Below are 140332 nucleotides of genomic sequence, written 5' to 3'. Positions count from 1 at the left end.
GGGCGCCTGGGTGGCTCAGTTGGTTAAGCGACTGCCTTCGGCTCAGGTCATGATCCTGGAGTCCCTGGATCGAGTCCCGCATCGGGCTCCCTGCTCGGCAGGGAGTCTGCTTCTCCCTCTCCCACTCCCCATTTGTGTTCCCTCTCTCGCTGTGTCTTTCTCTGTCAAATAAATAAATAAAATCTTTAAAAAAAAAAAAGTATATTCTCAAAAATTGGAGAAGGAAAGAAAATATAAAACTTACAGACTTATTATTAACAATACTGAATAAGAGCGGCAACTATGACTAAAACCTCACTATGGCCCGAGCAATGCACTGACAGTGTCATATGCAATCCCACTGCAACTCTGAAGTAAGTGCTATTGTTACCCCCATTTTTAAAATAAGAAAAACAGGCTTAAAGGTTTAAAATTTAAACAAGATCCCAAACTAATAAGAAAGCCAAGATTCCATCACAGATGTGTCTTACATCAAAGCCTTCACTGTTAAGGAGTCGAAGTGAAAAATATGTCTGTTTTTGGTAAAATAAATCCACTGGATTTCAAATAAAGTAATGTACAAAAAATATAAACACTGGCACATAGTTTAGCTGCTAAAAATTGAGCACCCTTAAGATTAAAAGTCTAGCTAGCTGAAAATTAGAATTACATTATTAAAATGTCAAGAATCAGTAATTCAATTGAACCCAAATCAAAACACATTTAAGCCTCAGAAGATCCCAAGTCCAACAGAAATACAAAATGTCAAAAACTTAAAATCTTCTTCAGGGGCACCTGGGTGGCTCAGTTGGTTAAGCGCCCGACTCTTGATTTTGGGCTCAGGTCACGATCTCAGAGTTGTGAGACGGAGCCCCACTTCAGGTTCCACCGGTGGGTATGGAGCCTGCTTAAGATTCTACTTCTCCCTCTGCCCTCTTCTCCCTCTACCCCCCAACCCCCCACCACCGCTCCCAGGGGTTCTCTCTCTTAAAAACAAAACAAAACACTTAAATACTTCTTTACAAAAAATAAACTGTTATTTGCCAAACAAAAATCCTGAATGCCAGAACATGTTTACTACTACACTGCCAGGTGAGCAGAGGAGCTGGAGAGCTGGACTAAGAAAATGTAATACTCTGTATACATAAAAGGTAAGCAACAAATTAAGGTATGGTTCCTTCACAAGACTGAAACATCACTGCAATTAAGTATATTAAGAAGAAAAAGCCTTTGTGCTTCAGTTTTCCAATACTTGCAAAATAAGGATAAAATTTTCTCTTGCATTTACCACAAGTTTTAACATGATCTGAAACACTAACAAAGCAATTCTGCTTTGTGACGTAGTAAAGCAAGGGTCAAAAACTCAAACGCCTTAAGTAGCCGGACACATAAAAATCACATCTAGGGGCGCCTGGGTGGCTCAGTTGGTTAAACGACTGCCTTTGGCTCAGGTCATGATCCTGGAGTCCCGGAATCGAGTCCCGCATCGGGCTCCCTGCTCGGCAGGGAGTCTGCTTCTCCCTCTGACCCTCCTCCCTCTCATGCTCTCTGTCTCTCATTCTCTCTCTCTCAAATAAATAAATAAAATCTTTAAAAAAAAAAAAAAAATCACATCTAAGTTAGCAAGGCAAAACCGAGAGTCTTGCCCCAACAGTCCTAATCCCAATACAAGTAAGAGCTGCCCTTCAAAGGATGTCAGAAATCTACTTCTATATTACATCCTTTGATTTTTAAATGTTAACTAACTACAATCCACACACATGCAAGAAAAAATTATCCTATAAATTTGAGCCACCAAAATGGCTAAAATTATAAAACCGCTAATACCAAGTATTGGTGAGAATGCAGAGCAACTAGAACTCTCACACACTGCCACAGGGAATGTAAATATGATACAACCACTTCAGAAATCATCTACTAAATCTGAACACATGCATACCCTATTATGACCCAGCAATTCAACTCCCAAGTGATCCAACAGAAACCTTGACTTTTTCATCAAAAACCATGTTCAAGAATGTTCAAAACAGTGTTTTTAATAGACAAAAATTGGAAACATTCCACTGCCCACCAACAGGAAAATGAGAAAATAAAATGTGGTATATTCATGCAATGTAACACTATACAGAAATGAGACTACAACAGGCTGTTTCTACATCACAGGAATGGATCTCACAGAGATGTTTAAAGAAAGAAGCCCATTCCTATAAAGTTCCAAAAAAATGAAAAATGAATCTACTGTGTCAGAATGTAGTGTTAGAAATCAGAAGTCACATTTGAGAAAGGGTACTGACTGAAAGGGGGCAAGAGGAGGACTTCTGGGGTTACTGATTAGGTCCTATTTCTTGATCTGAGTACTGATTATAAGCTGTGTGTTCATCTTGTGAAAATTCCAAAAACTTCTCATTTGTACACTTTTCCCTGGGTATGTATACCTCAATAAAATCTTTTAACCCACACATGCACACACCAAAGATTCCATGTAGCCCAAACAAAATATTCCTGCAGGCAGATCTAGCTTATCAGAGCAGATCAGTTTATGACCTCTCAGCTAAGGAAGAGCTGTACAATCTTACCTTTAAAGAAGAGCAAAGAAAAAATAAAACTGTGATGCTAGATGATCAAGGCAGCAACTAACAACATTTAAATTTCTCCTGATAGCACTACCTCTTAGAATGTGTTGCCTAGTTTAATTGTCTCATGCACTTAACAAATCAAGCCTGTTTCCAAAGATACAGCAAAGAATCCAGTAAAAGGTGGAAAGCAAACTAAAAATTAAACATTTAAGTGTAAAAATTCAAAGCAGCCATTAAATTACCAACACAATCCTCTTCCCTGATTCCTGAACAACTTTACTTGCCACTCACTGATATGAAGCCATTTGCTCTCATCTAAAAGGAGTCACAACCTACATACTACTCAGTTACCAAGAAGTCTAAAGGAGAAAAGAGGAGCCTCAGGCTTCACGCAGGCAAGTTAAAGCAAGCCCTACAGAACCTAAATACATAACTCAGCTATTTAATCAAATCTGTTAAATGACTATTAAGTTTTTTTTTTTTTAGATTTTATTTATTTGACAGAGAGAGACAGGCAGAGAGGGAACACAAGCAGGGGGAGTGGGAGAGGGAGAAGCAGGCTTCCCGTGGAGCAGAGAGCCCGATGCGGGGCTCGATCCCAGGACCCCGGGACCATGACCTGAGCCGAAGGCAGACGCCTAACGACTGAGCCACCCAGGCGCCCCAAATGACTATTAAGTTTTAAAATGCCTTCTTTTGCAACAACTACCTGTTCTCTCAAGATCCTATATCCCAAACAATTACTTTCCTTTTCTGAGGTATGGAATGATCCTCACCTTTGAGCCATTGCCAGTATCTTTCCTCCACCTCCCATCTTCACCTGTTTACAATATCATGCCTTATCTTTCATGTCCCAAATCTACCTACCTATGTGTATTAGAAAATCCTAGAAAGATAACATTAAATCAAATGCCAGCATTTTTGAAAATGCCTTTCTCTACGTTAACAAAACTACCAATTAGTTTACCCGTACTATTCAAACACTTTTAAATTACTTTGAGCCCCAAATCAGGGACCAGCAAAAAGTTTACCTTGAAAATGCAAAGTTGCTACTCCAAAGTGATAAATTTCCACGAATGAAGTAATCATTTTTTACAAAACACTTTTAGTTACAAATTAATTTTCTGAGCATATCAATCTGGCCAAATGCATCTACATTAAAGTTAGGTCCATCACAGCAATCTTTTTTAAAAAAGCAAATCTCTGGGAAAACACTAAATAATCCTCATAAAGCAAATAACTGCTAAATAAGGGGGGGGAGCAAAAATGTATTAACGTCCAAGTTGCCTATCAAATTATTTTAAGATCTAAAAACTGTTTAGAATGCCCAAGAAAGTAAGCCTTCCCCCTTTTGGTTTAGAAATAGTCAATATACTGAGAAACAAAAAAGAAAAATCTGCCACCTGCTCTGCTTCTTGCTTAAGAGCAACCTTCTGTAAAATAGATTGCATTTACACTAATAATTGTAAACTCCACTCATCAAAAACTAAAAAGTTGCAAAGCAATAGATAATGACAAGTGAAAAAGTAAAAAGTACCAAAAGCTTTAAGATACTCGAACTCAAGTGCTCAGTCGCACACAAGTGAACGCTGCACAGGACATGTTTTAAAGGCTCCATGCTGAGTTTGCTGGATACCAAGTTGGAGAAGACAGGATCCCTAATGACACCCAGCAAACTTATCTTGGCTTCAAAGAAAACTATGCTGAAATGCGAGTCTTGATATATTCCTAATCTGAACTCTCGACTAAACCTAAACACAACATAAAAGCTGCTGTCCCTTCACTCCTAATCCTTAGAAAGCATCCTGCCTGGAAAATCTTTCTCCCATAAGCCTCACACAAACTTTTTCCGTTCTTTCAATCTACTCTAGGAAGCCTCAAGCCCGCCCATCACCTCCCGCCCCCTACCCACACACACCCACTAGGGAACCTCAACACTCCGCAGACACCACTCCACACGGGCACGCAAAACACATGTGCCTGCAAACCCAACCCATTTCCACACCCCCCCGGAAACGACACCCCCTTTCTCACACACCGCACGCCACAGCCCATCCCCCTTCCTCCCCGCCCCCACTCACAGCACCCCAGTCCACCCACCCACGTACCGGGGAATCCAGCCTCCCCTCACTCCCCGGCTCGCCTAGGGCTGTGAGGAGGGGAAGCAGGAAGAAGCAAGGAGGGCTCAGGCCCGGCCTAGGCCTCTCAGACCGCCTAGGGAGGTGAAGGGGGGGTACCCGCAGGCAAAGCTCGTTGCAGGGCCTCATCCGGGCCCCCTCCAGCCCCAGGCCTTCGCTCCGCCGCCGACCCAAGGCCGGGGTGGCCCTCCCAGCCCAGACTACACTTACTTGCCAGCCGCGGTCCATCGAGTACCCCGCTGCTACCTCCTCCGCCGGCTGCGGCTCCTGCACCCGGACCCCCTAGGTCCGGCTTCTTGGGCCCCGGGGGCGGCCCGGCTCCCCCGCCCGGGACTGCTCCGGACGGAAAGGCGGCCACGGGCGCGCCCGCCAGAGCCAGGGGGACGCTGTTGCTATGGAGGCCGAGGGCCGGGGCAGCTCCGGCGGCCGGGTCCTCATGCAGGAACTGACACTCCTCCCCGTAGAAGCAAGTCTTATCCTTAGCGTAGTAACGGCAGTACTTCAGCTTCACTCCCGCCGCCGCCCCGCCGGGGACACCCCCAACCCCCGGCGGGGCCACCACCGCCACTGCCGCCGCCAGCGAGGAGGAGGAAGGGGAGGCGGCGGCCGAGGGGGGCGGGAGGCCGCCGCCACTGTTCATGGCAACGCCGCAGCCTCGTCTTCCGCTGCCGCCCGAGGAGCTGCCACCGCCGCCGCCACCATAGACCGAGGAGGGAAGGAAGACGCTGCCGGTGCCGGATAAAAGCCTGGGCGGGTGGGTCTGTCCCGCTGCGGGAGCCGGAGCCGCCCGGGGAGAGGGGGGGAGGGGAGAGGGGAGGGAGGAGGGGGTAGGAGGGAGGGGAGGGGAGGGGGAGAGTTGGGATTCTCTCTCACTCACTCTCTCGTTCTCTTTTCTTAAAGGGGCCGCGCGGGACGACGGGGTGGGCGCGCGGGCCCAGACGGGGCCTTCGAGGGCGCGGGCTAGGGAAGGGGGAGCGGCGGCAATGAACCGGCTGGGAGGGTGAAGAGGCCGGTTTATTTTTAAATTCTGCCTCCACTCGCTCTCTCGCGCTCTGGTTCCTCCGACTTGTTTATTCCATTTTCCTCTTCCTGAGAGGGCCGTCGCCGCTGCGCAGGCGCGCCGAGGCGCGGTGGCTTGTGGGTAGCGGGAGCGCGGGGGGAAGGCTCGCCAGGCGTTCGGCCCCCGGGGCATCCGCGAGTGGACCGGCGGTTGGATGGGCTGTGCGCGGTGGCCTTCCCAAACGCTGATCGGGGTGGTGAAGTTCTCACGAGACGAATACCTTCCTTTTTTGTATATCCTCTTATTTATAAAACCAGGCGTCCTTTTTTCATTGAAAAGACAAAATTAACAGAATGTAAACGGTCAGTTTGAGGGGCCGCACCTTGGGAAGGAGCCCAAGCCCTTGCTCTATATGAAGTATAGTTTCATCTGTTTGCCACACTTCCTCTCCCTCTTTTTTCACCACCTTCTTTTTCCTTCTCCTTGAAGGTGATGAGAGCTGCAGGACTGATTACCTTAAGTTCTGGGCCTTCTATCAAAAAACTGAGCCAAAAAAGGTTGATTTGGACAAACCCCCTGCTCACTGCAGCACCTGTTCTCTCTATTTATATTACTGAAAGGCTTCAGTAAAATATTATGAAAAATAAGATGCCACCTGGGGACAACACTGCCTAGGCAGCGCCAGAACGTTTCATTTATAAATGTGCTGGATTGCTTTTCTCCAATCAGCCTAGTCTTGATTTGAAATTCATTTTTAAAAGATAGTTTTTTCCTCAGAGATCTCTAATGTTTTGCTGCGCTGTATTAAAAAAAAAAAGTTTTCCCTTGCTAGGAAGGGAAAAGTAATTTTAACATTTTAGTTTTTCTCCTGTAAAAGATTTTCTCAGAAGACAGTATCGCAGTTGTGAATGGGGAATATTTGTTGATAGTATTTAAGGAATTGTGGCAAACAAAAGAGATCACAGAAGAACGGATATAAGCAAGTGTACTACACTGCAAACAGGGGGGAAAGTGGATCCCATACATCACAAACTGGTAAGCCTGGTGATGTTCCTTAACTAAATTCAAAAATAACATTGTCTTATGTCTTTTGTTTAAAAACACTTTCTTAGATTTATTGTTCAGCAAATATTTATTAATGCCCATTATGTGTAGCAGGAACTGCTAGGAGCTGGAGAAACAAAAGTAAACTAGGTGCAGTCTTGTCTGAGTTCAAACGGATTGTTTATCCCTCTGGTTGCAGAGCCCTGCATAAAATACACAGGCAATTATAAAGCAGTGCCTTAAGTGCTAATCTTACCACATTGGCTATTAGAGGATGTTAAAGATGTTAGACTTTCTGGACAAAGTTGATACCGTAATAGTAGAAGTTGAGAACATCTGCTTTGAATTCAGACATGTGAATTTGTAAGCTGAGGCTTAATAGCTATGTTACTCTGGGTAAGTTGCTTCACTTCTCTGTGCCTTATCTGTAAAACTGGTAATAGTATCTACTTGATAAAGTATAAACTACGATATGTAGAGTGTCCCATGCTTCGTAAGAATTCAGTAGATTTTAGCTATTGCTATTAGTAGAATTGCTGCTAGTAGTAGTCAACATAGAAGGGTGAAGAAAATAGCTTTACAGACAAAGCAGACAGCTTGTGCAAAAGGCCTTGCAGTGAAAGAGAGCTTTCATTGTTAGAATGATCACAAAAGTCTCTGTGTGGCACGTTAAAGGATTTAACTCTTTCTTGAGGGCAATAAAAAGTTATTACAGGGTCTTAAAAAGTCCAAATAAGGACATGATCAGATTTCCCTTTAGAGAAAAACATTTTAATTCTTCTAAGAACCCTATGAGGAAAGTAAGGAAGATGGGTTATCACCATTTTGTAGATGAACAAACTGAGTAAGGTCTGGCTTTACACAGAGTTACCAACTTGTAAGTTGCAAAGCCAACTTACAGGGACTTCTAATTATAAAATGTGCTCTTTGAGGCGGGGGCAGGGGCCTGGGTGGCTCAGTCAGTTAAGCAAACAACTCTTGATTTCAGCTCAGGTCATGACCTCAGGATCCTAAGCACAGAGTCTGCTTGTCCCACTCCCTCTGCTCCTCCTTCCACTCTCTCTTTCTCTCAAATAAATAAATAAAATCTTTTTTTTTTCCAAGTACTCTTTCCATGAAACATTTGCCATTCCTAAATGAACATGTATGTTTATTAATGGCTTGGAACTATGGTGGACAACAGAGGTTCATTAAATTCATGCCAAATTAAGCATATCATTCAAATAAACTGTTATTGAGAATCTGTGTACTATGTATCAAGCAAGCTCTGTGCTAGGCTCTGATACACAAAAATGTGTAAAATACAGCCTGGAATCATGAGGGGAAAAGCCAAAGAGAAATCATCCCTCAATACGCCATTTGACAGAGCTTTCTATTAAATCATTGTGAACAAGATGGAGAAGAGTAGACCAAGATACTATAGTTAGGTGATCTAAGTATCTTTTATTAGTCATGATCAAAATGTTGATGAAGCTGCCATTGAAGCTCTTTAAACAATATCCAAAGAGTATTGATAAATTGATACATGTCAACATGGTCTTTACTACCTTCCTTTGGACTCTGTTTTTAACATTTTATGAAAAAATGTTATTCACTGCCTCGATGGAGAAATATATAACATGTTTAGCAGACCTGTAATGGGTTGCAAAACCAGTGGGGATAGATAATGCAATAAATGACAGATTAGGATTTGTGAATGTCCATCAGCTGGAAAAAAATGGACCAGTGCTAACAAATTGAAATCTGAATTAAATTGGAGGGAACCAGAGCAAACAGGCACTTTTTTTTTTTAAGATTTTATTTATTTATCTGTCAGAGCACAAGCAGGGGGAGCTGCAGGCGGAGGGAGAAGCAAGCTCCCCACTGAGCAAGGAGCCCCATGCAGGACTCGATCCCAGGACCCCGGGATCATGACCCGAGCCAAAGGCAGACACTTAACCGACTAAGCCACCCAGGGGTCCCACAAATAGGCACTTTAATATATTACTGATGATACAACCTTTCCCGCTGCCCCCCCCAAAGCAAATAGGCAATATTTTTTCAAAACCCTTTAAAATGTACATTACCTTGAACTTGGCAAATAAGTCCTAAGAAAATAACTGTAAATAAGGAGTTTTATGCTCCCATGTAATCATTGCAATATTTCATATGAAAGCCAAAAAAGAAAGAGTTGCTAACAATGTAAATTCTAAAACCAAAAAGAATGATTAAATAGTCAACTATCCACTTGGAATATTATGCAGCCATTAAAAAAGGCAGCCATGATGATGTACAGTAGTGCTTACAATACAATGTAGATATTTAACATGATACAAAATTGTATATGCTGTTATTAGAATGATGTAAACAATAAAAAACCTAATAAAAATAACGATAAAGTAACTGCCTCAAAACATCAACAGTGGTTTTACTAAGATGGTAAAATGACGGAGTAGTTTTTTCCTATCTTTCCTCTTCTTCCCAAATTTGTTTCATGAATATATATTATTTCTATAATAGAAAAATAAGTATTAAAAATTTATTGTAATTTAATCTTAACCTTTTAATTCTAAGGAGTTAGTACATGGATGTTTGTTAAATTGTGTATTTTTGGTTTCATTTTGTTTTCAAATAAATTAATTTTGTGAAGACAAGCTGGACACTCATTTGTTGCCCATTTCTTCAAATTATCATTAGTCCAGTATTTCCCAAAGTATATTTCACAGATGACTGGTTCAGCAGTGTATTAACTGCTTTTACACAAAGGAAAAGGTTCTATTGCTGAGAAAGTTCGGGAAATGCTGAGTTAAACAACTTTGTCTTTTTCAGAGCCTTGAATATGTTTAAAAAAAGTGTTAAAAAATTATGGTAAATTCTTCTTACTAAACCCTGCTTTAGGATTTAGTAAGAAGAATTTACCATAATTTTTTAACACTTTTTTTTTTTTTTTTACTCATCTTGCAAAGTCAGTGTTCCTCAAACACATTTTGAGAAACAGTGTCCCAGTCACCTGCCTTCCCATTGTCCCGGTATAACCTATTTTAAAATGTGTCTGCATTCTTCAGTACCAGCCCCCCCATCCAACCCTTCTACCTTGCTTTCTACTTCATATGGCCATAAAAAGAAAGCACTAGGAGCCCCTTCTTCCACCTAGGACTGATCCTTTCACTGATGCTCTGAAGTTAGAACATTTCCTCAGGAGTCTGATGTTCTCCATGCAGCATCTTCTCTGACTCTCCTCGTAGTATGTGAATATGTTAAGTCTCACACTAAAATAATGTTTAAGGCAAAAAAAAAAAAAATAAAATAATGTTTAAGGCATCCATTCCTTTCTGTTGTGAGCCTTTTGTAATCAGAAACAAAAATGTTTTTGTTTTAAAAAATACCAGAAAGAAACACTGCTGGTAGGAGGGCTAACTAATATGGCCACTTTGGAGGGCAATTTGGCAATATTTGTAAAATTTTCAAATATCCATGCCCAAGACCCAACAATGCCACTCTTGGTATCTCCCTTAGAAAAACCCTTTTGTGCTCAAGGAGGCATGCATCACAACGTTCATTTGAGGCATTGTTGATAATAGTGAAATTGGAAATAACCTAAATGTTCATAAATACAGAGGTAGACCTATTTGTGCCATTACACTCCAAGAGCTGTTGTTGAATGAAAAAATCACAAAACAGGTAAATATGGAATATAACACCTTTTATCTAAAATAAAATATTTCCTACAGTGATATATATAAATGTGCACAGAAAGGACTGGAAGGATAAACATTACATTGCTAACAGGATGGAGATCAGGAGTAGTGGTGGAAAGGGACTTTAGCTTTATCTGTGATGTTTCAGATTTTACAAGAAAAATATATGCCTGCTTCAGTAATTAAAATTTGATTTTAAAGAAAACCCTCACTTTCCATTGGTTTCCTTCTTTTGTCCTAACTTCTCTATACAGGCAATTTATTTGAATCATCCTTTCATAACCAGCCTCTTCATCTCTATTCATCCCTTAATCGAGAATAATCGGACGCTGCCCTTGCTTTGTTTTCTTGTTTTGCTTTGTTTTGTTTTTTGGGTTTTTTAATTGCCCTTGCTTTGTTAAAGTATTTTTTTAACCAGGGCCACTGCTGATATTCATTAGCAAATTTATTAGCTGCTTTTCAGCCACTTTATGCTCCCTCTGTAATATTCAACAGTAATAACCATTTTTGCGGTGCTCCTCACTCAGCTTCCAGTCACCCCTTTCTCTTGTGTTTCCTTCCTCCTCTTTCGTGTTGCCCCTGCCTCTGCTATTCAGTGCTGCCCGCATGGTTGGTCTTGCAGAAATACTGTAAAATGCATTTCAAGTAATTAATGTATTAAAACTTAATACAATGCATAGGATATCCTCTGAGGCTTAAACTTGTGTGGTGAACACACAATGTAATGTTAATGAGACACAAAAGTACACTGGATTTGGAATTAAAATAACCGGTTTGAAACCTGGTTTTTACTACATTAGACCCATGTGGCTTTTAGCAAGTCTCTTAACCTCTCTTAGCTTCAGTTTCTTAATTTTTAAAATGAAAATGATACCTACTTTATGGGGCTGTCTTGAGGGTTGAATGATCTCTCTGCCACTAAGTAAACAAAGTTTCTATTTACAAAATAATTTGAACCACCTTTCTGTGTAGAAGGCATTTTACTTCTCACAACTTTATATCTTATTGCCTTTAATATTACTACTTCTAGCACTCTCACTCATGCATCCCTCTCCTTTTATGATGATGATGTCGGCAATTACTGTAATGATGCCTCAAATTCCAAAGCATTTCACGGCTTACAAAAGCAGTCGGCATAGTTTTCGTTTCTCCTCCCAACTATCCTGAGAAACAGTTAAAATGAGAATGTTACTTTAATATTGGGAGCCTGAGACTTTAAAAAGATCTCTAAGGTTCTATGACTTGCCCCAAGATAGTCAGCTTAGACTCTTTAAAGTCTTGTGTTTTATCATCTTTCTCCTAATCTATAACCATTTCGGTAGGGTTTGTGTCCTCTCATTCTGGATTTTCTTACTGTTGCCAACTCCACCTTGGGATTAATATATTCCTTCCTTAGCCTTCATCAAAATGTACCAAATTCATATTTCATTCCATTGGATACTCTGTTAAGATAGCCCTCAAGCAAGTCTGGGGGTTTGAAACCCATAATTACATACTAATAGAGGGTAACTTCCAAAATTATTTATGCGTGCTTTAATGGTAGTATTTGCAAATGCAGCAATATTCCCATTTCTGGATGGAAGAACTGTGAGGTATGATAAAATAATGAGATTTTTTTTCTCCTTCACCTGATGATCTAAATGAACGTTACTTTCCAAGTAGTCACTTTGGTAAAAACAAGGCTTGTTCTAAGTTATACCATGTTTTTGAGATTTACTTATGCACCCTAATCACACTTCTAAAATATCATCATGGTAGCAAATCTTCATTCTTTAAGGGAAGACCAGATTTTTGGAGATGACCCAAAGTTATCAGAGCTAGGTGTGATAAATGATAAAAAATAACTGAACAGGGGCGCCTGGGTGGCTCAGTTGGTTAGGCGACTGCCTTCGGCTCAGGTCATGATCCTGGAGTCCCGGGATCGAGTCCTGCATCGGGCTCCCTGCTCAGCAGGGAGTCTGCTTCTCCCTCTGACCCTCCTCCCTCTCATGCTCTCTGTCTCTCATTCTCTCTTTCTCTCAAATAAATAAATAAAATCTTTAAAAAAAAAAATAAAAATAACTGAACAGGGCCATGTCATTTGTGATTTAAAATAATGATGTCAAAATAAATAAAACCAATATTCTTGTGTGGCTTAAAAGCTGATGCTGAAAATAATTTCCTAAAAACAATGGCAAAACTATAAGTATGTAAGTGTATAATGTTCCCGTGTAACTATAATACACATTCTACAAGGAATGTGTTCATTTGATTTTATAGTCTAAAGTGTTTGCTTTCTGAAAAATATCCTAGGGTCTTATTTTTCACACATTTCATATCTCCTCAAAAATATTTTGTAGGCAACTGCCTACTTCCATAGGAGGGCTATCTCTTTAGGAAGGGTTCATTCTTGAGTATCCTTTACTAAAAACAAATCTTTAGACAACTCCAAGTCATTTTCGTGCTATAAAGATTATATCCAAAACTGCAAATAATCCATAAATCACATTTGCTTTGGGATATAGTGTAAGAATTACATTTTTTATGGGTGGCCTCTAGCAACATTCCCCCAGCAGCAGATTGCTAAAAGCTAAACTTGATGTTAATTTGTATTAAGTACCAGTAATAGGGAAAACTTCACATTTTCTGAGTAGTTAGTGATTGTGTTGTTAGTGATAGAAGCCTGAGTTTAAAACACTCTCCCTTGGGGGCGCCTGGGTGGCTCAGTCGTTAAGCATCTGCCTTTGGTTCAAGGTCATGATCCCAGAGTCCTGGGATCGAGCCCCTCGGTGGGAAGCCTGCTTCTCCCTCTCCCACTCCCCCTGCTTGTGTTCCCTCTCTCGCTGTGTCTCTGTCAAATAAATAAGATCTTAAAAAAAAAAAAAATTCTCCCTCAAGACAACTAAGGTGGAAACTACATGTGGATAAGTTAGGATTGACTATTTTTGACTCTCAGAAGTGAAATTGACTGCATTTATATCTATTTCTTCTATATTTGTAAGATTGTGTGTCCTCTTATGCTCTAAGTTCTAAGTTCTGCTCTATAATTCTATATAAGATTATTAGCAACTTCCTAGTGTTAATCTTGTTTTGACAAATTTCTGGTGCACTTAAAAGTCTCTATTTGTGGCAGTTAGAAATAACTGATATGTTGGGGCGCCTGCCTCGGTGACTCAGTCAAGCCTCCAACTCTGATCTCAGCTAAGGTCTTGATCTCAGGGTAACGAGTTCAAGCCCCGCATTGGGCTCCATGCTAGGTGTGGAGCCTACTTAAAAACAAAAAACAATTGATATGTTGAAAAAAAATTTTAGTGTATCTGTGACCCTCTACAGAAGAGGTAGTCTTTCATCAATGTCATCATACTTGTATATAGTGTACAGATTTTAAGTCTTGGTGGTAATAAAAGTAATTTGCTACATTCCTTTACAAGTTTTCAAAGAACTTAAAGACTATCATTCTATTCCTGTGTGAAGGCAAACATGATTTTAACATTTGTTGTACCTTGGAAATAACCCTGATTATTAAAGGAAATCACTGTTATCATCCATATAGCTACCACCAGCCTTACAGAAGTACCTTTGATTTAGCAAAGCTCACTGCCACCATTTCTGTTGATTAGGCATCCCTATTCCAGAAAGTCACTCAACATTCCTGTGTGTAATATGTCCATTATTATAATTTATATCTAATAGTGCTATATTAATAATTTATTTTACTATTGCAAAGGTTAGATATTTGTTGTGCAGATTTTCTAGTTTATACTCTTTGATGAAAAGCTTTATATCAGACTTGCTGAAAACAATGTATATGTTAAAACAAGAATCTTAATAGGATATGCCATTAGTAAAATTAAAATGAAGCTCCTTGAAGCAAGAAACTGTCTTTTGCACAAGTCTGCTCAAACCGCCCACATAACCTAGTGTAGAACAAGGATCTAGGTACTACAGTTTATTTAGGATTTTTGATTGGCCTAAGTGAAAACAAAAATGAGTGAAAATATTAACATTAGGTAAAGAAAAATTAAGGCCAAAACATTAAGTGTGAAAAAGATGAACATTATGTAAAGATAAAAGGTGAACTCCACAAAATAATAATAATCTTAAACTTTTATGCACCAAATAATATTACTGAATGCCAAAATGCAAGAACACCTAGCAATACAGAACTTGGTTTGAATCACACGCAGACAGACAGACACACACACACACATAATTATAATGGTAGAGTTTAATAAACCTCTTTCAGAATTTAACAGATAGACAAAAAAAACAGGGATATTAATATATTAATAATATAATCAACTGGCTTATGTTTCAGCCAAATAGAGAACTTCGTACCCTATTACCAAAATATATATTCTATTCATATAACTATGGAAGATTTACAAAAATTAAACATACCCTTGGCCATAATATAAACCACAATACATTTAAAGAGATAGGGATTTTATAGGCTACATTTTCTGATTACAATCCAATATAACTAGAAATCAATGCTAAAAAGAGGATAAGAAAGCCCACCTATTTGGAAATAAAGAGATGTTTTTCTGAATATTTCCAGGACCAAGGAAAAAATAAAACTGAAATTACAAACATCCAAGCATCAATGAAAAGGAGTACATACTGCATCTTAAAGCCTAGACTACACTACTATACTAAGAAGAAATATAAACATAGTCTTAAGTACTTTTATTATTAAAAGAGAATGAGGGGCACCAGGGTGGTTCACTCGGTTGAGCATCAGACTCTCAATTTCGGCTCAGGTCATGATCTCCGCTTCATGGGATCCAACCCCCTGGGTTGGGTTCCATGCTCAGTGGGGAGTCTGCCTCTCTCTCTCTCTCTCAAATAAATAAATCTTTTTAAAAAAGGAATGAATAGTAACAAACTTATACAAGGACAAAATGAACTGAGAGACAGGAGGAAAAGGGAATGTGTAATAAAGGAAAAACCGAAACTAAGGAAATAGAAAACATCAAAAGGTTTAAACAGATACACTCCTGGCAAGTCCGATGATAGAAAGAAGAAAAATGTGCATCATCATTATCTTCAAAACACAGGAAATAACTACCAAGCTACAATACAATGTCCAATGAAAATATTCTTTAAAAATGAAGATGAAATAAAGAGTTGAGACAAAATCAGAAAATTAGTCACTAGCAGACCCACACTAAAGGATTCAGATGGAAGGAATGAAGAGCAATAGGGTGAAATATCCCAGTAAAACCAAATAAATATGGACCGTATAAAACAATAGCAATGCCTTATGGGGTTTTAAATAGATGTGGAATTAAAAGACATGAAAACAACACATAAACATAAGGGATATTGGGGTGCCTGGCTGGCTCAGTCAGTTAAGTGGCTGCCTTCAGCTCAGGTCATGATCCCAGGGTCCTGGGATGGAGTCCCATGTCCAGCTCCCTGCTCAGGGGGAGTCTGCTTCTCCCTCTTCCTCTGCCCCCCCCCACTTGTGCAATCTCTCTCTCTCTTTCTCTCTCTCAAATAAATAAAATCTTTTAAAAAATCATAAAGGATATAAATGAAGGACCTTAAATTCCTTGCATTTTCAAAGAAGTAATAAAAGTAGTAATTTATCTTAGACTTCGGTAAGTCAAAGGTGCATATTGTAACCTCTAGGATAACTACTAAAAGTAAAGCAAAAATATATAACCACATAATACAAGGGGAGGAGGATGGAATAATAAAATATTTTATCCAAAAGCAATCAAAAAAGGAGAGAAAATTGAACGTAGAATAGGCAGAACAAATGGAAAAGAAGAAAGATAACTTTAAATCTACATATATTAAATGTAAACCATCAAGATCCAATTAAAAGACAAAGGCTTTCAGCCTTTCCAAGCTACTTGTAGAGCAGTCCATATGACATTGTTCTGGGTTCCCATGCTAACTTAAAGGGAATCTTGCACAATGTCCCGGGTTCTTGTGGTAACTTAAAGGGAAGCTTTCACAATGTCCGGATCGCTGGGTGTTCTGCCATGAAAGAGAAGGATGTCTTCACATTCCTTGCAGCAGGAGCCCACATCGGTGGCGCCAACTTGACCTCCAAATGGAACAGTACATCTACAAAAGGAAAAGTGGTGGCATCTACATCATTTCTCCCAGGAAGAGAACCTGGGAGAAATTTCTGCTCTCAGCTTAAGCCACTGTTGCCATGGAAAACCCAGCTGATGTCAGTTGTCACATCCTCCAGGACTACTGGCCAGGGGGCGGTGCTGAACTTCGCTGCTGCCACTGGATCCACTCCTACCGTTGGCCGCTTCACTCCCTGAACCCTCACTAACGAGATCTCGCCTTCAAGGAGCCGAGACTTCTGGTGGCTACCGATCCCAGGGCTGTCCTCCAGCCTCTCAGCACAGACGCCGTATGTTAACCTGCCTACCACTACTGTCTATGATACCGACTCACCTCTGTGCAATGCAGACCCTGCCATCCCTTGCAACATCAGGGAGCTCGCTCAGCAGATCTGGTGCTCTGGGTGCCGGCCGGGAAGTTTAGTGCCGTGCCTGGCATTGTCTCCTTTGAACACCCGTGGGTGGTCATGCCTGATGTCTACTTCCACGGAGATCCTGAAGTGGTGGAGAAGGAAGAGCAGGCGGCTGCTGAGAAGGCCAGGACCAAGGAGGAATTTCAGGGCAAATGGACTGTTCCAGCTCCCGGGTTTACTGCTACTCAACCCAAGGTCACAGACTGGTCCGACGCCGCAGGTGCCCTCTGGGCCTGTCCACTGCTGCAGCCTGCAGCGTTCGGCCTGCCATGAAGCCTGGTTTGCGACTCCCACTGCTCAGGCCACTGGAAGGGTAGGAACCATTCAGAGTCTATTCTTCCACAGACTCTTAAACAGAAAATGGAAATAAGGTTGATGGAAAATAAACAGATAAAACAAAGACTTTTGGGTTGGATTAAGAAGAAAACTACATATCAGTGTTCAATCACAGAAGCACAATCACTATGAGTGATAAAGAATAAGGTGTTTATTTTTATTTTTTTTTAAAGATTTTATTTATTTATATGACAGAGAGAGACAGCAAGAACAGGAACACAAGCAGGGGGAGTGGGAGAGGGAGAAGCAGGCTTCCCGCTGAGCAGGGAGCCCGATGTGGGACTCGATCCCAGGACCCTGGGATCATGACCTGAGCCGAAGGCAGACGCTTAACGACTGAGCCACCCAGGCGCCCAAGAATAAGGTGTTTATTATAGACATTAGATCTTACACAATTGGGGGCCTTTGATAAAATTTAATGCCCATGATATTTTTAAAAATCCATACAAACTAGGAGTGGAAAGGAGCATATTTAATCTATAAATGGTATCTATCAAAAAAAAAACTGTAGCAAACAGCATATTTAATAGTGAACTGTTACTAGTTTCCCTCTGAAATCAAGACATGGATGCTCATTATCACCATGTACACTAACATGGTACCAGAGATCCTAACCAATATAAAAATGGAGAAAAGAGAAAGAATGAAGGGTTGGAAAGGAAGAAGTAAAACTAAAGATCCTTAGAAAATATGTTTGTAGGGGCACCTGGGTGGCTTAGTCGGTTAAGCGTCTGCCTTCAGCTCAGGTTGTGATCCCAGGGTCCTGGGATCGAGCCCCGCATGGGACTCCCTGCTCAGTGGGAAGCCTGCTTCTCCCTCTTCTCCCTGCCTGTGGTCCCTCTCGCTATCTCTGTCTCTCTCTCTCAAATAAATAAATAAAATCTTAAAAATAGAAGGAAAGAAAGAAAGAAAGAAAGGGAAAGCATCTTTGTATAATGCAGCTGGATACAGGGTCAACATACACAATTTATTTGTATTTCTATATATCAGCAAAAATTAGAAAACTGGAAAATTTTTAAATGATACCATTTATACAATCATACCTAGATACAATTCTAATGAGCTGTGTGTGAGACTTTTACTCACAGAACTAAAAAAGGTAAGAAAATTATGAATTATTATTAAGACCTAAATAAATAGATATAGCAAGTTCACAGATTGGAAATATTATAAAGATGTCAATTCTCCCCAAGTCAATGTTAGATTTGGTATAATTTTAATCAAACCCAAGTGGGATTTGTGTATGTGTATGAGTATGTACTACAGATGAGTGAAGAAAGTGTTGTCTTTTTTTTTTTTTAACATTTTATTGATTTATTTGAGAGAGAGAAAGAGACCATGAGTGGGGGTAGGGGCAAAGGGAGAGAAGCAGACTCCCCTCTGAGGCTACAGCGCAACTCAGGGCTCGATTCCAGGACCCTGAGATCATGACCTGAGCCACCCCGTTGCCCCGAAAGTTGTATTTTCAATAAATGATGCTGGCTCAATTAAATATACATATGGGTGTACTTCAGGTAGATTATAGGTTTAAATTTGAAAGTAAAATAAGGCTTCTTAAAAATAACATGGTAGAATATCTTTGTGACCATGAAGTAGCAAAGATTTCATGAACAGGACATAAAGACAGTAACAAAAGAGAGAAGAGTGAAAAATACACTAAAATTAACAATTTAATCTTTAAAGTGAAAAGTGGAGGGCACCTGGGTGGCTCAGTGAGTTAAGCATCTGACTCTTGATTTCGGCTCAGGTCATGATCTCAGGGTCATGAGGTCAAGCCCAGAGTCAGGCTCCATGCTGAGCATGGAACCAGCTTAAATTCTCTCTCTTTCCCTCTCCCTCTGGTGCTCCGCCCCCACTCATGCTCTCTCTCTCAAAAAAAATAAATAAATAAAAGTGGAAAATGGAAGTGGGATAAAATATTTACAACACATAAAATGGGTAAAGGGTTTATAACCATAATATATAAAAAAATTCCCTCAAGTCAATAAAAAATGATAACCCAACAGAAAAATTAGTGAGAGACTTAAACAGGAACTTCTCAAAAGATGATATACAAATAGTCAATAAGTATGAAAAGGCTTTCAACTAATTAATAATCAGAATGAAAATTAAAACAACAATGAATACTACGGTATAGCTGACAAAATGGCTAAAATTTAAAAAGTGATAGTATCAAGTGCTGACAAGAATATGTAGTAGCCAGAATCTTTATATACTGCCAATGGGAGTTAAAATTGGTACAAGTACATTAGGAAATGGTTGCTGTTATGAACATGGGCCTTATTTATTAAAATTAAATAAACACAAACACAGCTATTTAACTCCTATGTGAATTCCCAACAGAAATGCATATATTTCTTTGCACCAAATGTGTGCCAAAAGCCATATACATTATTCCTAAAAATATCATTTATTATAGGTTAATATTGAAAAAAATGCTTATAAACCATAAAATGGATAATTATGGAATATGTTCATCCAGTAGAATACTATAGACTAATAAAAATGCATTAAGTATTGGGGCACCTGGGTGGCTCAGTCAGTTAAGCAACCCACCCTTAATTTTGGCTCAGGTCATGATCTCAGAGTCGTGAGATCGAGCCCCATGTCAGGCCCCACACTGGATGTGGAGCCTGCTTAAGATTCTTTCTCTCCCTCTCCCTCTACCCTGCCCCGCCTCCGCCTCAAGCTATCTCTCTAAAAAAAAAAAAAATGCATTAACTATTACTACATGCAGCAATATGGATAGAGCTCATAAACATAATGTCAAGAGAAAGAAACCAGGGAATACATTCAAAAGACTGCCTTCTGTATCATTCCATTTATATTAAAGTTTGGAAACAGGCACAACTAATCTGTAGTGTTAAAAGCCAGTATGGTGTCTATATTTGGGAAGGAGAGAGAAAGGTATTTGGCAGGAGACATGTAGAGGACTTGTGAGATAATAGTGATGTTTTATTTTTTGGCTTGGGTAGTGGCTATATGTGTTCACTATGTGATAATTCATTGATCAATAATACTTTTGAATTACTCACTTTTCTCTATCTTTTTCTACATTTTTAAAGTATTTTTAGTAAATGATATAATAGATAACATTAGGAATTTAAAAAGTGCTGTGACAATAGATATGGAAGAGACTGAAAGATTTGTATGTGTGGTAGAAACACATAGCATAAAATTTGCCATCTTAACCACTTGTAAATGTATAATTCCGTAGTGTTAAGTATATTCACCTTGTTGTGAAACAGATCTCCAGACTTTTCATCTTGCAGAACTGTCTAAATTCTTTTTTTTTTTTAAGATTTTATTTATTTATTTGACAGAGACACAGCGAGAGAGGGAACACAAGCAGGGGGAGTGGGAGAGGGAGAAGCAGGCCTCCCGCCGAGCAGGGAGCCTGATGTGGGGCTTGATCCCAGGACTCTGGGATCATGACCTGAGCCGAAGGCAGACGCTTAACGACTGAGCCACCCAGGGGCCCCAGAACTGTCTAAATTCTAAACAATTCCCCGTTTCCCCTGCCCCCAGCCCCTGGTAACCACCATTCCACTTTCTGTTTCTATGAATTTGACTATTTTAGATGACCTCATATAAGTGGAATCATACAGCATCTCTCTTTTTGTGCCTGGCCTCTTTCACTTAGTATAATGTCCTCAAGGTTCATCCAGAATTTCTTTTCTTTTAAGGCTGAATAATACTCCATAATATATACGTGCCACATTTTGCTTATCCATTCATCCATTGATGAATATCTGGATTGCTCCCACCTCCCAGCTATTGTGCATAGTGCTGCTGTGAACCTAAGTGAGCAAATGTCTCTTTGAAACACACCCTGCTTTTCTTTTGGGTATTGGAACCAAAAGAGTCCCAATTTCTCTGCATCCTCACTGACACTTTTTTTTAATGGTAATCATCCTAATATGTGTGAGGTGATATCTCATTGTGGTTTTGAGATTAGAAGTATAATTTCCTAATCTTTAAACATCTTTATTGAGTTACAATCCCCGTATTATACAATTCACCCATTTCAGGTGTACAATTCAGTGGTTTTTAGTATAGTCACAGATTTGTGCATCATCACCACAGTCAATTTTAGAGATTTCCATCACCTCTACGTGAAACCCTGTACCCTTTAGTTTTCATTCCCCTGTGTATGCCCCAGCCTTTAACAAATATTTTTGTCTCTCTGCCTCTATAGATTTTCTATAGATTTCCCTTTTTTGGAAATTTCAAAAATATTTTTAAAGGAATGTTGTTTGCAATGCTATGACAGTGAAATTGAAAACCTAGAGGAAATGGGCTTTCACAGCAAAATTTAAATTTTCAAAATTGACTCAAGAAGAGGTTGAAAACCTCTTGATATATAACTTTTAAAATATGTACCAAATCCAAATGGCTTTGCCTCTGAATTTTATATAAACGTCTAAAAACAGAAATTTCTCAAGGACTGTTCTTGATGCTAGAAAAAGAGAATATCCTAGTTCACTTTATGAAGCTAAGATACCTTACTACCCAAATATCTTTGTTAAGACATTGCCAAAATAAATAAATTTACTGGCTAATTTCACTGTGGAATATGAACATAAATAGCCTAAATAAAATATTTGCAAACTGAATCTATTAGCATCTAAAATAATTTAAAATATGTGCAAGTTGAATATAAAAGAATAATAAATCATGACCCCGCAAGAATGGTTGTTATAGAAATGAAAGGGTTGTTCCAGATTAGGAAATCTCTTAACAGAATTAATTCTATCCACAGATTTAAAAACATTGTATCAATGGATGAAAATAAGCAATTAAAATTCTTCAGTTCTTAATATAAGCTTTAAGTAAATTGGAAACAAAAGGAAACTATTTAAAGAGAATATTATTTAAAAATTAAGCATTTAATTAAAGTCATGTTTATTAAAATACAGAAGAAGACAAAGAAGCTTGCTATCACCATTATTTGTTAATGTTTTTAGAGAGATTTTCCTGATAGAGAATAAAATAAAATCATGATCTTGGAAGAGACAACACTATATTTATAAATGAGGTGATTGCATGGATTGTATATGTAGAAAATCTGAAAGCTATACTGTCCAATATGGTAGCCACTAACCACACATATCTCCTGAGCACTTAAAATGTGGCTGGTCCAAGCTGTGCTACAACTATGAGAGAGATACTGCATTTTAAAGACGTGGTGTGAACAAAGAAAATATAAAACATCTACGAGACCAGTGCTCTAACCCCTGAGCTACGGAGTCGAAAATATAAAACATCTAATTAATAATTTTGTATATTCCATGTTGAAATGATAATGTTTTGAATATATTGGGTTAAATAAAATATACTGTTAAAATTGTCTTCACCTGTTCTCTTTCTGTTTTTATAATATGGCTACTAGAAAATTTTAAATTTTGTATGTGGCTTGCATTACATTTCTATTGGACAGCACAGCCTTACTGTGTCTAATACCAATATAAATTAAGAAAAAATTTTAAGGTTGCTGAATATTAAATAAATACTTAAATATTTAAATAACTTCTTCTCCTTAAGAACCAACTAGAAATGGAACTAAAGATATCTCTACTTATATTAGTGATAAAACTATAAACTACTTAGAAGACAGCATGAGAGTATGATGAGCATACCTTCCAGGTTTTGAACTGTTTTTATTAAACGCTTTAAATAATGTGCATGGATAACTTTGATAAAAAAAATGAACACTAAGGAGCGCCTGGGTGGCTCAGTCAGTTAAGTGTCTGACTCCCGATCTCAGCTGAGGTCTTGATCCTGGGGTCATGAGTTCAAGCCCCGAGCTGGGCTGCACACTGAGTGTGGAGCCCACTAAAAAAAAAAAAATGAACACTAAGATTTAAAAAATAAGTAAAAAGTTCTTCCTGTGTATGTGATGATGATAAAATCTTGAAGTATTAATGATTATTTCCTACTGTTATCTCATTCAATTCACTAAGAATTCTTTCAAATATTATTGCCTCCATTTTCAAAAGAAAATGAAGCTAAGAAAGGTCAACTAAATTACCTAAGATCATACAGCTAAGTAAAGAGAGCCATGTTTCAACCTAGACCGTCTAAATTTAAGAGCTATGCTTTTTTTAATACCTCCAGTAGAATCAATGTTCTTATACCTTTTCCCCAAAAAATAACTCTCCCACCTAGTTCTGCTTTCACTTCTCTGTTCTCTCCCTCCTAGGTAGGGGTAACTGTTCTCTGGACAGGTGTATAATTAGGTAATTTTTGTTTAGGCCAAATATTCATAGTGTGTTAAGGAAGGCGTAATATGCTACCTAAATCTGTGATCCCTCACTTAAGTTACTTACATGCTAAAAAAACAAATTAGAATTAGGTCATAGTTTTCAAAGGAAAAAATCACCGAAATAGAGACATAGTTGTGATAACTACTACTGGAGGAATAGTTCGTTGTAGGTTTTTATTTCCCCCTGGATGTGAATTAATCAGATGTATGTGCTAAGTTTCTTCAAGGCTGTCAATTTTTTAAAAATATTTTATTTATTTATTTATTTTTAGAGAAAGAGAGAGCGTGCGCGTGAGTGTGAGCAGGGAAAGAGGCAGGGGGAGAGGAAGAGGGAAAGAAGCAGACTCCCCACTGAGGGAAGAGCTAGAACTGGGGCTCAATCTCACAATCCTGAGATCACGACCAGAGCCGAAATCAAGGCTCCGGGGCTCAACAACAGCAGCAACAACAGCAAAAACGAAAACAAACAGACAAACAAAAAAGGAAGAAGAAAGAGGAGGAGGAGAAAAAAGGAAAAAAGAAATTTATACTAGCCAGTGGTGTCCCCAGAGCAGCAACTCAAACTAACACCTTGAAATTTCACACTGCCGCCCCCTGCAAGACTAACAGGAAGATGTGAGAAGGAATAATTAATTGTTCTGCCTGCAAGGAGAGGATAAAATAATATCCATTTGAGGGCAGTTGACACCGCTATATTTGAAGATTTAATGACTAGAGGTCAGTTTACTATGAAACTAATGAAGCTGGGCTTGCATATGGTCTGGCAAAGGCCTTGGGAGGGGCCCTAGAAATGTCTCCTCATGGTCATATTTATTTGTAAAATTTTCAAAAGTAATACATTTTAACCATAGCTAATTAAAACTATTGTTTCTTTCCACTCACACTTTTCCTTGTGTTGGGTTATGTTTGGGATATATTTACTTAGTTTGGGTTTAATGGAATATAGTTATGGGATAGTCACTTCTATGTCTAAGTAAGTCATTGAGAGTCATTCAGATTATAGGAATAGCTTCTAAGAGTTCTCCTACCTCCCAAGGCCAACTCACCATGAAGCATAACCCAAAGATCTAGGACTAAAGCCAAGTCTGTAGAGAAGTCTTCCAATCAATTCTTCCAATTCCTACCATATTATATCATAAGCTGGAGGCTTTGGTTCTCATCAACACCTAGCTAAAATGGAAATCCTTGGGGCACCTGGGTAGTTCAGTTGGTTAGGAGTCTGCCTTCAGCTCAGGTCGTGATCCCAGGGTCCTAGGATCGAGCCCTGAGTCAGGCTCCTTGATCAGCGGGAAGCCTGCTTCTCCCTCTACCTCTGCCTGCTGCTTCCCCTCTTGTGCTCTCTCTCTCTCTCTCTGTCAAATAAATAAATAAAATCTTTTAAAAATAAATAAATAAAATGGAAACCCTCGCCTGTCAGGAATGTGTTCAGTAATGCAATGTATACAAGTATAAATGAACCATTCATTTTTTTTTTAAAGATTTTTTATTTATTTATTTGAGAGAGAGAATGAGATAGAGAGCATGAGAGGGGGGAGGGTCAGAGAGAGAGGCAGACTCCCTGCTGAGCAGGGAGCCCGACGTGGGACTCGATCCCAGGACTCCAGGATCCTGACCTGAGCCGAAGGCAGTCGCTTAACCAACTGAGCCACCCAGGCGCCCTGAACCATTCATTTTTAAAAAAATAGGAATGGCACAAAATAGAATTTGCCAGAATTCCTGTGTTTGTGGGGCAAAGCCTGTAGCAATATTACAGACAGCAAGTATGTCTTTGGGTGAAGTTATATTTTATGCTTCTGTGATTGGATTGAGTCAACATATCTAACACCTCTTGCTCTGACAAATTCTGGTGGTTCTAGACAAGAAGGCATGCACAGCTGGCCCCAAAGCAGTGAAATGAGCCTGATATTTACCACTCATAAGTGAAAGAAATTTAAGTGAGGTTTTCCCAGATTTGAAAACAATCCTAAAACTGACATGGTCTAACTAGTCATGAATTGTGATGCAGAAATTTTAAACAATTAATAACAATAAAAAATTTTGATTGAGCATGCTTTATGAAAGACTCAACTATCTATTCTTTCTAGAGAATATTATTTTCTAAAAACAGTGAGAAGGGGCGCCTGGGTGGCTCAGTCGGTTAAGCGGCTGCCTTTGGCTCAGATCATGATCTCAGGGTCCTGGTATCGAGCCCCACATTGGGCTCCTTGCTCAGCGGGGAGCCTGCTTCTCCCTCTGCCTGCTGTCCCCCCTGCTTGTGCTCGCTCTCAGTATCTCTCTCATTCTCTCTGTGTCAAATAAATAAAGAATCTTTAAAAAAAATAAATAAAAGCAATGAGAAGAGGCAATGAAACATTATGGAGCCATAAAAGGTAGGGAAAAGGTGATATAAAATACACCAGGCAGTTATTAATTAATTAATTAATTAATTAAAATAATGTAAATGTAGAAATAAAAGTATTTGTCTTAATTTCATGACATCTCTGGTATTTGTCAACTTTTAAAAATCTGTAACTCCCCCAAAAACAAATAATCCAATTAGAAATAGGCAAAAGACAGGAAAAGACATTTCTCCAGAGAAAACATACAGATGGCCAACAGACACATGAAGAGATGCTCAACATCACTCATCATCAGGGAAATGCAAATCAAAGCCACAATGAGATATCACCTTACACCCGTAAGAATGGCTCAAATCAAAACCACAAGGAACAGCAAGTGTTGATAAGGATGTAGAGAAAAAGGAATGCTTGTGCGCTGTTGGTGGGAATGCAAACTGGTGCAGCCGCTGTGGAAAACAGTATGGAGGTTCCTCAAAAAAATTAAAAATAGAATTACCATGTGACCCAGTAATTCCATTACTGGGTATTTACCCAAAGAAAATAAAAATACTAATTTGAAAAGATATAAGCACCCTGTGTTTATTGCATTATTTACAATAGCCAAGATATGGAAGCAGCCCACGTGTCCGTCAATAGATGAATAGATAAAGAATATGTGTTTTATATATATACAGATATAGATATATAGATATAGATATACAATGGAATATTACTCAGCCATAAAAAGGAATGAAATTTGCCATTTGTGACAATATAGATGGTTCTAGAAAGTATAATGTTAAGTGAAATAGTCAGAGAAAGACAAATACTATATGATTTCACTGATATGTGAAATTTAAGAAACAAAACAAAGAAAAAAAGAGACAAACAAACAAACAAAAAAAACCCAGACTCTTAAATATAGAGAATAAACTGGTGGTTACCAGAAAGGAGGTGGGTGGGTGGGATGGGTAAAGTGGGTGAAAGGGATTAAGAGAACACTTATCATGATGAACATGGAGCAATGTATAGAATTGTTTAATGACTATATTGTACACCTGCAACAATATAACACTGTATATCAATTATACTGGAATTTAAAAAAAATAAAAATCTGTAATTTGTTATGATATCTTTTCCAATTCTTAATAAATATTTACTTTTGTGCCTAATTCTATGTTTATAAAGTTGCATTCCTTTTTAGAAGGTTCCTCAAATTATATATGATTCAAGTCCCCCCCAAACCTGGATCCTCCCTTTGGCTCTGACAACAAGGGTAAAATACCCCAGGACCTTCAGTTTACGATTTACTTAAAAGGTAGATACAAGTATATGTAGCAGAATAAATGAATGAGTAAAATAATGAACCAGTGGAAAGGTAAGCCCGCTCACTGCTATAGTGCCAAATTCAGAAGCCTAGTTTCTTTTAGAGTACACAAATACACTTGGGCATCGTGTGTTCTGGGCCCTCTCTGCTCTTCCTACTGTACTGTATTCCACGGTGATCCCACCCAGCTGACTCACGGCTTAAATAACATCTGTAGACTGGAGACTCTCAAATTTATATCTCCAACCCAGACTTCTCTTCTGACCTCCAGACTTGTTTGTAAATGCTTACCTGACATTCTCACTTGAATTTTCACAGACATTTCAACCGTACCATGTCTAAAACTGCAATCTCATTATTTCAACAAACTTCTCTCCCAGCCTTTCCCATCTTGGTGAAGGGCACCTCCAAAGACCCAGTTTCTTAAGTCTGAAGGTCATCCTGAGCACCCCACCTCCCAAACTCCCTTTACCCTCCTTTCAAAATGGATCCACTCTCTTCTCTTTCCCTCCACTGCCATGATCCTTGTTCATATGATTGTCACTTCTCTCCTAGATGATTGTTAGCCCCCTATTTTATCTCACACAATCCATTTTCCAAAAAGCATCCAATCAACATTTTAAAAATATATATTGTCAAAGGGTACACGCTTCCAGTTATAGGGTGAGTAAGTTCTGGGAATCTAATAGTCAATGTGGTAACTATAGTTAACAATATCATATCACATATTTGAAAATTGCTGAGAAAGATCTTAAATGTTCTCATCACACACAAAAAAACCTGTCATTATGTGAGGTGATCAATGTTTTAACTAGTCTTATTGTGGTAATCACTTCACAATATATACATGTATCAAATCATCATGTTGTATGCCTTAAGCTTACATAATGTTTTATGTCAATTATATCTCAATAAGGCTGAGAAATAAAATAAACTAGCTGATCAAATCACACCCCACCACAGCCCCCCATTAAAATCTTTATTCATTTCCTACTGAATCAATATAAATCCAAACTCCTTGGCATGACCTTCAAAGCCCTGCATGATATGATATACCTCTCTACCTCATCTCTTGTCAGAGCAGCCCCCTACTGGCTTTATTTGAGTTTCTTGACACACCAGACTCTTTTCCATTTCAAAGTCTTCGTACACACTGTTTCCTCTACATGGAATACAGGCCCCAACCCCAACCCCAACACACACACTTTATACAAATTCTGCTATAGGTCTCAGCTTAAATCTCCTCAGGGAGACTCTTCCCTTACCACCCAGTTTAAACTGGGTCTCCATTATTTAGTCTCTCATTAGCAATTGACACTTTCCCCCTTTTAAGATAGATCATAATTTGTATTTATAAGTTATTTTTGCTTAAAGTTTGTCCGTCCTACCAGCTATAAGCTCCGTGAGGACAAAACTGTTTCTATTTACCTCAGCACTGGGTTCACAAAAGCTTTCAATAAATACTTGCTGATGAATGAGTAAATAATATGATGCCTAGTTAAAGTTAGAGCAAGCCTACTAAAATTATGATACAGGATTAGATAAAGGTTTTTAATCAGTAGGAAGGAAGGAACAAAGGAAGGGAGGGAGGGAAGGAGGGAGGGAGGGAGGAAAGAAAGGGGAAATGAAAAAAGGACGAATGAAGGAAGAAAAGCAAGAGAGAGCAAAGACACACTACAATTTCTAAGGCTTTATTCCTGTCCTTTGATTTGGAAACTCAGGCTAAGCTTAAGATCCTATCAATACTTAAATTCCGCATATCAGTGAGACCATATGATAATTGTCTTTCTCTGATTGACTTATTTCGCTTAACATAATATACCCTCTAGCTCCATCCACGTTGTTGCAAATGACAAGATTTCAATTTTTGATGGCTATGTAATATTCCATTCTTTATCCATTCATCTGTTGATGGACATCTGGGCTCTTTCCATAGTTTGGCTATTGTGGACATGGCTGCTATGTGGAATTTAAGAAACAAGGCAGAGGATCATTAGGGGAAGAGAGGAAAAAATGAAATAAGACAAAACCAGAGAGGGAGACACACCATAAGAGACTCTTAAACAAACTGAGGGTTGCTGGAGGGGAGGGGGTGAGGGAATGGGGTGGCCAGGTGATGGACATTGGGAAGGGTATGCGTTGTGGTAAACACTGAGTGTTGCGTAAGACTGATGAATCACAGACCTGTACCCCTGAAACAAATAATACATTATATGTTAATTTAAAAAAAAAGATCCTATCAATACTTGTGTAGTCCCTTTCCCCCATTACAAAAGGACAGAAATAGCTTTAACTTGAGGAAAGCAATTTAACTGATGAGGTGAACATTCTGTACTTCTTATTATACCTCTCTGTTAAATATCCAGAAATAGCACATTTACTATCAGTCTTTTGCAGTCTTTCAAGGTATACAATTGCACCCTAATCTAAAATGTAAACTTCTAATTTATATCACTAGAATCCTGGAAGATTGAATGTATGGCTGTATGGGCAGGAAGAATCTGTGTTGTTTTAGAAATACGCAAAATCAATGTAGCAATGTTGTGATATGAAGGTAATACTGGTTGAAATGTCTCTGAAAAGTTACTCACCTTTTCAACTCTTTCTTTTTCATTTCAACTCTTAAAATGAGTTTATTCCGTTCATGATTCATTGGCCATTTTGATTTTCATCCCCATATTTATTAGTGGAGAATTTTAAATCCCCAAATTATCATGTGGGTGAAAAACACAAATAAATGAGTGTTTTCAAAGAATTTACACATGTCAGAGGGATTCCCCGATGACTCAGAGTTCAAGCTGCACTGTGTAGAGAAAGCATGCTGTCAGTCTTCAGGGTATGGGTATAAGTAAGACCACGTAATACTGAAGATACTCTGGTGGCTACTAACAAATAATTATTACTAACATTTCTTTTTCTGGCAGCCTTTTGGTTTAATTCATAGCTAATTTTTTTTTTTAAGATTTTATTTATTTATTTGACAGAGAGAGACACAGCGAGAGAGGGAATACAAGCAGGGGAATGGGAGAGGGAGAAGCAGGCTTCCCGCGGAGCAGGGAGCCCGATGCGGGGCTCGATCCCAGGACCCTGGGATCATGACCTGAGCCGAAGGCAGACGCTTAACGACTGAGCCACCCAGGCGCCCCACATAGCTAATTTTTTTTAAGTGATCTCTATACCCAACATGGGCCTCGAACTCATAACCCCAGGATCAAGACTCGCATACTCTATGGACTGAGCCAGCCAGGCATCCCAACTCATGGCTAATTTAATTGGTGAAATAATGTTGCAAAATTAATTCATCCAGCAACGATGTATTGAATTCTGACTCTGTACTAGAGCTGCACTGTGTGGTACAGTAGCCACCAGCCATGTGTCGCTACTGAGCACTTGAGAAATAGCTAGTGCTACCTTTTTACCTTATTTTTAATTAATTTAAATTGAAGCACTGACTCTCAAATCAGTTATTGGAAAACTTTTAAGTATGTTTGGAACAATTTGGGTATGCGAATCTACCTTTTCTATTTATTTATTTATTTATTTATTTATTTATTTATTTATTTATTTTACGAATCTACCTTGTCAACCCTAAATTTTCTGAAATGCAAGTACAGTCCAAGCATTTACAGTAAAAATTTAGCATCCATATTGAGACGTACTTCAAGTACAAAAAACACACTGGATTTTGAAGACACAGGGCAAAAGACACTAAAATATTCTATAATATTTTAGTAGTGATTACATACTGAAATGGTAATATTTTTTCTATTTGGAGTTAAATAAACTATATTATTAAAATTAATTTCCCCTGTTTTGTTTTATCTTTTAAAAATGTGGCTACTAGAAAATTTCAAATTTCATATGCGGCTTGCATTGTATTTCTAGTGGACAGCTCTATCCTATGGACTAGATGTAGAGTCAAAAATGATTTCACCTATCCCTTGGTGTCAAGAAGCCTATGACTTCAATTTCAATTAGTCTGAGCCACTTGCTCTCACCATCTTCTTCAGCACCAGTTACACCACACATCCCAGCCAATGCACAAATATATGCCATTGGGCCTAAAGATCCAAGTGTGGATGAATCAACACAAATGCATTCCTCCTACTAAAAATGTCAACCCAGAGGAAATTTTATATGGATGATACAGTAAAAAATATAATTTTCAAATATGATTACTAATCAATTCTTATCATTCTTTATTTTCAACACACTCTAACTTCTCCTCCTCTCATAGAATTTCACAATTTCCTGCTTGACCAAATTTCCATGCATTCCCCAATTCATTTATTAAGGTTTGAATATAGGCTAAACAAAGGAGAGTATATTCATTATCTGTTGTTGCTTAACAGATTACCCCAAAATTCAGCAGCTTAAAACAATGAGCAATTGTTATCTCACAGTTTCTGTGAGTCAGGAATCTGGGCACAGCTTATGTGGGTTCCTCTGGCTCAGTGTCCCATGGGCTGTTATCAAAGTCAGGGCTGCGGACATCTCAAGGCTTGACTGGAGAGGATCACCTTCTAAACTCATTATGTGGCTGATGTCGGGCCTCATATCCTCACTGGCTATTGGCCAGAGACATTAGATTTTTGCCACGAGAACCTCTCCATGAGGAAACTCACAGTATGGCAGGGGGCTTCCCTTAGAGTGAGTGAGTGAGGGAAGATTGAGAACAAGCAAGATGGAGGCCTCAATCTTTTTATGACCTAATCTCGAAAATGGTGTCTTATCATTTTTGCCATTTTCTATGTGTTAGAAGCGAATCATTAGGTCCAGCCTACACTCAGGGTGGGTCATAACACAAAAGCATGAACACCAGGAGGTAGGATCCCCAGACCATCTTAAAGTATAACCAAAATCGGTTAATGAGTCCTTGAATAATTGAGACTGACTCAAGCAAAGAAAGTCTTTAATGTGACTCTTTTTAAATTCTTAACCATAAATCTAGAAATGTAATCAAATATTCTTGAAATATATATATAATAGTCCTGACTGAAGATACTTGGTTACTGTTTGCTGGAATGCTAAGATTTTTAGGATTCTGTTCATGATTTATAAGGGAAACCCACCCCCCCCAAAATACGAAATACAGTCCATCCCCTAAAATCATAGTAGCATCATTAAAATTCTCAGAAGCTTGTATTTTTAAAAATCCATAATCAGAAGTGCTCAGGTCTGGTTTTGTTCATAGGCAAGTCATGGTTAATCCCTCTTAAAGACTTTTCCCTGGTACTGTGGAGTTGAAGTATTCCTGATGCTTTTCCATGGCATGAAAATGTGGGCTGCTCTGAAGTGGTACTCAATTCCCATTTCAAATTAAAGCTGTCATACGAAATGGATCCCCCTCCTTTCATTTACCTAACTCATCTCTCACTACACCCCCACATGAGTTTTCCACTGTGACCTGACTCATCCACTGATTTCTCTTTACAAGGCCATCACATAGCTATCATCCTGATTGATAACAGATCCGTTCTATTTCTTTCTGGTAAACCACGTTTTCCCTCTCCTTTGAAAAATATAAAATCTGCTGCAGCTCACCTTCCAGACGAACCTCAGCAGCTTTTAATGACAATTTAATTGGACTTGAATGAAGGTGCAGACCACGGAGGGGTGGGGAGTTACTGTCAGACCAATGTACTGACATTTACGATTTCAGAGGTAGAAGATTTTCGAGGTGTAGCCATGGAAATGAACAGACAAATTGTGATCGAAGTTGTTGGGAACAAGGATGTCTATGTTATTGGAGGGCAGAGGGTTGGATGGGTGTATGTTCTCATGACAATGGTTAGGCGGAGGGATGCAAGTGAAGGAGGAGCGTAACTAGACTGGGGGCCCAGTGCAATATCCCCTCAACTGGACTCAGGAAAGAGAAAGCTGTACGAGAGATTGCAGTTAAAAAGGGGTGACAGTGACTAAGAGGAATACATAATGTACTGGATTTTCATTTTAAAAAACACAACCTGGTTTGAAGAAGTAATCAGTCGAATACAGGCTGGCCTGTGAATTATTCTGGAAGGTGTACCCACGCTCTCACCTCCTGATGCCAAATCTATAACCTGTGACCCTAAATATATATCACAGCCAGACTGAGCTTCTCTTAGAGAAGTAAACTTGCAATGCTGGGAAAGTATAAAAATAAGTTTTTAAATGGTAAAAAAATTGATGCCAAATCACAGTGCTTAATATTTTTGTACAAGGATTATAATGTTTTGTAAATCATTGTTATAGTTTCTGTATTTTATTCATGATTTGAGATATTTGATGTGTTTAAGAGAACCTCACGTGTTAGATTTGTTTTTAAGAGAAATACTTAGAAATATTTGACTAATTAAACTTATAATCAATATTTAAGGGAATCCAATTACTAAATCTACAAGTATTCCCTTATTATTCATGCAAAAATTCCTTGAATGCTGAGGAAGTTTGATTAGACTTTATTAGGTAAAGAAGAAAAAAGTTACTAAATGTGTGATAGTTTGAAAAGTCTAAGAAAATTTGGTAAATGTGTCAAGTGTTTAGGGAGATTTAATTATAAATTTATAGTTAATAATTTAAATTTATAAGATGATTGAGTGTTAACCAAGAAAAAGTAAAAATGAATGTTTTGAATTTCAAGACAAATACATTAGATTTATAAATAAAATAAGATTTCTAAGTTGAGCTCAAAAGCTTCAAAAAACTAAGTTCAAAGATTTGCAACCATTACTGAGTACTTTTTCTTTTCTTTTTTTTTAAGTAATGTCTACGCCCAACATGGGATTCAAACTCAATCCCGAGATCAAGAGTTGCACGCTCTACCAAATGAGCCATCCAGGTGCCCCTATTACTGAATATTAATTAAAATAAAAATAATATGCCAACAATATGGATTGGTTACATAAATTATGACCCATAGGTATGATGAAATTTCAAATTATTACAAATAATTTTGTAGAAAAATCAATATAGACAGCATTTGATCTTTTAAAAAGCAAGCTATAAAAATATATATAAGATTATCCTGTGACGCCTGGGTGGCTCAGTTGGTTAAGCATCTGCCTTCACCTCAGGTCATGATCCCAGGGTCCTGGGATGGAGCTCCACATCCACATTGGGCTTCCTGCTCAGCAGGGAGTCTGCTTCTCCCTCTCCTTCTGCCCCTCCCCCGCCCCCCATGCTCTCTCTCTCTCTCTCAAATAAATAAATAAATAAATAAATAAATCTTAAAAAAAAAAGATTGTATGCCTCTTTAAATGTAGGAATTGTCTTCCTCACCTACATAACCCGCGTGTCTAGCACATAGAAGGCATTTAATAAGTGTTGCTTGAAAGAGGGAATGAAGAATAACTTTCCATTTCTCTTCTTGCCTCTCCACTTGAAAATGCAGGCTCTGATTTGAAGACTTCCTATCCCCAAAAAATCTGCTCCAAAATATCTCCTTGTCAGTTTGCCACAGTGATTGAAATTCTCTCTGTTGAAGTAAACTTTTTTTAGTTAAAGCATTATCTCCAAAGGCTCTACTCTTGAACTCTATCCATTCCCAGGACTGGCAAAATGATCATGGTTGTCGAAACTGAGTGATGAATATGTATATCGTTTACATTGTTACCTCTACTTTTGTGTATGTTTGAAAATTTCTGTATTAAAAAATGTCTTAGATCTCATTGATATGAGGAATTCTTAATCGCAGGAAACAAACTGAGTGTTGTTGGAGTGGGGGGTGGGGTGGGAGGGATGGGGTGACTGGGTGATAGACACTGGGGAGGGTATGTGCTCTGGTAAGCGCTGTGAATTGTGCAGGACTGTTGAATCTCAGATCTGTACCTCTGAGACAAATAATGCAAGATATGTTAAGAAAAAAAAGAAGAAGAAGAAGGTAGTGGGAGGGGAGGAATGAAGCGGGGGAAATCGGAGGGGTGGACGAACCATGAGAGATGATGGACTCTGAAAAACAAACTGAGGGTTCTAGAGGGGGGTGGGAGGATGGGTTGGCCTGGTGGTGGGTATTGAGGAGGGCACGTTCTGCATGGAGCACTGGGTGTTGTGCACGAACAATGAATCATGGAACACTTCATCTAGAACTAATGATGTAATGTATGGGGATTAACATAAGAATAAAAAAAAATAAAAAAAGAAGAGGCAAATATAAAAAAAATAAATAAAAATAACAATATGAGTAAACAATAAAAAAAAAATGTCTTAGAAACCTGTCAAAAAATTCAACAAGTCATGCAACAAATATTTAATTTATGAGAGCACACTGTATGCTAGTCACTGGGTTAGAGTCTAGGGATATACGTGTGAATAAAAGGGGTGAGAGTGGGCTGTGGGTAGGAGTGGGACAAACATACAGTGCAACACACAGACGTGAGAAAGGAGAGGATATACCTAGGTCACAGTTGGGGTGCAGTCAGGGGCTGACAGAATGGTCCAGGATAAATCTAGAAGGCAGACTGGAAGGGGCAGGGAAAATGGTGAGAAGGGGGGGGTCTCTCCAGACAGAAACAGTATTAAGTACCAAGACATGGAAACCAGGTAGAAGGTGGTGAATTTGGAATTCTAGTTCTCTATGACTCTAACTTTGGGTACATATGGAGGAATGGTGGGAAAAAAAATAGTCCAGGTATAAGCTAAGCTGTTGTCACAAAGAGACCCCAAGATAAAGTGGATTAAATACGATCAAAGTTTATTTCTCTCAAGTAGCCGTTTAGAGGTATGCAGGTAGTCCAGGCTTTCACAGCGTTGCTCACTGGAGTCCTAAATGCATTCCATACTGTTGCTCCACCATACCCTAGGATGTGATCCTTGTCTGCATCATCAAAATGGGATGACTGTCATGTCCACGTTCTAGCTCAGCAGAAAGAAAAAGCAAACATGGAAGGCAAGAAATTTCCTTCAAAAAATAATTTACTTTGAAGTAATTTCAAATTTATAGAAAAATTTTCTAACCAGTAAAAGGAGATTCTCCAATCAACATTATATTGCATTTATTCTCTTGTATTCATGCTCTCTTTATACATGCGTATAGGAAGAGCCGTGTCCCTAAACTCTCTGATTTCCATTTCCCCCACGCAAAGTCACTCTCCTCTCTAACTAGGATACAAACCCTCCAAATCAGGAAATCAACATTAGTACATAGTTCAAGATGTCATTCAAATTTTGTCTACAGCAATGTCTCTTTCACTTTCTGGTCCAAGATCCCATTCAGGAATATGGGCTACATTTTGTTGTTTCTGCAGACTCTTTAGTTGTGGAACAATTCCTCAGTCTTTTGTGCCCTTGACAGTTAAGAGTACAGGCCTTTCATTCCTTAGAATGACCCTCAACTTTAGTCTGTCTCATGTTTCCTCATCCAGACTCTGGTAAGGCATTCTTAGAAGGAATACCACAGAAATGACACTGTGTTCTTCTTAGAGGATTCCAACAAGAGACATGCCATGTTGACCCATCCAGTGGGTGATGTTAACCTTGACCACCCGGTTGAGTTGGGGCATGCTAGGTTTCTCTACTATGGAGCCATCATTTTCCACTTCGTAATTGATTAGTATTTTGGAAGGGGGTGTTCCAAGACTGCACTAATATTCTATTCTTTTTTTTTCTAAAGATTTTATTTATTTGTTTGACAGAGAGAGACACAGCGAGAGAGGGAACACAAGCAGGGGGAGTGGGAGAAAGAGAAGCAGGCTTCCCGCAGAGCAGGGAGCCCGATGTGGGGCTCCATCCCAGGACCCTGGGATCATGACCTGAGCCGAAGGCAGACGCTTAACGACTGAGCCACCCAGGCGCCCCAATATTCTATTCTTTATAGAATGACGTGTGGCATCATCCGGGCTTTCCTGAAACAAAGTGTTGTGATCCGATTGTGCTTTAGAGAATCTCAATGGGAAGGGGGCAGTGATGGTTGTTGTGGGGTGACTGTGATCATCTAAGCAAGATCATTGTGAAGACTCATGGCAGTGGAGAGTAGAAAGGACGGAGGGAACATATGAAAAAGATATTTAGGTGATAGCTCCCAATCTAGACCTGATGATGAGTTGAACGTGAAGATTTAAGAGAAGAGGTTAATAAAAGGGTGACTAGTGACTGAGATAGTGTGCTTCAGGAGCACATTCTGGTTTTTTTGAAAATGGGTGTGTAGTTGGTGAGAGGGGTATAAACTGAAGATACAGACTTTGGAATCTTTGGTGTCAAGACAGTGCTGGGAGTAGAAGAGTCACTAGGAAGCCTGGAGGAGAGAAAAGAGGGGCTTTAGCTCAGGGGAACACCAGCATTTGGGGAAGGGAAAGAGGAGGTAGACCAGCAAAGATTGAGAAGGTATAATTGGAGAGGTGGGAGGATGATGGTTGTAGTAAATAAGACATTAGCAGATTACCTGCCTACAGCCTAACAAAAGTCTGAAAGGATAAAACATGAGACTTCACAGATGTGCATGGGAGTGGCAGAAAGTAGAGAAAGATAAACCCAAAAATTCCGCCCATGGTCAAGGAGCGGCACACAGACCCTAAGGGGACAGGTTTGTTAGGAAGAATGTGAAACTTATAGCTTTTCTTCCATCAGCTTCTTGGTCCTGAGCTGGGCCGCTCTATTATTTGTAGTTCTCCACAGGCCCTAAGATCGTTTCCTGTCTTCCATCTCTACCTGCTCTCCCCTCTCACCAGCCAGGCCTACTGAGCAACAGAAAATGTTACCAGCTCTACTTTTATTATCTTGTCACCAAACACAACACATGTTAGTATTAAGTATTTCCTTTAAGAAACTACAAGAGAAATAAAGGGAACAAAACAAAAGTCACAGGAACTGTGCAAAAAATAGTACTAGAGCAGTTTGTTAGTTACTGTTTTCCTGGAAGTGTAAATGGCTCTAGGACAGCTCTCAGTCCCCTCCTCGGAGGATGCTCAGAGGCGCCTGGGGTAGTTTCCATAGTTAGCTGGGGTCCTAAATCAAATGATTCCTTTCTTAAATGCAAGGTTATTTCTGCTGTGGACTCTTGGCAAGCATACAGTTCTCAGTTTCTTTCTTCCTTTTTTTTATTTTTTTGTTTAAAAAATTTATTTATTGAGATATAAATCACATACCACCAAAGTCACTCATTTAAAATGTATAATTCAGTGGTTATAGTGTATTCACAGAATTGGGCAACCATCACCACAATCTACGTGAAGAAAATTTTATGACTCCAAAAAGAAACCTCAGACCCATTAGCAGTCACTCCTCGTTTGCACCCCTGCTTCTCCCAGCCCTGGGAAACCACTACTCTACTTTCTGTCTCTACTGATTTGCCTATTCTGGACATTTCCTATAAATGGAATCATATCATATGTAGGCTTTTACGACTGGTTTCTTTCACTTAGCATAATGTTTTTAAGGTACCGTCTTGTAGCATCTACCTCTGCTTTTCATGGACAAATAACATTCCATTGTATGGATACACCACAGTTCATTTTTCTATTCATCAGTTGATGGGCATTTGGGTTGTTTCCACTCTTTGGCTATTATGAATAAAGTTGTTAAGAACATTCATGTACGAGTCTTTGTGTGGATGTTTGTTTTCATTTCTCTTGGGTACATACCTAGGAGTGAAATTGCTGGGTCATAAGGTAACTGTATGTTTAACCTTGTAAGAAACTGCTGGAATATTTCCCAGAGCAGCTGCACCATATTACATGCCTACCGGGAGTGTATGAGCGTTCGGATTTCTCTACATCTTCACCCACACTTGTTATCTGTCTTTTTGATTCTCACTTTTTTTGCATCAGTACTTTCTGCTCTTCTCTGTAGGGGAGGTAGGGGCCCCAGCTAAACGGCCCTTCTATGCTTTACCAGCTCTGTGGACTTTGGAGCCCTGTGAACAAGAAAAGCCAATTCTTTTTTGGTGCCTAAAAATCCCACTCCTTGGCTTTGGGCCAATCTGTACTGGCCTGGCGTACCTGGTTTCACCCTTCCTGAAGTGTCCTTCCTCTGGCTCCCTAGGAGAGAGGGGGCTAGGATGCAGTCCTACCTTCCCCCACCAAGGAATCTCCTTATATCCCTTGCTCCCAATGGTTGTGGTTACTCAAAGTCCTTTCTCCTTTCCTGGATACCGAGATAGTAGAATCCCTGGTGATTTTCCTTGAAATGTAAATGGACCCAAGTTCCCCTTCTCCCAGACTCACTCTTTTCTATTCCATTTGCCTGAAGTATGTTAACTAGCTGGGTGTTGACTTGCTAAAACTCTATCCCTTCCCCTCCATTTTGTTTTTAGTTCCATTATTTTATATGTTGTTGATAATTGAATTCATGCTATTCTCCTTGAGCCCAATATTGCTTAGCAGAGTGTTTATAAACTTCCAAGATTTTAGAATCAAACTTATGAATTTTTTGGCTTTACTGTAGAGTGATCAGAGAATGTAAACTTTGCTTTTGAGATTTATTTATGTGACCTGGTATATCATCAAGATTTCTAAAGTGCCAAAGAAGGCCAAAAAAAAAAAAAAAAAGATATCTTCTCTGCATGTAGGATGTAAATGACTTGTTGATTATATATTGTTTGAGTCTTCTACATCCTTAGTTGTTTTTGACACTTTGACATGGGCCAAGGAGTCATTACAACAGATGCCACATCTTCAATTCTTGTCTTCTTTTCATGAACTCCTTCCTTTGACTTCTGGAATCATCCATCTCTCCCTGCTTCAGTTTATGCTCTTAATAGACTTCTGTAGAGTAGGAATAATGATACCTGACTGTAAGATTGTTATTAGAATTAAATAAGATCACAGTTACAAAGTGATTAGTACAGTGTTTGGCAATTATACTGAGACATGATGGTTAAAAGCAGGGTTATGGATGCAAGCCAACCTGAATCCCAGTAGCCTCATACTAGCTGAAAGACCTTGGGTGTGCCACCTAAGAGATCTGAGCCTTGGATTTCTTTCTTTGTTTGTTTTAAAGATTTTAAGTAATCTCCACACCAAATGTGGGGCCCAAATGCACCACCCTGAGATCAAGAGTCACATGCTCTCCCTGTGTGTGTGTGTGTGTCTGTCTGTCTGTCTGTCTACCAACTGAGCCAGCCAGGTACCCCCAAGCCTCAGATTTCTAATTGGAGAAACAGATTCCATAGCACTCCTAAGGCCACAAGTCAGAGATAACCAGTTTGCATTTTGCCTTCCAGGCATTTGGATATATATATAATTTTTAAAAATCTGATACATGTTTTTATAGTTTTGTATCCTTTCTTTTTTTTTTTAAAGATTTTATGTATTTATTTATTCAGAGAGAGAGCATGAGGGGGGAATAAGGAGAGGGACAGAGGGAGACAGAGAATCTCAAGCGGGCTTCCTGTTTAGCATGGAGCCTGATGCAGGGCTAGATCCCACAAACCAGAGATCATGACCCTAGCCGAAACCAAGAGTTGGATGCTCAACCAGCTGAGCCACCCAGGTGCCCCAGTTTTGTATCCTTTTTAATGGAACTCTTTAGAGGCATAATTTTTAATGGCTCTCATTGTTGTGTTAAAATGAGTTAAAAGTAACTCATATTTCTTTGTAAAAACAAAATATTAAATTGCAATCTACCAGCAATTAATAACTAAGCCATAGAGGAATCATATGGATTAATTTCTCGGTATCGATTTTGAAACCTATGTGTTACGGGTGGAATTGTGCCTCCCCCCACCCCTGAAAGAGATATTTTGGAGTCCTTAATCCCTGTACTTCAGATCATGACCTAATACGGAGATAGGGTCTTTACATAGGTACTCAGGTTACAGTGTGGTCATTAGAGTGGGCCCTAATCCAGTATGACTGGTGTCCTCATAAGAAGAGGGAAATTTGGACACAGAGACAGACACATTCACACACACACACACAGACACAGACACACACACACACACAGGGAGAATGCCACGTGAAGATGAAGACAGAGACAGGGGTGGTGCAGCAGAGGCCAAGGAATGTCAAAGGTTGCCAGCAACCCACCAGAAGCTCAAAGTGAGGCATGGGAGAGATTCTCCCACACAGCTCTCAGAAGGAACCAACCCTTACTTCACCTTCGTCTTGAATTTCTAGCCTCCAGAACAGTGAGACAATAACTTTCTCTTGTTTAAGTCACTCCATTTGTGGTACTTTGTTACAGCAGCCCTGACAAACCAATACATTACCTGCTGCTAAGAATTCTAAGGACCGGGGCGCCTGGGTGGCTCAGTTGGTTAAGCGACTGCCTTCGGCTCAGGTCCTGATCCTGGAGTCCCCGGATCGAGTCCCGCATCGGGCTCCCTGCTCGGCGGGGAGTCTGCTTCTCCCTCTGACCCTCCCCCCTCTCATGTGCTCTCTCTCATTCTCTCTCTCTCAAATAAATAAATAAAATCTTTAAAAAAAAAAAAAAAGAATTCTAAGGACCTGTGTGCTACCAAGTTTGTGTCTTGAAAACAGTTTCCAGGGTTGCGCTATCTAGTTCATCTCATTTAGGTGGGTTAGTAAAATGAAAACAAAGAGCAGCTGGTGACGTCTAAGGGAGCATAGTTATCTGCCACACATTCCGGATGACTTAACTACTCCATTATCTCAAAATCTTTTTCCCCCCAAATCTTTTTATTACAGAAAATTTCTAAGAAAAATATAATGAGCTTATTTAAGTATTGCTGAGATTCAATATTAGTCACACATGGTCAATTTTGATTCCCCCACTCAAACCCTCCCACATCAAATTATTTTGAAGAACATTTCAGACTTTATCTCATTTTTAACAGCTTTATTGAGATCAAATTAACCTGCCATATAGTTCACCTCTTTCGTGTAAAACTCAAAATGGTTTTTAGTATATTTACAGAATTGTGCAACCATCACCATAATCTAATTTTAGAACATTTTCATCATCCCCAAAAGAAACTCTGTATTCATTAGCTGTCATTCTCTATTCCTCTCTCAAGCTCCCAATTTTATCTGTAAATATTTCATATGTGCTTCTAGAAAGGTAGGAACTATTTTAAAAATACATAACAATATTATCACATATAAGCTTTTTTAAACAATAATTATTTAATATCAAAGATAAAATCGTGGTCACATTTTCTTGACTACTCTGTATTTTCAGCTTGCTTGAACTAGGATCCAAATAAAATCCTTACATTGCACATTATAATTGCTTGATATATCTGTTAGTTTTCTCTTCATCTATAGGTTCTCTCTCTTTTTTTTTCCTTACAGATTTTTATTGAAGAAAATAGGTTATTTGTTCTATAAAGTTTGCTAGGGTCTGGGATTTTCTGATTGTATCCTTGTGTCATTATTTGCCACTGGATCTGGGATTTCAATCAGATTCAATGGTTTTTGTTTGTTTGGGTAAGACTACTTCATAGGGGGCACATGGGTGGCTCAGGTGGTTAAGCGACTGCCTTCGGCTCGGGTCATGATCCTGGAGTCCCAGGATCGAGTCCCGCATCGGGTCCCTACTCAGCAGGGAGTCTGCTTCTCCCTCTGACCCTCCTCCCTCTCATGCTCTCTATCATTCTCTCTCTCTCTCAATAAATAAAAATCTAAAAAAAAAAAAGACTACTTCATAGGTAGAAGCGTTGTGTCAAAATTTCTTTAAAATTTTCTTTTATAGTGAAATACATCATACCTGCAGCAGTGTATAAAAATAGTTATATAGTTTAAAAAAGAATAATAAAACAAACATCCAGCATCCATTGCAGGTTAAAACAGTAAGAGTATTGCCAGGTCCTTAGAAATACCCAGCCTGCCTTCTCTAATGAAATCTCCAATTAAATTCTTCTCTTCCCACCCCATTCTAGAGATAAGCACTATCCTGACTTTTGTGATAATTATTCCTTCAACTTTCTTTATACCCTTTATGAATATATTCCTAAAAAGAATATTGTTTGGTTTTGCCTTTAGGTCTATTATTCCATGATTTGCCTAACAGCTCCCCCCCCAACACTGTTTTGAGATTCATCCATTGCTTCAGATAACTGTAGTTCATTCATTTTTACTGTTATATAGTATTTCTTTTTTTTTTTTAAGATTTTATTTATTTATTTGACAGGGAGAGACACAGTGAGAGAGGGAACACAAGCAGGGGGACTGGGAGAGAGAGAAGCAGGCTTCCCACCGAGCAGGGAGCCCGACTCGGGACTCGATCCCAGGATCCCAGAATCATGACCTGAGCCAAAGGCAGACGCTCATCAACTGAGCCACCCAGGTGCCCCAGTGTTATATAGTATTTCATTATATGAATATACTAGCTTATTCTTTTGTAGTGGATATTTAGATTGTCCCCAATTTTTTGACATTACAAACAGTAATGCTATGAACATTTTTGTTCATGTCTCCTTGTGCATGTGTGTAGAATTTCTTTAAGGCATATATATATATATACCTTCTCTAAGGCATATATATATATATATATATATGCCTTAGAGAAATACAACTTGTTTGTCTCTTTGCTTGTTTTGTTTCCTAAATTCCACATGAGTGAAATCATATGGTATTTGTCTTTCTTTGTCTATTTCACTCATTTGTTATTTGACTAATTTCCTTCCCTCTTACCACTTCTCGTAGAAATTTCTGCCTTGTGCCCAAGATTCTTTGAAGAAGCATCATATCTTCATGATTTTGTGTTCTTGAACCTTGCTCCACCCAAGCAGATATTCTGCAAACTTGGAATCATCAGTTTCTTTTAAAGCTTGCAGTAATCAATTTATAAATAAAAGGTAATGCATTTTGGAGCACTGGGTGTTATGCACAAACAATGAATCATGGAACACTATATCAAAAACTAATGATGTAATGTATGGTGATTAACATAACAATAAAATTTTTAAAAAGGTAATGCATTTGATCTTGGCAGTTAGAAGGCTTACAGCCCATTTTTCTTCTCATTACTAGCCTGCTTCATTGCTTTTATCTCTTCATGCCTCACTTAACTCATGCCTCTTCCTCTAGTTCTTTGTTGGATCCAAGGTAGACACCATTTTTAAAAAACTATTAATTGTGATAAAATGCACCAAGATGATATTTACCATCTTAATCATTTTTTTAAATGTACAGTTCAGTAGCGTTAAGTACATGCAGATTGTTGTGCAACCAATCTCCAAAACCCTTTTCATCTTGCAAAACTGAAACTCTGTACCCATTAAACACCAACTCTCCATTCCCCCCCTTCCCTCCCACCCATGGCAATCACCATTCTACTTTCTGTCTCTATGAATTTGACTGCTCTAGGTACCTCATACAAGTAGAATCATGCAGTGTTTGTCTTTCTGTGACTGGCTTATTTTACTTAGCATGTCCTCAAAGTTCAACCACATTGTAGCACGTATTAGAATTTCCTTATTTTTTTTAAAGTCTGAATAATAGCTCTTTGTATGTATATACCACATTTGTTTGTCCATTCATCTGTAGATGGATATCTGGGTCGCTTCTACCTTTTGACTATTGTGAATAATGCTGCTATGAATGTGGGTGTACAAATCTCTCTTCGTGACCCTCTTTCAGTTCTTTTGAGTGGAACTGCTGGATCATATGGTAATTCTATTTTTACTTTTTTGAGAAACTGCCATACTGTTTTCCACAGTGGCGGCATCATGGGAGACACTTTTGTTTCCGTCATACCCTATGGGGTAAAAATTATTGTGCTATAGACTACCGCGGAGAGAAAGATTGTATGACCAAGAATGAACACTGCCAATTATCATGCTTTATTAGAAAATTATTTACATAATTAAAAGCATGGAATTCCTAGAATTGGGATTCACCTTATAAACCATTTGGTCCCCTCCCCTCATCTACAGGTGAGTTAGCGGGGACTGAGAGGGCAAGCGGCTTGTGAGGTCAAAGGGCTAGCTAAGGGAAGACTCAGAACCGGCATCCAGGGTTTTCCAATCTTCAACTTACTGCAAAGAAAATAATTTTCAACTGGAGATATATATTCGACGAAGAACAAGAATTATGGAATGGATAATTCAAAACATCCTCTGTGTGTTTTGCTTTTGTTTCTATGGCTGGTTTTTAGCCTTCCTGATTGCCTTGGTTGACATTGAAACCGAGCTTGCCTTTCTCGTTGCCGCTATTGACTAGGTCCTGAGCATCCTTGGAGATGGAGGGGGAGACAAAGAAAACCAGTCCGTAATTAGGATCCACTGAGTTCGAAATACGACCGCCTGCTCTTCCCGCGCTACCCAGGGCTGCGGGTGTGTGGCGCGGATTTAGCTGCCATCCCGGGGCCTCAAAGAACCCCGCGCACGAGGAGGACGGTTTTTGGCTCTCTGCTGTCCCCAAGCTCCGGGATCCATACGGGAGGGTTCAGGGACTCCCGGGGGTGGGGGGGAGGAGAGCAAGACAGAGCCCTTGCCGCGCCCCCTCCCCAGCCACCGCGACGCAGCTCCGACCACTTCCCCGGCGGAACGGCGCCCGATCTCCCCCGTCACGGTCGGGGAGCTCCGGGCGCCGCGGAGCGCGGGCTGCGGACCACGGCGGGCACGTGGGCTCGGCCGCAGCGCTGCGCCAGGCACCGGCTCCCCGGCTCGGCCCAACCTCTCGGCTCCCGCCTCGGCCCCTGCCGGTGGGGAGAGGGATCCTCCCCTCTTCCACTTTGCACCAGTCCGAGGGAATTTGCGGTCGGTGACGCGCATCCTTAAGCGAGCCACCTGCAGCGCGAGGCGCGCCGCTCTCGGCGGCATCGCAGGGCTGGGCCGGCGCGGCCTGGGGACCCCGGGCTCCGGAGGCCATGCCGGCGTGGGCGCGCCGTGGCGGCCGGCTGCCGCTGCTCGGTAAGGCCCCGCACGCCCGCTCGCAGCCCCCCCCAGCCCCCGGCGCGGCCCTCGCCCCCACCCCGCACTGTGGACCCGGGCGCGCGCCTCCCGGTCCCCGCCGCCTCGCTCCTCCCGGAGCTCGCTCTTCCCTCGCTCCCGCGCCCCTCCCCTCTTTCGCGCCCTCCCGGCTCGCCCCGAACTTGTCCGCGGCCCCCGCCTGCCCATCCCACGGCGTCCTCCCTCTTTTCTAACGCCGCCGCTCCGGCTCGGCCCGCGTCCCGAACGGCGGCCTCCCGACGCGCTGCCCGGGGCCGGGGCCGGGGCCGCGGCCGCGCCAGCCGCCTGCCCCTCCCGGCGCCCGCGCCGCCGCCCGCTCGGCCCCCGCGCTGGGTGGTGGGCTGTCCGCCCGAGGCCGCGGCCCGGACGGTGGCCCCAGGTGGCTCCGGACCGCGCCTGGACCGACCCCGGAGACCGGAGACTCCCGGGTGGCGTCTTGGACTCTTCTTTTGAGGTTCTGATTTACGGAGTGAACTCTGAGGGGGAAAGGCGCCCGCGTTCTCCCCCAGAATTAGTCATCCCGAGTTAACGACCCCCACCCGCGCCGAATTTTGGTGGGACCAACGAATAGCTACTTCGGAAATGTTATGGAAACAGGATTTACATATGAAAATACTAGCTGCCCCTTCTAACTATACTCGATTTTTATCCCGGCATTAAACCCCAAGGGGGTTTTCAAGGACTCAGCTGACTGTTCCCAAATAATCTCCTGGATGGCATAGTCGGCAACGTGAGGAAAAAAAAAAAAAAATCCCCTTTAGATCCATCTCATCGATTCGGAAAGATAAGAGGGTTGGTTTGCATTTAGGGTGAAGGAGACATTTGTGGGAGCCTTGGATCCATGTCCAGTCCTGCAACCTTGGGACCGGCACTCACCGCCCCCGCCCCGGCGTCCTCCTCGGTCTCAGTCCAGTGGGGGTGCCCGGGTGTCTCCGCCAGCTCCAAAATTCGAGCATTCTAACTTGAAGTCTTTGTGGTACATAGAGAAACTATTTTCATAATAGATGTGCAGGAATTATGTCCAATAGCTTTTTGTTAAAAATAATTCAGAATTAGTAAGAAATGTAACATAAGGGGGAGAAGAGTGGGAAAACAGACCTTTTGCATTTCTTAAACATTTACCTTTGCTAATTGGTAAATATGTACATTTCAAATGGACCGTACAGTATGTTTTTCAGTCTATTAATACAAAAAGCTGGCTCTCTGTTACGTATGACATTAAGTAGTAAGTGAATTTTTCAATAGCATACAGAGGCTTACAAAGATTCGTACTTGCAACTATATTTAAACTGCACTGAATTCCTTTATATTTAGGAACAATCTCAGAAATTTCTACATCTCGTTCCAGATTTTTCTAAATGAGGTATAATTTGCATACAGCAAATATGCACCCATTTTAACAGCACGATTCCATTAGTTTTTATATGTGTATGTACCTACAGAACCTTGGATATAGATAGCAATTCTACCCCCACCCCCTCTCAGTCAATATCCCCCCAAAGGTAGCCACCACTCAGACTTTTAATACCATCCCTTTTCCTGTTTTTTGCCCTTCATGTAAACCAAATCATCCTATGTACTCTTTTATGTCCAGCTACTTTCACTCAACTTTGTGATTAGGAGATTCAACCTTGGTCTCAGTAGCAATGGGTTGTTTATTTATTTATTATTTTTTTTTAAACTGCTGAGTGCTATTCCTAAGTATCAGTATACTATACAATTTATTTATCCATTCCATTGTTGAAGAACATTTAGGTTGCTTCCAATTTTGTTCAATTAGGAATGACTCTGCTGTGAACATTGTTTTACATGTTTCTGGGGGACATAAATACTCATTTTTTTAGGGTGCTACCCACCAGTAGAATTCCCAGATCATAGATTCAGTTTTGGTAGAAACTGTCAGTTTTCCAAAGTGGCCCTACCAACTTACATTCCCTCTGGCAGCTTTTGGGAGTTCCAGATCCTCACATCTTTACCAATACTTGGTATTACAGATTTTCTTGAGCAAAGGAGCAGAACGTGAGAAACTTAAAGTGAGGACTTCAAAATATTTAAAAACTTTAAATTCCTTGAATTATAAGATGCAACCCCCATTTCCCTTATATTGTTGGCTCTACCTCTCATGAATAATGATGAAGCTTTCTAAGTAGGATTTAAAGAATGGAAACGTGCTCTCCACGGTCTTAACTGCATTATGTGCTGAGACTGGAGAAGAGGAGGGGGATTTTCAATATTTCAATTGGTATGATGTTGTCTCCTTCATTCATGTCGGAAAATTCATAGTCAGAGCCTTGAATTACACATTTTATTGTCATCCTCCGCCCTTGTTGCTTTTCTTGCTTTATTTGCCTTCTTGTGAACCACTAGCCTGAGGGGAGATGATTCAGGAGGAGGTGGAGGGAAGGGACGCTGGGCAAAAAATAAGTTTGGATTAGATGGGACACCAGACTTGGTGGCCTGATAATCAGATCCTCTTTGATTCTAAAAGTCTAGGTCTAGTTGTTGCTGTCATATAAGTTTAGATCGGCTGTCCATTTCTCCTTAGGTACTTCACATCGACCCATAGTAAATTATCTCTGAGGCTGAGTTGTGAACTCTTTGCCTTCCATGAAAGAGTGGCTCTACTTTTTATAACTAAAAAGGCACTCTCAGGAATTCTTGGTTATTAATCAAGATTTTGTCATTGTTGTTGAGTTCTCCTGTCATTGAACTGCAGAACAATCAGGAGATCAGATAGTAAATGTGGAGGAGGAAGACTTTACTTATATTCCAGTGAGGACTTTGGGTAAGAAAGTTGAGGAGGAAGCATGCATAAGAAAGAAGAACATTTTTTTATCCGATAAAATTTTATTGAACACGTATTTCTGTGCTGGGCACAAGGGGTACAAGGATGAGAGAGACTGAGGATAAAGGAACTTACATATAATAGCTAATTCTGTTCTATTTAAGAAACGCATGGTCAGTGCCTTTCCCCAGGAAAAGCACTTCAGCACAAAGCTGCCTTTGAGTTAGTTAAACCTTCCAACACGGTTCTTCTGACCACTAAATATCTGTAGATGAAAAATAGCATGCTTCCATGAAGGAAACTTCAACCAACTCACAATGGGAATCCCAGGTTTTTTGGTTCCCTCAAACCACTTAAACGTACATATACTGTATTTAATGGTTGTGGGAAAGAAACTGCTCTTCCATTGAAACTAAAACAAATGGACTGTTCTAGAGTTCAATATGGCCATCTTTTAGGTCTTGGGAAGAAGACATTTCCTAAATGGTTCCTTGAGCAAAGCTTATCCACCTCACTTTTCTCCCAGAGAGCATCTCTCTCCCTTGCGAAGCCCACAGGAAGTCTCAGTGCTAGCACTTTCTCCACAGTTCTTTTTGTTCCTGTCATCTTGTCACTCTTCAGTGAAACTCAGCAAGCAGTGTGACAAGAGCCCTTAACGTTCAATGTTCAAGATTACAAGTGTGCCGACTCCCTAGACACCCACCAGATACTGCCTTCATCTTTGGGTAAAGATTCTGATTTGACAAAAAGCAAATAACCTCAAAAGTATTGTATCGTATCATTTTTCTTAATGTTGAAAGGGACCTTGCAGAGACAGGAGTAAGAATTTGGGGGGGCGGATATGAGGGATTGAAAATTAGCTTAGCCTGCTTTATAATTTGTGTATCTTGGTCTTGCCCCCGTGTCCTATCCTTCATTCACTCTGAAATAACAGACTCTTGTGAATCTCACTGTAGGTGGTTTGTCTGAGTAGAGCTTCTTGGTTTTTGTCAGGTGACATGGTGATCTTAAGACTTTTCCATGACTCCCAAAAGAGCCTTAGCTACTGCTGAGTTAGGTAGCCATAGTCATGTGGCCAAAGGTTTTTCTCTTTCGGAGGGGGGTGGCCTATGAGCTTTATATGTAGGTGACTTATTTACATGTGGTTGCTACCTTCTATGGCCATACGATCAGTGGTCCTCAAGTGATAAAAGCTTTTGTAGAACTCACTGAAGGTGGTTAATTAGAATCATGCAGTTTTGTTCTATGGGTACCAACACATGTGGAGGAAATTTAAAAATAATATGAAATACACACACGCTGTTCTTTTGTGGCTAGAGGAATTGCATAAGATCCTAAAAGAGGAACTATTGTTATTTTTTAGGTTTAAACAGTAAAATATTTTTTTCGCTGCTGTCATTATAAGTCAAATGGTAGCCAAGAGTCCTCCAAAAAATTATTTACAGTCTACACTAAAACAGGATATTGTCATTATTTCTACAAACTGTTATGTTTGGATTATAAGATACTCACTGAACTCCATCTTCAAATGCTTTGCTACTTGAGTTAGGATTTTCCTAATGGTAGGGATTCTGTTCTTGGAGGCAATGCAGATAGATAGATATATTAGGAATAACAAGACAGTTAGGAAACATGTGTTCTTTCCTCTGGCAGGGAATTTCTCTGTGCTTAAGTTCCTCATTTGTAAAAAGGAGATAAGCAGTCTCTTACTCCTTCATCAGATAATTCCTGTAAGGTACAGCTGCATTCCTTGTTAGGCAGGTGCTTTGCAGAAAGGGAAGTATATAACGTCTGAAGAAATCATTAGGATTTAGAGTCCCAGGATTTTCCTCCTTCCCTTCTTAGACACTTTTGAGCACTGTGTCTAGGACTTGTGTAAGTCCCCCGTAGTACTGGTTCCTGCCCTCAAAGAGCTCACAGTCTAATGTTGGGGGTGTTGGCAGGAAAACGTCAGGCATATTAAAGGGAAATTGCAGTGCAATTTTGGAAATATGCACAGAGACTGATGCTGTAACCCAGACTGAGAAAGTAAGGCAAGGGTTCCAAGCGGAAGTCCTGCCAGAGCCGGGACTAGAAAGATAAGGAAGAGTTGACAGGGAAAGGGGAGGAGAAGGACGTTCCAGGCAAACTGGACAGCAAGGAAAAGGTAGAGAGGTAAGAAACATGCAGTAGATGGAAAAGTATAGCTCCATTCTGGGTTGCTGACACACAATGTACAAGGCTTCTGGGACAGAGTAGCTATCATTTGAAAGGTTGTGATTCAGAAAATTGTTGGAAGACTGTTCAGTGGATAGCTTTCAGAAAACATTCTGGGTTACCAGAGGCTCTGTGTGTAATGTGTAAGGAGTGTTTTGGTGATGTGATGAGGGACTCGGACTTTATCATGTAGCCCAAGAGTTTCTGGATGGAATTCGGTTATCCACTGTATTCATCAGGGTGTGTGTGTGTGTGTGTGTGTGTTTTGGAGAGAGGATTAATTGTATTCCTCAGATTTTTCAAAGGGGTCTGTGACTTAAAGAGTAAGCACCATTGCTGTAGGTTGTTGAGGGGTTAAGCAGAGGGGTGACATGCTCTGATGCGTATTTTAGAAAGAGATTTCTGTAGACAGGATGGATGTCAAGCTGACGGGTCCACGGCAGGGAGGCCAGCTAGGAACTTGTGGGCAGTCGCCCAGGCCAGAGATGACCAGAGCTTGAATTGGGGCAATGGAACTAGAGATGTAGAGCTGCACATAGATTTAGGAATTACCAAGAGGTTAAAATGTCAAGGCTTGGCAACGGCCTGGCTGATGGGAAGTGAGGGAGGGGAGGAGTCAAAGATGGCTTCTGGGTTTCTGGCTTCGGTGACAGTAGCTTTGTTGCCACTACCTGAGAGGGAAGAGAAAGGAGAGGGTAGGTTTAGGAAGGACAAAGGAGAGTTTAGGAAGGACAAAGTGGGTTTAAGGTTCCTGGGGCTGCCCAGATATGTAGCGATACACACTGGAGGGACGAATTCAAAACTCATGAGCAAACAGATGGCAGTTAAAATCGTGAGAATTTTCAGAAAAAAGAGCATAGAATGAGTGGAGGGGATGAGACCTTAGGGCTACCCACTTCTAAGGACTAACACTCCTGTATGTCTCCTCCTCTCCAGTAACAGCGCTGACTCTTTCTGGCCACCAGAATGCTCTGTGTGTGTGTGTGTGTGTGTGTGTGTGTGTATGTGTTGCAGGGGGTGTTCCCCACACCAAGCAATTCTCAGACACCAGCAGATGTCCTATAATTTCACTCAATTCTGACACTATCTACCTGGAAACAGCATCAGATCCCACAGGTGAGGGGTTCAGATCCTTCCTATTGCCACTTCAGATGTCCATCCCAGGTCCGGGCTGTCCCCTGGACTTCAACCACGGGCTAGCAATCAGAGGTTTTCATGACCTCCCCTCCTTCAGGTTTGATCAATTTGCAACAGTAGCTTACAGAACTTACACAAGCATTTTACTTACTAGATTAACAGTGTGTTATAAAAGGCTCTAACTTAGGAGCACCCAGATGAAAGAGATGCATTAGCGTAAGGTGTGTGGGAAGAGGGCGGGGCTTCCACACCCTCTCCGGGAAGCCCTCTCCTCGCACCACCACGTACGGGCTTGCCAACCTGGAAGCTCATCAAATCTCCCAGTCCGAGAGTACTTATGGAGTTTAATCAGCAGCTCCCCTTCTTCCCAGAGGTCAGTGGGTGGGACCAAAAGCTCCCACCCTCTGATTACTTGGTCTTTCTGGCTATCAGCCCCATCCTGAGGCCATCTAGGGACCCCACCCTAAGTCACCTCATTAGCATCAACTCCAGTGTGCGCTCAAAAAGGGCCCACCGTGGATAACAAGACACTCCTATCACTCGGGAAATTCTAAGCGTTTTAGGAGATTTGTGCCAGGAACCAGGACTAGTCAAATATATTTATTATACCACACCAGTCTGGTCTACTGCCCTCTTCTACAGCAGGTGAGGGAAATGGGGTCCAGAAAGGTTAAAGGACTTGCTGAAATTCAAAGTCATCCAAGCAGGTAACTCTCAAAAGAGGGGCTTGGAACTCAGACCTCGTAAGTCTTCTCCAGGTCTCTGTGTTTCCCAGGAGACTCAGCTTGGAGAACCCGAAAAGGAGGCGCCCTAACAGTCTCTGATTTGTTTTATGTCTAAATCCATCACCCTTTCTGTGGAGGAGATTTTTACTTTTACCTAAAATTTTATTTTTGATTGTTGCTAATTTTTTTTTTCTTACCCCCACCCGCACCCCAGCCCTGTCTCTTCAAAGCACACCACTTTGGGGACACTTTTCTAATTCCAAAGCTGTCATCATTGCTCAGACTGTGTTTGGAACTGGACTCTGGGAAGTGCTACCAGGGTTTGGGAATGGATTCTCATTAAGAACCTTAATCTCGGGCGCCTGGGTGGCTCAGTTGGTTAGGTGACTGCCTTTGGCTCAGGTCATGATCCTGGAGTCCCAGGATCGAGTCCCGCATCAGGCTCCCTGCTCGGCAGGGAGTCTGCTTCTCCCTCTGACCCTCCCCCTTCTCATGTGCTCTCTCTCTCATTCTTTCTCTCAAATAAATAAATAAAATCTTTAAAAAAAAAAAGAACCTTAATCTCAATGGTGGCAAATTCTTCCTTTGGCTTTTTAAAAAAGTCAGGGGGCGCCTGGGTGGCTCAGATGGTTGGGCGTCTGCCTTCGGCTCGGGTCGTGATCCCGGGGTCCTGGGATCGAGTCCCACATCGGGCTCCCGGCTCAGCGGGGAGCCTGCTTCTCCCTCTGACCCCCTCCCCTCTCATGCTGTTTCCCTCTCACTCGCTCTCTAAAAAATAAATAAAATCTTGAAAAAAAAAAAATAAATAAATAAAAAAGTCAGGTCTATTAAGGTACTATTTTCATATTGCAAATTTTACCCTTTTTAGTGTACGGTTCCCTGAGCTTACCCAACAACTATCATCATTTAACTAGCACCACTATTAAGATACAGAACATTTCCATTCCCCCCAAAACTTCTCTTATTCTTCTTCATAGTTAATCAACCCCAATACCCACCTCCAACCTCTGGTGACCAATAATTTCTTTTCTGTCCCTATAATTTTTCCTTTTCCAGAATGTCATGTAACTGGAATTTTATACTATGTAGACTTTTGAGTCTGTTTCTTCACACAGCATAATTATTTGAGAGTTATCCATCTTGTTACATATGTCAGTACTCAAAAACCAAAACTCAGTCAAGTACCGTTGAAGATCTAGTAACTTTTATTAAATGCTTCATGAATTGGACAGCGCCCATCTAACGATTAGAGGGAACTCCGGGAGCTATACAAAACAGAAGGATTTTATAGATAGACATGGGATGGAACAGTTAGCAAAAGAAAAGAAAAGATTGCTTCACACAAGGTCATCTTCCCTTAGGGAGACATACAGGGTGTCTTGTTAGGTGGATTACTTCATCTTTCTTTGGGGCATGGAGAGGGCCCTCGTGACAGATTAACTCATTGGAGCTGACCAGAAAATTTCTGAGTGGCTAGTTAAGACTACATTTCTAGGGAAGGTTGAAATTGCCATTAGGTTAAGTATTAAGCCCTGGTTTGGTGACTTGGCCATAGCATGAATAACTCTGTTTTGGGCCTGTGGTTTTCTTTTTAACAGTCCTTTTTTCCATTCTTTTGCTGAGTAGTATTTCATTGTTGGATGTGCCACAGTTTGTTTATCCATTAACCAGATGAAGTTCATTTGTTTGCTTCTAGTTTTTGGCAGTTATAAATAAAGCTGCTATAAATAATTGAATATAAGTTTTGGTGTGAGCATTGGTTTTAATTTCTCTTGGGTAAACACCTAAAAGTGGCAGTGTATTGCTGGAATGTATGCTCAGTGAATATTCAACTTTATGAGAAACTGCCAGTTTCTCAAAGTGATTGGACCATTTTTCATCCCCACTAACAATGTGTGAGAGTTGCAGTTGTTCAACATCATTGTCATCACTTGGAATGGTCAGTTTTTTGTCTTTGTTTTTTAACCCTTCTCATAGGGGTGTGGCAATGTGTCATGGTGATTTTAATTTGCATTTACTTAATGACTAATGATGTTGGTCATCTTTCTATGTGCTTAATTGTCATCCTGTATTATGTTTGGTGAAGTGTTTCCTAAGATCTTTTGCCTATTTTTTTTTTTTAATCAGGTTGTTTGTTTTGAAAATACTTTTTTCCAGTCTATGGCTTCTCTTTTCATTTTTTTTTAAGGGAGCTTCTCTTGGGGAGCAGAAATTATTAGTTTTGACGAAGTCCACTAGTGGAAAAATTAGCCCTAGACTAAACACTGCTCTGGTCCTACCTAACTGAGCTTAAAGAAAGACCTGAAAGGAACAAAGTGTCTACAATGAACTTAACTACATCCCATAAAAATGTTCAAAAATATGTAACAAATACATCTGACACCAGGTGAAATTCACAATGCCTAGGTTCCAGTCATAAATTAATAGACAAACAAAGGATTAAAAATTCAACCCACAGAGAACAATCAGTCATCCAAAAGGGACCCAGTAATGACATAGAATATAAAATTAGTAGACAAGAACATTAAAATAGTTGTTATATTATATTCCACATGGTTCTGAAACTAGAGGAAAGATTAGACATGTTAAGCAGGAACACAGTAAATATATATAAAAAAAAAATCACAGAAATTGGACTTCTAGAGATGAAAATTGCAATTACACTGGAAGGAGTTGACAGCAGATTGACTGCAGAAGAAAAGATTAGTGAACTTGAAGACAGCAATAGAAACAATCCAAAATGAACAGAGAGAAAAGACAAAATAAAATGAACAGAGAATCAGTGAGAACTTCAGCTGGTCAAATAGACATGTAAGTCTGCTGTCAGAATGTATCCTTTTTTTCTGGATGCTTTTAAGAGTTTCTCTTTATCATTGGCTTTAAGCAATTTGATTATAATGTACTTTTTGTAGTTTTTTTTCTGAGTCATGTGTTTGGGTTTTGTTGGGATTCTTAGATCTGTGGGTTTATCATTTACATCAGATTTGGACATTTTCTCCGTTATTTCATCAGCTATTTTTTCTGACCTCCTTTTCCCCATTCTTTGCAATGACATGTATATTTGACCTCCAAAAGTGAGTAAAATATAAGACTTTTTATTGTCTAAACCCCTTTGAAAGATAATTGACTGTTTAAGGCAAAATAATAACAGTGACTTGTTGGGTTTATAACTTATGTTGAAGTGCAATGTATGATAGCAATAGCACAAAACCTGGGAGGGATGAAATTGAAATATACTATTGTAGGATCCTTATATTATATATGAGGTAGTATAACAGCACTTAAAAGACTGCATTAAGGTAAAGATGTATACTATAAACCTTAAGGCAAGTGCTAAAATAACAAAACAAAGCATTATGGCTAATAATCCAAGAAATGAGATGAAGTAGAATCATAAAATATCCTCACTTATTCCCAAAGGAGGCAGCAGATTGACTGCAGAAGAAAAGATTAGTGAACTTGAAGACAGCAATAGAAACAATCCAAAATGAAGCAGGCAGAAAAAGAGGAAAAGGGAAAAAAGAAGAGATGGAACAGATAGAAAACAAAGAATAATATGATAGATTTAAACCTAAGCATATCAATAATTTTATTAAATTTAAATAATCTACACATCACAATTAAAAGGTTGTCAGACTTGGTAAAAAAAAAAAAAGCAAGTCCCAACTATATGGTACATAAATAAAGCCAAACTTGGATATGAAGACACAAAAACGTTAAAAGTAAAAGGATGGGGAGGAGGAAATCCCATGTCAACACTAAGCAAAAGCTGGAGAGACTAAATAACAGACAAAGTACATTTCAGAGCAAAGAATATTAGTAGAGGCAAAAAGTCATATCATAATGCTATAAGGCTTGGATCATCAAAAGGACATAAAAATCTTAAACATTTATGCATCTAATAGCAGAGTTTGAAAATACGTGGATCAAAATCTGATTGAACTGCCAAGAGAAATGGACAAATCCACAGTTATATTTAGAGCGTTCAACACTCCTTTGACAATTGATAGAAAAAAAAGAAATCAGTAGTTTATAGAAGACTTGAACAACAGTATCAACCAACTTAATCTAATTTACATTTATAGACTATTCCACTCAACAAGAGCTGAATGTACATTCTTTTCAAGTGCACACAATATACTTATCAAGCTGGGCCATATTCTGGACCATCAGACAAGCTTCAGTAAATTTTAAAAGATTCAAGACATACAAAATATATCCTGTGACTTCACTGGGAATTAAATTAGAAATTAATAACAAAAAGATATATGGAAAGTCCTCAAATATTTGGAAACCAAAGAACACATTTCTAAATAATCCATGGGTCAAAGAAGTAACCAAAAAAGAAATGAGAGTGTATATTGAATTGAATAAAAGTGAAATGCATTATATTGGAATTTGTGGGATGCTCCTAAAACAGGACTAAAGAGGAATATAGTATTGGGCGCCTGGGTGGCTCAGTTGGTTGAGCGACTGCCTTCCGCTCAGGTCATGATCCTGGAGTCCCGGGATCAAGTCCCGCATCGGGCTCCCTGCTCGGCAGGGAGTCTGCTTCTCCCTCTGACCCTCCTCCCTCTCATGCTCTCTGTCTCTCATTCTCTCTCTCTCTCTCAAATAAATAAATAAAATCTTTAGAAAAAAAAAAGAGGAATATAGTATTAAATTATTAATTATTAAATGGTTAGTAGCCTTACATTTTAATGCTACAAATTCAAACTAATGAACTGGAATTCAAGCAGAAGCAAGGGGGAGGGCGCGGAAATAACAAATTAAACCCCATGTAAACAAAAGAAAGGAAACAAACATGATGAAAGTGAAAAACCAATGAAATAGGAAAAAAGGAGAAAATCAATTGCAACCAAGATGAATAAAAGATCAGTAATATTGGCTAGACTACTAACCAAACTGATTAGGAAAAAAGAGAAAAGACACAAATTTCCAGCATCAGGAATAAGAGAGGCAACATCACTACAGAATCTATAGATACTAAAAGGATAATATGGAAATATTAACAACTTTATGCCTATACTTTGACAACTTCTATTTAATGGAAAAAATTCCTTGAAAGATACATACTACCAAAGTTTATTCAAAGAAAATTGATAACCTAAACAATGCTATACCTGTAAAGAAATTGAATTTGTAGTTAAAAATATTCCTGCAATGAAAACTACTGGGGCAGATGGCTTTACTGGGGAATCCATCAAATATTTAAAGAGGAAATAATACCAAATCTGTACAAATTTTTCCAGAAAATTTGAGAGAAGATAATGCTTCTCACCTCATTCTATGAGGCCGACTTTACTCTCATACCAAAACTGAAGATTTTAGAAGCAAAAAACAAAAATAAACCTACAGACCAATAATTACCATGAATATAAATGCAAAAATGCTTAGCAATACTTTAACAAGCTGAATTTAATCATATATAAAAAAGATAATACATCATATCCAACTGGTTTATTTCAGGAAGGCAAGGTTGGTTAACATTTGCAAATGAATTAATATAGTTCACCATATTCACAGATAAAAAAGAAAGGCCACTAAAAAAACAAAATCAAAAACAAACCTATAGGATTATCTCAATAGATACCAAAAAATGCATTTGACCAAATACAACATCCACTCCTAATAAAATCTCCCAGCAAACTAGGAATAGAAGTGATCCTCCTCCAATTAAGTAACAGCATCTATGAAAAACCTTTAGCAAACATCATACTTTTAATATCAAGTGGCTGAATATTTTCTACTAAGATCAGAAATAAGGCATGGGTGACTATTCTCACTACTTCTCTTCAAGTACTGCAGATTCTAACCAGAATAATAAGGCTAGAAAAGAAATGAAAGGCACCCAATTTGGAAAAGAAGAAGTAAAATTGTCTTTATTTGCGAACAACATGATCATCTATGTATAAAATCCTATAGAACTTACAAAGAAGTAATTACAACTGATAAGCAAGTTCGATAAGTTTGTAGGACAGAAGATCAGTGTAGAAATTCAATTTTGTTTCTATAACTAAGAATCAGAAATTGAAGTAAAAATGTCCAGAAAGATGAAATAGGGATAAAGAAAGGCAAGATCTGTACACTGAAAACTATAAAAAATTGCTAAGATAAATTAAAGGAGACCTAAATAAAGAGAGATGTACCATATGTATGTATTGTAAGACTCGGTATTGTTAAGATGTCAGTTTTACTCAATTGATCCAGTGAGTCAATACAATTTCTATCAAAATCCCTGCAGACCTTTTTGCAGATTTTGATAGGCTGATTCTAAACTTAAAATGAAAATGAAAGAGACCTACAATACCCAAAACAACTTTGAAAAGAACAAAGTTGGAAAACTTACCATCTTGATTTCAAGGCTTATTATAAAGCAAGAATAATCGAGACAATGTGGAATTGGCATCTAGATAGACAAGTAGATCAGTGGAAAAGTATAAGGACTTCAGAAATTAGAAATATGCAGTCAGTCATTTTCAATGAAGGTGTAGAGGTAATTCAGTGGAGAAATCATACTCTTTCAATGAATGGTGCTGAAACAATTGAATATTCACATGTAAATATAATCATATGAAAAGTTTTGATCCATAGTCATACCATTTAAAAAGTCATAAAAAAAATCATAGACCTAAATGTAAAACTAAAATGTACATTTAAAACCTGAAACCATAAAACTAGGAGAAAGCCTTTATAACCTTAGATGGAACAAAGATTTTTTAGATACAAAACCAAAAGCATGTTCCATAAAAGAAGGAATGATAAATTGGACATCTTCAAGATTAAGAATTTCTAGTCTTCAAAAGACAAGCCACAGATTGGCAGAAAATATTTGTCAATTACGTATTTGATAAGGACTTGTATCCAGAATATATTTTTTAAAAGAACTCTCAAAACTTGAAGATGGCCAGGTAAGTAAGAGGTTCCTGAACTCACTTTCTCCCCTGGACATACCAAATCTCCAGCTACACATAGAACAATGTTCTCTGAAAGAAATCCAGAAACTAACTGAGTGACTCCTACACATCACACAAATGAAGAAAAAACCCACATAGAAATGGGTGGAAAAGGCAGAGACACATGTCAATCTCACCAGAACCCAATCTCTGACATAGCAATATACAATCGAGAGGGAACTCACAACTCTCAGCTTCTCCCTGAGGAATGAAGGGTTTGGATCCAACCTCTAGCATTCCTATCATTAAGACTTCCACTTGAGGGACGGACTCCCAAAACACATGGCTCTGAAAACCTATGGGGCTTGCATCTGTGAGACCGGCCAGATGGTAGCAAACAAAGAAACAGTTCTTTGGCCTTGGGAGGACTCCCTGTGGTTATACCCTTAGGGCTCAGTTCAGAAGCAACAGACACAAATGCTATCTCCCAATCTTTCCCTTAAAGAAACCTGTTTGGAGCCTGAGGGCTAGGCTCCCAATTTAACACACATCTAAGAACTGACTGTGATCCTGCCCAAGACTGTGGGGGCTGGCAAGCACCATCTCCACATTTTTCCTCTGTTAGTATCTTCCTGAAAGGAACATGTGCTCATCTTTGGAGCCCTGGGTTTTGTGGGTGCCACCCAGAGGACTCACCCCTTAATTGCCTGGTGCTGGTGGCCAGCAGGGCTTGCATTGATGGGTCCCCCAAGATGGTAGCAAACAAAGAAACAGTTCCTAAGAGGCTATCCCCCAGGACTCTGTGCAAAGGGAGCAGACAGAAACTTCCAGCTCCTGGTCTTTTCCTGAAAGAAGTCTATTTGCACACTTGAAAAACTATTGCCTGAGAGTCTGGCTTCCAAACACTCTTCATCTAGGTGCTAACTGAGATCCTCCCCTTTGATACACTGACAGGTCTTGGCATACCTTCACTATTAGGAGCCAGTAAGAACAAAAAAGGTGGCTTGGACAATCACAAAAGTTTGAGAGGCAACCAAGACCTAAGCCTGGACTGAATGATAAGGTTTATCTCCTACATGAGACCACTCTGTGAAGAGTGGGAGAGGTGGCTGTTTTATCCAGTGCACAGAAACCAACACAGAGAGTAAAGGAAAATGAAGAGGAATATGTTCCAAACAAAAGAACAAGATAAAACTCCAGAAACAAACCTTAGTGAAACAAAGATAAATTGTTTACCTATAAAGAGCTCAAATTAATGGTCACTGGGGCTCCACAGAAATACAAAAGATCATGACTACTATGAACACTTACATGCCAACAAATTGGACAATCTAGCAGAAATGGATAAACTTCTAAAAGCATACAACCTTCCAAAGACTGAATCATGAAGAAACAGAAAATTTGAACAGAATTACTAGGAAGGAGATTGAATCAGTACTGAAAAACCTACCAACAAAGAAAATCCAGGACCAGATGGCTTCAATGATGAATTCTACCAAACATTTAAGGAAAAATGAATACCAATCTTTCTCAAATTCTTCCTCCCCAAAAAAGAACAGAAGAAAACACTTACAAACTCGTTTTATGAGGCCAGCATAACCCTGATACCAAAACCAGGCAAAGACATTACAAGAAATGAAAATTACAGATCAGTATCCCTGATGAAAATGGATGCAAAAATTCTCAACAAAATATCTGCAATCCAAGTTCAACAATACATCAAAAAGATCGTATGCCATATCTAAAGGGGTTTATTCCAGGGATGCTCGGATAGTTCAACATCTGCAAATCAATCAATGTGATACACCACATTAACAAAATGAAGGGTAAAAACCATATGATCATCTCAATAGATGCAGAAGAAGCTTTTTAAAAAATTCAACATCCATTCATGATAAAAACTTTCAACAAAGTAGGTTTAGACAGACTATACCTCAATGTAATAAAGGCCATATGTGACAAGCCCACAGCTAATATGTTCAGTGATTAAAAGGTAAAAGCCTTTCCTCTATCATTGGGAAGAAGACACGGATGCCTACTCTTCCCACTTTTGTTCAACATAGTACTGAAAATTTTTGTCAGAGCAGTTAGGCAAGAAAAAGAAATAAAAGGCATCCAAATCAGAAAGGAAGAAGTAAAACTGATTCTGTTTGCAAGTGGCATGATATTACATATATAAAATCCTAAAGACTCCATCCAAAAACTGTTAGAACTAATTAACAAATTCAGTAGACTTGTAGAATACAAAATCAATATATAAAATTCAGTTCTTGGTTCTATACACTCACAACAAACTATCAGGAAGAAAATTAAGAAAGGAATTCCATTTACAATTGCATCATAAAGAATAAAATATCTAGAAATAAATATAACCAAAGAAGTAAAAAATCTGTACACTGGAAAGTACAGATATTGATCAAAGAAATTAACTAAGACAGATAAATGGAAAGAATTTCTATGCTCACAGATTGGAAGAATTAATAATGTTTAAAATGTCCATACTATTTAAAGACATCTTCAGGTTCAATGCGATCTCTATCAAAATTCCAATGACATTTTTCACAAAAATAGAAAAAACAATCCTAAAATTTGTGTGGAACCACAAAAGACCCTAAATAACTAAAGTGATCTTGAGAAAGAACAAAGTGAAAGGCATCACACTTTCTGATTTCAAACACTATTAACAAGCTATAGTATTCAAAACAGTACAGTATTGGCATAAAAACAGACACATAGATCAGTGGAACAAAATAAAGAGCCCAGAAATAAACTCATGTACATATGGTTAATGACAAAGGAGCCAAGTGTATAAAGTCAAGGAAAGATAATCTCTTTAATAAAAGGTATTGGGAAACCTGGACAGCCACATGCAAAATAATGAAACTGGACCACTATCTTATACCATATACAAAAATCTCAAAATGGAATAAAGACTTGAACGTAAGACCTAAAATCATAAATCTCAGAGAAGGAAACATAGGGGGTAATCTTGACATCAGTTTTAGCAAGATTAGATTTTTCAGATTTGACACCAAAAGCAAAGGCAACAAGAGCAAAAATAAATGAATGGGACTACATCAAACTAAAGAGCTTTTGCATAGCAAAAGAAACCATCAACAATATGAAAAGGTAACCTATGGAATGGAAGAAAACATTTGCAAATTATGTATCTGATAAGGCATTAATATCCAAAATATGAAAAGAACTCATACAACTCAATAGCAACAAAAAGAAAGAGAAAGAGAAAGGAGAAGAGAAGAAAAAGAAATCTGGTTAGAAAATGCACAGAAGAAGGGCGCCTGGGTGGCTCAGTTGGTTGGGCGACTGCCTTTGGCTCAGGTCATGATCCTGGAGTCCTGGGATCGAGTTCCGCATCGGGCTCCCTGCTCGGCGGGGAGTCTGCTTCTCCCTCTGACCCTCCTCCCTCTCATGCTCTCTGTCTCTCATTCTCTCTCTCTCAAATAAATAAATAAAATCTTTTAAAAAAAAAAGAAAAGAAAATGCACAGAAGAAATGAATGGACACTTTTTCCAAAGAGGACAGGATCACTAATCATTAGGGAAATGGAAATTGAAACCACAATGAAGTATTATCTAACACCTGTTAGAATGGCTGTCATTAAAAAGACAGAAGATGACAAGTGTTGGTGAGGATGTGGACAAAAGAGAAGACTTGTGTGCTACTGGAGGGAATGTAAGGTGGTACAGCTACTGTGGAAAACAGTATATAAGTTACTAAAAAAAATAAACATAGAACTACCGTATGATCCAACAGTTCTCCTTCAGGGTACATATCTGAAGGAAGCAAAATCACTATCTCAAAGAAATATCTGCACCCCCATGTTCATTGCAGCACTTTTTATAGTAGCCAAGATTTGGAAACAACTTCAGTGTCCATTGATGGATGAATGGATAAAGAAAATGTGAGATACACAGATAGATAGATATAAATCTACTATATATACTGTTTTCCACAGTAGCTGTACCACCTTACATTCCCTCCAGTAGCACACAAGGCTTCTCTTTTGTCCCCATCCTCACCAACACTTGTTATCTTCTGTCTTTTTAATGACGGCCATTCTAACAGGTGTCAGATAATATTTCATTGTGGTTTCAATTTTCATTTCCCTACTGATTAGTGATGCTGTCCTCCTTGGAAAAAGTGTCTATTGATTTATTCTGCACAGTTTCCAACCAGATTTCTTTTTCTTTTCTTTTTTTTTTTATTGGTATTGAGATAGGTATACATCTATTTATCTAACTATGAATACTATTCCACCGTAAAAAGGAAAGAAAGAAATTCTGCTATTTTTGACAACATGAATGGACCTTGAGGGCATTATGCTAAGTGAAATTAGTCAGAGAGAGTAAAACAAATACTGCATGATCTCACTTTTATGTAGAATCTAAAAAACCAAACCCACAGAAAGAGAATGGATTGGTGGTTGCCAGAGGCATGGGTAGGGGGCGGGAGAAATAGGTGAAGGTGGTTAAAAGGTACAAACGTCCAGTTATAAAATAAGTAAATTCTAGGGATGTAATGTACAACATGGTGACTATAGTTACCAGTACTCTGTTATATATTTAAAAGTTTCTAAGAGAGTAGATCTTAAAAGTTCTCAGCACAAGAAAAAAAATTGTTCCTATGTGAAACTTACTGTGGTGATCATGTTGTAATGTATACGTATATCAAATCATTGTGTTGTATACCTTAACCTTATACAATGTTATATGTTGACAATATCACAATAAAACTGGGAGAAAATACTGTCAAAACTCAATAATAAGAAAATAAGCACCCCAATTTTAAGAGATTTGATGTGGGCAAAATATGTGAACAGACACACTGCCAAAGAATATATGGTATGTCATAGAAGCATCTGAAAGGGTGCTCAACATCATTAGTAGGAAAACAGATATTAAAACCACAATGATTTATTATATACTTACCACAATGGCTAAAATTAAAAATTCTCATCATGCCAAGTGTTGGTGAGGATGTGACTTCCACAGCTGGAATTCCCATACAATGACAATAGGAATATAAAATGATACAACCTCTTTGGAGAGGAGTTTGGCACTTAGAAAGAGACATAGACACCTTGCCTATGACCTGGGTGCTCCAATCCTTGGTATTTAGTCAAGAAAAATAAAAGCATATGTCCATACCAAGACTTTTATACAAATATTCATAGCAGTGTTACTTGTAAGAGGCTAAAAGTGGAAACAATCCAAATTCTATCCACACATAAATGTATTAAAATATTGTGTTGTATCTACATAGTAGACTACTACTTGTCAAATAAAAGGAATGAACTACTGATATATACTACAGTAGGGATGAATCTAAAAATAATACAGAGTGAAAGAAGCCAGACAAAAAAAGAAATTTCATACTATGTGATTCCGTTTACATGAAATTCTGGAAAATTCAAGCTAATCTATGGTGACAGAAAGGAGATCAGAGGTTGCTTGGCATGCGGTTGCGGGGTGAGTAGGAGGGAGGGATTACCAAGGGGCATGTGGAAACTTTTAGGGGTGAATAAGTTTACTATCTTGACTATGATGACTGTTTTACAGACAGATTTGTATTTACATCAAAACTTACCAAATTATACACTTTAAATTATGTTCAACTTATTGTGTATTAATTATACTGAATAAACTATTTGAAAAAAGAGTAGGGAGATAAAAACACTAGGAAGTAGGGCAGGGAAGGTTCTTAAGCTCTCTTTAATCTTTTTATTCCCCTTGGTCCCTTGAAATTGTTCTTACTTGATTTCTTTTTTTTCCTTTCTTTTAAAAGACTAGGGGCTGGGGCACCTGACTGGCTCAGATGAAAGAGCATGCAACTTGTTTTTTTTTTTTTAAGATTTATTTATTTATTTGAGAGAGAAAAAGAGAGCACGAGCATGTGAGTGGGGGGAAGGCAGAAAGAGAGGGAGAGAATTCAAGCAGACTGTTAAGAGCATGCAGCTCTCAATCTCGGGGTCATGAGTTCGAGCCCCACGTTGGGTGTAGAGATAGCTTAAAATAAAAAGAAAAGGAAAGAAAAGACTAGGGGCTATATTAAGGGAAATCAAAAACACATAATGACTAAATGCTGATGAAATTGTCGTAAAACAATTACATTCTCACCTTACATGTGGCTATATAAATTGGTATAGCACCTTTGAAAAACCAAATGGCAATGTATATCAAGAACCATTTAAATATATCCTTTTATATGTTTATGTCCTTTAATCCACTAGTTCCATTTCCAGAAATGTATACTAAAGAAATAATATTTTTTTTAAAGATTTTATTTGACAGAGAGGGAGAGAGAGCACAAGCAGGGGGAGTGGCAGGCAGAGGGAGAGGGAGAAGCAGGCTTCCCGCTGAGAAGAGAGCCTGATGTGGGACTCGTTCCCAGGACCGTGGAATCATGACCTGAGCCAAAGGCAGATACTGAGCCACCCAGGCACCCAAGAAATAATATTTTAAAAGTGAAACACTTAGATAAAAAAACAGTGAAAAGCTTAGCGTAGTATTTTATTTTATTTCATTTTTTCACAGATTAATTTATGTATTTATTTATTTATTTATTTATTTATTTGAGAGTGAGCATGCACATGCACATGAGCAGGGGGAGGGACAGAGGGAGAAGGAGAGAGAGAATCCCAAGCAGACTACTGCTGAGCGTGGAGCCTGACACCGGGCTCAATCTCACAACCCTGAGATCATGATCTGAGCCAAAATCAGGAGTCTGATGCTTAACTGACTGAGCTACTCAGATGTCCCTTAGTGAAGTATTTTAAATGGCAAGAGGGCAAAAAAAAAAAACCCTAAAATGTATAACAGCAAGGGAATGATTAGGTCATTTTTTTTAGTGCCACCAAAGGAAAGCAAATCAATTGCATCTAGTACCATAAGAAGTGCTTATATATTATTTTCAAAATCAGAATATAAAATGATTTCTACTCGATTAATGCAATTAGTTAACTATGTTCACAGATGGGAAAGATTCTAGAGAAATGAAAATGGTTTATTTGTTAGGATGTCAGGATTTAGGGTGAATTTTCACTTACAGTTCTACTTGTATTGCTATGACTTCTTTAATAAGTAATAAAATAATAAAGACAGATGAAAACAAACCAGTGAATGTGTCTTAATATGTAGTTCTCATAGCTACGATACTGAGATTTTAATCAGATTACAAGGTACAAAGATGGGGGCGCCTGGGTGGCTTAGTCGTTAAGCGTCTGCCTTCGGCTCGGGTCATGATCCCAGGGTCCTGGGATCGAGCCCCGCATCGGGCTCTCTGCTCAGCCGGGAGCCTGCTTCTCCCTCTCCCACTCCCCCTGCTTGTGTTCCCTCTCTAGCTGTCTCTCTTTCTGTGTGTCAAATAAATAAAATAAAATCTTTAAAAAAAAACAGCAAGGTACAAAGATGGTTGAACACATACATTTACCTTCCACCAAGAGTTCACTCAAATGACAAAATTTTTTAAAGACATAAACTTAAAAGGACAAAGACACTGGAGAGGCAGAAAATAAAATTTAGAGAGATTTAAAACACATGAAGAAAGCTGAATCAAAAGGTGCAGGATGAGAAAGCTGAAAAGCAACCTGATTTCCATTGTAGGACACCCCAAAAGAACATAAGTTGCCAGCACCAGGTCCCAGAACCTGGGCAGCCAACATGAGAGAGGACTCTTCTCTGGGGGATCTGGATTAGCCCATGAGAAAATCTAAAGGTAACCATATAGAGAAGTTGGGGCAGCAGGTCACATGGTGCCCACAGAGCTTACAATGAACACTTTGGACTTCATTCTTATATATGAGCACACTGTCAAGGATCATCAGTCATTTGGGAAAAAAACATCCAAATGCTAGAACAGAAAGTGAAGGAGAGAGGAAGAATCAAAGAAATAATTCAAGAAAACTTTTCCAAAGAGAAGAATATGAGTTTCTGGATTGAAAAGACCCACTGAGCATCTAGCACAATGGATGAAAATAGACTCTCAGTATGGCATATAATTCTAAAGATTTTAGTGCACAAAGAAAAGATTTCACAAGCATCCATAAAGAAGAAAAAATTGCTTGTGTGCAAATAATATTCCTCATTTGCTCTACCCTTATTTCAAATGCTCAGGAGCACAGTGGACAGGACTGCTCTAAGTACCTCTGTTCCTGATTTATAGTAAGACTTGCCTTTTATGAAATTATATATCATACATACTTTCCTGTTGGCCTCCTTTGCCTGATTACATTTTGTTTTGTTGTTTTGTTGTGAAATGAATACATACTTTCTTTTCAAGGTGTGCATGTATCAACATCATTGTCTTTATTTTGTTTTACAGTTGTTTTTTCAGCAATGATATTTGAGACTATTACAAATCAAGATCTGCCTGTGATCAAGTGTGTTTTAATCAATCATAAGAACAATGATTCATCACTGGGGATATCATCATCGTATCCCATGGTAAAGTAATATTAAAATTCTAACTTTAGCTATTTTCTCTAGAGGCCATATTTTGTAAGCTATCAAGGCCTACCATGGCTATATGGGTTTTTCTTTTTGTGTATTTAAAAATATTATGTACTCATATGCACTCCATTTCATCCAGAGTCATGTTCTCTCCTAGTTTGGATTCAGGAAAGACACAGATACTCAGCATGAATAAGTAACAGGAATTACCTTTGTAACAGGAATTACCCTTTCTCCTTAAAGAGAATCCAGGCTTCTCCCTCAAACCCGAGTCCCTAATTTCCAACTGCCTCCTGGATCTAGATAAAAACAGGTTTTCCATTTGCTCATTAAAAACCACCTATATAATTTATTTCATTTCTATTTCCCCAAACCTGCTCCAGTATTATACTTGTATTAATTGATTTCTGTTTATGGGCCTGTCCAGTTCCCAAGCTTGAAAGGTCAGCATTGTTTTGGACTACTTCCTCTCTTTACCTTCACATTCGGTCAGTTACCAAGTCTTGTCAATTTCCTTTCTTTGATAATTCTCATATAATCACCTCATATTCTCTGGTCTCACAGCCACTTCCTTCATTAACTCCCCCATAATCACAATAATATCACAAGTGGCTTCTTCCTTCTACAGTTCATCTCCGATGGGGCTGCCAGACTGTTCTTTCTGAAGCACGGCTACATCCTTTACTGCCTGCCTTAGAACCTTCAGTGACTTCCCATTAAACTGACATGCAAATTGCTCCATCATCTGACTCTGGCTCCTTCAGGTTCCACATTTGTTTTTCATTACCCTTCTCCTTCATGCAATTCATCTAACAGCTTAGGTATGTACTCAAAGGAAGGAAGCTTAAATAATAGAGAACTGAAAATATTAGAAATATATAACAAAAAGTGAATATAAAGTAGCCAATTCCATGAACATTTCCAGGTAAGGATTCATACCAATATATATAGTCAGTCTGTTTTCTTCTACATAGACAAGAATACATAAACACATAACATACACTGCATGATGCCCTGGGGACTTCACTCCCCACCCCCTTAAGATCAGAGATATTAAAAATATTCTCAAACTTAAAACATAGTGTGAAATAGGTTTCTGTAACATTCTACGTGAATGGAAAACTGATTCAACACATGATTTTTTTTTTTATGCCAGAAGCATGGCTGGTTTTAATTTTTTAACAGATACTGGCATCAAATAATTAAGATATTTTGCATACACAGTATTTCATCGTGAACCAAAAATGTTGGTATTATTTGCTATGCTATTTTAAACTTTCAGTGTCTTTTCAACTTAAGAAAATAGCTGCACACATTTAAGTGTTTTCTTATAAAACACAATCTTTAAAAAAAGCTAATAATTGGTCTTGGTTCCTAGTGTTAAGTCCTGCGTTATTTTTTTTCATATAGTATAAGTTATATTCTTATGCAATATTTAGGGTCGTATTAAGACCTAGTAGCTCTCAAACAACATTAAACAGCTAATCCTACAAATCCTAGATGAAGCAAAGATGAGCAGTCTGCACAATGTGCTTTCACCTTCCTGAAGTTGAAGCTGCTCCTTTGGGGCATTTTCCCACCTTAGTGGGAAGCGTATTGTTAGGGAAGCAGGGCTCTTTAAAAAAATGGTTTTGATTTCTTCCACAGTTCACATTGCTCAGATGAGACATCTTTCTGAGACTCTTACAGTTCAGGAGTGTTTTGTGTTTTGGGTTTTTTTTTTTTTTAAGATTTTATTTGTTTATTCGACAGAGAGAGACACAGCGAGAGAACACAAACAGGGGGAGAGGGAGAGGGAGAAGCAGGCTTCCTGCAGGGCAGGGAGCGCGACATGGGGCTCGATCCCAGGATCCCAGGATTATGACCTGAGCCCGAAGGCAGATGCTTAACACTGAGCCACCCAGGCGCCCCCAGGAGTGTTTTGAATAACCAAACATTCTGGTAGACAAAACTTGTCAATGTAACTCTAATAAATAAGCAACTACATCCTTAGCTGTATTACCGATATAACCTGGAACCAAAATAAGATGATTTTACTGTTCCTACAATCCACTTAATTGTTGTTTAAAATATGAATGTTTTCACCATTTATCATTTCTGTTTGAAGAAGAATGTGGTGTATGCTGGGTTTCTCCACTGCAAAGTTACTCTTTTTTTCTTTGTAATTAGCAAGTATTTGGGGGAAGATGCAAATATCCCGTTTCTCCTCTAATTTTCACCTGCTGATTTTAGCACTCATTGGTGGATCTTGCCTACAACAGTTATTACTGTGATGTTTGCCTAATGGTGATTTTCTTTTTCCCTTATTCCCTCTACATGTGTAAATTGGAGTTGTGTGAGGAAGAGCTATCTCTTCTCTCCATTTTATTTATTTATAACAGTATGGACTCAGAGATACTTATTTTATTCTATGACTTATAACCCAAGACTATCAATTTTATTTTGTTGCTCAGATTTGTCCAGCTTTGGCCATTGGGAGCTACTTCACGATGACTTCTGTGTCCTTTCAACTTGTGCCCAGTTTTCTCAAGCACTTCCTTACTTCCTGGTGCTACAATATAGTTCAGGCTCATCTTGCATTTTTCCTTACCATAGCCCTGGAATTAGCCACTTCTCCAAAGAAGCACTGGTTTTTTGGAGGATAGTATATAGAAACCAAGGTCTGAGAGCTGGGTTTGCTCATTGCCTCTGGGCCCTCTAGGAAATGTATGTATGTATACTACCCTCCCCCCCAACACACACAACACTATTTATCTCTTTATCACCTCTACATCTACCTACTTACCTATCTTATATCACCATAAATTCATGCTGATAATTCTGATCTCAATTCAGCATCAAAGGGTTTATTCTACCTTTTCCTCTTTCCATATTTGTACTTCCCTCTCTGATAGTAAGAAACCTGGTTCTCATTATCTATAATAATTGACTTATGTAAACCTGGTATATACATAAACTAATTTCAGAATTGCTAACCCACATTCCAGTGAGAAACAGATTTACTAACTAGAATACAGTCTTTGTGTACAATTCTTTTTGTCTTTAATCTTACAGTATCTGATGTATTTTTCAGTTACTTATTTTAGTTCTTTTCTTTCTCACCCCCTTCACCATGGTTACGTTATTTATCTGTAATATAATTAAATTTTTTTTGGTATTCCATTTTGAGTTCCCCCAAAATCCTGGTTGGTTTTAATTGTTTATTTTTTTGAATATGTGAAACATGATTATGGTCCTAAAATCCAAAGGCATATAAAAAGATACACTCAAAGAAGTATTACTCCCTCTTCATATCTATAACCAAGTTTCCATCCTTTTCCCACTTACCTCTTGTTTGTAGCCAATTCCTTCAGATTTTTTTTTTTTTTTTAGAGAGAGAGAGAGAGTATGTGTGGGTGGCAGGGGGAGGGGTAGAGGGAGAGAGAGAATCCCAAGCAGGCTCCATGCCCAGTGTGGAGCATGACAAGGAGCTTGATCCCATGACCCTGAGATCATGACCTAAACAGAAATCAAGAGTTGGATGCTTAACTGACTCAGCCACCCAGGTGCCCCCACTTTAGATTTTTTTTTATCTTATTCCTAGATTTCTTGTGCACAAATGGGCAGATACATGTGTATTTTCTCAATCCCCTTCTTTCTTACATGAGGTGTAGTGTACATGAAAGTTTATACTTTTTTCACTTTTCTTCACCTAACAGTATATCCAGAAGATCACTCCAAATCAGTTCATGGACATTGTCCTCAGACTTCTTTATAGCTGCATAGTACTCCATTATATGGAAGTACCATGGTTTATTCAACCACTCTTCTGTGTATGAGCATTTAGGTGGTTTCTAGTATTTTGCAATTACTTGTTTATAGGTATAGTCCTTGAAGTGGGATTGCTGGCTCAAAGGATGAGTGCACACGTAGTTTCATTAGCTATTACCAAATGTTCCTCCAAAAGGGTCACACTGGCTTGCATTCCTCCAGAAATGTATGAGAATAGCTGTTTCTTCACAGCTATTATTCACGCAATGTGTTGTCATACTTAAAATTTTGGGCAGGTTGATAGATGAGAAGTGTGATATCTCAGTGTTGTTTTAATTTATGTCTTATAATTATAACTGAGTTTGAACATTTTATTCATATCTTCAAGGGCTATTCTTTATATCTTTCTTGGGTTAATTGTCTATTCCATTCTTTTCCCCATTTTTCTACTGTGTTTTGGTCCTGCGTCCCTCACTGTTAAAAAGTTCTTTATATATTGGGGGTATTTTATTGGTAATATATGTTGCAAATATTTTCTTCTAGTATGTCAGATTTTTTAATTTTGCTTTGTTTTGTTTTTACTCTATTCTGTGCCTATCTTTTAAGATCCAGCTCAATTTCTGGACTTCACTTAAGCCTCCCCACCCCCACCATCCCAGCTTGGAAGTTACTTCTCCCTCCTCTGAAGTTCCAGGGCACTTAAATTTACCTTTCAAAGTAGTTGGTATCTTTTTATGGGGCACATCATATTTCGCCTGATGCTTTAGCTATTCCTTCCTACTAGATGTGAAACCCTTTAAGGACAAGATCAATGTCTTTTCTTCCTAGTCCCCTAGTGTCCAATAGATGGTCTAGCACTTATCAGATATTGAAAAAATGAACTTATCAGTTACTTGCTGAATAAATGGACAAGTAAAACCAGAAGTATGGCTTATGATCAGTAGCAGAAGACCTACCCTGCTCTTCACCTGAGGAAGCTTGTGGGTATCTGTTTGTGTGTATGCATGCACATGTGTGTGTAGGCATACTATGCTACGTGTTTGGAGGGTAGGAGGTGAAGGGTCCGGAGATAGAAGTTACTACCACACCCTCCTTTCAGTATATCTCAATTCTTAAAGCAGGCAAGAAGTGTGGTGGTGACAATGAGCCTATGGGGTATCTGCCCAGAAAATATTTAGGTTTTTAAATTCCCTCTAACACGGATACCAATTTACTATTACTATGTAGACCCTTTTTTTTTTAAATTATTTTTTAAAGATTTTATTTATTTATTTGACTGAGAGAGACACAGCGAGAGAGGGAACACAAGCAGGGCAAGTGGCAGGCAGAGGGAGAAGCAGACTTCCTGCTGAGCAGGGAGCCCGATGCGGGGCTCTATCCCAGGACCCTGGGACCATGACCCGAGCCGAAGTCAGACGCTTAACGACTGAGCCACCCAGGCGCTCCTACTATGTAGATTCTTATCTACATACCAATAATCACAAAAACAGTCACCTTTGTATTATGAATTTTATGACTATTGTTTGTATATTAGTTTGTTAGAGCTGCTACACCAGAGTATCCCAGCCTGGGTGACTTAAAAAACAAATTTATTGTCTCATAGTTCTAGAAGCTAGAAGTCTGAAATCGAGATGTCATCAGGGTTGGTTCTTTCTGAAGGCTGTGAAGGAGGGATCTGTTCCAGGCCCCTCTCCTTGGCTCATAGAGGTTCATCTTCATATTCATATGGCGCTCTTCCTGGTGCACGTCTTCTTCAAATTTCCTCTTCTTATATGAACTCACCCCAACAGCCTCATTTTAACTTGATTACCTGTGGAAAGGCCTTGTGTCTAAATAAGGTCACATTCTGAGGTAGTAGGGGTTGGGAGTCAACACCTGAATTTCAAGGGGACACAGTTCAACCCATAACGGTATGTAAAACATATTGGAAATGCAGCCTACAGTTATCTATCTTTTTTTTTTAAAGATTTCATTTGTTTATTTGAGAGAGAGAGAACACAAGCATGGGGAGAGGCAGAGGGAGAAGCAGACTTCCCACTGAGTAGGGAGACCGATATGGGGCTTGATTCCCAGGACCCTGAGATCATGAGCTGAGCCGAAGGCAGGCGTTAACCGACTCAGCCACCCAGGTGCGCCTGTCTCTTCTCTAGAGAATTGTAAATAATAGGATTTTCAGTCAGTAATGTGTTCTCCTGTGTTTCGGGCGGATGTCAACACGAATCTATTTGATAAAGGTCCCAGCTAAGAAGAGGATGTAAAAACATGCACTAATAGTGAATTCACCTTGTTTCCACACAGGCGTCAGAACCCCCAGAAGACCTCGGGTGCGCCTTGAAGCCTGAGAGCACAGAGGGAGTCTATGGAGCAGCGGCTGTGGAAGTGGACATGTTGGCATCCATCACGCTGCAAGTACTGGTCAACACCCCAGGGAACATTTCCTGTCTCTGGGTCTTTAAACACAGCTCCCTGAATTGCCAGCCACACTTTGATTTACAAAACAGGTAAGTGGGGAGCACCCACAAGGATTTTGGGAGGAAAACTTCCCTGCATAGCATGTAGTTCATATGGAGTTTCTTTTCAACTGTCTATCCATAGCCATCGTGACTCTTATCTCCAGTGAAATAATGAACTAAAAATATAGTTAGAGCATGAATACATGGCATTATGTACTTATCAAACCTATAGCATGTATAACACAGAAAGTGAACTCTAGTGTAAACTATGAATTTGAGTTAGTACCAATGTTGGTTCACCAATGGTAACAAATATACCACACCTAGGCAAGATGTTAATAATAGGGAAAACGTGTGTGTGTGTGTGTGTGTGTGTGTGTGTGTGTTGGGGGGGAACATACGTGGGATCTCTCTGTACTTTCCACTCAGTTTTTCCATAAATCTAAAATTACTCTGAAAAATAAAGCCTACGAACTTAAAAAATTACATATAGATATAGTTAGGGCCTAAGAAGGCAGTGAGTGGCTGGAAAAATGTAAAACAAGCAGTGAAAGAATATTTGGGATTTTTACAGTGACTTGTTTTTTTAATTGGATCTTGTCTTAAAGATAAAAAGTTAGAAAATGTCCATTACTTTCTACTTCAAGTAGCCAGAAGCTTCTTTCTGGGAAATGCTTGGGGAAAGAACATTTGGTTTTTTTTTTTTTTTTTTAAGATTTTATTTATTTATTTGACAGAGAGAGAGACACAGTGAGAGAGGGAACACAAGCAGGGGGAGTGGGAGAGGGAGAAGCAGGCTTCCCGCCGAGCAGGAAGCCAATGCAGGCTTGATCCCAGGACCCTGGGATCATGACCTGAGCCGGAGGCAGACGCTTACCGACTGAGCCACCCAGGCGCCCCAAGAACATTTGGTTTTAATCTCTTTTGTTTCACAACACGATGAGCAGAATTGCCGGTGACATCCACAAAGTATTTTAGTAAGAAATTGATCTGGGTATGAGGAACGTGGGTCTCATGATCCAGAAAAATATCTCAGCCAAGAATTGTGATGAATGGCCAAGTCTGTATCTAACTCTGAGCTGATTGCTGCCCCCTGCTGTCTCGGTCCCTCTTGCTGAGACCAGATAGGGGCAGGAAGAAAGAGGCACAAGTCGTTCAAATGCCCACTCGATAATTCTAAGGCTACTTTTCTCTCCAGTTCTTGGGGGTGTTCTGGTGCCCGAGGGTGTAGAGGACGTTCTGTCTTTCCAGGAACAATCAGTAAGTGGTACCCAAATGGCCTACAGGGGGTGTCCTGCCTGACTGATGTGTGGGGAGGACATCTCTGTGACTGATTTGTACCAAATTGTTTGCATTTGTTTCTTTAAGGTCAAACAAACTCATAAGTAATTTTTAGGATAGTGGCTATAATTCTGAAGTTTGGTTCCAAATCTTGGAACACATTCATTTTCCTTTCCTCTTTTGAGACTGTATTACTCAACTTCTGTTTTTTGGTTATTTGTACCTTGGGGTTAAACCAAAGCACTCTTCTATTAAAAATTTTGGCTTAAAGAAATGTTCTGGTAATCTTATTAAAATTTTATGCCACAACAGTTCTCCCTGGATTGAGACCAAAAAGCAAATGTAGGGTTCTTGTCATTCCATGAGAGGTTGCTTTCTTTGATTTAGGACCGACGGTCCCATTTGTTAGTCCACATTATAGGTCTTATGTGGATTAGTTAACTTAGTACCAAAACTATTTAGCAGCTTGTCCACGGTAGAGAATTACAGAAATTTAGCTCTGGACTCATGGCCAGAAAGCTTGAACACCTAGGCTTTGATCACTGTCTTCCAGTTGTGTATGATATGCATTAAGTGTTCACAAATGATACCAGGAGAACAAATCGTTCAGAGAAAGAAAGCACATCACCAGAATATCTGCAGGCACAAATCAAATACATATCCTACTAACGTATTGTCAGTATGAACGCAAGCACAAGTATTCTCGAACCAAGCAGCTTAGAGCTCTACGGAGGGGCAGGGCGGGGCAGGGCGGGGCGTCTCTGACATAATGTGCACTTGGATTGCCTGGGGACCTTGTTCAAATGCTGATCCTGATTCAGTGGGTCTGGGCAGGGCCTGAGAGTCTGCATATCAGTCAACGCTCAGCTGAGGCTAACACTTGGAGAAATTTTACACTCTGAGTAATGAGCATCTAAAGGTCAGGAAGTGTAAATTTACACCCAGCATTACTCAACAAACTATTAGAGAATATCGTAAGCTTTAATGAGAACAGGTATCACCGAACACATCGAAGTGGTTTCTTGGAAAAGATTGCTCCCAGCCAAATTTATCTCTATCGGGTATCTAAAAAGTTAAAGGCCAAACACTGAGCCATCTTTCTCCTTACATATATGTGATTTTCTCCTTTACATAGGATAATGCATTGTGTTAGATTTTGCTTGAATTCTTTCATCTACAGAGAGAGTCACACAAAACAGAATGTTCCTTATCTCTGTATATCTTGCTCATACAGTCATCTGGGTCCGCAAGTGGGGGGGAACTGAGACTGGTGGCCAGGTGACTGAGCAACATGACTGTAGAGATGCTTGTCGCTGAGGGGAACGGTCCGTTACTACTGGTGGGAGTGTACCCCCAAGCCTGTGCATTTTGGGATGGGAGATATCCCCCGCCCCCCCCCCAGAGGCCCGAGAAGCACGAGGTGAAGGTGCTGGAATGGAGGTCCCTCACTCTGAAGGGAGGGCTTGGATTAAGTCAGAGTCAAACTAAGGAGGCTCCGGCGGAGTGAGAAGCTGCCAGCCCCCTGTGCCACAGTCAGAGATGGAATGTGGGGGCCCCCTGAGCCGCCCGCTGACTCAGGATGAAATTTTATGTTTTAGTTTCACACGTTTTCCAAAATAACCAGTTCTCTTTCTTGTTTTTTTTTTTTCAGAGGAGTTGTTTCCATGGTCATTTTGAAAATGACAGAAACCCAAGCTGGAGAATACCTACTTTTCATTCAGAGTGAAGCTACCAATTACACAGTATTGTTTACAGTGAGTATAAGAAGTAAGTGCACCTTGCTACTCAGTATTCCATTGTACCAGCTGCTGAAGACAGAATATTCAGGTTTCCCTCAATATGTAGTTGAATGGATTGAATTCACTTCAGCCATCCATATAACCCATTGACACTCTCTGGCATAACCCGTGGACTATCAGAATGAGCACTCTTGAAAACCCAGGACACTCTCTGTTCAGCCCTCCCCAACCCCCATCTTTTCAGTGACATGACTGACAGGGAAGAAATGGAAAACATTTTGACCTTGACCTTGGAGTTAGAAGTCCTGGATTCTTATTCTGGATCTGTTCCTACCACCTTAGGCAGGTCACTTAATCTCTCTGAACCTCAAATTTCCTATCTGTAAAATGGGGATAAAAATACATACCTCACGGGATTGTAAGATCTTCGCACCGTCCGCTAGAGCTCTCTGAGATATGAAAATGTCTGTGTCTGTTCTAACAAGGTAGTCGCTAGCCACACGTTGCTATTGAACACTTGACATGTGGCCAGTGTGACTGAGGACCCCAGTGTTAATTTTATTCATGTTAAGGAGTTAAAAATTAAACTTAAATAACCACATGGAGCTCGTGGATACTTGATTTATATAAATGCTAGATCACTATGCAAACTGCCAGGAACAATCCAAATGTTCTTATCCACGGAGGCAACTGTGTGGTTGGCAGAATCACCACATGCATGTGCCTTCTGGCTTCTTGTTTCCTCCCAATTATGCGCAGTCCTAGCAATTGTACAGACTCAGCACGGTATACGCTGAACACTTCACCTCACATGACACGCAGGGACTAGAGGTAGGTGCCTTCATATACGTCCTACTGCCTTTAAGGACCAAGGCTGCTCCCAAAAGTATGGTTTATGCCATTTTATTTTATTTTATCTATTTTTTTTAGATTTTACTTATTTATTTGAGAAAGAGAGAGAGAGCACAAGCAGGGGGCGTGGCAGGCAGAGGGAGAGGGAGAAGCAGGCTCTCCGCTGAGTAGGGAGCCCGATGCGGGGCTCGATCCCAGGACCCCGGGATCATGACCTGAGCCAAAGGCAAATGCTTAACCGACTGAGCCACCCAGGCGCCCCTATGCCATTTTAGATTAGTTCCCTGGCCACACCTGAGTACTAGGCCCCCTCTTCCTTGTCAGTGACGTGAAGGCACAAAGCCAGGGTGTGGTGCATGAGCGTCCAGCCCATGGAGGTGCCCTGGCTCAGGGATAGCCATGGACGGTGTTCTGCACGTACCATCTTTGCTGAGGGGGATGGTGCACGTACCACCACATTGCCTCACAGCAAGCCCGCCTTCACGCGGGTGGGAAAACAGACACGCTGGGTGGACACCACTAGAGGCCAGGTCTACACGGTCTGCACCACACTGCACTGGGGCTTGTGGTCGTAGTTGCTAACAGAAAGAGCACCTGTGGCCATTTAGATTCCCAGAAGTATCATCTTAACTGGGGCCGGGCTGGGGTGGTAGGTTTCTAAAATCGGCCTGTAAGGCAAAAAATCTGGTAAAGTCAAAATTTGTCAAAATTTCTGAAAAGCCCTTCAGTTTACTCTGAAATTCATAGGACCAGAGGCCTAGAAGCTCAAAAATCAAGAGGTACCATTTGTTTCTCTTTGATTTTGGTCTTGTTCCCTGTCCCCTCCTCAGTACCTGAGCCCACTCTGTGGGACAGCGAGTCTGTGTGCTTCAGGTCGGAAGGGAATCAGAGATTCCTTGCTTGCTCTCTTTCTTTTTTTGCCAGTTGAATTTGTGTCAGATAAGTGGTGTCTGTTGTTGTCTCTATTTATATGTAGGATATCTTCTTTTCACTTAAGATTTATAGTGTAAAAATATGACAACAACTATTCAAGTAAATTGTAACGTGCTTTTAGCATTCTGGGTGGTGAGGTTAAAAAAAAAAATCAGGTGGGGGAGTCTTGGCAACAGTCAATGTGAAAAAGAGGAAAGGGTTTACTAGCAAACCACAGGTTTAGCAGTAACCAGCAGTTAAGGCCTGGTTGCTAAAAAAAAAAAAAAAAAAGAAAAGAAAAAAAAGGAAAGCTGAACCTTGGCAGCATTCATGAGAATGGAATGTCTAGGTTCAGGAAATGAATGGATGATTTTTCTTCTCAGCAGATATTGACAAAACACAGCAACCAGATAGTGAAGAACTTGGAATTTCTTAAATTCAAACAGCTGAAGGACTTGAGAATGTTTAGCACAGAGAAGGAAATATTTTGAAGGGAGGCGACTGCTGACAGTGTAATGTAATGTACTTTTCTGGCATAGGAGTCAAGGAACCGGGCCTAACTAGTTAAAATACCTTCGATGGTGGGGGGGGTGCCTGGATGGCTCAGTTCGTTGGGTGACTGACTCTTAGTTTCAGCTTGGGTCATGATCTCGGGATCTTGGGCTGCACGTTCAGCTCAGAGTCTGCTTGTCCCTCTCCCTCACCCCGCTTGCACTCTCTCCATCTCTCTCTTCCCCTCTCTCTCTCTCCAATAGATAAATAAATAAAATCTTTAAAAAATAATATTAAAAATAAAATACTTTGGACGGTAATTATCTCCCTTGACCTTTGTTTCTGATTTTCAATATCTGAAAGATTTTCATGTGGAAATAAAGCTACACTTAAAAAAAATGCTCTAGAGGGTAGAATTGGGACCAATGGTCAGAAATTGCAGGAAAGAATAAAAACCACCACATAATGAAAAAAGATACTTGCGATTCACTTAATCAACAAAGGATTAATAATCATAATAGGTGAAGAGCTTCTATAAATCAATAAGAAAAAAGCAGAAAAATGAACAAAAGACAAGTGGGCATTTCACTTTCAGAACATGAAAACTAAATGGTCAGTAAATATGCTAAAATAATAACTGAGAAAACCAAATTAAGACCACACTGAGAAGGGAGCTTGGGGGGCTCAGTCGGTTAAGAGTCTGCCTTCGGCTCAGGTCATGGTCCCAGGGTCCTGGGCTCCCTGCTCAGCGGAGAGCCTGCTTCTCCCTCTCCCTCTTCTCCTCCTCTTGCTTGTGCTCTCTCTCTCTCTTTCTGTCTGACACATAAATAAATAAAATCTTTAAAAAAAAAAGACCACTGAGATACTATTTTATACCCACTAGATTGTTGAAAATTAAGAAGTCTTGTATACTTGGTGAGTACACAGAGCAACAGCAAATCTCATGTCCTGCTGCATAAGTTAAATTAGTGCAACCCCTTTGGAAACAGATTATCGTTATGTGTAAAGCAGAACGTGCTCATATCATACAAACCAGCAGTTCCCCTCCTAGGTGTATTATTAAAGAAACTTAAACACCTACCTCAGTAGAAATGTACAGAATGTTCATAGCACCATCGTTGGTAAATACAACAGGCTCGTAACAAGCTAAATGTCCACTGCAAGAAAATGGAATAATAGATGGTAATACATTCACTGATGGAATACTATGTAGCGGTAAAAAAATGAATGTAGTATAGCTACGTGCAAAACCATGGATGAATCAACAACATGAGGTTGGATGAGAAAATGAAGTTACGGAAGACTGTGTATTGAGGGATACCATGTTTTGAAGATCAGAAACAAACAAAGCAAACCAATATATTGTTTGGGGACACACATCTATGTGGTGAAAATATTTTTAAAAGTACAGGAATGATAAACACAAAATTCAGGTTAAAGGTTACCTAGGGTTGAGATGGTGGGGAGCATAAAAGTAGATTTGAAGATATTAATATTCCAGTTACTAAGTTGGAAATGGGTCTATGGGCATTTGCGTTTATATTATGCTTCAAAATTTACACTTCATATATTCTTTTGTGTGCATATAAATATATATGTATTACATAATATTTTTATTTATTTATTTATTTTTTATTTATTTGAGACAGAGAGAATGAGAGAGACAGAGAGCACATGAGAGGGGGGAGGGTCAGAGGGAGAAGCAGGCTCCCTGCCGAGCAGGGAGCCCGATGCGGGACTCGATCCCGGGACTCCAGGATCATGACCTGAGCCGAAGGCAGTCGCTTAACCAACTGAGCCACCCAGGCGCCCATATTTTTAAACAAAATGTGTTATAAGGCCAGAGATTGGAATTCAGAACAGGGAAACTTTCCTTTAAAGGAAAAGGTTTCTTGAAAAATGCAATGATCTACCCTGGGAGGTAGTGAACTCCTGTCGCTAGAGGGGTCCACGCAGAAGTGGAAAGTTTGTATGTTAAGCATTGTGGGGAGCAGAGGATGGCGGGGGGAGGTATGATGGTCCAAAAAGAATGGGAGGCCAAACTGAATCTCTCAATTCTGTTCCAATTCTAACTCTATCCTACTGTATTTCTGTGTTTTTAAATCAGTATATTTCTCCCTAGTTCTAGATAAAGTCATGGGAAGAAAGTTGGGTCTTCAATATATGGGCTTGAAACTTTATGTTATTTCTAGTTTTCTTTTTCCTATGCAAGTCACTATTTGTATTTTTACATGACCTCACTCCACGTAAGTTTAGTTGTCTGTAGGTTTAGGAAATACCCCAAGAAATTAGCTAAGAGGACAAATGCTAAAGTTGGCATTTCAGCCAGAGTTGAATTTAATATATTGGAAAGGAGGGGATGTATTATTGTATATATTTGGAGGGGAGCAGAAGATGCTGGTATGGTATAAAATATGTAACTTTCCTTAATGATGTAGAATTCTTTTTTTGAGGGGGCCGCTAAGACAATTAGTTTTAAAATATTAAAATGTTACTGATTTATGATGCTCTAGATACACTGCTTTACACATTAAGGAGACCTTACTTTAGAAAAATGGAAAATCAGGATGCCCTGGTCTGCATATCTGAGAGCGTTCCAGAACCGACCGTGGAATGGGTGTTCTGCGATTCACAAAGTGAAAGGTATGACGTTTTATAGAGGTAATTGCTATTATAGCTTTACTTTTTGGTCTTTTTCTAATATAGTTGACATCATACTGTATGCATCAATTGGCTCATCAGAAGAATGGGGATGGGAAAAGGACTTACCTTATGCTACAGTGATGAAATGAATCGATACATGTGAGGCTCAACAAATGGCTGGTGCCTGGCAGATAATACCATATAAATGTTTACTTTTGTTTTTCACACGTGCCATAGCTAAGTTCTCACAAAGTAGAATTCATGCAGTTTGAACTAATAAAAGTTTACTAAACAATTTTAGTGAAAAATGGGACTAAGAAGGAGAAAAAGTAAAAGGTTACCAAATGATACGAATGTGATCACAAATTTTAGAGGAAAAAGAAGAGATTAGCTGTAGATACATACGTAACCTGTGCATGGCGGGGGGGAGGGGGAAGATGGGCAGTCTACACCCCAAAATAATAATAGTTGTTATCTCAGGGTGGTAGGAATATGGACAATTTAAAATTCTTTTCTTTGGGTTTTTCTGTATTTTCCAAAATTTCTACAAGAACCCAATTATTGTTGTCTTATAATAAGAAAAAAATACCCTGAAGGAACGATACGTCAACAAAGAAAAGAATGCATTTGACTAAAGTGAGAAGGGGGAGGGAAGGCTCCAAAAGCCTGCTTTCGGAAAGGCAGCGGTTAGGGAAACCCTCAGGGAGGAATCCAAGTCTGTCTTATGCTGAGAAGGGGGTGCGAGGGCGTGGGAGTAGGGATGAGGAGGTGAGGGTGGGGCGAGGGGGGTTGCAGGGGGGCCTGGGGGTAGGGGGCTGAGGGGGTGGGGGCGCGGGTGGCGGTGGTGAGCGGTGGAGTGGGGGGCAGGGGGTGGGCGGCGTGGCGGTGGGGATGAAGAGGTGAGGGTGGGGGCTGAGGAGGGATGAGGGTCTGAGGAAGCGTGGGAGGGTGGACGGGTGGTGGTGAGGGGTACCGTGTCAGGTCCCGAGACCCGCCGACTTCCCTCCTGAGTCATGCCTCGCCTCTTCCCCGTGAGCTCTGCGGAGGGGTGACTTCGGCAACTTTCTTCTCTTCCTCTCCCTCGAAGTCCTCTTCTGGGCTTGAAAGAAAAGATACCCACCTTTGTTAGGCCATATTGAAACCTAATGGCGCTTTTCCTTTTCTCTTGTCTTTTTTCCCTCTTTCTGTCTTCTTTCTCCATTCTTTCTCTCGCTAAACAACAACAAAAGAGGTCACCAAAGCCCCCTAAATTTAAACTTACATAAAAATGTATGTAATCTGGGGTTCCTGGCTGGCTCAGTCGGGAGAATGTGGGACTCTTGATCTCCTATGGTGAGTGAGCCCCACATTGAGGGTAGAGCTCACCAAAAAAAAAAAGAAAGAAAGAAAAGAAAAAAGTATGTAATTCTGTCTAGTGTTATTCTAGTTTCTTTCTTCTTCTTTTTTTAGTGTTACTCTAATTGGTTGAGATAATGAGTAACTAGAAATCTTAGTAGATTTGGGTTTATTTTGGGTTTCTCTTAAACAGGCTCTAGAACCTTTCACTTTGTTTTTCTCCTTCACTTTCGTTTGTAATTTTAAAAGGTGTTTGGTCAGGCGGCTCTTTTTTTCTAATTGCAGCTGTAAAGGCGAGAGTCCAGTCGTTGTTACAAAGGAGGAAAGCGTACTTCATGAACTGTTTGGAACAGATATAAGGTGCTGTGCAAGAAACGAGCTGGGCAGGGAGTGTACCAAGCTGTTCACAATAGGTAGGACCATGAGACGGGGTTCTTCTCTTTTCAGTGACTATTCCTTAGGAAAAACCCGAGGTGGACAGTGACTGCTTAGGTCATCATTCACCTTCAGAGCTGCCATAGTTCTTTATGCCACTTAGAATATTTTGGATTCAGAACTGCTGATTTCTTTATGAAAGGGTAGACAGTCTCTAAAGGATTCTTCTATCCAAGCAGCTCGTAACATTTGAGATGACAGTAAAATCTTTGGTCTTCAGAATGTTCGGCATGTATTTTGCATTGAGGGAAAAAAGAAATCACCTTGTTTTCTCACTCGGGATGTTTTCCTCCTTCCAGATCTAAATCAAACGCCTCAGACCACACCGCCACAGTTGTTTCTGAAAGTAGGTGAACCCTTATGGATAAGGTGCAAAGCTGTTCATGTAAACCATGGATTCGGACTCAGCTGGGAGCTAGAAAATAAAGCACTGGAGGAGGTAAGATGACAAGTTTGCATTCTGAAACTGCAGACACAAAGACCGAATAGTACGGGTTGAAGTCATTAAATTCAAACTCTGTTTTATTAAAATCTAGGGCAGCTACTTTGAGATGAGTACCTATTCCACAAACAGAACTATGATACGGATTCTGTTTGCTTTTGTATCATCAGTGGGAAGAAACAACACTGGCTATTACACTTGCTCCTCTTCAGAACATCCCAGTAAATCAGCTTTGGTTACCATCATAGGTAATGCAGGCTGCTCACGCAATCTTTATTGATCCTTTTAGTTGCTTTAGTGTGGAGTGTGAGGTATGTACTGCACATTCGGATACCAGTATACGTTCGTGTCAAAAAGCTGAGAACGAAACTGACATAGAATAGTTTTGTAAGTAGAAGCTGCCTGCACCCTTCCTTTTCCACTTAAACCGTGCTCGCTTGAATGCTACTGTCTTTGCACTGTCATTATAATGTGACCATCTGTTTGTGAATGTTTGTCTGCCAATAGACTCTAAGTTTCCGAAGGACGGGAATAATCCCTTCTATCCTTGTGGTCCCAGAACCTGGCAGAGAGCCTGACACAAAATAGGCACCTAATAAACACTTGTTCTGAGAACCAAGGGTGATGAGCAATGACAGAGAGAAGGGACAGGCACTTAGATGCACGGAAATTGGGTGGGCTGCGTAGGATTGGAAAATAACCACGCTTCGGTAATCTCAGATCAGGTGGCAGCCTCCAGCCATACTGAGAATGCTAGGAAATGAGGTGATTCTCGTACCAAACTAATAAGGAAGTGCTCCGTAAAGAAACCTGATGAATACTGCTGGCTAGATTGTTTTATTTGTGCCTGAGATGATTTTATGTGGGACATGTCACTCACTGAGAGAGCTGTTTTCACTCAGCAGAGGGCTTCCGAATTCTGCTAGTCGATCCCCCCACTCATGTACATGCTTGGCTTGGCTGGGGGAGCCCTTCGATCTCTTGAAATTGTCCACAAAATCTGGAGGTTGATTTATATACATTTCTTTGGGAAGGGAGTCAATTATTCATATCCAATTCTTAGAGGAATCTTGACTGTAGAAGCTGAGGAACCCAGGCTTATAACTGGGGATAGGACTCCTGTATTTCTTGTCCGGCTATCAATTCTGACCTGCGGCATGCCCACATCTGAGTTTTCTTATGTTAAACTGATGAATAAAAATTTACTGTATCTTTTCAATGTATGTCCATATGGATCCCATCTAATTTATAAATGTACTTTTTTTTTTTTTTTTTTACAGAAAAGGGATTTATAAATGCTTCCAAATCAAGTGAAGATTATGAGATTGACCAGTATGAAGAGTTTTGTTTTTCTGTCAGGTTTAAAGCATACCCACAAATCAGATGTACATGGACCTTCTCTCAAAAATCGTTTCCTTGTGAGCAGAGTGGCCTTGATGATGGGTACAGGTGAGCCAACAAAGAGCTCAGGGGCTCGCCTGGCTTAGCGAAACCCTCTTTCTTGCCCCCAGAAGAGCAGTTTTGTATTACAAGTTTATATATTATTGAGTTGACGTTGAAGATGAGAAAAGAAAAAGCAGAGATGAGGCCATCGTACTAGTCTTATAATCAGTTCAGATAGTGTAACCTACCGCACAAAAAAAACAGAAAGAATCCTATTAGTTTGAGTATGGTTCTGTGGCATTTTCTGAGTCACTAGATGGTTACTTCCTATTTGAGAGTACTGTGCTTTAGTATACTGAATCTCCCTCAGCACGTATGCAGATGATTGAGGAAGTAAAACCCCTTTAAAAACAGCAAAACATTACCTATAAGTGTATTGATTTAACTTTTCAAAATTATAAATGCAAAAATAGCCTCAGAATAAATGCTGAAGGAAAATTGCATTTGTATAGCTGTGTTCAAGATTGTTTCATGGGAGAAACTCTTCGTTCCCTCTTTGGGAAACAGAAAACAACTTTTTTCTTGTATTTTCTATAGCTATGACACCTCTTATCTCTCTCTTTTTTTTTAAGATTTTATTTATTTTTTAGAGAGCGAGCGAGAGAGAAACAACATGAGAGGGGGGAGGGTCAGAGGGAGAAGCAGGCTCCCCGCCCAGCCGGGAGCCCGATGCGGGACTCGATCCCAGGACCCTGGGATCATGACCCGAGCCGAAGGCAGATGTTCAACCATCTGAGCCACACAGGCGCCCCCACCTCTTATCTCTTAAACGTAGTCCTATGTAACAAGATTTCATGCTAGACTCTGAGCGCCTGAAAAGCACTTGTCGTCTCTCAAGCAGCTCAGTGGTCTAGAATAAATCGTTTCTTGACATGTGGTCCATAAACCATTTCTGTAGGAATCATCTGGGCAAATGTTAAAAATGTGGATTCCTGGCTCCCATTCTAGACATGCTCAACAACTGGGGCAAAATGCCCAGATTCTACATTTTTCATGGCCTCTGGTGATTCCTCTCACGGGTCTCGATCCATGTGTTACAGTACAGTCAGGATGGCTATTGAGTACTTGAAATGGGCTAGTTCAGATTGAGATGTGCCATAATTGTAAAATACACACTAGATTTTGAAGACTTAGTGTGAAAAAAAAGACTGTAAAATATCTCAGTTTTTATGCTGATTATATGTTAAATTATAGTATTTTGGATATATCGAGTTAAATAAAGCCAATGATTAGTTTTTACTTATTTTTCTTTTTTATAGCTAACTGGAAAATTTAAATTACCTATATGGCTTGCATTCTGTTTCTCTTGGATAGCATTGGTCCAGGTAAAGGGGAAGAGTTGGGTGTTTTTTTTAACCTGGATTCTTCTCTGTTTCACAATTGATGTGCTGTTCTTCATACCCCAAAATTATTTATAACTGCTCCTTGTTTGCATTTTTTAAAAGGCTGTAATGCAGAGTTCCCATGGAACCCTCTGTCCTCTCTTGCCTTAACCTCTTAATGTTCAAAGCATTCACTTTTCAGTTAATTAAGAACTCAGTCTTTGGCCTGTGAGCTGACTGATACCCACTTCCCTGAATCGGGGTTTCTCAAAAGCAAACTATTGACATCTTGGGCTGAATAATTCTTTGTTCTGGGGGCTGTTCTTTGTACTGTATGGTGTTTAGCAGCATCCCTGGCCTCCACGCACTGGATGTCCGTAGCAATTCCATCCCCAGTTGTGAACCAAAAATATCTCTGGACATTGCCAAATGTCCCTGGTTTGGAAGAATTGCCTGGGGTTCAGAACCACTGTCTCAGAAGGATCATCCCGTTGTCATAAGCTCTTATTCTGAATTATCAAACTTTTGAAAGTAGGCGGCCAGGGAGTCAGCCCCTGTCTTTCTACTGACTTGACCACCACAGGCCTGAGTTGAGATGGGTATCAGTGGTATCAACATCCATTCCCTTCTTTGTATTGTGACCCCATGTCAGAGAAGCTCTTAGTGCTATGGGATTCTGTTTTGATCCTGATCCAAAGAGCTAGAGGATCAATTCGATTTAATTCAACAAATACTCCCTAAATGTCTTCTTGATGGGCTTGATGTTCTGAGGGTATAGAAGAATGTATACCACCCACCCACCCCCCAAAATTAGGCACATTCAAAGGCAAGAGGCACCTGGGAGATAATTCATTGCTCCTTTGCTGCTGAATTCTGGCATTCTTGAATTTTTACAGAATCACTGTTTAGAGGGCCATGTCTCTGATATACAGGTCACGGACCAATCTAATGGGCTAGTGAATTCCGCTTCATTCCGTGGTCACAGTCTGTACCCTGGACCCCAAGCAGTTAACCTGTACAGGCAGCTAAATGAATAAATCAGGACAGATCCTAATTCTTAGAGTGTTCTGTGCCTCTTCCATTCATAATTACCTGGTAATATAGTTAACGTCTTTGTGTGTTGAACCTCACCAGTGAGTTTATCAGCTCCCCCAGAAGGGTGCTCTGTCATTCCTCTATCTTTATACAGTACCTTGTTGAGGCAATGTGTATTTAATAAATGAATGAATTCATCATCACCCCTGGAAGTGGTGGTGCATCGCCTGGGCCAGAATGAGTCAGTGGTTCCTCCTGTGCCCTGCAAGGACCACACACAAGACACTCGCACAGCGCGCGTGCATAAACTCAGAGTTTATTTTATTTAAAAAGTTCTTGAAGAGCTGCAGTATTTGTTGGTGACACCAATGCCCTGGATACAGTGTTTGTCGGTGATAATGGGGCACCGGGTATCACGCAGCACCATATGCGTCACGTAATACGCAACACAAAGGGAAGATGGAGCCTCCTTCTTCGTGAAGAAGATGCTCAAAATACTGAACAAAAAATGAATACTGACCAATCTAAACGTAGCTTCCACTGAGTGCCCTGAATGGCTTTTGCTCTCCACACCAGGCTCTGTGTTGAGACAGCAGACTCCATTATAATCTGAGCTCTTTCCAATTTACTAAGAAGCTAAAAGAATCATGCAGTGAGCATCCTTTTCCTTACCACTTACGTTCAGAGGTTTAACCAAACCGAAATTTGTTTGTGAAGGACTGTATTTTAATCATGTTGCAACAGATGACTTTATTAGCAAAGTGACATGAGCTTGTGTAGCTGTGACTGAAAGGCCTCTGTAGGAACCCTCCTCGTGAAAAAAGGCCATGGTGTGGTCATAGTGTGTGTGCCAGAGTCCGTCAGCTTCCCCACCTTCACAGCTTCGTTTCTCCTATTTACTTCCTCAAACATCACACCCCAAGCGTGAGGGCTTGCCTTTCTGTGTTTACATTTTATTCCACTGTAATTCTCTAGCAGTCCTGATATCTTGATCTCGCGAAGAGGTCCTAGGATATTCATCTGTTGTTTTGCATAATTTCCTGTCCCCCTAGACTTACTTATAAATGCTGAATCTACCTTAGCTTTTCCCAGTTTCTTGGTTAAAAAAAAAACAAAAAACAAAAAAACCCAAGCCTTAAGGTGTTAGAATTATTTAGTGATTCCTTCTGAAAGACTGTCCTTGGCTTGTCCGATCTCTGTGTTTTTCTTTTCCGTGGAGTATTTCATTTTCCACCTCTAGTAGCCTGGAGTTCTTCACACACCGAGCATTAACCGAGCGCTTACGGGAAACAGCAGTGTGGTGGTCATGTGAGTTCTGGGCGGTAAGATGCTGTCGTTCTCAAGAACAGATTAACAGAAAAACAGGCTCTCAAGTCAATAAACGATATGTAATTGCAGAAGTGTATTAAGCCTCTTTGGAGGATTTTCTTTTTTCTGGAAAGAGATGGGCCTTGAATGCATATAGAAAGGAGGGAAACGTCGTGTGGGTTCAGTGAAGCACCGAGAGCCCCCAGCAAACCCTGCCCCCCTTCCCTGCTGCTGTTTGGGGGCAACAGGGTTGTTCCTTTTCTCCCAAAGACCCCGCTCACTGAGAGCAAAAGAAACTTCTTTAAACTCTGAACACATACCAGACAATGTGCACATCCTTTATGTGGATTACCTCGTTTAATACCCATAATTCCATTTTTTGAAAGACAGAAGCAGGCTGTTACTTGCTCACATGGGGCAAAATCAGTACCCTTCTTTTACTTCTGTTTTCTGAAATTGCCTTTTAAAAAAATAGAAATAACACCAATATCTCTACCTCTAGAGATTGTATTTCAGACTCTTTCTATGTAACCACCATGATAGGAACATATAAATACAGGTTTTTATGCAAATATGACATTAATTTTGCCATTTGTAACCTGATTTTTTTATTTAAAATATATCGTGAGCATCTCTCCATGGTACTAAGTATATTATATCTTACCCTATTTACATTATCATCTTAATGGCTGCATAGTATTCTGCTTTTTAGACCATTTTATTTTAACTGACTCCTGTTGATGGGCATTTACTTTAGGGTTTTTTTTTTCTTTGCATCTTTCTGTTTTAATGTGATTTTCTCACTTAGAGTATGTGCCACGGTAAAGTTTCTAAATTTCTTTTATGTTCAAAATGATTACTGGACTTAATAAGCCTTCTGGTAATGATGATCTAACACATATATTGTGTTCAGTATAGGAGCTGGGCACCATTACAGACACGTCATAGAAAACTACTTAATAAAAATTTAATACAGTGTTCTCCCACAGCCATATGAGGTCAATACTACTACTGTCTTCATTTTACAGACGAACCAGCTACAGAGAGGTTAAGTGACTTGCCCAAGGTCACACCACTGGGCAATGGCAGAGTTGGGATTCCAGCAACCTAGGATTCAGAGCCTACATTTTTGACCACCTCACTATACTGGCTCTGGATACCAAGTCATTTCAAAAGTGTAGAAGCCCCAAACCCAGTGTGCGAGAAAACAAAAATGCAAGCAATGCAAGCATTTTCGTTGGTTATTTAAAAATAAAGTGTGCCTCCTGATGAGCTGTACCATGCAATGCTTTGCTACTCAGTGCTTAATGGTTCTATTGCTCCAGGCTTGCTGATTCCCCTGAAATAAAATAAAAACGAGCAGGGTATTATTATATAGAGTCACATGAAATCATCAGCACCTTCCTCCCACCTCCTGACTATCTTTAACTTGGGGCAGAAGTTGGAACAGACCAGATTCAACTTCAGCCTGGCCGTGTTCCCCCAGCCCCGCCGCAGGTGCAGTCTGCGGGAGACAGAATCGCTGGCTTCCTGATCGGATGGATAGCGCTCGGTGCTATGGAAAGCCACCTGCAGTCCTGTCAGCTTAGTCACCAAGATACTGTTTCACTGTAAACTCCAACGTCCTGATCTCCTGTCTCATGCCAGCTGGCCGTTTTTAGAAAAACCCTAAGGGGAAAGAGGAAGCTTTCAATCTCCTGATCACCTCGTTGGTTAGTCCCCTTGGAATTCCCAGAGGAGGTTCAGTGACACAGTTGTTGCTCTTGATAGGGTTTAACTGTCATCAAAGGGCTAGGAGGGGGGCCCAAGCAGTCTAAAATTTGGTTTTGTGTTCAGGTTACTTAGGTGACCCATTTCCTACCTGGAAGAGTGAGAACATTTCAGATGCTCTCTCGTCTATCCCATGGCAAATCATACTCCATTAAGATAGCACAAAAGACTTAGGAGGGAAAAAGTTTACAAAACATTTTGCTTTGGTCTGCATGATAATCACTAACTGTATGGGTAGTTTTTTCTTCAATCCAATTGATTGGTGCTTTAGGCGGGGTGCCTGGCCAGCCACACTGGCTTCTTTTTAATCTCCTTTCTTCTTTCTTTATAGGGTCTTTGACTATTGTCCATTGGGAATTAACGTTTTCCCTTTTAGAAGCACACATCTGTCCCTTCTTGGGCCACTTAAACTCTGCCTTCCTAAAGTCTGGGAATCACAAGTAGCTACATTTGCTTTTCTCCCTAGTGTTATAATGGTGCACTCCCCCATCTTTCCATTACTGCGACTTCAGCAACCGTTTCCTTGTTGTCCAGTAGGTCAGGATAAGAAATTCCACTTTCTACTTCAGCCTTCTTGTCGTTAACAGGGCGAACAAATCAAACAGGGCAAACAAAAAACTTGTTAAATGCTCACTTTGATAGGTCAGAGAAATAAATTCCCTTCTCACTATACAAAGTCAGAATTACCCTTTAGCTTTGGAGTTAAGGGCACAGAACACTGGTGTCGAATAAACATGGGCTCCAAAGCTGCTCTATCAGTCAGTTGCTTGATGTGGGTGTTGAGTCTTAGAGATCAACAGGGATTTTGCTTTCTCCCTCTTCCATATCCAGCACAGCACAGGCTAGTTCTTTTTTCCTGGTACCTCTTGGGTTTGCTCTTTCCAATCCTTTCCCATTTTCCCTACCTTAGACAGCACTTGTTTTTGCATGCTCTGAATTCTCAAATCTGAACTTTTACTTCTGCTCTCATCAGACTTCCCACACTCTACTGGAACTGCTCGTCTACCTTCACCACCAACGCGAAAATTCTGTGAGAACAGAAACTTACCTCTTGTACCTCACTGTTGTATCCCTGATTCCTCCAATGAGTAGATTCTACCATTGATAGTAGAATGAATGAATGAATGAACGAATGAATGAATGAACGAATGAATGAATTCCTGTGTTACAGCAACTGCCTCCAGACTTCTCTCCAGTGAACTTTTCCTCCTGCCATCAGTCTAAACTACAATGCTGCTCATGATATTCCTTTCCTGACCAGGAGTCTACAGCATCTTCCTGATTTCCCCATGAGTTTTGAATAATGAGGCTTGTTTCTCATGGTCCCTGATCACTTGGTCCCACCATACCCGTTCAGCCTTTTCTCCCACATCTCAGCTTGTGCTGCCCCCTCCTCTCCATGTGGCTGCACTAGAATGCCCTTGTCTCCCCCTTGGATGCTTTGCTTTTGCCCTCTCCTTAAAACCAACTCATCTGCAAAGAGCTAGCTCAAGTCCTGCTTCTGTGCAGACCTCTGAACGTTTCTCATCTATATTGGCCTCCTCTGCCTTCTTTGATCTTCTATTGGCCTTTAGTTTAATTCTACCTATGGAAGTTTTGTCCACCCACCTGGTTTATGATATCTTTGAGGACAGGAGCCATATTTTGTAGGTCTTTGCATTCTACATAGCTCCTAGTTTAAGTCTGGTTTCCACACCCCGTGTTCTCCTATTTACACTTCTACCCTGGCAATATGTTTTATTTATATATATTTTATTTATATATGTTTTATATATATATGTTTTATATATACACACACACACACACACATTTTACTGTTAATAGGTTATATAGAGGTAGCCTAATTAAATATCTTCTGAACAAGCCTTAGATTTCCTTATTCTGTTTTAAGGGAATATTTTTTCCTATTTCTTCAATGCATAAAGGCATATTCAACAGCTCTTTGATCCCCCATCTCCCCTACACTATCCAGTATCCTGCTATAACATTCAGCATCCTATATACCTGGTAGGCATGGTGGCTAATGCGCAATATCAAGTTATCCATGTCCAAATGTATTGAGTGGTTGATGAGCACTCCAAGTAGATACTAGAGCGTGCTGAAACCACCTAAAGATTTCTGTACAAACTCAGTGGATTTGAGCCCTCATCACTGTTAATTGCTACAAAAGTCAAGAGTTGGTTATAGGTCCTGCATTGGACCAATGTCAGAGAGCCATCCTTTTAGGAAGCAGGGGGATTATGGGCTCCTGTCCCTATAAGAGGTTCTTCCATATATCTGGGAAGTCAGACAAGTCCAGGATATATAGAACACTAGGGGCAGGAACCTTCTTGTCTCTCTTAGGAACCCCAGCCTAGAGGAGTGCTTCTCAACCTTTGATGTGCATATGAATCACCGGAGATCATCTTAAAATGCAGACTCTCAGTCAGAAGGTTTGGGGTGGGACCTGAAATTTTGTATTTCAAACAAGCTCCTAGATAATGCCAATGCTGATGTTACCTGGCTGTGGACCACACCACACTTAGATTAACAAGGGCTTAGCACACAGACACCCTTTTGCCTACTGGACTTTAGGGAGTCAGCGTCTCAAGGAAGACTCCCATGCATGCCGACATTCGTTTCAGCATCTCCTATAAGAATCTGGCTAAGTGTATCTTTAATTCTTTTTCAAACAGCATATCTAAGTTTTGCAACCATAAACACCAGCCAGGAGAATATATATTCCATGCAGAAAATGATGATGCCGAATTCACAAAAATGTTCACGCTGAACATAAGAAGTAAGTTAAATTATCAAGAAATTTCATTTTCATTTTATAACTCCTTCATTATGTATTAACTATGACCAGAAAGAGCTAAGCAATGGCTTAGAAGGGATGCTATAAGCTATTTTTATATGCTGAAGTATGTTGAAATTTTACTTCAAATCTACTGGCTTTATTTATATATAGATGTATCTATCAATCAATCGATCAATAGATATAGATAGATACCTCTTTCTGTGTTCATCCTTTGAAGCTAAGATACTTCATCCTTTGAAGCTAAGATACTTCTTCCACGTCCTCTCTGAGCGCACTTTAGTGTCTCATTGACTTTGGTACTTTGAAAGGTCATGTTAAGGAAGAGCTAAAAGTCACATTACCTGCCATTTGTTTGTCTTAGTAATTTCTGTTTCTTTAAAAGAAGAAGATATAAAAAGATGAGAGTACATTTCGTTGGACTTTTTGTAGGTGTTTCTTCTGAAGCCAAGAATCAATTTGATTCTTGGAGGTAATAGATTTGCATGCCTCCGCTCTCTACAGGAGGGGCCTGGCAGTGGAAAAGTAGTGTTCTGCAGATGGGTGGTAGGGTTGCCTGGACAGGAAATTCCATACAAGGGGCAGAAAGGGAATAACCAGAGGGCTTGAGTCATCCTGCATATGAGACACCCTCACCGAGGCGCAAACAGCTTGGAGTGGACAGGCAGCCTCGATGAAGCGAACGCTGAAGCCGTTTCTGGAAAGTCCCATACCACAGGAGCTTATTTTATGTGTTATTCTCTACAGGGAAACCTCAGGTGCTAGCCAAGACATCAGCAAGTCAGGCTTCGTGTTCCTCTGATGGCTACCCCTTACCATCTTGGACCTGGAAGAAGTGTTCCGACAAGTCTTCCAAGTAAGGAAGACATTGGTGTCTCTTGTGTTGGAAGAACATAGAACTCACACTCTCTCTGACATATTGACTCTTTCTCATGAATACACTTAAAGAAGAAATGATGAAGTATTTAAAATGTTTGCCTTCTGAGTCAACCATAATTCTCAACGGTCACAGAGAGTTTCTGATAACTTTTAACAGCGAAATCCCTTTCCAACCTCCCGAGACCAACCCTAACTTCTAACCTGACGACAGCCCCACCTGCCTAACTTCTCTGTCTGCCATTTCTTTTCAGCTGCACAGAGGAGATCACAGAAGGAATTTGGAATAAAAAGGCTAACAGAAAAGTGTTCGGACAGTGGATATCAAGCAGCACCCTTAACATGAGTGAAGCCGTGAAGGGATTCCTGGTGAAGTGCTGTGCCTACAATTCCCTTGGCACATCTTGTGAAACAATCCTTTTAAACTCGTCAGGTAGACAGCAGTCGCTATTGTAATGTACCACCTCCAGGAATTCCCCACTAGAAGGCCATCCCTGTCGTTGGCTTTTATTTGGGGAATTTCACCAGAGCACATAGGTTCGGTGTGTGAGACAAGAAGGCTTTTTGAGTCAAGCAAGAATCCCCACTGAACATATGCTATTTTGTAATTCAGGGGCAGAATGACTTCTCCCTACGTGAGTGTGACTCACGCGTTACAGTGATGAAGGTAGAACCATAAACCCCAAGAACAGGAAGTTTCTACCGAAAGATTTAACTCCAGAGAAACTGATTTAGTAACTGGGGTCCCTACCATTTTACCTCTTGGTTGACCTCCTTCTGTTCCTTTAGCCTGCTGTTTTATACTTTTGAGTTTGTTTTTTTAGAACCCTCCTAATTTAGACAAGCCTGAAACCCGCCCGCCTACACTGAGAGTTGAGAATCACCAGCATCCCAAAACTAACTTCCCATTCATACGATACCTTCATCAGGAGAGCACAGAATTCTTTTTTTTTTTTTTATCTGACTTATATATCCCGTGGGTTTAACTAGGTGTCATTTGTATAACCCTAGGAAGTGATTTGTAAAAATGGGGTCAAAATCATTCAAAATGTTCTAGAAAGGGAACTTGTCCTTTAGATGAACATTGCCTGATTTTCTGTGGGGAGATGAGTATCTGTCAAGTGCTTGTAAGGACTGCAAATGATGGTTTCTCAAACGGGAGGTGAGAGACGATAATAAGATTCTACTCCATCAACCAGGAACACAGGTTCATTGCTCGGTGACACTCTTGCCTTGCAGGGCCCTTCCCTTTCATCCAAGACAACATCTCCTTCTATGCAACAGTCGGGCTTTGTCTTCCCTTCATTGCCGTTCTAACCATGCTCATTTGTCACAAGTACAAAAAGGTAAAAGCAAAGGTGAAAATTCATCCCTGTTTCCCATTTCTAAGGGCCTGCCTGTTGCTAATTGGCCCATTATTTCATTTCTGAAGCAATTTAGGTATGAGAGCCAGTTGCAAATGGTACATGTGACCGGCTCTTTGGAAAACGAGTACTTCTACGTTGATTTCAGAGAATATGAATATGATCTCAAATGGGAGTTTCCAAGAGAAAATTTAGAATTTGGTAAGAATCGAATAGTCCCAGTGTTTCTGTAGCATTTGCTTTCTATTGGAAAACCTCTAACATGCCCTCACTCACCATTTGTCTTGCAGGGAAGGTGCTGGGATCAGGTGCTTTCGGAAAAGTGATGAATGCAACAGCTTACGGAATCAGTAAAACTGGAGTCTCAATCCAGGTGGCAGTCAAAATGCTGAAAGGTACAGTAAAGCGGGGCGCCTGGGTGGCTCAGTCGGTTAAGTGTCTGCCTTTGGCTCAGGTCGTGATCCCAGCGTGGGGCTTCTTGCTCGGCAGGGACCCTGCTTCTCCCTCTCCTCCCTGCTTGTGCTCTCTGTGGCTATCTCTGTCTCTCTCTCTCAAATAAATAAAATCTTTTTATTTATTTATTTATTTATTTATTAAAGATTTTTATTTATTTATTTGACAGAGAGAGAGATAGCGAGAGCAGGAACACAAGCAGGGGGGAGTGGGAGAGGGAGAAGCAGGCTTCCTGCCGAGCAGGGAGCCCGATGCGGGACTCGATCCCAGGACCCTGGGATCATGACCTGAGCTGAAGGCAGACGCTTAACGACTGAGCCACCCAGGTGCCCTAAAATCTTTTTTTTTTAAAGATTTTATTTATTTATTTGACAGAGAGATAGAGAGAACAAGTAGGCAGAGTGGCAGGCAGAGGGAGAGGGAGAAGCAGGCTCTCCGCTGAGCAGGGAGCCAGATGTGGGGCTCGATCCCAGGACCCTGGGATCATGACCCGAGCCGAAGGCAGACGCTCAACTGACTGAGCCATGCAGGCATCCCAAATAAGTAAAATCTTAAAAAAAAAAAAAAAAAGTACAAGTGCAATGATGTCCACAGTGATGCACAAAAATGGGAAGCATGGTCTCCCGCCTCCTCGTTTACTCTTTTCCATCATTTTTATGGTTGCTGCTTGCCATGCTTCAAGGTTAAAAGGGGACTGAGTTGAGGTTCGGGTTGACCAAGTCGTGAATATAAAATACAAGTCATGAACGCAAAACTCCATCTCTTCTTCCTCTTCTGGTTTTGTTGAGTGTTTTCGGCTTCAGTATTAGGGGGTACTGTTACTACAGGCAAATGTTGTTTCTCACATTTTGACACAGGCCCTGGGTAGAAGAACAAATTGAAGCCCTCTGTATTCTCACTTCCCACTCGTGGCTTCATTACCTCCCACCTGGCCTCCACCGTCATCCCTCCCCTTAGCATCACTCACTCAGCCAGAGCGCCCCAGTTGGCTTTTGCTGAGGGAATCAGCAACCTCCAACAAACCAAGTCTAGTGGGCATCTTTTAGTCTTCATGCTGCTTGACTTTTCAGCATAGATTGGCACCATTGACTGTTTTCTCCTTTAAACCCTTTCTTCCTCTGGTTTCCATGTCACCATATTCTTTTGTTTTTCCTCCTGCCTCTCTGCCTGCTTCACAGTCCTCTGCTGGCTCCGCATCTTCTACCCGGCTTTTTATGTGGGGTTCCTGAAGGCTTGCTCCTGGGCCTCCTTCCCTTTTCACTCCACACGCTCTCCACAGGCTATGCCAACGACAACCATGCCTTCGTCCCGTGTACCAATGGTTCTCACAATTGTGCCTCCCTTCCGAGCCTCAGGTTATGTCCAAATGCTTGGGTGTCTCCAAAGTTTCCCTAATTCAGACTGAACTCCTCCAACCCTGGCCCTCCAACAACGCTCCCTGTCTGTGATTGGTTACGAGTACCAGTGACTCGCCACATTCCCCACAGTCAGGTGAACCAGAAACCGCCTTCATTCCAGCCCCCTGCAAGCCATCCCTCTCAGGTTCCCTGCTTGGTGTTCCTTGAATCCATCCTCTCCTCATCTCTAGTCCGAATCTATCTCTCCTGAACGAACGGCTGCAGTAGCCTTCCAGGCAGGGATCCTTATGCACTCTTACCTCCTTTAGGATTCTCTGTATTGAAGCCCCAAGTGACGACAATGAAACGCAAAGCGGATCATTTTCCTACTTAATGTTGCCAGGTGCTTTTGATCACTCCCGAAGTAGTGTCCACAGCCCTGCGCGATCTGGCTGCCCACCTTCCCGTCTCGCACTCAGCACACTGGCCTTCTTTCAGTTCCTCCAGAACACCATGCTCCCTCCCATCCCAGGGCCTTTGTACAGACCCGTCCCTCTGCTCACCCTTCCCCTTTCATGCAGTTCTCTCCCACTCCTCCTTTAGATCTCAGCACAAATATCACTTCCCCCAGGAAAGCCTTCTCTCACACCGCAGAAGAGATCAAATTCCGTGCCGTATGCTCTGCTTAGCTCTCCGTAGGCTTCTTTCCCATGCAATTTATTGCAGTTTTAGGGACATATTTGCTTAATTATCCTATTCATGTCTCATCTGCCACATTAGTCTGTAAGCCTCACGAGGACAAGGGTTGTATCTGTTTACTGTGTTTTCTGTATTTTGATCTTTGCCCAATCTATTACTTCAGTACAGAATGTTCTCCCTCCCTCCCCACTGTAAATTCACCTGGTGAACTCTTATTTTTCCTCAGGTCTCAGCACATGCATTTGGCATTCCCTTCCATACCTCCCCACGGCTAGGTTAGGTGTCCCTCTTGTGTGACCCCACAGCACCCGCTCCATTCATTTGCCACTTTGCATTTATCACACTAGGTTATAATTGTTTATCTACTTGTCTTCCTTTTCCAGGAGACTCTAAACTCCAGGAAGACAAGGGCTGTGTCTTGTCTATCTTTCAGTCCCCATTGCTTGGCACATTGCCTCATACACTGTAGACATTCAATAAATACTTGTTCAGTGAAAGAATGGATAAGAATAAATGAAAGTCAGGAAATGAAAGTGCTTTGAAAAAGTTAAGTACACCATAAAATATATTACTGGGTTGTGAGGAACAAGACATGGACATTTGAAAGCCATGGACCCCTATAAAACATGAAACAGCAGAAGACATGACCCATATTAGTGGGTCATAGTGCTCACAGTGAAGAATCTCACTCCCATGCCAAGATGTTGGTAGTAAGGATATGCCCAAGAGCTCACTAAATCAAAATAGATGGCATCAGTGATCTGAAAAAGTTAGCATAAAGGCTAGGTGTCTTCCAAGACAAAATAATGACACCTGGAAATATCAAATCAAATCTTCATTGAATGTAAAGAAAAGTTACTATGTCTGTAAGAAAGAATACATTAACAGAGGAGAGGGTGCCTGGTGCCTAGGGCTCCAGCACCCTCCTGGGCTGGAGTGCCCCAATCACCTGGGCACCTCACTCTCCGTGACATGAGACCTTTGAGTTTATCAATAACTACCGTCATGCTATGCATCTAAGCAAGATTATGAGTACAATTTGCCAAGCTATCTAGACTTATCTTCAGGGAGAGAATGCATTAGCCAATGGATACATTCTAGCCTATTCTGCAGTTATGTTTCTCATGATCAATTAGTGAGTCTCTTGAGAACTTGGTTAGTGGGAATTGGTCTCTTTGACCTTCTCACCATTGGACCCATTGACAAGTTTAAGATTTTAAATCTGAGGACCACAGGCTGGAGCCAACCTTGCTAACATTCCTATCTTGTCTCTCTGTGTCCAACAAATCCAAGAGTCAAAAAAAAAGTTATGTTTTTCCCTTCAGTATATTTATTAACTTCTACCAAGGAGGAAAAATCATGCATTTTGTTTTGTTTTATTTTGTTTTTTGAGGGTCAATATAAAGATTTTTATTTTGGTAAGTAGAGGAATGTCCAGTAGAAAGGCACATTATCAGACTAAACTTTTATACTGCAATCGTTGAAATTCTGTCTTAAACACAAGATATTATTATTCAAAATTCATGAATTATTTTATGCATTTTAAAATTTTCATGCAAATCTGCTCTGAACTGAAGAAAGTTTTAATTTATTAAACGATCTAAAATACCTATTTTGCTTCAGTTTTATATTTTTTTATGCTTTTCCATTGACAGAAAAGGCAGACAGTTCTGAAAGAGAGGCTCTCATGTCCGAACTCAAAATGATGACTCACCTGGGAAACCACGAGAATATCGTGAATCTGCTGGGGGCATGCACGCTGTCAGGTAATCAATTCCTGCTAAAAACATCTCATCAAAAATATTTTAGCCAGAAGACAAAGAGGACATTTGTTCTCAATTTTTCCTCTTTCCTCAGTCATAGTACGGGCCCTCAAACCCGAGCGGAGTTAGACAGTGAGCACTCCGAAATCAGATGGGTCAGTGTAGAGAATGCCTCTCTGGACCGGGATATGCCACATAATTCTAACCTGCTTAAAAACAACAACAGCACTGCAGGTACACTTTGTGGTGATATCTCATTCTACCTGCTCAGAGGGAGCTTCTCCCCAGCCTGTGAAGCTGGCCTCCATGCAGTGGGGAGAATGGCCGCAGAGCTTGGCCATTGCCCAGTTTGGGCTGCTTCAAATAAGGCACAGCGAAGGCGGGATTTCAAACTTCATTTTCCCAGCACTCAGTGGAGCATGCGCTCTGATTCACTTCTGCCTAGAAGTACCGGAAAGACGTGCTCGCGGGTCATTCCTTCTGGGACGGGGTCAAGAAAGAAGAGAACAAGAGCAAATAGATCTAGGAGGCTGCTCGTGACCTGTATCTCCCTCCTCAGGCAAACAACAGATGGGCATAGATTTGCCAAGTGCTCACAACGCAGTTGGCATATTACTCCTGGTTAGTTGCAAACTGGAGAATCCAAGTGGCCGGGGGTTATTGGTGAGGCAGTGGACAACAAGGGCCCAAATGGAAGGCAGAAAGAGACTGCTTTCCAAAGGAGTTAGAGCCAAAAGCCAAAATTGAGTTTAAAGTATAAGAAGAGATAAAATCAGAAAAAGTTGTACTCTCCCCAAGTCAGGGGAAAAGTAGGTTCTCGTAGATGATGTCGTCTGCCACACAGACATCTGAGAGAATTATTTGGAATTTGTATACCTATAATGAAAATTCTATTTCAGGACCAATTTACTTGATTTTTGAATATTGTTGCTATGGTGATCTTCTCAACTATCTAAGAAATAAAAGAGAAAAATTTCACAGGACATGGACAGAGATTTTCAAGGAACACAATTTCAGTTTTTACCCCACTTTCCAATCACACCCAAACTCCAGGTAAGAGAAGTGGGCCAGGGTTTCACAATGATACGTTACAGAACACAGCCCCCATATGATGGTTAAACACCCCGCACTGGCGGGGATGTTTAAAGGATGTTAAAAGGATGTTAAAGGATGTTAAAACGACAGGTCTTTGTAGAAGATCTGTATTACAGGAACTTTCATAGGGAAAGTGGGCTTTTAGAAACAAAAGAGGTGTGAGTCCTAATTGTACATTTTGTTAGCTTCATGAAAGCCAGAGTCCAGCATTGTGTGGTCTATGGGCTCTAAGATCTAGAAAGGTCACTTATCTTTTTTTTTTTTAAAGATTGTATTTATTCATTTGAGACACAGAGATACAGAGAGAGAGAGCATGAGCAGGGAGAGAGGCAGAGGGAGAGGGAGAAGCACGCTCCCACTGAGCCAGGAGCCCGACGCGGGGCTTGATCCCAGGACCCTGGGGTCACGATCTGAGCCGAAGGCAGACGCTCAACCATCTGAGCCTCCCAGGCGCCCCGAAAGGTCACTTATCTTTGTTCTAGTTTCTCTGCTGATGTGGAACAATGAGACCTTCGCTTTCCTATGGTACAGGGGCTGTAGCTGTCTCCGTCCACCTGTGCCTGAATCACACTCTGGACACATATTCAGTTTTGGGAAGAGTGCATTATTCAGTCTTTCACCTCTCCTGGATGACACGTAGGAATTAGTAGAAAGAATGAACACTTTTCCCAAAGTCCTTGACATATTCGTAGAGAGTAGTTCAGGTCTTGGGAGTTTGATGCAAAAGAGCTCTGAACTCATAAATTGGATTTTCAAAAATTAGAATGGATCAGTTGACATAATGTGACGGAGACGAAATTAAGTAGCGGTAACATTTGTCTCTATGCTCTGTGTTATATATTCTGCCATCCATGGGGAGCCTGAGTGATTCTCAGTCCGGTTAGGATTTTTTGTTTTAGCATGCATAAATGAGGGCTGTAGGAGTTTGGTGGGATGCTCCTCTTCATCCCTGGGAATTTCTTGCTAATTACTTAAACATCATATAACACCTATCTCTGAATGAATTCACAGGCATTCTTAATAGAATGATTCCTCGATCCACAGTGTCTTCCTATTTCCTCCACACATGTGAAAACTCTCCCTTATCCTCAAAGCAGGTCTTTAGAAACTTTTGTCTTTACCGAGGGACTTTCGGAGGGTGCGCTTGAGATTCCAGCCTTGTTTTTCTTAGCGTGTAGGTTTCAGTGCAGGCCTTTGGCCTTCTGAGTTCTGAGACAGAGACCTAGCATCTTAAAGCTGGGAGGCCCCTTGGAGATCCCCATGGGCGTCTTTGTGTGGTTGCCCATAACCAGTTCACGCCTGTCACACCAGTCTTGTCTTTCACACTGGTTTCTTAGCTCATATTCTAAAACTGAGAAAATTCTGCAATGTCATCTGTATTCTAGAATAGAGTCTCTTAATGAGTCAGATGGTGTGATCCGCACTCCACGGTCAGCAACAACTAATGCTGGTCAACTGGGCCTTTGATTCATTTTAGTCACTGGAGTATTAAATACACTGAAGCGACGCAGGAATATTTGTGGTCTGCAAGCATAAAGTCATTTTCCAAATATATGGAAATTGTAAATTGGGATGAATTTGTATGCTGGAATATATGGAATCATTGTCTGTATATAATGCACACAGAATTCCTCAGTGAAGAATTTTATGTAATACATCACAAGAGAGTTTCGTTATTACTGTTTATTAATTTCACAGGAAAAGGAAATGCACTTTATTTACAAAGACCAACTTGAGAAAAGAAGGATGTTAAAACGACAGGTCTTTGTAGAAGATCTGTATTACAGGAACTTTCATAGGGAAAGTGGGCTTTTAGAAACAAAAGAGGTGTGAGTCCTAATTGTACATTTTGTTAGCTTCATGATTTCAGCAAATCACATTTATCTCACCAAGTCTTTTATAAAATGTGACTCTGACACCCAGCTTGTCGAGTTGTGACAAGGACTGAGTGAGGTCCTGTTTGAACTGTGGGACCCTGTACAGATAATGGGGATCACTTCTCTCCTCGTTAGACTTGGCAAGCTCAATTCCACACATGTTTTTAATGTCCACACACGCAAAAAAATGGACAAGTGGATGCTGTGCTTTTAATCTGAAAGCCCATTTGTAACTAGAATTCATTTCTTTGATTAATTGTATTTTTTTAAATGTCTACTCAGAAGAAGAACATAAATAACAAAATAATTTTTTTAATAGTATGCCTGGTTCAAGAGAAGTTCAGATACACCAGAACTTGGATCATATCTCAGGGTTCAATGGGAATTCATTTCAATCCGAAGGTAATATTTTATTCTAATTAGTAGCACCTTAAAATAGAAACAGATACAGGAATTCTGTTAGTTGTTTTTTTAAAAAGTGTGTCAATGCAAAGCATGTTTTTCTTTGCTAATGTCCCCTGAAGGCTGTATTAATGCATATTTGCTTTAAAGGTAGTGAAAAGCCAACAGTTTACGTATTGTGTATTTGATGTCAGCATGCAGCTAATAAACACAGAAGGCTGTTTTATTTAGTCAGGTTGTTCTTTTTAAAATCATAAATTAATTAGAGCCATTGATTACTGACAAGTGGAAAAATGATGAGTTCTGGAATCAGACAGAAGTTGGGTTAACCTTGGGTTCCTTCACTTTCTGGCTGGAAGACTTTGGACAATTTATATAACCATCTGAGCCACAATTTTGTCATCTGTGAAATGGGCCCAATAGTACTTTCGTCATAGTACCATCGGAAGGATTAAATGGAAGTACAGTAAGTGCCCAGTGCAGTTCACGAAATGTGGTGGTGCAATGCTAATTCTTTCCCATGTGACAAAACTACCTTGCACAAAAGAGGAGGATCAGAAGCTCCTGACTGATCAGGAGGCTGTCTGTCACCAAAGCAGCTGGAGAGGTTACTCCTCTAACCAAAAGGAATCTTTGGCTGACCCTTCAGAAGCCCCACAGGTTTAGCATGCATGGGGTAGCCCCAGTGCTGGGGAGCTTCCTTTGTAGTCTGGGCATCCCTCCTCACTATGGCTTTGATAACCTCCCCCTGGGGATGTAATGGGGCAACTTCTTAGACCTGTGGCGAGCAACTGACCAGCAACTGACCAGTTTTGTTTTACAGATGAAATTGAATATGAAAACCAAAAAAGGCTGGAGGAAGAAGAGGACTTAAACGTGCTGACATTTGAAGACCTTCTTTGCTTTGCGTATCAAGTTGCCAAAGGAATGGAATTTCTGGAATTTAAGTCGGTAAGCCCCTTTTGAAGGAGAAACTAACAGCAACAACAAGATAATTTTTGAAATGAGATGTGCTTTCCTTTTTCTTATTTCAACTTGTATCCCTTAAAGTCCGTCTCCCCCGCCATCCACCACCCCCTTCACTGTTGGAGCCATGTAGAACGTTCATTACAGCAGCTGTGGGTGAATTACAGGGGCAATGCCTGAGATCCCTTATTAGATAATGGTTATCGAAGCCCTCCCGGGCGGTCCAAAGTCCCCTGAGACTTCCAACTAGGAAGTCAAAGCGAGGCGTACAGCGTCAGTCCTTCCTGGGACAGTCAGTCCAGGTTGTTCAAGGCTGTGCCCTGCGCATGGGCATTTGACCCCGGGTAAGCGAGGCCTCCAACACAGCATGCTGGGCTTGCCAGGATCCTGGTGTGGTGGGCTAGCAGGATCCTGGTGCACCTGCTGCCTCCTCTGTTGCTCATCCCAGACTTACAGGACGTTGATGTGAGGGTCGTGGAGTCTGCCTCAAACCCTGGTTTCTACCTCAGTTTTGCATTCTTTCTGTAATTGTCTCTCAGCCCTGTTCTCGGACATTTCAAGCATCTCTTACCTGTGAGCAGATGGAAGTCACTTCTCTGGTTGCTTTCTGTCTGCACCATCTTATGTTCTGTTACCTTCTGTGTATTTCCCAAACTCTTCCCTCCTCTTTTCCCTTTGAATCTTTGCTTCTCTTTCTCCCTCTTTCCTCCAGGTCCCTCCTCTCTCCTCGTTCTCTTTGAATTTGGAGAGAATCATTTCAACTGTATTTTTTTTCCTTAAAAAAATGACTTTCTCTGATATGTTGTCATAGGTCAGGTATATCTCAATTTAAAAAAAGATTAACATGAAATAAATCAACAGCTTTGAAGAACAGAAAAAAATGATGTTCACAATAGCAACCAAACCTGGGAAGCATCTTGAGATAAACCCAAGAAATATACGAGACGCACACGAAACATTATTAAATGGCAAAAAGGAGGCCTGAATAAATGAACTCTACCATGTTCATGTAGGAGAGATTCAGGGTTTATTAGAAAAGCCAATTCTGTCCAAGTTAATCTGTATGTTTCGCGCAACTCCAGTTAGAATCTCAGTGGTTTTTTTTTTCCTTCATGGATGTTGAAAGTGCATGTTGCCTTCTTTGCTTTTCTTTTTCCAAATGTGGGCATCCTTGCTCACTAGTTAAAAAAAAAATTCCTGTCTCTTAATATTTTCCCACCCCTCATCTCTGGGACATACTCTTTTTTTTTTAAATTCAATTAATTAACATATAATGTATTATTGGTTTCAGAGGTAGAGGTCAGTGATTCATCAGTTGTATATAATCCCCAGGCTCATTACATCACATATCCTCCCCAATGTCCACCACCCAGTTACCCCATCCCTCCCACCCTCCTCCCCTCCAGCAATCCTCAGTTTGTTTCCTATAGTTAAGAGTCTCTTATGGTTTGTCTCCCTCTCTGATTTCGTCTTGTTTTATTTTTTCCTGTCTTCCCCTATGCTCCTCTGTTTTGCTTCTTAAATTCCTCATATCAGTGCGATCATATGATACATGTCTTTCTCTGGTGGACTTATTTCACTTAGCACAATACCCTCCAGTTCCATCCACGTCGCTGCAAATGGCAAGATTTCATTTTTTGATGGCTGAATAGTATTCCACTGTATATATATACCACATCTTTTTTATCCATTCATCTGTCTAAGGCACGTTCTTCTCCTCATCTTCCCTGCCTGCTGTTGGATTCCTCTTTTCTCCAGTGTATCTATAGTTGCTTTAACTATAGTTCACCTACTTGGCTACAGTAGTGCTTGTGTATCTTTATAGATCTTGGAGGGCCTCCACCTCGATCGTCTGGCCTGGTTTGCTGCCTGTCTTGAAGTAAATACGCAAACTACTCACAACTGGAGGTCAAGGGGCACTGCTTTTTTACTCTCTGGGCTTGTTATAAAAAGAACTTTTTTGAGGAATATCCAGTTTCTTAGACCCTCTCGCCTTGTTTTTCCTTTAGGCCCTATCCTCTACACCATGATGTCACTGTCTCAGTTTGTCTTTTCCCCCTACTTCTCTGGTCGCTCCTTGCTTTCCCCGTAGCCTCCGTGACTCCATCCAGCGTTACTCGAGCACTGACTAGGTGCTATCACTGACAGGGGAGAAAGAGACAAGTAGACACGCAAATCAAAGATGACACTGTAGTGTGGTAAATACTCGTGTTCACGTAAGCTCTGGGAACCCAGGAAAGACACACACATATCAGAACCAGGGGTGGGGAACGGTGCAGAAAAGGCTTGGGGAAGGAGCTCGTGCTTCGGCTAGAGGAGATTTCTGAGGAAAAGGAAAACCAGCAGGGAACATGGGATAGGGCAGGGAACACGAAGTCGGGAGGAAGTCAGTTGAGAAAGGTCATGAGTTAAATGTGTAGCATGTGGTTCCCGGGGCAGTAGAGTAGGGCCTAGCCCAGCAGATATTCCTGTCTGAAGCTCAAGAGAAATGTTCGGGTTGGAAACAGAGGTTGGGTGATGGTAGTTGCATCCCTCGGTTTGGACGAAGTGGCTCGGGAGGATGCGGACCGAGAGGGTGCGGCCCTGGGGAATGAGAGCAGGCTTGCATGGAGGCCCAGGAGGAAACAGCTTCCACCAGGCAGTAGGAAGAAAACAGGGGCCAGTGACGTGCTGAATTCACAGAAGGAGGGACCTGAAGGAGGAGGGGCTGGCCTGGCAGTACCAGGTGCCACCAGGAGGCCAAATCCCATCTCAGCTGGATTGGTGCCGTGCACGTCACTGCGGGGCTTAGCCCAGGCAGCTGGGGCAGACATCTGGGAGGAGGAAGGCAGGGTGCAGGGGGCCAGTAGTAAAGGGGGTGAAGTGTAAATGGAGTCTACAGGCAGCGGGCAACGCTCTCAGAAAACTGGAGAGGGCGGAAGGAGAGCTGCCTGGTTTTTGCTTTTATTTTTCAAGATTGAAGAGAGTCCTTTGGACCTTTAGCTCTTAGTGCTCTATTCCTTTGATTATCTTCCTTCTCAGAGTTTATTCTCTTGCCCGACCACTCAGATTCATGTCATGTCCTCTGTCCATCCAGGGGCTCCTAATTCCACTTTAGTCAACCTTCCCAAACTTATTTTTTGTTTTTTTCCAAATATTTTCTTTGATCGTACTCTCATTGCCAAAGTTGTTTTCCAGTCAGAAAAGAGATAATTTTCTCCCCCCACTGGACAAGAGCCTCCAAAAGTCCCTTTGGGCGGGAGCTCAACACTGGGCCCTGGTATTGTGTCTTTCATTTATAGGAAGACACAACACCCAGCCAGGTTTGATCTCCTTTCTAAGAACCCATCCTCTTGGCCTCCGGGAATGTTCCATAAGCAGCACAAATGACTGCATCCACAACAGCTGAAGAATTGGGCCATCTGCATTCCCTCTGTGTGCTGGACGTCACGCGTGATGACTGCCGGTGGCCCAGTAAAGATAAGACACCTCGATGAACCGCACTTTGCTGTCATCTGTAACTCCTGCTGAACTTGAAACTGGAAGCAAAATTGCACTCTGTGATAATCTCCGTCAGAGTAAATAACACTCCAATTTCGTTCTTTGTAGTGTGTTCACAGAGACCTGGCAGCCAGGAACGTGCTCGTGACCCATGGGAAAGTGGTGAAGATCTGTGATTTTGGACTGGCCCGGGATATTATGAGTGACACCAACTATGTTATCAGGGGCAATGTGAGGCTGCTATTTCTTACCTATTTTTATGCTGTTATTTTGTGTTTTGTTATTGGGACGGTAGACATCCGCATTCACTGTAGCGCGGGTTTGATTCCAAAAACTTCCTCACTGCAGTCAGCTTTCTTATGTTTAAAAGCTTTTTCTGTAGCTTCAGGGAATATTCCAGTTATAATAAAACCTGAGCAACGTAGCATCACATCTATCCTTGGGCGAGTCAGAACAGACCAGTTAGGGACCTTGGAGTACAATCGACACTTAAAAGACACTCATTACTTGAACTTACTTCAGTTCCCTTAGCTATAATGCAACCAGCGTCATGTTTCCAGGTATGGGAATTTGGCAGTCCTACAATAAAGCATTTTTTTTAAAGATTTTATTTATTTATTTGAGAGAGAGAGAATGAGAGAGCACATGAGAGGGGGGAGGGTCAGAGGGAGAAGCAGGCTCCCCGCCGAGCAGGGAGCCCGATGCGGGACTCGATCCCGGGACTCCAGGATCATGACCTGAGCCAAAGGCAGTCGCTTAACCAACTGAGCCACCCAGGCGCCCTGATAAGGCATTTTTTAAAGTACAACATATAAATTAAATATTAAATGTAAATTTTAAAAGGGCACAATATTTAAATTAAATATTAGCTAATGAATATTTAGCATCTTATTACTGTCACACAGGGAAACCTAAAATATGACAAAATCTACTTGTTAAAAAATTAAAAGAACAAAAATAAAAACCCAACTAGGGACAGATATGTTACTTAAGAACTATTGGAAATACTAGATGATAAAATTGTGTACTGGAAAGAGTGGCTTGTAAGAATCACACCACCTAAAGTTAAGCCCCTATTCTTTTCTGGAATTTTTCTGTGCTTTATTGTCCCCACTTGTGAAATAATAGTGGCACCAAGTACTGGGTTGGTGCTTCCCGGGTGCTAAGCACTATTCTTAGCGCTTTGCATATATTCATTCATTTAGTTCTCCAAGTGCCCAGTTGTGGGTGGGGAAACCGAGGCACAGAACCATAACTTGCCCACGATTACACAGCACGTGGACTAGAGCATGAATGGTCTGAGCCCCGAGCCTGTGCATAACCACTGTGACACGTGTAGCATTTCCCATGAGGACTGTCCGCTTACCTCATTGGCGTTGTTGTGGGAATAAACCAATAAAACCAACATGAAAGCACCTGTCTGGGGTAAACGGCCAATAAATGTTAAAAATCAAATTAAACACTGTTCCCATTAGAATCAAATAACCATCTCAGCTGATTTTAGATCTATACGTCACTCGTAGCTGAAATCGTAAAGATGATCAAAGCTCATGGGTGGCTGTGTGGTTTTTACCTTACTAGCTGGTGGTCTCTTATGTGGGAAGGTGAATTCCATTTGGCACTTCAATTAATTCCCTTAATTAATCAAATTAACCAGACTAGCCTGTTTGATTCTATCAGCTCATCGGTTTGTATAGGATTTAAAATAGGGTTTCTTTCTTGAGCTTTGATTTTTTTTTAATTTCCCTAAGTAATCTCCCAGTGTGGGGCTGGACCTCACGACCCTGAGATCCCGAGTCACATGCTCTACCGACTGAGCCAGCCAGGTGCCCTTTGAGGTCTGATTTTACTTGGCAGATTTAACATGCACTGTGAAGGGCTCCTCACCTCATGAAAAAGAAAATGCTACAAAAAACTCTATCCCAGTAACCTATCTGCCCCTGTGTCTTGATTCTAATCTGAGGCTATACTAACTCTAAACCTGCCTTTCGTGTTACTGGAAATTATTCAAGCCACAGAAGCCAGCCTGGTGTCATTCCTGGAAGTGATGACATATACCCCCCTCACCACATTTTTGTAGCTGGCATTTCCACTAAAGTTTTTCCAAGAAATGCTTTTACAAAATATCCCACTAATTTACCAGTATCTATGTACCTCTGGGCAACGGACTAATTACTCCTTAATGGGAATTATCCGCTGTTAAACTTACCCATTCCAAGCACAAAGCTTCGTTCAAGATGAGTTTTAAAGAGATGGCCAGCTGTGGGACACCTGGGTGGCTCAGTGGGTTGGGCATCTGACTCTTGATTTCGGCTCAGGTCATGATCTTGGGGTCATGAGATGGACCCTGTGCTGAGTGTGTCGGGCTCTGCGCTGAGTGTGGAGCCTGCTTAAGATTCTCCCTCTCCCGGTTCTAGAGGGGAGTGGGGTGGGAGGATGGGTTGGCCTGGTGATGGGTATTGAGGAGGGCACATTCTGCATGGAGCACTGGGTGTTATGCACAAACAATGAATCATGGAACACTTCATCTAAAACTAATGATGTAATGTATGGGGATTAACATAAGAATAAAAAAAAATAAAAATAAAAGAGCAAACCAAAGCAAAACAACAAAGCAAAAAAAAAAGATTCTCCCTCTCCCTCTGCCTCCCACCCCCGCCCCCGCTTGCATGCATGTGCTCTCTCTCAAAAAAAAAGAAAGCCGGTTAGGTTGGTTTTTTGTTTGTTTGGGTTTTTTGTTTTGTTTTGTTTTTGTAAGGCTGTTATGTTAGAATATTGATTTAAAAGTGAAAACCTTCCACTTGAGGAATATGATTTTCTCCATTAAGCCTTAAGAGTGGCTTTAGGAAGCCAAGAAATTTTATCATCTAGCTAGTAAGAGAAAAGAAAATACTCTTCACCATTCAGTCACTTCACCATTGATCACCACTGATCTCCTCCTGGACTCCACACAGGCTCGTCTGCCTGTAAAATGGATGGCTCCTGAAAGCTTATTTGAAGGGATCTACACCATAAAGAGTGACGTCTGGTCATATGGAATATTACTCTGGGAGATATTCTCACTCGGTAAGTTTTGCACGTTGCTGCCATCCCTTGCCCCCTCCACGCCTCACCCCCATTCCTAAATCAAAGCGTGCATGACATGCCACCTCTAATGCTCCCAAGAGCTCGCTAGTCTCACACCTGTGTCACTTCATGTTTTACTGCCGTGTCTTCCCCACCGGCCTACACCCGCGTGAGAGGAGGAGCCGCAACTTCCCCCGCTTTCAGCCTCGCGCCAAGCAGTGTCTGGCCCGTGGGAGCTCTCGGTGCATGCTTGTTAATCGAGTGAATAAAGAAACAAATGAAATAGTTTATCCTCCCTAATGTCGTCCTCAGGTGTCAATCCTTACCCTGGTATTCCGGTCGACGCTAACTTCTATAAACTCATTCAAAGTGGATTTAAGATGGATCAGCCATTTTATGCTACGGAAGAAATGTAAGTTCAAACCAGACTGCACGGTGGCTGAAATCAGGAATTTACAGTCCTCTCTAGTTCCAAATGCATGTCAAAAAAAAAAAAAAGTAAAACTCCTTAATGCAAAATTCATGATTCCTCTTTAAAAAACAAAAAAACAAAAAGACAAAAAAAAAAAAAGGAAACTCTTCCTTTTTCTTTTGGGGATTTCTGGACAAAACTGAAGATACTGTGAATTAGGGGCTTCAGTTCTTTTGAGGGTGAGAAGACTCCATCTCCTAGTTTCTGGTCCACAAAATGCATTTCTGTCCGTCATCTAATTTGCCCTTTCTGGTGTGAGTTCAAAGTCTAGTAGAGTACTTGCCACAAAACAAACAGGCGATAGATGGTGAGTAGCTCCCCAGCAAGAAATGGTGGGAAATGATCAGCTTTTCTTTATTCGGATTTCCTCAGCTTACTCCTCTTCTCTTGCTTTTACAGATACTTTATAATGCAATCCTGCTGGGCTTTTGACTCAAGGAAACGGCCGTCCTTCCCCAACCTAACTTCATTTTTGGGATGTCAGCTGGCGGATGCAGAAGAAGCGGTACGTAGCTGCGTAGTACTTTATAAAAGACTATTAGAAAGGAAAGCAATAACTCAGAACACGCACTGATTTCCTAAGAGTCAAAGTTGAACGGTGTCTTTCTCAGCAGTTTGTCTGGTTGCCCTTTGAAAGTTATATGGGGTGAGATATATTTATTGGTAAGTGTTTTTTGGGGGGGGAAGCTTTCCCTAAAGTTTTCAGCCGATTGATTAAGAAATTAAATGCTTTTAAGTGTCCAGTGCATAGGACTAGACGACTAAACAAAACTTAATCCCTGGCCGCCACTGACCTTTCCTAATTCAACATGAAGCTTTAGTATGGAATAATCACACAACCCAGTCATACAATACAGCAGAGTGGAAAGAACATTGACCTTGAGTCATGAGAATCTAATCCCACCTCCAGCACTCTAGCTCCTCATCGCTGTATGAATTATGGCAAATCACTTTACTTCTCTGGGCCTTAGTTTTCGCACCTGTAAAATGGCTTGCCAGGGTAGGTGATCCCCCTAACCACTTTGTCTTTAACTGTATGTGAGACTCCAGTAATGTTGTCTGAGACTTTTGCTTTGTGGGTCTGTCTTTCCCATCAGTAGACTTGGTTCATGAGGGCAAGCAAATGCACTGCTCCTCTTCACATCACCTGATGCAGTCCCATGGGCAGGAGACACTCACTGGTCATTAAATAAATGAGTGCCTGTCAGCACGAGGGTACGTCAGAGGTCACATCCGTTTTGTTCACCATTACTTACCCAGTGGCTGGCATAATGCTTAGTGTATGGAAAGTGCTAAGGAAATATTTCTGGAAGGAAGGAAGGTAGGCAGGCAGGCAGGCATAAAAGTAAATTTGAGAAAGCAAAAGCCTAACGGCAGAAGTAAGGACATCAGTTAAGAGGTGACTGTTGCAGCAGAGGTGAGCAAAAATGAGGGGGTGAACTAGACGGTGGGGGGAAGGGACACACACAGTTCCTGTTTCAGGAAAGCGGCCTGAACTCACATCACCTCTCCTCTCATGTCCGTGCCCACAAATCATAGGAAATATATACATAAAATATAAATATATTATCAATATATCATGTATTTATATATACTATATTATAAATAAATACAATACAAATATAAAATAAATGTAATATAAATATAAATAAGTAAATGTAATATAAATATAAATAAATATAAATATAAAAAAATGGGGTGCCTGGATGGCTGAATCAGTTAAGCGTCTGCCTTCAGCTCAGGTCATGATCCCAGAGTCGGGCTCCCTGCTCAGCGGGAAATCTGCTTCTCCCTCTCCCTTTGCCCCTCCCCCACTTGTGTTCTCTCTCTCTTGATCTCTCTCTTTCTCAAATAAATATATAAAATCTTTAAAAAATGAAATAAATATTAAAAATACATAAATACATATATACACACACATATATATTTTTTATTATATTTTTTTAAAGAAGTGAGGCCATAATTGCCTTTGAAAGCCAGAAGGAGGTCTTTGTGGACCAGAAACAGTGGAAAACCCCTGAGACAATGAAAGCAGTTAGGGCTGAAGAGGGAAGACCCACAACAGAGGACTCTTTGAAAGAATAAAGACAAGTGCTTTCCTAGAAGTTAGGGAGAGGTCTGGTGGGATCGTGCAGAAGTTCCACAGTGGGACCAGTCACACTGTTAAATACACATAAGAATAACATGGGTGTTAAAAATATAAGTATAACCACTGTGAAAATAGAAATATAATCTATAATCTCAGGTTCAGTGTAGAAGAAAAAAGGACCATAGAAAACCGGATCAACGCCACAAAATGGGGAAGAGAGAAACAAAGAGCATTCATGGAAATAGAAAAAGCTCAAAATGGCAGGATTCATAAGTCCACTTAAGAAACAGAATTTCAAAATAAATGAGACCATTATCACACAGATCACATTTACTAACCTCAGTGCAGTGGAATGAGAAATCACCAGTAACACCCGAAAAGCCCCCAGTGTCCTACATGAGAAATTAAAACTCATGCTTCTTACAGAAGCCTTTGGTTCACAAGAAGGAGGAGGAGGAAGGAAAAAGACATAAAAATAGACCCTGCTTATTAAAACCTGTAGGAGCCAGCCAAATTTATAACTCTAAATTCATTTATTAGAAAACAAAGAATGAGAATGAATGACTTAAACTTCCAACTCAAGAAGCTAAGAAAAAAAACAATGAATAAGGAGGAGGGAAGAGGAGGAAGAGAATGAATGAAGCAGAAGAAAAAAACTAATAGAGGGGAGCGTGGGTGGCTCAGTCCGTTGAGTGCCAGACTCCTGGTTTCAGCTTAGGTCGTGGTCTCGGGGTCCTGGAATCGAGCCCTTCATTGGGCTCCATGCTGAGCGTGGAGTCTGCCTGAGATTCTTTTCCTCTCTCTCTACCTCCCCCTCTCCCTCCTCCCCATACTTGTGCGTGCTCTCTCTCTGAAATAAATAAGTAATAATAAAAGAAAAAGAAAAGAACTAGTAAAGATACAGGCAGAATTAATTAAACTGAGAGTAGCCTTCAAAACAAAATAATAGTGATGATCAGGAAACCTAAAAGTTGTTTTTTGAACTAATAATGGTAATGATTTAATGGCTAACATCTTTTGAGTGTCTTGCACTCTACTAATATACTACCCATAATAACTCAATTAATTCTCACATCAATCTCAAGAAGTAAGTTCTATTACTACCTCTTTTGCAGATCAGTAAATTGAGATACAGAGAGGTTCAGTCGTTTGCCCAAGGTAACACAGTAAGTGTCAGACTTTGGATTTGAATACAATAGTCTGGATCTAGTTTACACTGTATATTAATATTGTATATTAATACAGTACACAAATATACCACTAACGCATACTAACTATGAAGAGAACAATTAAGAAAAAAGAGAAAGCACAAATGACATTCGGAATAAAAAGAACATAATTATGGATAGAGAAACCATTTTTAAAAAGTGTTAAGAAAATCTTACGCACCTCTTTCTGTTGATACACTTGAAAAGCTAGGGTTCCAAAATTTTTATAAGGAGAATGTACTCGTGTGTTACTTGTGCAGTTAAAAAATTCATTTTAAAATCACTTAAAGGGGTGAAGGGGAAGGGAAGTAGAGGCTTCCAGTTACGAAATGAAAAAGTCACAGGGATGAAAGGCACGGCACAGGGAATACAGACCATGATGCTGTAATGTGCCATACGATGGGAGGTCCGCTTGTGGGGAGCACGGCATAATGTACAGACCTGTGGAATCACTATGTTGTGCACCTGAAACTGATGTAACATTGTGTTTCATCTATACGTCAATGAAACTAATTAATTACTTACATAAATAAAAATCACTTAAAGAAATGGACAGGAGGACATTAAAAGCAGTGACAGACCCGTCTCTGATTGGCTGTGGGAGTACAGCGAGCTTGAGGAGATGGTTCTGAAAGTTCTGGATCGTGGGACTGGAGGCGGGGCGGTGCCTAAGTGAAACTGTCAATACAAGAAGGAGAGAAGGTTTGGGAGATCAGAGATAATGGATTCAGGTGTGGAGCTGTTGGATTTGAAGTGTTACTGGTATTTCTGTCACAGCCTTCCTTAGATGGTTAGAAATTCAGTGCTGGAGATGTACATTTGGTTCAACAGGTCATAACCAACTGCTAGGCCCGCTTTACAAAAACGATGTATTGTTACCTTTTCATCCTTAAGGGTTGAGGCTGACTGTTATTGTGAAGACCAGGTTCGAAAGGAGATTTTTGTCCGTTTTCCAGAAAGAAAAATTAAGCGGAGTTCATTAAGTGAACACGATAACTGACTATCACAGTAGTGAGGGGTGGGGAGAAGGAGGGAGTCTGTCAAACTCAATGTAAGATTGCACGATCCCAGGTGCCTGGGCGGCTCAGTGGGTTAAGCGTCTGCCTTCGGCTCAGGTCATGATCCTGGAGTCCCAGGATCGAGTCCTGCATTGGGCTCCTGCTCAGCAGGGAGTCTGCTTCTCCCTCTGCCCCCTCACCCCACTCATGCTCTCACTCACTGTCTCTCTCAAATAAATAAATAAAATCTTAAAAAAAAAAAATGCACGATCCCTACATCACGAAGAGTTCTCATACATAATAAGAAAAACGTGGGTAGCCCAAGATAAAGTGCAAAGGAGAGAAGCAGGCTATTCACAATGAAGTGCAAATGTTCATCGAATATAGAAAAAGATGTTCGACTTTTTGCTTATCATGAAACATGCAGGCAAGGAGATAAAACCTTCGCTGGACAAAGGGCTGGAGCCTTGAGCGGTAGTTAACACCCCTGCTGTCGGGCTCAGGAGAAAACAGTGTTATTCCCAGACACAGCAGAGAGGAGCAGAAATAAGTAAAGGTTTTGGCAGGACAGCCTGGCGATGTACGTCCCCATTCAGAGGTGCATCCACTTTGACCCAGCAATCCCACTGCCCCCATTCAGCCCAGAAACAGGCAGGGCCAGTGTGCATTTCTCAGTTTATGTTATAAAACCAGTCCATCAAAAGGTCAGTGACGGTGTATCTGTACTATGGAATGCTCGGCTACTATTAAAAAGATGAGTGGCTCATATTTATTTTTTTAAAGATTTTATTCATTTGAGAGAGAGAGAGAGCATGAGCAGGGGAGAGAGGCAGAGGCAGAGGCAGAGGGAGAAGCAGACTCCCTGCTGAGCGGGGAGCCCGACGTGGGGCTCCATCCCAGGACCCTGGGATCAGGACCTGAGCTGAAGGCAGCCACTTAACCATCTGAGCCACCTAGGCACCCCGAATGTGCTTATATTTAGTAAATAGTGAAAATGTGTAACACATGTAACATGCAAACAACGTATTAGTAATTCAAAATAAGGTTCTAAAACAGGGTCTACACTCTGAGCCTACTGACGCAAAATTGTGTGTACACAGCAAGCTAACTATAATGGTGGTACCTCTGTGATTTTAGCTTTTCTTCTATATATCTTCCTATATTGCTTACAGTATCTATATGAAAGTGCGTTAACTTTATAGTCAGACAAAAAGTAGAGCTGTTTTCATCTTGGAAGAACATTTTAGAGTCACTGACCTCCCAAGTGAAACTCAAGAATCAGTCCCCTTTATTAACTGCATAATGAACAGATCATTTTAGTGGCCTTTCTCTTTTATGGTTTTACTGCTCAGCTTTTGGATTTCTAGATTGGGACTTTATGTCCAAGAACAGAAACAATAATGGAATCAGCTCTTTGACTATGACTTGATTTCTCCATTAATAAACCGAATTTGCTTTGTCAATTAATATCCTCTAAGATTATCCTCTAAGACTTATGTATCGTAATAGTAAGTAATCTGCAATATAGGCCCTTGACATGTCCATCTTCATCAGATGGTAATCAGTGTTCTGTCTTTTTCCCACCTTCAGATGTATCAGAACATGGATGGCCACATCTCAGACCGTCCTTCCGTCTACCAAAACAGGCGACCTTACAGCAGAGAGGTGGATTCAGGGCTCCTGGTTCCACAGGCTCACGTTGAAGATTCCTAGAGAAACAGTTTAGTCTTAAGGACTTCCTCCCTCCAACCCCCACCTTAAACAGGCTGTAGATTACCAAAACAGGATTAATTTCATCACCAGAAGAAAGTATATTCTCAGCTGCTGCTTTGCTGGACTTTTCTCTAGAAGCTCTCTGTATTTACTCTTGTTTTCAAAGGAACTTTTGTAAAAAACAAATCATCCTTTGCACAAGGCAGGAAGAGCTGATAATTAACTTTACTGGAGCATCTACCTACATCCAAAGCCCTTCTTGGGCTGGCTTGAGTGAAAATCGTGTACCTGAGGTATAGTATATTCTTGTAAATACATAAAACAAAAGCATTTTGCTAAGGAGAAGCTGATATGATTTTTTAAATCTATGTTTTAAAATAATATGTAACTTTTTCAGCTATTTAGTGATATATTTTATGAATGGAAATAAAATCTCTTCTCTAGAAATGTTTGTCATTGAATTGTTTACATGACATATTTAGGGCAAGACTTAACTGGAGGGCAGGAACCTAATGAAATTATGTGCAGCGATTTGTTTGTGCATGTGTAGTTTTTTTCTACTGAGAAGCTCCAGCCTTTCGTCAGATTCTTAAAAGGATCCGTGACTCCCGCCCCCAGACCAGAGCAGGACAGCTGATGTCTGCTTGCTTCTCTGTAGCACTCCATGGATTCAGCCTCCTTCGTCCTTTGAATTCAGCTTAGCTCCCTCCCTCCCACAGGCTTATAAAGTTGACTTGCCCTCATCCTTACTTTCCAGGTGTGGTTCTTGGTGAAGAACGTGATGAAGGTTTGCCCTTTCTTGTCCTCCCTTCCAGGGCCGTAGTTAAGATAAGAACCCTGAAGCCAGTCTACCTGGGCTGGAATTCTTTTTCCAAAGCTGCTTAGCCACGCAACGTTGGGCAAGTAACTGAACTTGTTTAGATCTCAGCTCTGTCTTTGGGAAGATGGAGTAATAATGGATGGCATCTATCTTACATGGTTGTGGTAAGAATTAGATGGACTACATATATAATATATGTAATTTATAAATGTATGCATAAACAGATGATCCCCCACTTACGGTGGTTCAACTTAAGATTTTTTGACTTTATCGTGGTGCAAAAGGAATACACATTCTGTAGAAACCTTTCTTTGAACTTTGAATTTCCCCAGCAAGCGATATGCAGTACGATTGTCTCTCGTGATGCAGCTCCCAGTCAGCCATGGGATCGCAGGGTGAGAAACCAAAACAGTGACAGCCATTGTATACTCATTCAGCCATTCTGTTTCTCACTTTCAGTACAGTATTCAATACATTACTTGAGATATTCAACACTTTATTATAAAATAGGGTTTGTGTTAGATGATTCTGCCCAGCTGGATGGAGGTTGATGTCATCGGTTTTCTGAGCACATTTGAGGTGGGCTAGGCTAAGCTGTGAGGTTTGATACGCTGGTGTATTAAGTGTATTTCAACTTAGATATTTTCAACTTACTATGGGTTTACTGGGACATAACCCCATTGCAAACTGAGGACGATCTATATTACATAAACATACAGATTGCACGGATAGCGCTTGGCCCATAAATGGAAGGCAATTTGTCATTTGCACTTCCCTTCTGGTTTTAGTCTTTTACTTTAGACCAGGCCACCATACACTCACTTAGATTACACAAATCCGTTCTTCACCTAACCTCTTCTCCCAATCTCTGGGCCATCCAGTGTTTTCTGTGGCCACAGATAGATTTGTCTTCCTAAAGTATTGCTGTGCACACACCACTTCCGGCAGGAGCACATCTGGTGACTCCCGGTGTCTATCAGCTAAAGCCAAATTCTCTTGCCAGCATTCATGCCCACCACAGCTGGGCTCCCCTGCATTTCTCAGTGTCAGACTACCCAACGCCATCTATCTCTGTCACCAAAACCATCTGCTCATGTTCAGTGGGTATGTCATGGGCATTCCTATCTCCACTGTTTCTTTTCTTCACCCTCCACCCTCCTGGGATGCTTCTTCCTGTTCAAGGAAGCCCCTGCTCCATGGCCAGACTTGAGTTCTGTCTTACACTTCAGGTCTTTCTCAGCTCCACCAGCCATCAGTGCTGGCTTCTTCCACTGAAATCTACAGGCTCCTTGTCCATATCATCCAGTTGGCTCCTAACCTAACCATTCTTTCTTCTTTTCTTTTCTTTTGTTCTTTTGTTCTCTCTTTCAGAGAGAGAGAGAGAGAGAGAGCTCGAGCAGGGGGAGGGGCAGAGGGAAAGGGAGAAGCAGACTCCCCGCTGAGCAGGGAGCCTGATGCGGGGCTCAGTCCCGGGACCCTGAGATCATGACCTGAGCCGAAGGTAGGCGCTTAACCGACTGAGCCACCCAGGTGCCCCAAACATTCTTTCTTTTCACTTGGATTTTTTTAAGCAACAAAAACGTATTATCTTACAGCTCTATACGCGAGCAGTTCAACAAATGTCCTTCTGGGCTAAAATCAAGGTGTCATCAGGGTTGCGTTCCTTTCTGGAGGCTCTAGCGGAGAATCTGTTTCCTTGCCTGTTCCAACTTCTAGAGGCTGCTAGAATTCCTTGGCTGGTGGTCCTCCATCTTTATAGCCAACAATGTTGCCTCTCTCTAACCATTCTCTAGCCATGTCTCCCTCTGACTTTGAACTCAGCTGAGGCTGGTTCTCTGATTTTAAGGATTATGTCTTTTCACTTGGAGTTTTAGAAGTTTGAAAGTAGATAGGATTTATTCCAAGTTGTTATGCCTAATTCCTATTTGTGTATACAGTCAGGACACACAAAATACATGTATTCAATTATTTTTTGCCTACTCAGGTTAAAGCATTCAAAGAATTTTGTATTTTTTCTTATAGTAGTAAGTGAAATTTACCCTTTATGCATCCAACCCAAATCCCAAACTGCTTCTTCAGAGGAAATGCTGTTCAAGTTTCAGGTATAGTTCTTCCATCTTCTTGCTTAAATATACTTACGTTACATGTATTTACACCAACACACACCCCCACAGAACTCTCTGTTTTTTACATAAATGGAATTACACTAGCCATATTGTCAAACATATTTTTGTGGTTAACCATGTGTCAATATTTTCCCAACTATACATGTTTGTGCGGCACTTGTGATGAGCTAAGCATTGTGCTAAAAATGATATATGTATTCTCTTCTGTAATTTTCCTAACTGCCTTATGAAGTAGGTACTAATATGATACCATTTTTTTCCTGGAGAAATTGGAACTTAATTTAGTAACCTGTGGTCTCCAAGCCACTGTTAACACTTATCATGTGGTTGCTCTTGGGTTCTACTATTATTTTATCTATTTTATTTATTTATTTATTTATTTATAATTGTGGTAAAAAAAAACCCAACATATAATGCAAAACTTATCATCTTAACCATTTTTATGTGTACAATTCAGCCATGTTAAGTATATTCACATTGTTGTGCAACCGATCTCCAGAACTTTTTCATCTTGTAAATCTTAAACTTTGGCCCCACTGAACAATAGTTCCCTTTTTTCCCTCCCCTGAGCCCTGGTAACCATCATTCTACTTTCTGTTTCTATGAATTTGACTACCTCATATAAGTGGAATTATACAATATTTGTCTTTTTTGTGACTGACTTATTTCACTTAGCATTGTGTCCTCAGGGTTCCTCCATGTTGTGGTATGTGACGGGACATATTCCCTTTCTTTTTAATGCTGATAATATTTCACAGTATGTGTATATATTTTGTTTATTCATTTATCTGATGGGCATTTAGTTTGCTCCCACCTCTTGTCTATTGTGAATAATGCCGCTGTGAACACGGGGGTGCCAATACCTCTTTTGAGACCGTACTTTCATTTTTTTTTGTTTTGTATATTTTTGTATGCTTTTGTAGAGAAGCGGGATTGCTGGATCAACTGGTAATTCTATTTTTAAGTTTTTGTTGTATTATTCTTAAAGACCCTGTTGTAGTGATCATGAGTTTCTTTGGCCATCCAGTGTCAATTCCCATTTCTTTCAGTAACAGCACCGTGGTTGGAGGCATGGCTTCTCCTTCTGGCATGCAGTGGAGTGGGACTTCGGTAGAGGGCGTTTGCCTTCTAGCCCAGCAGGGTCCTTGACACAAGCTCGGCTAATAAACTTCCTCTCCTGTTCTGGAACTTTGTAACTGGACTGGATTCAGGCAAGGATGAAAAAGGGAGTTGGAACCCATTATTCTCACAATACTGGTCTCTGACAAAAGTGACAAGCAGTCCCCACTTCCTAGATCCCTGGAGCTGCTTTGGTCCCTCTTCTTGGGCAAGCCTTGGTCTCTGGCCTTCCTGTTAGGTCTGTGAGCCACCCAGTGTCCTTTCCGTAAATCCCCTTGCCAGGAACCCAAGTCCACCTCCAGCGCTCACAGCCAAGACCCTTGGCACACACACCTGCATTGATTCTCAGTCTTCCTGCACCAAATTGAGGATTTCATCTGCTTTGTCTTCTCTAGAAAGTCCTTTCTGTTTTGGTTGGCCAATGGTCTTCTTTCAAGTTTCAAATGATTTATCTTCATTTGTATATGATTCCATTATGTTGACAGGATCTGAGGAAGTAGAGTAAAAGCCCTCTTGAACTGCTTGACCAAAAATGTGGGCGATCATAAGGAGGAAAAGAGAAGCAAATTAACGTTTGTAGAACTTTTATAGAAATGTTCTCCTTGGGCGCCTGGGTGGCTCAGTTGGTTAAGCGACTGCCTTCGGCTCAGGTCATGATCCTGGAGTCCCTGGATCGAGTCCCGCATCGGGCTCCCTGCTCGGCGGGGAGTCTGCTTCTCCCTCTGACCCTCCCCCCTCTCATGTGCTCTCTCTCATTCTCTCTCTCTCAAATAAATAAAATCTTAAAAAAAAAAAAAGTACAATTTAAAAAAAAAAGAAATGTTCTCCTTTTCCTTCTGCCAAACTGATTTTAGTCAGACCCACATACATTCTGAACATGACTTCACTCCAGATGGAACCAGATAAATACATTTATACATGGAATCCCCAACACAGCACACCCCTTGCAGTTGTAGTATCAAAGGCACCAAAGAATTGATTTCCTTGAAAATGAATATGCTCTTGTTCATGAGTTTTATAAAAATAGCACCATACTCTATATAGACTTCCAGTTCCTGCTTTCTTAAAAAAAAAAAAAAATCAACGTTGTGTTTCTAAGATTCACTCATGGTGCTCCATGGATCTTAAGTTCTTTCATTTCATTGATGTGTGATGTGAATATATAATTACCGCTATTTATTCATTTTCACACTGATGATATTTGAAGCTTTTTGGGTTGGGTGGGATAATGGGTTCATGGTGTTCATTAATATTTTACTTTGTAACATAACTTTTGTAAATACCAAATGTGATATTTAAAAGGCAACATTCTCTGAGGAAGGAAGGCATTTAAAAACCGTATTGGGGAAAAGAGAATTAGACTCTATTAAACACAGCTCTTACCACAGATCCGGTATTAGTTTGGGTCAAGTTGTGTCTCTGACATAACTACATACTTTTTTTAAGATTTTATTTTTGGGGGCCGCCTGGGTGGCTCAGTCGTTGGGCGCCTGCCTTGGCTCGGGTCGTGATCCCGGAGTCCTGGGATCGAGCCCCGCACACGGCTCCCTGCTCCATGGGAAGCCTGCTTCTCCCTCTCCCACTCCCCCTGCCTGTGTTCCCTCTCTCGCTGTGTCTCTCTCTGTCAAATAAATAAAATCTTTAAAAAAAAAAAAGATTTAATTTTTGGGTTGCCTGGCTGGCTCAGTCAGAAGAGCCTGTGACTCTTGATCTTAGGTTTGTGGGTTCAAGCCCCACGTTGAGTATAGAGATTACATAAAAATTAAATCTTTATTATTTTTTTTTTTTTTTAAGTTTTATTTATTTAGGTAATCTGACTAAGCCATCCAGGCGCCCCCAACTACACATTTTTACCACGTGGAAGAACACAACTTACAAGCACTGATTTTAGAGATGTGTTCCTGCTACTGCGTGCATAGCCTCTTCCATCCAACCAGTAGGTGGCGCCCTAGGACTACTGTTTTTTAATTAATCCCAGGCATTGGGCTGGACTTCGTTCCTACACCCTGCCTCTGGAAAGGCAAATTTTAACAAGCAGAATAAAGAAAAGGCCAGTCTGTTAATTAGAAGGAAGAACAACCCTCTACATAGATCACTTAAATTCATTTATTCAGTACTCAGTTATTTCTTGACTATGATAACGATTGCGCATTTTATGTGCCTTATTTATCACATTCCCCACAATAACAGAGCGGTCTATGTCAGCTTCCTTATAGAATCTGGTTTTTACCATTCAATTCTCCACAGTGCATTTATCAGCACAGGGGATTGACTTTGGAGCTTATTCTTCTTGGAGCACCTTCTATGCTTAGTGTTGCTTGAGCCTGGACTGGCTTCCTGTTGAAAACAGAGTCTGTTTCTCAGAGATCTTTTGGAGTAAGGAAAACAGCCAGGGGTGTTTGGCCTGCAGCAGGAAGATGTCCTGAGTGACCTCTTATCAAAGTTCCAGCCCTTCGATTATCCACCTTCTGTCCCTCCTTCACCCATCTCTGCCACTTGTGTTTCTTCTTGATCTTCCTTCTCTTTCCTCAGCTCTTCATGAAGCACTTTCCCAGTGACATGCTTGTCCGAACCCCCCTGCCACTCCCACTGTCATTTTTGTCAAAAATAAATGACATATCAGAGTTCAAATTTGCTTCTGTCTATGCCACAGTGACCCTCGGCAACAGAAAAAAAGGTGGTGGGAGTTACCACCTAACAACACCACATCTTTTTAGCTCCTAGGAGCCTACCATGTATTAAATTCCAAACTACCTTACTGAGGCAAAAAAGCCTGATGAATTTTTTCTGGTAAAATATATATAACATATGTACGTGTATATGTACAATTTACCACCTGAACCATTTGTAAGTCTAGGGCTCAATGGCAATAAGTACATTCACAGTGTTGTGTAACCATCACCACCTTTCATCTCCACGTGGAACTTTTTCATCTTTGCAAACTGAAACTCTGTCCCCATTAAACATTAACTCTCTATTCCGTCTACCTCCAGCCCCTGACAATCACCATTCCACTTTCTGCTTCTTTAAAAAAAAGAAAAGAAAGAAAAAAGATTTTATTCATTTATTTTAGAAAGAGAGAGAGTGTGCATATGTGAGTTGGGGGAGGGGCAGAGGGCGAGGGACAAGCAGGACCCCGGGATCATGACCTGAGCTGAAGGTGGATGCTTAACCGACTGAGGTACCCAGGGGGTCCCTCTACTTTCTGCATCTCTGAATTTGACTCCTCTAGGTACCTCGTATGAGTAGAATCATCCAGTATTGGTCGTTTTGTAAGTGGCTTATTTCACCTAGCACAATGTCTTCAAGGTTTGCTCTGATGAACTCTGTATTAACATTTGTTGTCCTGTGGCAGTTTACCAGCCGGTGAAACCAAGGTTTAAGAAGGTTAAGTCACTGATTTAGACACACAAAGCAGGTACTAAGTGCGGGCCCGGCTGGGACCACACCCTCCGCCTCCTCGCAGCCACACCCCAGGTCTGGGCTCCTGCCAGCCTTCTTGCTTTGGCTCAGTCCTCAGCTAAGGAACATGGTCTGGTAACAGCAAGACTATCTGAGTTCTGACTCCCAATTTGCCTCAAATTAAAAATATGTATGGAGGAGAGCAATCTGTCTTTCTGGCATCTTATTAGGAAAACACTCCCATTTAAACTCCATACATGAGAAGTTAAGGGCTGCTAATTAAAGGGAGCGGACGTGTGAATGTTTCAACCCCAAAAAAAGGAACAAAAATTTGTGCCCATTTAAGCATTTTCTCTGTGTCGAGGCGCCTGGGTGGCTCAGTCGGTTAAGCGTCCAGGTCTTGATCTCAGGGTCCTGCGTTCAAGCTCCACATTGGGCTCCACACTGGGCATGGAGCCTACTTAAAGGGAAAAAAAAAATTCTCCGTGTTCAGCTATAAACCTCTTAAGAGAAAAGTTATAATAAAATCAAATATAATATATTCAGCAACTGGACATAAGAATCCTATCTGGTACAGTCAAACAAATTATGAGGCTACATCTTTATATCATTTCACTTTTAAAAAAGCTTTATTGATATATAAGCTGTATACCACACAATCCTCCTCTATATGGTGTACTATTCAATAAATTAGCTTTTTGCTCGGCTGAAAATTGCCTTACCTTCTGAGCACGTGCCATTTCTTCAATTGATCTGATTGGTGAGAGTCAACAGAGGTGAAGCCCAGAGTGCTGAGTTAAGCTCAGGGGCATGAGCTGCTGAGTTCCGCATTAGTAATTTGTATTGTGTTGTTGCTGTCAATATTGTTTCTATGTCTGCGACTCTTTAATTCCTTAACTTTTTTGTGTCTTGAAGGTTCGAATGTGAGTAGGTTATTTGGAGTTTCATTATTATACAACAGACAGAGCAAAATAAAAAGTTCAGTGTCTAGTCTGTGCCAGAAAGGTAGTAATATCAGTAGGGAGGTCCTTCTTACCCTTGTGTATCAGCATTGCCATGAGTGGAAGGAGTTTCTACTTGCAAATTCAGATGTCTATCTCCTGCTGTTCTCAGAGGAACTGAGAACCCCCAGGCTCCAAGCCCCAGGCAGGAGCTCCTTTGGGGGTGGGGAGACCCTCAGTGTGCAGAGATAAGAGCAGGAACTAGTAAGGGGTCAGGCTAGAGGGGTGGGGGACAAAGAGCCATGGACCCAAGATGGTCTTCTTTCTTGGCTTCTGGTCTACTTTCTTTTCCCAGAGTCCAGGGATGAGGATTGTAATAAGGCTGGGGAACGTGGACAGACCAGTTGTGGGGATCCAGCCAGACTTCCCCTCAGTCTTATCCCCCTACAGTCTTATTTGGACATTGCAGACGCTGAACGGGTCACATTAGAGTGAACCGAGGCTCAGGGCGGTGCCGTCCTCGAGGAGGAGGGGAAGAAATGGATATTGGGCTGTTAAGTGGGTGCGCAGCAAAGCCTGCACAGACAAGGAAAACACCAATGGCAGAAAGGAAGAAAGAGAAAATCCTGTTGTTGGTCCAATGGAGAGATTGTACACAGAAAATATTAGCCCACGCCTCTGTAGTGCTCTGTAAAGGAGCTGTTTTAGGCACTTCTGTATAGTCACTCATCTTTCACAAAATCCCAGAAGGTAAATACATTATTAGCCCCATTTTACAGACAAAGAAACTGAAGAAAAGAAAGTTCAGTAACTTGCCAAATGTCCGGTCATAGTGGCAGAGCCAGGATCAGAACTCTCCTGGGTCCGTGCTCTCCACACTGGGTTCTACACCCAAAACTGTGTACACGCTTCAGGATTCAGTGTGTTTTCACATTTACTCGGGTACATTATAGATACGTGTTAATCTCATATGAAGACAAGCCAGTAATGGCGGTCTTCTGACACTGGATTTACTTCTTGGAAAAGCAGATCTAATCAGCTCCTTTTCAAGAGATGAAGTCTTGGCCACTCTGTCAGCCATGACCTTTTGGCCCAGGTAGTCAGAGAGGACCTGGGCTGGAAAATGTCTACAAACAGAGGGAGGAACCAAAATCTGTGGTTGCTGAAAGCTTGTCAAGGGAACTATGGTCACCCGCCTCTCATAAACCACAGTGGCAAACGTAACGGACTTACTAATGCTAAGAGCTGCTCTGCCCTTGAGTTTTGACCCAGATGGAGGCAAACATGTAGCTAGTATGGCTTTTAGAAATATGTTTGCATTATTTTTGTTCTAATGGGAAACAGCAGCAGTTTATTTTAAAATTTTGACCCCTTGGGGCACCTGGGTGGCTCAGTCGTTAAGCGTCTGCCTTCGGCTCAGGTCATGATCCTAGGGTCCTGGGATCGAGCCCCGCATCGGGCTCCCTGCTCAACGGGAAGCCTGCTTCTCCCCCTCCCACTCCCCCTGCTTGTGTTCCCTCTCTCGCTGTGTCTCTCTCACTGTCAAATAAATAAAGAAAATGTTAAAAATAAATAAATAAATAAAATAAAAATAAAATAAAATTTTGACCCCTTCTTTTCTTTGACTTTACCTTCCCCTGTATTTTTTGGTTTTTTTGAATATACATGAAAGCTATTAGGGTGAGAAATTTAATATATGTGGTCATTTGGTCAACTAATTCACCCCATGGTGTTTATTGGGTACCTACCGTGGGCACGGTTCTAGGCACCCAGGACCCAGAGGCAAACAAGACGCACCGTCCCCAGACTCATAGAATTAGTCGGGGCTGAGAGATGATATGCAAATAAGTATAATAAGCAAGGTGATTTCAGATAGATGTATATATATTCAGGAAGAAAGTAACACATAATGCTGTTTGAGAGACAACTGAGAACGGGGCACAATTATTTCTTAGACAGCACATCCTGTGTAACGAGCATCTATGAAGTACCTATTATGTTAAGCATCTGAGATACAGAGAAAGGATAAAACACACGACCTGACTTCTCTAGTGGTGACGCATGAGAAATCAAATTTTAAGTGGGTGACCTTGTGACCTGTCTTGGAGTTATCAGAGAAAACTTCCTGGGATACCCTGGACGTTAAAATGTTAATGATACCAAAAGTCTCTCTGGCTTTTGGCCCACTGTGAAATAGGGTCCCTCCCGGCTTTGTGGGAACGGTTTGGTGGGAAACATTCCCCGTGTAGAGATCTCCACTCCCTGGATTAGAACCTTAGCCTGTGTTTGCTCATTACACAAGGATTGTGGATCCGCTTCTGCCAGAGGCATTCAAAACATGCCAGGCTGGTGTTGCATAAAAAAAAAGCTTGCACATTCAGCAAGTATAAGCTGGTAAGCAGAGCCAGAGTCACTCACTTTCAAGAGGGGAGCTGTCGCTCTGCTGCCTCGGGTTGAGTGCCAGCAATGGACATTGAGAAGGTCAACTCCATGGACTTCGGAGAATTTGTGGATGTGTTTGGGAATGTCATTGAGAGATGTCCCCTGATTGCAGCTGCTGTTTGGTCCCAGCGCCCATTCTCCAACTTGGAAGATTTAGAGAAGCACTTTTTTGCCTTTATTGATGCCCTTCCACAGTCAGGTAAGGCTTCAGCACTGGACGCTGAGAATCTCTACAAAGGGATTTCAAATATGCTTATCAAAATATTTTTAGATATTTCAGCCGAGTTGCTTATCGTTGATATATTGATTAGCAATTTCTATCGTCAGGTTTAATTTCCTCAGACTTAGTAAATGGGAGTCAGACACTTGCAAGGTGTTAGGCCAAAAGTAGAGTTAAAGACATATGTTGGTCTCAGCTCCGGTCTTGATCTCAGGGTCATGAGTTCAAGCCCCTTGTTGGGCTCCACACTGGGCAAGGAGCTACTTAAAAAAAAAAAAAAAATCCAAAAAAAAAAGAGAGAGACATATGTTGGCTCAGGTAAAGTAGCTGTTAAATGTTAAAGCTATGAGGTCAAGAGGAAAGAAGAACAGGCACTTGTCTCCTCAGGCCTCCCAGTCGCTCGGAGGCCAAAGGTCAGGCTGAAGGCCCACCCTCTCTTAGCCAAGTGTGTTCACTTTGGGAATGTCCTGTATGCAAGACAGGAGACAGCCCAGTATCAGAATATCTCAGAAGCCCAGGGGAAAGAGCAAACGGCTGACATTTTTACCAGAAAGGGCCAGTTTGGACTGGACTGCTGAGGAAAGTAAACTCATTCAGATCAGAAACTCCCTGAGGGAGTGAAGGGGAAAAGACAAAAATCTGAAGGAATTCCTCTGGAGAAAGGGAAAGAAATTGTTGATTTCCTCTGGGTAGAGAGAGAAAAGGAGACACTTCTGGGTGTGGGGTGAGGAGAGGTAGAGGTGGAGGTTTAGGCTAACCCCAATGACTCAGAATGACACAGGGCCTCACAAGGATTCAGAGGCCGAGGGTTAGAGTCAGGGCTGCTTCCGGGGCTGTCCAGCTATCTTCAGAAAAGCCTGAAGGGAAGCAAGGGACAAGGGCTGCCTTCACAGAGGGGCCTTCCACGGAGATCTGGTGTGTGTGTGGAGGGGTGGGGAGAGAATAGCCACTCCCGAGGCCAGCAAACGGACTCTTGCCTATCCGTCCAGAGTTAGACATTCGGGATGGTTTCCAATTGTCAGGTGAAGGTCTCCCAAGGAAGGAACACATTTTAATTTATTTTAGGCACATCTAGCAAGAGGGGAGGACAGTGTTATAAACTCTAACTGTCAGTAATGTCGGAACTATGTTGGCAGTCACCCACTTCTCAGGGCCTTTCTCAGCTCCACCACTGGGCTCAGGCATCAGTGGGGCTGACGGACACCAGAGCCTCATACCTGATGACTCACAGGAATGGTTAGCCCCAGCTTGATGAGCGAAGGGGCTCCCCTTGTCAGCCCACAGCCTGCAGAGCGAGCCGGAAAGAGCAAGAAGCCACCAGAACCCATGTTCAAAATGTCTGACAGGAAAATGCAGGTCAAATGAAAACCTTCTAGGCCAGAGGGAAAGAATTTTTAAAGGGTGTGAATGCCTTATGAATGGCATTTTTTCTATCAAGTTAAAAATAAAAAGGAGAAAAATCCCAATATCTGTCTTAATACCCGAGGGGTGGTGGGCTGGGGAGGGAAGGGATCACATGGATAATTTAAATCTAGTATTCACTCGTTTATCCAGTTATTCAACATTTATTTAGGGTTTACTGTGCCAGGAACTTAGATAATAAAATTAAAACTTCCCTATTTCTGTCTTCTTTTCCACCAACAGTGACCCCGATTGGTTTGAGCAGAGGTTCTAGTTAAGGTTAGTTAAGGTCTAGTTAAGGTTAAATACAATCACAGTCCTGAGCAAAGTGGGATTTGAGGTTGGCATTCACTCCCTCCCTCCTGAAACTTGTATTTGATCCCTCTCCTAACTCAACGGGAACTTGGCATTCTGGCCAGCGTCAGAATCCTACATCACTCAGTGAACAGGATACTGGGACTTAAAGATTTAAATGCATGAAATGATTCAGAAGATGAAATCATAAAATGATTTTAGAAGATGATGGTTCCTGGTATTACCCCTTCCCCACACATTTTCCCTGGAGTGACTTTAGTGGCAGGTCAGTGGGACAAAATGACCAGAGGGAGTTGGAGGGTTGTTTGCTTCTGCACTAGACACTGTTCTGTGGAGAGACCTCCCTGTGGGTGGAGCCTGCTTCTCAGCCCTAAGCCGGTGTCCACACTCTCTTAGGCAGCTGGGAACAGAGCTTCAACGCTATATGGGGGGGTTACACTGTATCTAATCATCTCGATGATGATTATGAGGACGACGATGACGATGATGTTGTTAGATAGACAACTAATAATAACAATAGCCAAAATGCATTCGACCCTTACTATTGGTGTGTTTCAGGCACTTTTCTCAGCATTTTGCATTTGTCCACTCATTTAATCTTTATAATAATCTTATAAAGCAAGTATTATTATTATACCCATTTTACAGATGAAAAACTGAGGCACAAAGAGATTAAATAACTTGATCAAGAACACACAACTAGAAAGTGGCAGAACTGGAATTCAAAACCCTGATAGTCAACCCAACAGCTTTTGAAGCATTTTTAGAGAATCAGAAGAACAGTCTAGAAACAGTTTCTAGGGGTTTCATCTATTCATTCAGTAATTTATTCAGTTAACGTTAATGCTTGATGTCCCAGATCCTATGTTTGGCTGTTTAAATAAACAAATAAAATGGGATTTACTGACTAGTCTAGCTTTAATCTTTGCATGGTTGGAACAAAGTGGGTGTAAGAGAGTCTTTGAATCCTAAAACTAAAAGACACTTTAAAGAAAAGTTCGGGATATGGTGATCTACCTGGTTAATGCTTTGTTTTATACGTGATCTCTCTACCATTAGCAGAAACCAAAATCTTTTTTCTAGAGTAAACCAAGGTTGGCAATCTATTTAAGTTGCACTGTGATGATTACTGGTCAGTAGGTGGCAGTCCAGGATTAATATTCAGCTCTAGCATTAATTGGCAAAGTGCCTTTTGGAGCCAATCAGTTCCTGATTTCCAGGCAAGGGGCACGCATGGCAAAAGTAAAGGGAAGATGGTTGAAACACCCACCCGTACCCACAGCCCCCATCCCCCCACCACAGTCAATAACAAACCAGTTCAGTACTGATCTGTGTTAAAAAAAAAAAAAACCCTCTCATAAAAGAGGGTTAATCGTGTTATTTCCTTGTGACATTTCAAAATGGCAATGGTTCCATAATTTATTACTTAATGCTTATTTCAGAACATAGTTGTTGAATGAATTAAAAAAGATACTAATAATTTCCTGAAATGCAGACTATAAGGTATTCAGAAGAGACTATTAAAATGTGTGCAATCGGGCGCCTGGGTGGCTCAGTCGTTAAGCATCTGCCTTCGGCTCAGGTCATGATCTCAGGGTCCTGGGATCGAGTCCCGCCTCGGGCTCCCTGCTCAGCGGGAAGCCTGCTTCTCCCTCTCCCACTCCCCCTGCTTGTGTTCCCTCTCTCGCTGTCTCTCTGTGTCAAATAAATAAGTAAAATCTTCAAAGAAATGTGTGCAATCAAAAAAAATATATAGCACTCCTTCCTAAGAGTGATGTGTTGGTCAGGTGCCCACTGTGACCCAGGAATTGTCCCAGGCATTGGGGATAGAACAGTGAACAAGACAAGTGTCTACCTTCAATGAGGTACATTCTAGTAGAGACAGGATTAACATAAATAAGTGAGATAATTTCACATTCTAGAAACTATTAGAAGAAAATATGTAATAAAAGATACCTTTCTTAGGAAGTGACATTTGAGCTTAAAACCAAAAAAATGAGAAGGAAGCAGTCTAAGATCTAGGAGAAGGCCATCTAAGAAAAGGAACCTGAGACTTTTGGCATTTTGGGAGCACAGAAAGCCCATGGTACGTGGAGAATAGTGAAGAGTAGAGAGATATAAGGAAAGAGAGGTCAGGTAGAAGGACTGCGGAGGTGGTAAAAGTGAGGGGTGATGCTCATTTAGACTAAGGTTGGAGCAGGAGAGATGGAGAGATGTAATTGGAGTCTCAGAATACATTTTAAAGTTAGACTGGCAGTTTTTAAATTAAATTAAATTTTATTTTATTTTATTATGTTATGTTAGTCATCATACTAGACTGACAGGTTTTTTAAAGATATATTTAATTATTTTTGAGAGGGAAAGTGGGGGTGAAAGGGGCAGAGGGAGAGGGAGTCTCAAGCAGACTCCCTGCTGAGTGAGGAACCTGACAAGGGGCTGGATCTCAGGACCCTGAGACCAGGACCTGAGCTGAAACCAAGAGTCGGTGGAGACTTAACCGACTGTACCACCCAGCTGCCCCTCAATGGGTTTTTTTTTTTGATGGATTTGGGGGGAAGGCAGGTCAAAAACAAAGAGAAATTAAGGATAACTTCTAAATTTTTAATCTGAGTAACTGAATGGGTAGTAGTGCTGTTTTCGACAATGAGGAAAACTTTACAATTGAGAGGACAAGGTGGAAAATGAGAGCTTGTTGAGTCTGAAGTGCCTAATAATCATCCAAATGAAAATATTGAGTGTCCGTATGGACTGTAACAAAGGAACTCATTGGAAAGCTGTAGGCTAGATTGGATCTGGGTGTTATAAAAAAAACTGATGGCATTCCTGGGGCGGTCTCCCTGTTCATCAGGGAGCCTGCTTCTCCCTCTCGTCTGCCCCTGCCCACCACATCGTTCTCTCCCCCCTTGAAATAAATAAATAAAAAATTTTAAAAACAGACAAACAAAACCCAAAACTGATGGCATTTAAAGACCTGGGACCCAATGAGAACATCTGGGCATCAGGGTAAATACAGAAGGGAAGACATGTAAGTACTGAGTCCTGGGGTACTTTGGTGTTAGTGATCTGGCAAAGCAAGAGCCATCGAAGAAAGGAGGCAAGTGATGGTAACCTTTTAAGAAGGAGAGCGGAACAACCATGTGACGTTCTCCCAAGAGGCTGAGGAAGAAGAAGACAGAGCACTGGTCACTGGGCTTGGGCAAGATGTCCATCATCTGTGACCCTGATGAGTGCACATTGGTTGGTTGGTGGGGCTGAAAGCTTAATAGAATGAATGGAGGAATAGGAGGTGAGAAAGGGGGGAACACTGAATAGACAACTCCTTTGAGGAGTTTGCTGTAAGGAGGAGCAGAGATAGAGGGAGAAACTAGAGGACAATAGGGAATCAAAGGTGGGTTTTAAATTTCTTGATGGGATGAGCGATTCTAAGGCATGTTTGTGTGTTGATGAGGATAAAGCAGAGCAGGGGGTGGGGAAGAGAAATGGATGTTTGAAATTGTAGTCTTGAGATGAAAAGAGGGGCTGGCTTCAGGAACACAACAGAAGAGACAGATGATCCATTGTACCAGGAGGAAGAACACACTAGTTCCTACTGATGTCGGGACCCTGGTGGCCTGCAGTGGGGTTCTAAGCCAATTGCCTGCTCTGCCGTGGCCGCGGGGGCCTGCGCTGTTCTCCTATTGAAATAGAGAGAGTCAGTTCTGTGCCAGGTACTCTCCTAGACGCAAAGATGCATGACTTGTGGTCATAGCAAATAATACATGTCTACACCTACATCTCTACATGTGACACAGGCAGTAGGATTTTAGGAAAGACTGAAGAACAGGCAGCATTCAAATGGTCCTGTGAACCACAAGACACTCCACTGAGCTGGGTCAGTGCCTCCCCCGCCCGGGAGTACTCATGGGCTCAGTGTTGTGGGACAATAAAGGGGGAGTCTGGTTGGACGGGATCAGGTTCTCTTTTTTTCTGAGCTACCATCCTCTAATGGACTCCCTGTACCTTTCTCTTTTTATCTGCAGCTGTGTGTGTGTGTGTGTGTGTTTTCTTCTCTTTGCTCTGCCCTTTTCTGGGTCTCCCTTCTCTCCTCTTCCCCCTCTCCTCCCCGCAAACAGTGTAAAACACAGGCTCAATTCTAGGCAAATATTAACCCCAGGCGGCATTTTCAAGAGGGGAGACGAACCCAGGGAAGTGGGAAGTGAGGTGCAAAAGCAAAAAGGAAAGAGGCAGGTCTGGTGTGCGTGGGAGCAGCCCCGCTGCACCTCCATCTCTCTCTGCTCTGCTCTCAGCTAGGCTAGTCCGCTGGGGAAGGACCCCCAAAACGGCACCACCCACCAATAGCTAACTACTTCCCCCAAGCTCAAGTTGGGCTTCTAGAGAATAAGAAGTAAGGGGGGGAAAGGAAGCTGAGAGAGGGGGAGTGGGTGAGAAGACTGGGTCTCAGCTAGCGCCGCCCCCCCCCCACCGTCTACAGGCTGCTTTGAAAACCTGAATATGCAAAGAGGGGGAGCCAGGGAGAGCCCTCCGGGTCTGGACCTGTAGAGCGGCCCAGGACTCTGTTTCCCCATTCCCCAGCCGGCATTTGCAGGGCCCAGGGCCGGGTGGGTGCGGAGTAGATTCTGGATGGCAGCTGCCCGCTGGGCACAGCCAACCTCCAGGGCCAGGGGTTGGGGCGGGGAGTGCAGGTAACACCTTCATTTTCGCCCCACCTGGACTGGGCTGGAGGCAGGAAACAGAAAAGAACCACCTCACATTTGCAGTGCCCCGGGGCCCGGGCCCATAAGAGGAGGTCTAAAATAGTGGTGTTGTAGAGATGGAAGAATTGGTGACGCGAGTTTCATTTAAATAAGTGTCCCTTTACCTTGTAGGGAGAGCCAGTGCCCCCAAATCGCCTGGCATTTGAGCTACTAGGTAAGTGACCTTGGGCAGGTCACCTAAGCCCATTGAGCTTTCACCGAATGCTCTCTTCAATGCGGATGTTCCCCACCCCACCCCCCAGTTATCCCGACCTGGCAACTGTCTGAGTTAGATGGTGCCATCCCAATCATTCTTTAATTAGGCAGAAACTGTAAGGATTGAGTACCTGGAGGTTTATGCCATAACTAGAGTGAGTTTTAAATGACCTCCTTTTCCAACTCATGACTAATCCCAGTGCCACGGTCAGATACTCCCAGCTGCACCACAGTCCAGTTACAGTGTTTACTACAACTAATAATAATGGCTGTTTATTGGATGTTTGCTAGCATTAGGCACTGTGTTTTAGGGAAATGAATGGTCTCTAATCTTCACAGCTACTCAGCAAGTTAGGTGTCATTACCCTCATTGTACAGATTACGGCTGTCTGCTTACCATATCTGAAATCTTGCCCAGCCTTGAGGATTCGAATTCTCTCTTCAGAGAGCTAAGCAAAATGGTTGGCCAGGGCTCAGGAAAACTCCCTGGATTCGGATTGAAAATCTCAGGTATCACACCACGGGTTTCCAATTTTAGGCCTAGGAGATTATGAGAAACTATCTTCCAAGAGAACTCCAAGGTAGTCTCTGCAGTGTCTTTGGGACCTACAGTTGGAGGAGGGGAAAGAGCCTCAGACAGGGTGGGTGGTGAGTGGGTGTTATTTTCCTAAAAGGAGAAGTCACTTTCATTCAAAGGGCTGTGGAATTCCGGCTGGAAATGGGCTTCTTTGCAGTTAATCATCTGTAAGGCTCTTTGGATGCTTGATTCCAGAAGCCCCAAACTCACACTTAGGATCACAAAATCCTGGACATTTATTTGCCAAGCCCCATGGATGTTATCCCTCTGGACCCTCCCCGCCCTTCTCCTTTGGAACAGAACGAAACCCATTCTGTGGCTTTTGCAGGAAGTTTTCAGGCCCTTGTGTCCGGCCCTCTTCGACATCAAAGCCCCCTTGAGAGCAAAGGACTTTGAAAAGATACGAAATGCTCGGTCTCCTTATCGCGTCCCTGCTCCCTCCCGAGCAAGTCGTAAATTCCGAGCCCCAGTGGCCTCTCCCCTCCGCTCTTCTTGCCCCAAGGTCTCAAAGGACAAACTTGTCACTTCCCGCCCCGCCTCTGGGTCCAGGCCGAGGCCCCTGAAGTTGGGACGGAGGGGCGTCCGAAGGTTCGGGACGTGTTTGAGGGGCGGTTGCAGTGGGCACCCCTGCACCTCCAGGACACCCCTTGTTGCCCCTTCGTCACCTCCTGAAGACCCTGCTTCGCTCGCGAGGCCCTCTTCGGGCGGGGCAGGAGGCCGGGCTCGGCCCGCAGGCAGCCCGGTGCGCCCTCCCCGCGGCGCGGTAACGTGCCCCCGCCGCGTGTCTGTGCTTCCCTGCAGGCCAAGAGGGCATCCTGCGCTGCCACCCGGACCTGGCGGGCCGCGAGCTGCAGCGGGGCACGCTCACCGCCGAGTCGCAGCGCGAGCAGAGAAGCGCGGGCCTGACGAGCCTGGGCGCGGACGAGCGGCTCCGGCTGGCGGAGCTCAACGCGCAGTACCGCGCGCGCTTCGGCTTCCCCTTCGTGCTCGCCGCGCGTCTGAGCGACCCGGCGGCGGTGCGGCGGGAGCTGGCGCGCCGGCTGCACCGTCCGCCCGCGCAGGAGTTGCGCACCGCCCTGGGCGAGGTGAAGAAGATCGGCCACCTGCGTCTCGCCGAGCTCCTGGGCGCCCACCCAGCCACGCTGTAGCGGCCGCGCGAGCCCGCGACCCGGGGCGCCCGCCGGGACGCGTAGGGACGCGAGGCTGGCGCAGGCCCGGAACGGCGTCCACACGCGCACAAAGGGAGGGGACAACTGAAGCCATCGCACGAATCATGAGCCCTTTTGTCCTCCCCCCCACACACGCGCACGCTTTGCCAAAATATCTATATAGGTTCGTGCTTTGCCCCCGATTTATCCAGCTCACTGCTCCAATTCTCCACTCCCTTTGCAGCGCGTTGACACCACCCGCCTTTGTGGATTCCAAAGCGCTTATCCAGCTCCTGTTGGCGCCGCATCCTCTCCTGCTAAGCCCGAGCTGCGAAGCAAAACGGGCGGAAAAGGAATCTTTTTATTCCACAGTGGTTTGTCTGTTTTTTCTTCTCCCACCTCATTTGCTGTACCCGACATTAACATGTGAGCAGAAGTAGGTTTCTCACGGCGCCTACGGGAGCCGGAGCGAGAAAAGCAAAGTACTGATTTGGGTCTTCCGCGCCGGGGAAGCCGAGGGTGGGGGTCGGTGGGCGGATGGGAGCCTCGCGATGGGCCAGCGTTGGGAAGGCGCCCCGTAGGGGCAGGCGGAGTGGCTGCCACAGTCACTCTTGAGAGAGGGGTGGGAGCGGGGGTGTCTCCAAGGTGGATGGGCCTAAAAGTCAGGGGCGGGCGGCCTCCCCGACTCTCCCAGAGGTCGGCCCTTGAGAGTTGGCTTGACAGAACCTCAGGCTGCCCCGGGAGACCCATCGGTCATTAAAAAGTTAATAATAAAATAAAAAATAATTTAATAATACCCATTGAGTAGTGCTGGATATTCTGGCCCCCGAGGTGAAGATGAGAACCACCTCCCATAGCGCTGACAAAGCAGGTAATGGAGGAAAATGGTGCCCATTGCAATCTTTCTGGTGGGAGGAGGCCGGTTCTGAGGAGCTTATCAACCCTGGGGCTCCCGAGCTGTCTGCACTGAGGGCCAGAATGTCCACTCATGCAGAAGGGGGTCATCACACACACACTCTCTCTCACCCCCACACACTGGAAGGTCTATCCGACCCCAAAGAACACGACTTAAGCTTCTGTTGGCAGAGGAGAAACAAGCCATACCCGTCCTCCTAGATGCAGACAGGGTAAGAAGTGAAGGCAGAGTTTGGCCCTTTTGAAGACTGGAACCTCCTTTAGGGACCACCCCAGGTCTGGGGTAGCAGCGGCAACTGCACCAAGAAAACCTTTTCACAAAAAGCAGTGTGGCCTCAGCTTGGTTGGGGGGCTGAACCCCACAGAAAGAAGCCGCTCTGACCACACCAGGCATTTCAAACAAGGAACCTCCATCCCTTTCCCACCTTACAGGCGTTCTCTGCTCCGGGGAAGGGGGAAGGCCAGAAGCTGCCGTCGGGACTAGGTGGGGTGCCAGGGAAGTGAGCCGTGGCTAGCAACATCCCTGTAGACTAAATGCCAGGGCCTCCTCTGCCTGGGCCCGTGCCAGATGCCTTCCCCGGAGGCAAGAGCACCAAGGGCACACTACCCAAAGGCAGCTTGATGACTCAGTTCCTGTGCTCTAGGACACCAAGGCAACAGTGGGCCCCTCAGGCCTGGGGCTAGCCTCCTGTTTCCCTTTAGACCGGGCAACTTGGGGGCCCAGGATACAAGCGCCACGGGATGGGTCTGAGGCTCACACTGATCCACTATATTCAAGCCACCCTGTCCAACCCTAGGACGAGTCCGGCGTTGTGGGCCCCCATTGCAGTGTCTGGACTGTCCGTGTAAATGTGCTCCACCTAAGATAGCCAGGCTTCCCGGGCCTGGGGGGTGGGGGGGGGGGACATTTCCAGCTGTAATTGTAGACTGAGTGTACACGAGATCTGGACCTCTCCAGCACGACCTGGGTGTCCTCAATCACAGTTACATATCAAAGCTTGTCCGAAATGGTTTCTTTCTGCAGGAGGAGATACGCTGCGGGAAGACCCTGGATCCGCCCCCTCAGAGGAGCTGGGAGGTGGGAGGGGATGCAGAGCCGGCTGAGCGGGGCTTCCCCCAAAGACTCCTGAGCACTTGTAGGCTTGCCGGCGGGCGCAGGACGCGGGACGTGGGCGCCGGGCTGGCAAGGGCCTTGGCAAAACCCGCTGGCAGCTCACGCTTTTTTCTCCCGTAGGAGCAAAGAGGCCGCGGCCGGGTCTTGGGCGAGCGGGTCACCTGTGGCTGCCAAGGTCTGGGAGAGCAGTTTTCTGTGGGCTCACACAGCAACACGCCCTGGGCTTCTGCTGGCCTTGGCCTGGCGGAGACGTTTCTCGTTTCCGCGCCCCGGTGCGCAGGATGCGGGAGACAAACCCGGATGGCGGAGACTGCGGGCCACCGTCTGGGGCCTCCGCGTGCGCACCAGCCGAGGCGGCGCGGTGGCCCGAGCGCGCTTGGCGTCTGGGGTCCCAGTTGGTGCAGATTCTAGGGTGGATAATTTAAGACTTTACTTACTAATTCGTTAAAACACACACACACACACACACACACACACGCAATAGTAATGCTAAAAACAGTTGGAAGGCGAGGAGCTGATTTCAGTTTCCCTAACCCTTCAGGCCTTCCAAGCACACTCCCTTTCCAGGTGCGGGGACTGCTTCGCCAATTTTCACTTCCCTCTTAAAATGTCCAACCCCAACCCGGCCGGCGTGTGCTCTGAGCGAAAAGACCTGAGAGCGCTCCTGCTCGGAATTCACGAGCCCAATCCGAGCTTGGCATGCACATGTGTAACCGACAAACCGAATGGGGGGCCTCCTTTTATTTGCCCAGAGAAGCCCTCTTTTTGGTCTGTGTGTCCAAAAGATGTCCACGGACACTGTCATGGGAAGAAGGGAAGGTGGGGGGGGGGGGAAGCAACACAATTTCTTTGCATA

The 140332-nt window shown here is 41.5% G+C and overlaps 3 protein-coding genes across 10 annotated transcripts in view; 2 read left to right on the top strand and 1 right to left on the bottom strand.

The window, feature by feature from the left end:
* The window catches only part of PAN3 (poly(A) specific ribonuclease subunit PAN3), a 130608-nt gene extending 124800 nt beyond the window's left edge, over positions 1 to 5808 (bottom strand). For 4 of the 8 annotated variants that reach the window (XM_031016894.2, XM_031016895.2, XM_081814779.1 and 1 more), the window contains exon 1: positions 4904 to 5806. In XM_031016894.2, coding sequence (XP_030872754.1) covers positions 4904 to 5333 — 430 coding nt within the window. In that variant the 5' untranslated portion in view covers positions 5334 to 5806. Of the gene's footprint in view, positions 1 to 4903 lie in introns of all 8 variants that reach the window. The other 4 variants (XM_006746192.3, XM_031016897.2, XM_031016898.2 and 1 more) reach the window with 3 other exon arrangements.
* Positions 5809 to 45819: 40011 nt separating this feature from the next.
* Positions 45820 to 118448, top strand: FLT3 (fms related receptor tyrosine kinase 3). Its single transcript, XM_081814772.1, has 24 exons — positions 45820 to 45874; positions 67993 to 68114; positions 74169 to 74371; positions 77256 to 77371; positions 82113 to 82242; positions 83863 to 83990; positions 84312 to 84451; positions 84549 to 84702; positions 85735 to 85903; positions 94008 to 94111; positions 94877 to 94985; positions 95260 to 95438; positions 96245 to 96351; positions 96438 to 96570; positions 96660 to 96764; positions 100514 to 100624; positions 101521 to 101674; positions 103913 to 103995; positions 104819 to 104946; positions 108550 to 108672; positions 111396 to 111507; positions 111820 to 111919; positions 112379 to 112484; positions 117865 to 118448. Exons 1-24 carry the CDS (start codon positions 45832 to 45834, stop codon positions 117985 to 117987), a joined length of 2982 nt encoding a protein of 993 aa, XP_081670898.1. The 5' UTR covers positions 45820 to 45831; the 3' UTR covers positions 117988 to 118448.
* Positions 118449 to 128861: 10413 nt separating this feature from the next.
* Positions 128862 to 137447, top strand: URAD (ureidoimidazoline (2-oxo-4-hydroxy-4-carboxy-5-) decarboxylase). The gene is made up of 2 exons (XM_006748897.3): positions 128862 to 129036; positions 137101 to 137447. Exons 1-2 carry the CDS (start codon positions 128862 to 128864, stop codon positions 137445 to 137447), a joined length of 522 nt encoding a protein of 173 aa, XP_006748960.1.
* The last annotated feature ends 2885 nt before the right edge of the window (positions 137448 to 140332 follow it).

The sequence above is a fragment of the Leptonychotes weddellii genome, chromosome 3, assembly GCF_054177405.1.
Source record: "Leptonychotes weddellii isolate Sample4059 chromosome 3, ASM5417740v2, whole genome shotgun sequence".
Lineage (NCBI taxonomy): Eukaryota > Metazoa > Chordata > Mammalia > Carnivora > Phocidae > Leptonychotes > Leptonychotes weddellii.
This window is presented reverse-complemented; position numbering and strand designations above follow the sequence as displayed.

Bases quoted from the DNA above. Each gene is read 5' to 3' on its own strand.
- FLT3 (XM_081814772.1), top strand. From the start codon at position 45,832: ATGCCGGCGTGGGCGCGCCGTGGCGGCCGGCTGCCGCTGCTCG. The intron at 77,372-82,112 runs GTAAGTGCACCT...ATGATGCTCTAG, and splicing joins GTTTACAGTGAGTATAAGAA to ATACACTGCTTTACACATTA. The intron at 104,947-108,549 runs GTAAGCCCCTTT...CGTTCTTTGTAG, and splicing joins AATTTCTGGAATTTAAGTCG to TGTGTTCACAGAGACCTGGC.
- URAD (XM_006748897.3), top strand. From the start codon at position 128,862: ATGGACATTGAGAAGGTCAACTCCATGGACTTCGGAGAATTTGTGGAT. The intron at 129,037-137,100 runs GTAAGGCTTCAG...GCTTCCCTGCAG, and splicing joins TGATGCCCTTCCACAGTCAG to GCCAAGAGGGCATCCTGCGC.